Source organism: Talpa europaea, assembly GCF_964194135.1.
Source record: "Talpa europaea genome assembly, chromosome: 6".
Classification (NCBI taxonomy): domain Eukaryota; kingdom Metazoa; phylum Chordata; class Mammalia; order Eulipotyphla; family Talpidae; genus Talpa; species Talpa europaea.
Genome location: NC_140072.1, coordinates 82,278,577 through 82,421,180, shown reverse-complemented (window position 1 = coordinate 82,421,180; position 142,604 = coordinate 82,278,577). Strand labels below are relative to the sequence as shown.

Here is a 142,604-nt window from a genome sequence, read left to right as displayed (position 1 = left end):
CCACAGTCTTATTCTCAAAATGACCCATGATCACTGAAAGAGAACAAATTTGCCACACGAAAAATATTTCTTTTTGGCATAAGAATTACTTTAAGCTGCTTGTTTTTTTAACAACGCACATAGGGAAACCTGAAAATTGAGCAGAAGTTACTCTGACATAATGTAAGACATTTACATGTATAAGGGGAAAATCTCCATTTGTAAGGTGTCTCCCTCCCAGTTCCAGGAAGAGACACATCAGTGGAAGCTACAAAGAATATGAGCTTAACGTGGTAGACTGGGGAGAAGTTAGCAAAGTTGTTAAAATTCCTCTTTGTATCCCATTGTTTCTGCATGGTCCAACAAACATTTCTTTACCGAGTATTTGCATTTCCCATCTTCCTGTGAATTGTCTTCCTTCCCCTTGAAATCCTAGACCCCAACTCCCAACATTCTTCTTTTGTCTTTAACTAAAAACGCTGTTTAAGGGGATCATCTGAGTCATTTCAATGAGCTCCTCAGTTTTTCTGGGTCTCTCCCATGCACATGGGAGTATGCAAGTTATTAAACTCTTGTTTATCACCTACTGTTTGTTATTTTTTAATTGCAGATTGTGTTTCAGTCAAAAACTTAGAAGAGTAAAGGAAAATTATTTTTTCCTACACCATTTAGGAGGCTGATTATTTTATTTTTACCATAAGATGTGCTGCTTGATAAATTAGTATTTCTTTTCAGTCTCTGTTATTAATGTACAAAGCATGAGACATATTTCATTCTTTAAATATGGCTTTAGAGATTTAAAAAAATGTAAGAGAAAGAATTAACTTTTTCCTACCCCTCATGAAATCAATGAAAAGTGTCCTAGTCAAAAGATAAGAGATTCTCAAAAATAGGATGTACCAAGAGAGAAATGCCTGCTAGTATGGCATGGGAACTTAAATCTTAGAATTCAATACTGTCCGGTGAACGTTAACGTCAATGTTTTCCCTACTTCACAAAAGAATTAAGATCATTGATGAATTGTTTTCTGATGCTCAAAATAAATACAACTTAATAGCCCTAATAAAAACTTTGTGACGTGGGGATGCTTTCCTTTGTCTTTTTCAAAATTAATAAACCTGTCAAAAATATTTAGATAATTTAAATACAGAAAAGTGAATGAATTATAAAAATGTTGATGAAAACATGCTTAATGAATACTCAAAGTTAATTTGCTATTGTAAGCCACCATCCACATTAAGACAAGACTGTTACCAGGATGGCATTCTAATAGTTTGCTATCAAGTGGAAAATCCCTCCTTGAGTTTGTAACACTCCATCAAAATCACATTTAATATTTTTTCTTTTTCCAAATTCTTATAACTCCTTCAAATGGCTTTTTTTGGTAAATTGAAACTTCTATCTCAAATTCATAGTTTCTCTGGAGGAAGATCCTGTCCCAATTACCCTGATCCTAGTCAACTCAAAGGCATTACAGACCCTATAAATCACCTCCCTGATGCATTAAGGCAAATAATATGTGTTAAGAGATGAAATTCACCCCTACATCTCTGGGTTCTTCTCAACTTCATCAAAAACTCAAACTACGGCCTCTCCTGGTGGCGCAGCAGTTGAGAGCCGGGCTGCGAAGCTGCCCGCAGCCTCTGCAGCGCTGGCTGGCTCGAGCGACACCTGCCCTATCTTCCTTACACAGTAAAATAAACAAGAACACTCATTCCCCACAACTTTTCCTCCTTTGTTGGATTTGGAATTGCAAACAAAATGGTGGAAGCTGAATCAGCTAGAGTGGTGAAGGATAGGCTTCCCTAGAATGTTCAAATAGACCTCCCCAAGATGTCCAGAGCAGGTCTTCCAAGATGTGTTACCTAGGCATGTGAATTATTTCAAGCTAAGGCTGATGGAGACCCTGCGGGTTTTAAGAGAAACTGCCACATTCCCTTAACTACTTAGAAGAATGAAGACTGCGTGTATGACTCAGATTTAGGATTATCTCCAAAACAACCTTTCTATCAGAGAAACCTATCTATATGACAGGGTAAACATCCAGCTACAGAATATCTGATTTTTGTGACATGAGTCACGCCCTCTCTTCCTGAAATCCCAGGCCCCTATCCCATTTCTTAGCTTAGAATAAAAACCCTTGACCCACTTACTCTAGAATTTATAGTCACATCAATGCTCAATACTTACATAATTAAATTTGTTCTTTTTCTCCTACTAATCTGTCAGATGCTAATTTGATTGCTCAGCCAGCTCAAGGAATCCAGAGGGGTAGGGGGAAATTTCCTCTCTGCCTCACCAGTGGAGAGATGACAGATTGCAGAGAAGAGGATGACAGAGCCACCTACCTGTGCCCTTTACCACCTCCTCCACTGACAAAGAGAAGGAGGGAAAGCCACTTGTCTTGTTTTAAAATATTTTTAGTTTCTTTGTTACAAGTAGCAGAGATAGTCTCTTAATTAAGAGATACCTTCTCTGTCAAAACCGCATTTCATTTTCTAAAGAATAGAAATTATCTGAAATTATCTGATCTATTTGTGTGCTTACATACTTGTCTGTCTTGTCCTGACAAAATGTGTGCTCCAAGAGAGAATGGACTTTCTCTTATCCACTGCTGTAATCTTAGCTCCTACGATTGCATGTAAAAGAGGCGCAAAAGTATTTTATGAAAAAAATCAGGGATTCCCATGTACAAAGGAAGAAATAGGTGCAGAGAGTTAATATCCCCAACTTCATACAGTTAGTAAATGGCAAAACTAGATTCCAAGTCAGGGCCATCTAACTCATATTCTTGTTCATTCTGGAATACCTGAGGGTGTCTGACTTTGGCAACACATTCAAGTCATTTGTGGGGTGCTTGCTAATACACATTAATGAATAACTCAGTAGATCTGAATCTGAGTTTAAAATGCCTCCCCTACCCCACACACACACCCTGTGATTCTCTGACAAAACTTTGAGAAACACTGCGATGGCTCTGTGGTAGTTATTTAACTATTCACTATACTATATACCCCTAGAATACACATGCAAACTTCATATAATTGGTGCAGTTTAAAAATAATAATCTGAGGGCCTCCCTGGTGGTGCAAGGGGTTAAGACACAACCTATGAAGCTATCTGCAGCCACTACGGCATGAGTTCCATCCACTGGCAGGGAGCTACCCACATGGCACAGCAGACCTCTCCTGTTTCACCCGCTACTCCCCTCAGCAGTGTATTTCTATCTATCTGCCTGTTCTATTCCCCTCTCTGTCTCTGATGAATTCTCTCACTGACCCCCCACACCTCTGGCCTGCACCCCAGTTCTTGTATGCATAAATAAATAAATCTTTAAAAATAATAATAATAGGGGCCTCCCCGGTGGTGCAGCAGGTTGAGCGCAGGGCTATGAGGCTGTCTGCAGCCTCGGCAGCACGAGTTCGATTCCCGGCCAGTCAGGGAGATTCCCACATGGCGAGGCAGACTTCTGTCACGCCCGCTGCTGCCCTCAGCAGTGCTTTCTGTCCGTCTGCCTGTTCTGCTCCCTGCTCTGTCTCTGGTGAATCCTCTCACCCTCCCGCGCCTCTGTACTGTACCCCAGCTATTGTACAAATAAAAAAATAAATCTTTTAAAAAAACAATAATAATAATCTGAAATAATAGATTATTATTTTGAGCAAATCTCAAAGTCATTTTGCTAATGAAAAGAACCAGCTCCATCAAAGGGAACACATACTGTATGATCCTACTTACATGACATTGTGAGGAAGACATAACTCTAGGACAGAATGAGATCAGTGGTTACTAGGGAGAGGGGTGGGAAAGAGGTGACTGAGTATGAAGGAGCACAAAGGAAGTTTTTGAGGGGGTTAGACACCATCTATTGCAAATATTTTATATCTGGTGGAGGTTTTGACCTTTCACACTTAACAAAACTCACATAACTGTACACCTGAAAAGTGTGTATTTTATTGGATATATGATATTTCAAAAAACTGACTTTAACAAAAAAATACAGTTGATAAAGTAGTTCTAACTGCCCATAAATGAAACCACAAAAAGAACTTCAAAACAACCTAAAAAAGATAAATCTGGGGCCTTCCTCGTGGTGCAAGGGGCTAAGAGTCAGCACTATGAAGCAATCTGCAGCCATTGCAGCACGAGTTCTCCTCCACCCGGACTCCCACCCCCACTGCCATGCCCCTTCCTTCCAGGGAGGTGACCCACATGGCAGAACAGACCTCTCCTGTCTCGCCCACTGCTCCCCCCAGCAGTGTATTTCTGTCAGTCTGCCTGTTCTGCTCCCCACTCTGTCTGAATCCTCTTACCTACCCCCTGCACCTCTGGCCTATACCCCAGTTCTTGTACGCATAAATAAATAAATCTTTAAAAAAAAAGATAAATCTGACCTCTGACAAACCATAATTTATACAATTTTTGAGAGCTTTCATTTGTGAAAGCAAAAAAAAATGAAACCCAAGAGTAAAAAAATTTTCCCTTTTCTTACTTTCTATTGTGTATTGATTTACCAGTCATTTTCTCCCAGTGCCTCCTTGAAATGCACTTCCTAGAACAGTGTGCCTTTGGCTAGAGGCAGCAAGTCAGCTGATATAGGTCCTGATATACATCAATGACTTTGTCCCAAATGTCTCATGAAATCTTATACTAATTAACTCAACAACTTTCCATGAAAATGAATAAACAAAACCATTCTATATTCCAGTTAACATTTGCTACATAACAGATCACCCCCAAATATAGTGCCTTAAAATAACAATTTATTGGGCCTCCCTAGTTAAGACACAACATATGAAGCTGTCTGCAGCCACTGCAGCACGAGTTCAATGCCCGGTCAGGGAGGTGACCACACGGCGCAGCAGACCTCTCCTGACTCACCGGCTGCTCCCCTCAGCATTGTACTTCGGTCAATCTGCCCATTATTATTTTTTTTTAAAGATTTATTTTTATTTATTTATACAAGCATTGGGTACAGTCAGAAGCGAGGGAGGGTGAGAGAATTCACCAGAGTCAGAGCAGGGAGCAGAGCAGGCAGAAGGACCGAAACACACTGCTGAGGGGAGCAGCCGGTGAGTCAAGAGAGGTCTGCGCGCCATGTGAGACCCTCCTCCGGTGGCCGGGGAGCAGCCGGGGATCGAACCGGTGCTGCAGAGGCTGCGGCAGCCTCGCAACACAACACTCAACCGCTGTGCCACCGGGAGGTCCCAAATCTGCCCGTTCTGTTCCCCACTCTGTCTCTGGTGAATCCTCTCACCCCCAAAACCTCTGGCCTGTACCCCAGCTCTTGTATGCATAAATAAATAAATCTTTTAAAAAATAACAATTTATTATCTCTCCCAGCTCTGTGGTTGACTGGGCTTAGCTGCGTGGCTCCTGCTTAGGTTCTCTCATGAGTGTGCAATCACATAGCAGTTAGTCTGGACTGGGTGTTCAAGACAGTATTTTTATTCATATATCTGATGGCTTAGATGGAATGACTGGACGAAACAGTCAGCAGGCTGGGTCTCTCTTCAGCCACCCCCCAAGGCTCTGAAGGGTAACCGAAATGTTGCCCCCAAACATATGCCTCCTTGGTGTATGGACCATTGTACTCAAATACATTTTGAGAAGAAGCAAATTCAAGAAAAGCTCTTTGACCTCCCACTTTGTGCCTAAGAAGAGGACATAAACAGGTAAGGATCTTACCCTCTTCCTCCCTTCTCTACCAGGAAGCACAAGTGGTTAATCACTGGAGACAACTCTATACTCTTATCACTCCAGAGATAGCAATAAAGGAATCTACATAAATAAATTTACTAACTAGCTTTTATCCCATATATTTCCTTCCCACAATTTTCCCCCTAGAAACTTAGTTTTTTGCCTGTTTTGTCACTTCTCTACAAATGCATTATTTTAAGATGTTAAATAAGTTCACTTTGAGTTACTCATATCCTTGAATGTTCCTGTGTGTGCATATACCCGAGTGAATACTTATTTTTCTCCTATTAATCTGTCTTCTGTCGGTCTAATTTACAGGGTCCTAGTCAATGAACTCCAGATGGGTGGAGAGAAATGGTAACTTTTTCCTCCCCTACACCTCCATACCCGACTAGCTTGGGTCTCCTCACAGCATCATGGCATATTTGGGTATTTGGATTTCTCACAAAGAAGCTAACTTGATTTCTAATGAGCGTTCCACAATGCCCAGGCTAACCCTGCACATCTTAACACAACCTAGCATTGAAAGCCACATAGCATCACGTCTGTGTCATTCTATTGGTGAAAAGTGACTTTCAGAACCAGCTCAGATACTAAGGGAGGGGACAGCTTACTGCAGAAGGAGTGGCATAATGTAAGCATCTTTGGAAATTTCCTCTCCCACCCCAGCAAACTTTTAATTAGTTCACTCAACTTTATCAGTCCATTGGATTATTCCCCCCTCATCCATCCTAATGTTTTCTTAAGATCTTCATATTTTGATTTATACAGTTTTGCAAAGAAGCATCTCATAATTTAATTTGGTCAATATGACAACAAATTAGGCAGGGAGAGCAAGGATTGTTATTCTCAATTCACTAATGGGAAAAATGAGCCTCTGAGAAGTTAGGTGACTTGACCTTGAGCGCCAGCCTGCAGGCCTCGCCCTGGTTCTCACGCCCACTCAATGGCATGTTTGTGTTCTGCTGGCAATTTTCCAGCCTGAGATGACATATTGAAGTTCGACTGGCAACATCCAGGTGCTGATGTTAGTGAAACGATGTTTTTACATTAGTGTGGTAAGATAAATTAATAATGAGCAAAGGAAACTTTAGGAACCTATCAATTATAGAGATTTTAATTAGACTGTATTTCAAACTATGATTGTAGGTGTTGATTTTACTATTTAAAAGGACTTCTATTGTACTTTTGAACACTTCCCTACCACCAACACAAATCCTCAACACTAGTAGGATATAAAGTTGGCAGGCATCGTTTACACACTAAGAAACTTTTTAAGCCAATCATTTCACCTCCCCTCCCATCTATTTATTTTGGAACAATAATTGAATAAAAAGTGGAAAAATGTGGATTTTACTCCCATTATTTCCTGGTTAAAATTAAGGCTTACGAGATGCTGAAATAGCTTAAAGTCAGAGAGGGGGAGCAAAATTTGTCAAGGAGACCATTTAAAGATGGTGACTGATGCTTTGGTAATAGTGTTGTCCATAACGAGAAAGGCTTGTATTGGTAAAATAAACTTATATATCATTGTGTTGTAGCATCGAGCAGGACAGTGGTGATTATTTAGTTTATTTAATGAAATGATGCCATGGGCATGAGGGGAAAAAAAAAGTGTTTCAAAGGTCATTTTGGATCCCTCTAGCTGTCAAACTTGATTTTGATTTGGTGAAATATGAGAAAACCCGTTTGGAAAAAGTAGCAATAAACTTATCCTCACGCTCTAGTGTAAGAGTTGATGTCTAGATCATCTACAAGGATACCTAGACAGGCCCCACAGGCTCAAAGAATCATGAAAAAAATTGTCTACCTTTTCAACCTCAAGAATTTATCAATGAGGGCCTCCCCGGTGGTGCAGCGGTTGAGCGCTGGGTTGCGAAGCTGCCCGCGGCCTCTGCGGCGCCGGTTCGATCCCCGGCTGCTCCCCGGCTGCTCCCCGGCCACCGGCGAGGGTCCCACATGGTGCGCAGACCTCTCCTGCCGCCCGCTGCTCCCCTCAGCAGTGTCCTTCGGTCCTTCAGCCGGCTCTGCTCCCCGCTCTGGCTCTGGTGGATTCTCTCACCCTCCCGCGCTTCTGACTGTACCAAGTGCTTGTATAAATAAATAAATAAACCAAAAAAAAAAAGAAACTTTAAAAAAAAAAAAAAAGAATTTATCAATGACTTTACTTAGTGTTGGTGGTTCACCAGGCCAAACAAACAATTGTTGAGTCAACAAAAAAGGATATTCTGTTATATGTTAGAGAGTTGATTTCATGAGTCCGTATCTCCTTAATGCATCAGGATGGGCTGAGACAGACCCTGGTACCAATAGCAAAGACCTCCCGCTAAATTTCCATAATTAGAAAAAAAAGAAAAAAACTATGACATATGCTTTTAAACTATTTTAAATTTCCATCCAAAAAATAAAAGCAAGAAAATGAAGAATAAAGCAGCCACACTAAAACTCCGTAGCACAGTTGTAATAGCAGAAGCATAACATGGCAATAGCACGATTAGCAGAGCCAGGGATGAGGTTCCATCAATTTCTGTGTCACTTTGGGCGTTTTCTTACCCTCCCTGTGCCTTATCTGTAGAAAAGGGAGTGACAATAGCATTTAACTTGCAGGGTGGATTAAGTGGGTTAAAAATATGTATATGTGCTTATGACAGTGGCTAGCAAGCAGTAAATGCTATGTTAGCGGTTTTGCTACTGTTAGAGTGAAAATTGAAAAATTTTTACCTTTGAGGATTAATTAAAAATCAAAGAAGTCTGGCCCTTTCTGGTGGCACAAGGGGTTAAGTCTCAGCACTATGAAGCTATCTGCAGCCACTGCAGCACGAGTTCCATCACAGCAGCCCTCTCCTGACTCGCCTGCTGCTCCCCTCAGCAGTGTATTTCAGTAGATTTGCTGTTCTGTTCACCACTCTGTATCTGGTGAATCCTCTCACACCCCACATCTCTGACCTGCACCCCAGCTCCTGTATGCACAAATAAATAAATTTTTAAAAAAAGAGAAAAAACTTTGTTGAGGTAATATTGGTTTTCAAGACTGTATGTGATTCAGAGGTATAGAATCACACTTCCTCAAATGTATCTTTCTACCACATCCACCACCAAGACACCTATAGTCCTCCACCATAGTTCATTGGGCACCCTTCACACTTTGCTTTCCACTTTACTCCACCTCCTTTAGGTAGGCTTAATTCTACAGACAGATTTCTAGGGTTTGTTATTGGTTTGGTTTGACTGACCCTTTTGTTTGTTTCTCTATATTCCACATGTAAGTAAAAGGTTGCCTTCTTCTGATTTATTTCACTTAGCACTATCCCCTCCAGTTCTATCCATGTTGTCACAAATGGCAAGAGTTCTTTTTTGTTTTGTTGCTGAGTATTACTCCATTTATATCTATACCACACCTTCTTATAAATCTCACCTGTCTTTGGGTTGTTTCCATAACTTGACTATTGTAAATAGTGATGCCATGAATATAGGAGTGTTTATATCCCTTTGATTTAGAGAGTTTGTATTCTTCAGGTAGATAACCAGGAGTAGAATTGCTAGGTCTTATGATAGATCTATTTTTATGCTTTAAGAACTCCCCATCCTGTTTTCCACAGGCACTGGCCCAGTCTACATTTCCCACCAACAGCATAAGAGGGTTCCTTTCCCCACCACATTCTTGCCAACACTTGTTTTTGGTCTTTTTGATATGGGTCATTTTCACAGGTGTGAGAGGAGATCTCACTGTGGTTTTGATTTGCATTTCCCTGATGATAAGTGATGATGAGCATTTTTTAATATGCCTACTGGCCAGCTGTATATTTTCTTTGGAGAAGTATCTATTCGGCTCTTTTGCCCAATTTTTGATTGGTTTATTTGTTTTCTTTTTATGGAGTTCTGTGAGTTTTTTGTAGATCTTGGATATCAGTCCCTTTTCAGATGTATGGTGTGCAAATATTTTCTCCCCTTCAATAGAGTGCCTTTTTGTTTTAATGATAGTTTCTTTTGTAGCACAGAAACTCTTTAGTTTGATGTAGTCCCATTTGTTTATGTTCTCTTTTATTTCTCTTGCCACTGGAAATGAACCCACAAAGACATCCCTAAAAATCAATGCTGTGGAGTGTATTGCTTGTATTTTCTTCTATGAATTTTATAGTTTCAGGTCTGCATCCAAATCTTTAGTCAATTTTGAGTTATTTTTTGTGTATGGTGTGAGATAGTGGTCTAGCTTTATTCTTCTGCATGTAGTTGTCCAGTCAGAAAACAATTTCTTTTGATAAAACTTTTATTATGAAATAATTTTAAGCATACAGAAAAGTTGCAAAAGTTGTACAAATATTTCCTTTATCTCCTCAATCCAGGCTACACAAATGTTAACTTTTTTTTTTTTTATCAGTCTCTTTCTCCCCCTATTGTTTTTCACACAAAACACCTGCGGGTAAACTGCAACCATTATGCCCTTTACCTCTCAATAATTTTGAGTGCATTTCCAAAAAACAAAGATATTCTCTTACATAAGCATGACACAGTTAAAAAAAATTAGGAAATTAACATTAATACAAAAGTATGATTCAGTCTACAGACCTTATTTCACCAGCTATCACAGTGATGTCCTTTATTCCTATATAGCAAAAAAGAAACGTTTCAGTCCAGGGCCAAATCATGTTGCATTTAATTCAATGCCTCTTTAGCTTACTTTGATTCAGTTCAGTTCTTCAGTTGGTCTCTGTCCTCATCATCTTGACATTTTTGAAGAATTCAGGCCAGTTATCTTGTGGCATACCCTCAATTTTTTTTCGTTTTCTAGTGATTAGATTAAGTTAATTCATTTTTGGTAGGAGAACCACAGAGGTGAAGTAGTGTCCTTCTCTGCTTCATGTCAAGAGGTACAAGTGTTAATTTGTTCCCTTTCTGGTGGTATCAGGCGTGACTAGGTTGATGAGGAGGTACATAGGGTGAGTTCTGGAAGGGTTCTATGCACAAGAGTCTCTGTCCCTATGGAGTTGAGGTATACCACCCCCATGACACATGGGGGTGTTTGAAACTCCTGCAGATAACAATTTTGCTCGAGGATATTAAACCTTCTAGTAGGCTAGTAAACACAGTATATGGGTGTCTTCTGATTTCAAACATAGCACTCCTGGAGACCACTAAAGCTAATTTTTTCAGTAGTTATTATTTCTGTAACTAACTGAACATTCATCAGTCAACCCTTATCAAATAGTCCAGGCAAAATATATATATTTTTAAGAATTTTAATATATTTATATATACAGATGCTGAAGAAAATGGAATGAAAGAATTTTAAGAGATAAGGAGTCTATTCTTTCCTGCCACTTCATAGTGATGCAGATCTCTGGAATCTATGATTAAAGGCAGAAGTCTTAATGAAAACAGTATTGCTATTTCATTCAACTGTATTATAGAGCAACATGTACAATTAACATTATATGTTGGGAAGAGTTTTCCAAGTAAATATGTTGCCGTGTTGCCTGTTATATGCCAGCATTTGTTGATTACAATATATTTTATTTTCAGAGTTGGTAGACTTTTCTTTCCTTTTAATTTTCCTTTATTCTATCTTTGACTATTGGTGTGAATTTTGCAATTGATATGTCAAAAGGAGGTTTTGTGTGTTTATTTTGACAAATTCTAATTTTTTCCCTTTTATAGAAATTGCATTGGTTTACAACACTTCGTATGATTTAAGGAAATAGGTACACACCTCCTCAGATATTATGTTGCTACCCTTCCACCCCCTATAGATGTTTTGAATATCTGGAATATTTTATTTCATAGGACCAGTGTACATTATGTGCAAAATATTCCTTTTGCCTAAAATCAAGTCTGATTTAACTTTCAAATCTTCTATGTTATAGGGTATGTAAAACTTTTTCCAAAATTGGGAGGTACCACCTATAACTGCAACATGGTAATTAATGATAATGTTAATGCAACACTAACTGCCCTCAATGAATACTAAACAATTTACCTCTATTATGTCATTTAATTTTTTGAGCGACATAAGGATTATCCAATGCAGGGTGACAGTGTGACACAGCAGTTGAGTGACATCACATGACGAGTGGTCAGGGAACAGACAATATTTGAAAATCCAAGTAACCAGGTAGTAGTGGCATTGGTACCCTGAAGTTTGTTCTTTTTTCCCAAAGATTCATTTATTTATGTATACAAGAGCTAGATGTAAGCCAGATGTCCCAGAGCTTAGGGTAAATGGTTTTCAGACTTTTCTGCCCTCCTACCATTAGGATTGCCCTGCCTGATAGGGTACCTGCAGTTGTTACATTGTCATAAGCTGTGTTATTTACTTCTGTGGGTCATGGCTCAGTATTAAGATAGTCATGGAGAGAAGCAGAAGCAGAAGAGGTTGGAGAGAGAGAAGGGGGGCGGAGAAAGAAGCTTAGAGTGAAGAGTTGTGTGTGGGGGGGGACTTGGAGGCTTAGCAGCCTCCTGCCCCCCCAACCCTCATTTGCCACACTACATGTAAATGCTCAATAAAAGCCTGAGGAAGCCACCGAGGGCTCCAGGACTCCTTTACCTGTCTAGTCTGCTCAGATCATGGAAAACCTGCTCTATGCCCATTCTGCCAATACAGGGAGGTGAGAGGATTCACCAGAGACAGAGTGGGGAGCAGAACAGACAGATATACTGAAATACACTGCTGAGGAGAACAGCGGGGAACACAGGAGAGGTCTGCTGCGCCATGTGGGTTGCTCCCTGGCTGGCCGGGAATGGAACTAGTGCTGCAGTGGCTGGCAATAGCTTGCTAGTGCTGTCTTTAACCCCTGTGCCACCAGGGAGGCCCCGAAGTTTGTTCTTAGTGAAATAAGCCTGATGAATAAACCCACTTATTTAGCAGTTTTAGCCAGTCACCTCAATTTATTTGTGAACCTGCTAGCAAAATTCTAAATTATTATGAACATCTTTCCAAAGCAATAAACTGGCTGAGATACAGGAAAAAAAAAAAAAAAAAGTAGTGAAGCTAAATGGGCATGAGGCAGAGCTTGCCAGGAACTTTCCTGGTTTGCGTGTGGGTGCTGCTAGGTATATTTCCCTTCTTTTTTTTTACAGGTGGAGTATATAAACCATTTTGTCTCTGCACCTCCCATAATGGGAAATTTGTATCTTTCTCCCAATATATACATATATTTCAGCTATTCTAGTTATAAATCAGGTCAAAGTATAGTGTCAAACACAGCCTATAACAGATGAATGAAGATAGGTGTTTATATAAAAGAGAGATGTGGTGTTAGTAGAACTACAAAACACCTAAATGAAAATAAAATATTAATCCCCTTGGCATACAAAGGTAAGTAAACCTTCATCCCACTGCAAAGTCAGGCAGGGGATAAAAGGAGATGAGCAAAGCAATAGATGTAAAGCGACACATCCAGGCTGCTGTGAGGGCCCAGATGGATCACACATTAGCCTTTCACACAGTCCCTAGTGCCCAAAGCAAAAGAACAGGGAGAGTGGGGAGGGGACATTGAGAGACCTGTAGCAGCAGCACTTTCCAGAGCTGGGAGGAAGAGGAAGTAGTTTGTGCCCTTCAAACTAGACTTTCTGAGGCTTTCCCCCTCTATGTAAAATGACTCATGCTCATTTCACATGCTAATATGTGAAATTGCTTTGGTTCTTAAGTTTATCAAAGACCTGGATCATGTCATTCTAAAAGGTATTGCAAAGCATAAGACACGGTGATGTTGCAATAGTCCTTAGCAAATGATTTCTGGAGATGACAGAGATGTTTCCAGGCAGAAGTGTCCTCAAGTCAAATTCTGAAGTATAGGAAAGTTCCCTGGAGCCCCCACCCCCTCCCCTTGCTTTTTCAGGGCTCATTCCTTTGTCCTGTGACTGTCTCTATTCTGCCTTCCAGCTTCTCAGGGCCTCCAAGCTTTGAGTCTCTCCCAGGCCTGGCCCCCTGGTCAAGACCCCCTCTGCAAAGTAGTCTTCTTTTCCCCCCTCTTGCGGGTCAAACTTCCTCTCTCACCTACCCACCAGGAGAATGCCAATGCAATTTAACTTACACTAATGTACGACAACCCAAATTGCAGGCTTATTATACTAGTTAGTGTAAGAAAATTGAATTTTTTAAAGAGCTTTTAAATTCCAGTAAGCAAAGGCCATAACTTCAGCTGAGATTATTTTCTGTTTGCTTTCCTAACCTTCTCAAATTATGCCCTTGGGAAACTGCTACTGTGCCTGAGCTAACTTGTTCTGACTCTTGAATGCTTTTGTAATGTTCAAGTGCCCCCTGCAGGCAAAAATACTCTCAGGTTACATAAAACTTGTGTATGTGTGTGTGTGTGTGTGTGTGTGTGTGTGTGTTTTCCACATGTGTGCCCCTGCTAGAGACTACAAATGATTGGAACCTGTGCTCCTGGTCCCATTCATTTCTCTTCACCTCATTCCAGAACCGCAGTCCAAGCTGCCATAGTCTTAGGTCTTGATTTCAATAGTTAACTGGTTCCTTCCCCTCATTTTCACCCTCCTACAATTTCTTCTCTGTTCAGTTGAAAAAGTGATGTTTAATAATTTAATACAGATCATCTTTTTCCACCTGTTTAAAATCTGCCTCCTTATTACAGTAGAAGTGTCAGTCTCGCAAAATGCTGAACTGGCTCTGCATTGTGTGTAGAAGAAATGGAAGTCTTGCCTATTTCTCTCACCTCCACCCCTTGTTCACCATGTTCCAGCAACTAGTCTTTCTTTCAGTTCTTTGTACAGTCCTGCTTTTGGTCTTTAAATTCAACAAGGAATAGCCTTTTGCTTTGGATAGTCTTCTCAAAGATCGTTTCATGAATGATTCCTAATCATCTTTCTAATTTAGCAACATCTGGTGAGCCAACCTTCCAACTCTATCCTATTGCTTTGTTTCATTGCCCCACGGGCACTCATCACCATCTGAAATGGCCTCCTTTCTTTCTTTCTTTCTTTTTTTTTAAAGATTTATTTATTTATTTATTTATTTTATTTATACAAGCACTGGGTACAGTCAGAAGTACGGGAGGGTGAGAGAATTCACCAGAGCCAGAGCGGGGAGCAGAGCAGATAGAAGGACCGAGGTACACTGCTGAGGGGAGCAGCGGGTGGCAGGAGAGGTCTGCGTGCCATGCGTGACCCTCCTCTGGTGGCCGGGGAGCAGCCGGGGATCGAACTGGCGCTGCGGAGGCTGTGGGCAGCTTTGCAACCCAGCGCTCAACCGCTGTGCCACCGGGGAGGCCCGACCTCCTTTCTTTCAATCCAAACATTCACTGCATGCCTGCAGTAGGCCTTGTATTGTGTGCTTGGGATATGCCAGGGCACAAACAGACTAGCTCCTGCCTCGTGGAGCTTACACATTTGTCATTCCTGTTTTTACTTATTCATTGTCTGCTTTCCCCATTAGAAAGTAAGCTGGATGAGAGAAGCACTTTGGTCAGCTTTGTTCACCAGTTTAAACCCAGAGCCTAGGACAGTGTGTGGTACATTGTTGAGGACCAATCAATATTTGTTGAATAAATAAATAAGCTTGGGATATGCCATTTTTATTAGGGTATATATATATATATTATATATATATATTATTAGGGTATATATATATATGCTATTTTTATTAGGGTACACAAAATATTTTAGTTTTGTTTTATGTGACAGTTACTCATTCAGTTACTATTTAATGAGAAAAATGAGGCAAATAAGGATGCTATTAATTATTCAAATGATCAATACTAACATTACTTACCTATTCTGACCATTTACTAAAGGTCAGACAATGTAATAAGGACTTTATATGTGTTATCTTCACAAAATTCCCTAAGTCCGTCAATATCGTGCTCCGTGTCTTAAGATGAGGAATTGGAGGCTTGAAAGAAGTTGCCCACCATCACAAAAGCTGAAAAGTGGGAGACCAGGGTTCTGGGATAGGACAGCCTGACTCCGGAGTTCCCGCCTTCAACCACTTCAGTGCTGCTTCTCCAAACGTGCACATGCACATCACAGAGTCTACTTGACTCAGTGGCTCCCTCTATCACCTTCCGAATAAATGAAACACTCTTAGCAGGGCATGTGGAAACCGTGCAGATGAGCCCTGCTCCTTGCCCAGCCTGCTCTCTTATTACCCTCCCCTCCTACCCTGCACTCAGCCACTGCAGCTCCTGTCCTTTGCCCATTTTCTTGCCCCCTGCAGTTGCAGCCTTCTTTTTTCTTCTTTCCTCCCTAGCTCCTATCGTACTTCACAACCCAATCATCACCTCCTCTAGTGTCCTTCCAAGTCCCCTGGGCTGGTGCATGTGCCCTTTTTTCTGTGAAACTCACCTCTATGATTCTCAGTGACCCTTCTTCTCTCACTGCAGTAGAATCTACTTGGGAAATGAGGCTTTGCTTTCCATGTCCAAATTTCCAGCACTTTCCAAAACTTGGAAAGGAGATGTTGATTAAATGCTCTGAAATAGGAAAGAATTGTGATCTAAAAAGAGAGTTAGGGGTGTGGAAGTCTTTTGTGAGATCACATGGGTTATAAAATGGTAGGTGAGGAGCAGAGGCATTGGGGTGGAGATTGGGTGCTACTAAGAGCATCAGATGGTGGAACCATATCTTTCTCCTCATTCTCACCCCAGAGGACTCACGTCATTCATCCAGCTAGAAGGAGAGATCCTGGGATTTCCCGCTCAAGCAGACTGACTCCAGAGCCTGTGCTGATCTCTGGGCTGATCTCTGCGCTGATCTCTGATCTCTAGGCTGTGTCGCCTCAATTTACTGGGTGTTCCAAAGACTGGAGAGGTGATATTGTAACAGGGTGGTCCCCAGGAAAGGGTGAGGTTCAGGTTTCCTGCCCCACCCTAATGGAGGGTAGAGCTGAGCAGGGAGAGAACGAAGCTGGAGAGGAGACTGAGGAAGGAAGAAAGCAGGATGGAGAGCAAGAGGGAGACCTGGAGGAGGCGCATGGAGCCTAGAGACACATGAAGAAACTGCGCTTGCCTTTTGGTAGTGGACTGGGTGACACAGATGTGGGTGAGACCCGGGGGGAGGTGACAATGGCAGCTTTTATCTTGGTTTTGATTTTGCTCTTTTCCTTCCAGGCTTGTCTGGTTGTTTCTGACCCTTTTCTGTGGGTCCCCACTGGAAGATGCTTTAGACTTGTGGCAGGCTTTGGGGCCTTGCTCTGGGCCAATCCCATTTGGATGGAGTTTTACCCACGAGGGGACGGGTAACTTTGGGTGCTTCATTTAGAAACTAGATTCTTTGCCTTTCCTGTCTTGTTTCCTAGCTGTATTAAAGTTCCTTCCCATTTAAGTCTCATATGTTTTGTGTTGATGCGGCGGATGGCAGAACCTATTTAGAATAGGCAGGTTTGCAGGGTTTAGGCTGCCCCTCTCCCTGCCCTGTAACAGTATCTTTCTGTGTTTACTCAGAATGATCATTTTTCTTTTCTTTTAAAAAGATTTATTTATTTATGCATACAAGAACTGGGGTACAGGCCAGAGGTGCAGGGGTTAAAAGGATTCACTAGAGATAGAGCAGGGAACAGAACAGGCAGAGTGACTGAAATACACTGCTGAGGGGAGCAGCGGGTGACACAGGAGAGGTCTGCTGCACCATGTGGGTAGCTCCCTGGCCAGGGCTTGAACTTGTGCTACAGTGGCTGCAATAGCTTCATAGGTTGCGTCTTAACCCCTTGCACCACCAGGGAGGCTCCATTTTTTCTTTTTAAATTTAAAATGGTTAGTTTTGGGCCTCCCAACTGTGCAAGGGGTTAAGCACAGCACTGTGAAGCTATTTGCAGCCTCTGCAGCATGAGTTCAATCCCTGGCTGGCCAGGGAGCTACTCACATGGCGCAGCAGACCTCTCCTGTTTCACCTGCTGCTCCCCTCAGCTGTATATTTCAGTCATTCTGCCTGTTCTGTTCCCCACTCTGTCTCTGGCAAAGCCTCTCCCCTGCCCACCTCTGGCCTGTACCCCGGCTCTTGTATACATAAATCTTTTAAAGATTTATTTATTTATGTATACAAGAGCCAGGGTACAGGCCAGATGTGTGGGAGGGTGAGAGGATTCACCAGAGACAGAGTGGGAAACAAAAGAGGCAGACTGATGCAATACACTGCTGAGGGGAGCAGTGGGCAAGACAGGAGAGGTCTGCTGCACCATGTGGGACCTTCGCCAGCCGGCCAGGATGGAACAGGCACTGTAGAGGCTGCGGATAGTTTCACAGCGCTGCGCTCAACCGCCTGCACCACCAGGGGAGGCCCAATAAATAAATCTTTAGGAAATAAAATAATAAAATGGTTAGTTTTTAAATTTTATGTTTAGTCAAATAACATATATGTTGTAATAGTCATTAGAATCAAAGATTTTATGAGACAAGTTTAAAATATTCAATATTTTGTTGCGACATTGTTATTTCAGAATACTAAGTTTTTGCCTGCTCAAAACATACTTGTGTCAAACTGTTTCACTGTTAGTTGCTTTTAGTAACATACAAAGAAGGTTTCAAATCAGAAAGCTTCATTTATTACCCTACTCTGCTATGATGATTCTAGTATATTAAGAATATAGGGGTTATTAGGCAATATAAGCATGACATTGTATTTCTCTTCTATTAGTATCAAACACCAGCACTACAGAAACCAAGTTTAGAGTTTAGAAATGTTTGGGTGGTCACTATGAGAATTAGGATTCCCAACTTTGCTCATTGAGAACTTCCTGGAACTGATTTTCTCTTTAGGACTTTAATTCTCTACAAGTATTTTTTTAAATGTTCCTAAATGGCTGTATCTAGTGACGGGTACCATACAAATATTTAAATACAAAGTCTTTAGATTCAGTTTTAATTTGTTTCATTTTAACACTTTGGATACATGAACTGTCATATAAGTGCAAATGAAATTAGAATTATTCATATATGTATTTTCTAGATTATACTGAGACCCTGTTGCACAGCCTTTGTCAAATTATTATTGGCGAACATCTCATTTCCCCCACAGTGAAAGTGCACACTGCTTGGAACCGCAGTTTCCACGGCATTGGCATGTATTTGTTGACTCAATGTAGTTCAGATGAACTATGAAGTTTGGAACCATGGAGTTCCAAAACCCAATTAAAATAAAAATAGATTGGATCTATTTTTGTTTTAAATTGATAAGAGCATAAAGAAATGTTGTATTGAAGCAGCATACACATGTAGGAATATATAAACGTCACTTCCAAGCTAACTCTGATATCTAAATTTGTTCCTGGGTCTTCCTTTTATTGAAAACTTTCAACTCAGGAAAACAGGAAATGGTTTCATTTTTCCCCCCCAAACACGGTTTTCAGGCATGTTGTACCTAATCCCTATTTCCCTTAAAATTAGTCAGTATTTTTTTGAAAGATTTATCTATCTATTGATCGATCGATCTATCAATCTATCTATTTATTTATGCATACAAGAACTGGGGTGTAGTACAGAGGTGTGTGTGGGGGGTGAGAGGATTCACCAGAGACAGAGTGGGGAGCAGAACAGGCAGATCCACTGAAATACACTGCCCAGGGGAGCAGCTTCCTGGCTGGGGTGGGGTGGGGAATCTAACTCATGCTGCGGTGGCTGGTGATAGCTTGATAGTGCTGAGACTTTAACCCCTGTGCCACCAGGGAGGCCCAATTCGCCTTTTCTGAAATTCATCTTGTGTCAGGCACGGTCTTATGTTCCCAAATTCAGTCATTTATATATCTTCACAATGATCCCATATATACAGTGCTGTTAGCTTCAAACTATAGACAAAGAAATCAAAATACAGAAAGATTAATATACCCGCATTTGCACAACTACTCATAATAGAATAATTTATCTCCAGACACTATTCTCTTAACCTCCAGACTACCTTGTCTAAAAACAACTCAGTCTATTACTCACTCTATCTAAAAATATTGATCAAGTATCACATGTACCAACTGTTGTTCTAGATCAGAGATGTTCTACAGAACCTGGTCCATATCTATCCTGCCCAATATGGTAGCCACTTGCTGGGATGTAGACCAGAGGTGGAAGGAGTGAGAGGATTCACTAGAGAGAGAGTGGGAAGCAGAAGAGGTGGATTTACTGAAATGTACTGCTGAGGGGAGCATCAGGCGAGACAGAAAAGGTCTGCTATGCCATGTGGGTTAGCTCCCTGGCCAGGGATCGAACTCCTACAGTAGTTGGTGAGAGCTTGATAGCACTGAGACTCAATTCCTAGGACCAGGGAGGCTCTGAAGCAATGAAATTTTTTTTTTTTAAAGATTTATTTATTTATTTATTTATTTGTTTATTTATACAAGCACTGGGTACAGTCAGAAGCGCAGGAGGGTGAGAGGATTCACCAGAGCCAGAGAGGGGAGCAGAGCAGGCAGAAAGACCTAAGTACACTGCTGAGGGGAGCAGCGGGCGGCAGGAGAGGTCTGCGCGCCATGTGGGACCCTCCTCTGGTGGCCGGGGAGCAGCCGGGGATGGAACCGGCGCTGCAGAGGCTGCGGGGCAGCTTCGCAACCCAGCGCTCAAACGCTGCGCCACCGGGGAGGCCCTGAAGCAATGAATTTTTAACTTTACTTCATTTTAATGAAGTGAAAGGCAGGTAACCAGGTGAGGCTAGAGGCTAACAAAATGGACTGTGTAATCTAGATACTAAGTAACACCAGTTATCTCAGGGGATGTCAAACCATTCACACCCTTCTTGCTGCACATCCTCTCTTAATTATATTTATTTGTTTCTTCTCCTTTATCTGGAGTAAGGTTTCATTAGGGCAAACCCTCTCTTTTTTCATTTTTGTATATCTTGCACATAGCTTAGTTCAAACAGAGCCTAGCACATGATCGAAGCTAAATGAAAGCTTATCACTGATAAGTTATGATCCCATTTGTTTCGGAGAAACAGGGATAGAAAGTGGCCATGTCTAATGTAGGATTCGGTGAATGGCAGTGACGTCAATAGGCAGAGTCGGTTGGGATCATGAGTCCACACTGATATGCAATTTGCTTTTTAAAAACTATTTATTATTACAATCCTGAGTATTGCCCCATATCCTAAATGTGTTATAGGGGACATTCTTAACTGCCTAATAGAACCTGGCTTTATTTTTCTTTTCTCAGGTTTGCTGTGATGATGTTTCAGGAAGTTGGGGCTCATCCACAATCCGAAGGGGGCAAGTCATCACGGGGGTTGACAAACCATGATGTTTTAGCTGATCTGGCTTGCCACCTCTTTATGTGTGGCTGAGAACCATACGAAAAAAAAAATAACGCTTTCAACTGGTTGGAAAAAAATCAAAAGAATAATATTTTGTGATAGGTAAAAATCACAGGAAATTCAATTTTTGGTGTTCATACAGTTTTTTTTTTTTAATATTTTTTATTTATTTGTATTTATACAAGCACTGGGTACAGTCAGAAGCGCGGGAGGGTGAGAGAATTCACCAGAGCCAGAGTGGGGAGCAGAGCAGGCAGAAGGACCGAAGTACACTGCTGAGGGGAGCAGCGGGCGGCAGGAGGGGTCTGCGCGCCATGTGGGACCCTCCTCTGGTGGCCGGGGAGCAGCCGGGGATCGAACCAGCGCTGCAGAGGCTGCGGGCAGCTTCGCAACCCAGCGCTCAACCGCTGCGCCACGGGGGAGGCCCCTGTTCATACAGTTTTATTGGACTACAACCGCACTTATTATGCTTACAGTGGCTGTGCTCTTGCTCTGCAATGGCAGAGATGAATAGATGTGACAGAGATTGCAGGCCCCAAAAAGCCTAAAATATTTACTAGCAAGTCCTTTCAGAAGGAGTTTGCTGACCTCTGTCAGTAGTCACCGTAACTCCACTCTCTTTCTAGTGTTTAAATTTAGAGGGCGCAAGAGCTAATGAAATACAGGGGAAGGGGCCTCCCTGGTGGTGCAAGGGGTTAAGCACCGCACTATGAAGCAATCTGAAGCCTCTGCAGCAGGAGTTTGATCCTGGGCTGCCAGGGAGCACCCCACATGGTGCGGCAGATCCCTTCTGTCTTGCCTGCTGCTCCCCTCAGCAGTGTATTCCAGTCAGTCTGCCTGTGCTGTTCCCCACTCTGTCTCTGGTGAATCCTCTCACCCCCTGCATCTCTGGCCTGTGCCCCAGCTCTTGTATGCATAAATAAATAAATCTTAAAAAAAAATACAGGGGAAGGTTTGATAGAGCGTATCTAGAAAATCTCTCTGAAAAAAAGGAGATATGGGAGAATGCTTCTTTTCTGTCTTTGGATGTTGCATGTGAGGAGGTGTTAAGCCAGAGTTGTTGCAGCCATTTTGTGGTCATGAGGGAAAAGCCAAGAGAATCACGGAGAAGTTGAACAGATGCTGTTGGACAGTAAATTAACCAAAACCAGAAAGTCTTCTAGATTTCTTTTTAATATTCCAAATAAATATCCTGATAATTTGGTATTTTGTTACTTGTGTCAAATATATCCCAAAGCATGTGATTTGAGCAAATATTTTTTTAAATTATGTTATAGTATTCTCTTTTATTGATGGTCCATTAAATTTTAACTATTTATTGCTTAAATTTTAATGATTTATTATTTTCTTTAAATTTTATTTCATTTTAAACTTTATTATTTTTTATATACTTTACAAATTCAAGTCAAATGTTCATGAAATGTGCATCTCAGCTGACTTTCTCTTTTTTCTGTCTCGCACTCCCTTGTTTATTTATTGTTGTTTTTTTTTCCCCTTGAACCATTAAACAGCCACCAATGAAAGGATAACTAAAACTGCCCCGTCTTTTAAAACATTGTCTTGTTGGGGTCTCCCTGATGGCGCAAGGGGTTAAGCACTGCACTACGAACCAATCTGCATCTTCCGCAGCACAAGTTTGATCCCCAGCCGGCCAGGGAGCAACCCACATGGTGCAGCAGACCTCTCCTGTCTCTCCCGCTGTTCCCCTCAGCAGTGTGCTTTAGTCAACCTGCCTGTTCTGTTCCCCACTCTGTCTCTGGTAAATCCTCTCACCCCCCTGCATCTCTGGCCTGTACCCCAGCTCTTGTATGCATAAATAATAAAAAAAAATTAAAAAAAACAACATTGTCTTGTCAACTCTTTCATGGGATACAAATTACCCCCTTACTCAACATAGAGAAATTACAAATCCATGCTTATTTGTTTCAGATACAAACTCTAACTGGTTCCAAAAAGTATTTGAGATAGTTTTCAATAAAAATTACATCAGCAGTCAAGAATATTCAATGGTTACTCAAATGACACAGAAACATTAATTCCAAAGGGCACCTGCATCCCTATGTTTATAGCAGCACTATTTACAATAGCTAAGGTATGGAAACAACCCAAATGCCCCAAAATAGATGACTGGATCAAGAAGATGTGGTACATATACACCATGGAATATTACTCAGCAATCAAAAAGGATAAACACATGCAGTTTGCAGCAACATGGATGGAGCTAGAAGGGATCATGCTCAGTGAAATAAGTCAGAAAGAAAAAGAAAATACCGGATGATCTCACTCACAGCAGGAATCTAGAAAACCTAAATAAGGGACCAGGAAAAAGACTAATTATAATAAAGTAAAAATCAAAATCAACAAGCAACTATAAACCAGAGACACACAGGGATGGGAGGGGGGATGGACTAGGGTCAAAATAAGGGGGGGTGCAATTGTATGGGGAATATAACCAAAATGAAAATGCATACATTGTGTAAAAATGAAAAATGTTGTAAGAATTATATAAAATAAAATATTAAAAAATAAATTAAAAAAGAATATTCAATGGGAGTTGAAATTGTATAATCAAACCATTTTTTCCCTTTTTCTCATTAATTAAAAATAAGCTTGAATCAGAGATAATTTATGGTTTTGAATTATTGCAACACCAATTAATACTTTGCTAAAATACATCCACATGGTATCAGGATCAAAATGCTTCAAGTGGTGAAATTATTTATTTTAGTATCATTAACCAATGCATTGTGAAATTTTGTTGAAACAGGGAAGGCTCCCTTTTCCATGTGGCCACTCTGTCCATTACTCACCACTGACCTGCGTCACACCTGCCCCTTCATCACAGAGCCAGCTGCCCTGACGTTCCTTGATTATGCAACCCAAGTGCAACAAACAACTACCTGAGCAAAGGGTTCAGTGCATTGATTTGTCTGCTGTTGTGAACCCAGGGCTGAAATACTATGGGGTTGATTTAACCACATGGAGAACAATGATGAACTATTGTAACATTCTTTCTCAGGATCCCAGAGGAGTCCTGTGCAATTATCACAGGATAAAGTTTGCAAAGATACTTCCATAATTTAGTGCCAACCAGGTGATTTTCCAAACAGTTCTCTGAGCTTCTGGAAGATGCTAAGCTTTTAGACATCTGTATATTTGTTTCTCTATTCCTAAAACAAAGATAGCAGAAAGAGTCAATGCTATGAGGGATTTTTAAGGTGCTAAGGCAATTTTATAAAATATTATGGGGGGAGATCTATCTAGGAGAAACTTCTGGTTCCTGCAACCCTCTTGTTTTTAAGAAGATGGCTTCAGGGACATATTGGTGTATATCTTGTGGCTTAAAACATGAACTTTAGGCTAAGAAAAACTCTCAGCTCTTAGTACCTGGATAACTAATATTGGGCAAGTGACTTGATCTCTCCATTTCTTCACCACTATCATTCATGCCCACCAGGGTGCTAAACACCAGGATACAACAAGTAAGACAGCAAGAGGAAAAACAGATGAGAGCTTGTGGGGGAAAAAAGATAATTTTGTAGATTAGGGGTTAAGATTTTCTGTGGAGATATTCTGATGGCTTCTTAGTCTACAGAATAAATTGAGACTGAGGATTGTTAAGGAGAGGCAAGGAGAGAAGAAATGTAGATGACTTGGGAAGAGAGATGAGAGCTTGGACCAGCCCTTGTGAGGGCAGAAGAGGAAGCAGAGGAAGACTTGAGATGGGGCCAGGAAGGCTGCAACCCTTATATGGAGTAGTAGCTACCCACATGGTGGATTGTTCCAGCAGATTCAGGGAGCAGCGGGTAAAGGAAGCCAAGACGTAGACACCTGATGGGTGGGGTTTAAAAAAGTTGAATGACTCACTAAAAGGACACAAAGATTTTTTTACAAGCATCCTGGCTCCAGTTCCAGTGTTCTTTCTAATCTATAACAGGGGAGGTGGGTCTGACCTTAATCAGGGTTCCTTAGTGCCTCATTTTTCTAGTTTGCAAAAGCCACTAGATCAGGTGATAATGAAAGTCTCCCTGTTCCCGCCTCTAGGATCTTGTAGCTGCAGGTTCTGCAGGATCTGCTTCCACTAGTTCTGATGTGTCACCTTGGGGGAGTCACTCAAACTCCCTGCCTTGTTTCTGTTGTTTGATTATGTTCCAGAAGCTTGAGTGCCAAAGTGATGATTCTGAGAAAAGATAGTCTTGTTCTGTTGTGACGTGTGCCCCTTGTATCAGGAGCTCCGAGACCTTCAGAGCACCTGCTATAGCATGAAGGTCTATTCGTGTGCATTCATGTTCTACTCCAACAGGAGTGACGTGAAGTAGTTAAATCAATTGTCCCGTGGCAAAAATCACTTATATTTCCAAACTGAATAGACAGCTGTGAGAGAAAATGACCCCCTGCTTTAAGGAAGAAACCTACTGTTGATAATGAAAATAAGGGGCCTCCCTGGTGGCGCAAGGGGTTAAGTCTCAGCACTATAATGCCATTGGCCACTGCAGCACAATTTCCATGCCAGGCCAGGGAGGTGACCCACATGGCCAGCAGACCTCTCCGGTCTTGCCCGCTGCTCCCCTCAGCAGTGTAGTTCAGTCACTCTGCCTGTTCTGTTCCCTGCTCTGTCTCTGGTGAATCTTCTCATGCTCCCGCACCTCTGGCCTACATCCCAGTTCTTATATGCATAAATAAACAAATCTTTAAAAAAAGAAAATGAAAATAACTAACGCAAAGATTGAACCAAAACAATCCAAAGGCTGTTGACTGGGTATCCCACTGAGTAGCTGTCAGTAGTACATGGAGACCCTTTTAATTGAGTAGATGTCAGCGGTTGTCCTTGGGGCACTAAAGAAAATAACTTTACTCTGGCTCTTTAAGGGATTCCTTGAATAGGCTTTTAAATAAAATACCAGAGTGCCACAAAAATAGCCTATAACTCATTAGGAACTAACGGATTAGAGTAGTCTAAGTATCACAGTTTTCAGGGCCTCCTTGGTGGCGCAGGCAGTTGAGCGCCGCACTGTGAGGCTGTCTGCAGCCTCTGCAGCCCGCCAGCCTTGGAGCAACCCACACGGCGCAGCAGACCTCGCCTGTCTTGCCCGCTGCTCCCCTCAGCAGTGAGTTTCGTCAGTCTGCCTGTTCTATTCCCCGCTCACTCTCTCTGGTGAATCATCTCACCCTCTGTCGTATCTGGCCTGTACCCCAGTTCTTGTATAAATAAATAAATCTTAAAAAAAAAATCACAGCTTTCATTGGTGGCTGAATGTTCCCCAGAGACAGTGGGGATAGATTTCCTTGGAGGAGGCGAATTGGGAAATTTTTTTTTTCTGTTTTGCTTTCGTCGGAGTTAAGCGCTTTAATTTTTCCTTGCAGTCCGCCAGTACTTTCATCCTCAATTATAATTTCAAACGAAGGCCTGAGCCCCAAGTCCAACAAGGGGAACCCTCCTGCAGACTTCACAGAGTCCCCTAACTCCTGACATCTCTAGCTCCAGCCCCCACGCGGAGGATAATCACGCAGGCCTCGGGGAGCCCAAGAGCAGGACAGCCACTCGGAGGCCTGGGCCCGTGCGCCCCCGGCGCCCCCGGCTCTCCCCGCGCCCCCGGCTTCCCCCGCGCCCGGCGTCCCGCGGCCCCGCCGGCCCCGCGCGCCGCCGCCCCGCGCCGACTTCCGCTTCCCCGGCGCCCGCCGCGCGGAGCCAGCCCCGGCCGCAGGGGCGCTCACGAGCCCGCCGGCCGCCCGCGAGGGCACTCCCGCGCGGGAGGCGGGGCGGAGGGCGGCCCGAGCCCGCCGCGGGTGTTAAGCGGCCTGCCCCACCGCGCCGAGAGCCTGGAGCTGGCGGGCGGCGGAGCCGGAGCAGGACGCGGCCGCGCGCGTGGCGGTGAGCGCAGCCGCGGCCCGGCGATCGCGGGCTGCCGGGGCGCGCGGGGAGGGCAGAGCGGGCAGCGGCCTCGGCGCCCGGGCGGCGTGACCTTCCAGGACGGCCCGGCCGGGGCGGGGGGCCGCGCGGTCCCGCGCACGTGCGGAGGCGTCACGGGCGCTCCTCTCCCGGGCGCTGCCCCGGCGCGCGCAGGACGCTCGGCCTCCGCGGCCTCCCTCCCGCAGCGGTCACCTGCTGGAAGGTGTTCCCTTCCTGTGCCCCTGCGTAGTGGCCGCTGGCCTGCGGGCGCCGCCGGTGCCCGTGCGCCAGGGAGGGCGAGGCGCTTCTGAATGGAGACTCCTGCAGGTTGCTGGGGCACGCTCGGCCGGCGTTGCCAGCCGGGAGGAGAAAGTTGGAGACGGTCGCCGTGAGCTGTGTCTGGTGCGCACCAGCATCCCGAGGCCCCGGAGGCGGAGCGCTCAGCCAGCTGCTCAGCGGCAGGAGGGGCTGGTTTGCATCCAGTGTCCTTACGTCCCGGCTCTGGTAACTTCTGCACCGCCAGCCTTAGCCTGAAGCTGAAATCTTCCGGTTGCTTCGTCTGTGTTATCTTGGTGGAGAGAGCGACTCACAGGAGTCTCCCTTACGAGAAAGATGTATAGTTGGCGCTGCTTCTCCCATGTCAGTTTTAACTCCTGCTGATGAGTCTCACCTCCCGCAAGCCCTACGTCCTCTTCAAGCCAACGCTTCGTATAGTTTGAATTAGTTGCCCACACCGGATTTCATCTTAATGATGCAGAAGTAGTTTTTTGTAGGATATGATGTGTTTAAGCTGGGCTTACCTAAAGGGGTTAAATTCACATGGATGACACGATACTATCTGCCCTACTTTTTTTTTCTTCTAAGGCGATGTCCACACCAGGAGAAACCAGAGCACAGAAAGGTCACATTGGAAAGTGCCCTGTGTGACTCCTGTCCTTGTGTGTGTGTCAACGTTTCCCCTCTAAAATGCAAGGCTGGGTGTTTTTTCTTTCCCATCATGTTGGATGGAATACTCTGGAGTTATTGGTGGGAGGCACAGAACCCAAGACAAGGCTTGAATTGAATCCTTTCTTTGCTACTGACTAGCTCTCTGACCTTCTTTCCATCAGGAGAAGGAGATTGAATTATGACCCCAATGTCTTTCTCTCTGATACTGGGTGGCCACCACCTTATCAACTTTAATAACCAATGTACCTCTCCAGTCCTATCAGTAACCTAAAATCAGGGCCTAAGTTAGTTGTTTTATTAAGCATTATGCTTCTGTTATCGCTGGTCTTAAAAAGATTTTAAATCTTTTTGTAAACAGAGGAAGATTCTTGGTGTCTGATCATTGACAGAAGGCTTGCAGTGGTTAAAAAACTTCCTGGAGGCGAAAATCATTTTCTACTGATCTGTAGGGTGACATTAGCTTTCATCTGTGATCCTGGGGGCCAGCCCCTCCTCTGAGAGGTGATATGACTGGGATCACACAGATCTTCAGCGTGATGAGGGATAAAAATTGTTCCTTGTTACAGCCAAGTCATGCAGTTTGAAAACCATAAAGAATTGATTGCTGAGTTGGTTATTTTAGTCTTCTCTGTTAACAAGTCACTTTTTCTTTCTCTTGTCAGTATTTATTATTGCCTCAGCAATAGTTAATTTTTGTCTAAACACTGAAGAGTAGACACTAGTTTTCCCAAACTTATTAGGCCCCAGCCTAAACAGATTGAGTCAAGATTTCAAAGCAAGAGACAGACACCTGGTTGTTTGAATATTGAAGAAGTGCCCCATGTGATTCTCAGGAGGCAGATTTGGGACGCAGTGCACCAGGTGTTACTTCTCAGCGCGTGCTTGGTGATCTAGTTGGAGGCCTTATCTGGGAGCAGGTCCAGAAAAGCAGTATCTTTAATCCCACCTGAACCCTTTCTATCAGAACCTGCATTTTAACAAGGTTCTCAGGTGATGCGTGTGCACATTTATGACTGAGAAGCCGTGGCGGGGACCGCGGAGACAGCAATGTTTGGAGCTGTGCTGTGTAGTTATTCTGAGACCATGTTTCCTAGTTCATCATCACATCAGTTCTATCAGGCCATCTGTAATTGCCTTTGTATTATAATACTCTTAGGATTCACCTTGTACACCTTGTTCAGTGACCCCCCACCTTAGGGGCCCCAGGAGCCGCCTTGGCAGCAGAGTAGCATTCAGTTGCAGGCCTGGGTCACCGCCAGAGTGCCTCATCTGCGTGTTCCTTTCTGGGCCTATTGTTTTGTGACCTCCTTTTAGGAACTCAGCAAAGGCTGCTCTCTGAATTTAGAACTGAACTTAATGGACTGATAGTGCAGTGTAGACTTCCGAAAAACTAGTTGGAAGTGGCTAGGGATGTTTGCAGTTGCCTCACTTATTTGTCAGTCTTTCCTAAGGTTTTCAAAAAGGTCGCCTGAAATGCCTCCTCCCACTCCCTCCACCAATGGCTGTAACATTAATGTTGAAGGAAGGTTTTTGTTCTGCAAGCTCTTTATGGGGGAGGAGGTGGGCAGGGAGGAGAGGCGTATTGCTCACTAAGCTGCGTGGACACTGGGCCCTTCCTCTGGAGCAACACAGAGCCAATTTCTCACTTCCAGAAGTGTAGGTACAGTAACTAGGCTGCAGCCTACAGAAAGGGAGGCTGCAAGGGTCCGGCTGATGGTCAATTCTTGCCTCCTTCCGCCCAGGGATATGAGGTGCCCATCATAAGCTCCAGAGAGTCGCCTTCCCCGGAGCCCAGCAGAGAAGTGGGGGAAACATGAAGTCCAACCCTGCCATCCAAGCTGCCATCGACCTCACTGCAGGGGCCGCAGGTAATCCCCAAGAAAACCCCGTCCTCTCCTCCTCAGCTGCCTTCTACAAGGAAGGTTAAGTGAAAGAGGGTGAAAATATTACCTTTGACATCCCACATATGCTTTAACCTTGGAACACATTTCATCAAAGTGTAATGAGTTCCAAGCATGGCAGAGTAGTCCCCATTTTTTAAAGACATAATGAGTCAGTGCACAAGGTGGCAATGTCCCCTGTCTATAGCTGGAAATCTCAGCTTGAGCTGCAGTCACTTGTCACATGGCTGAGATGTGCAGGTGATGTGGGTGCCATTCCAAGCCTGGCAGGCTTCAGACCCCTTAGAGTGCAGAAATACAACACTCTCTCTGCAGGGAGATCTTAGTTACTGCCTGGGAAAGGAAAAAAAAGACATTCCTTGGAAATGCCTTTAGTCATGTGACACACATTGGACTGTCTTCAAGCCCTGCAAGGAAAGGCGAGCTCTTAGGACTTGCCAGGATGTGCAGGCTCACCTGAGTCGAGGGGGTCAATTCCAGGGAAGACTGAGGCCCCACTCAGCACAAGTAGGTGCTCCCGGCAGTGCTTATAACATGCAGACTGCTTTTAAGACAGATCTCCTGTCCGTGGTCTGAATGAGAAGTGCATGGTGGAAGTGTCTAGATACCTGTATTTAAGGGCTTGCGGAGTGCTGGAATGCTCATTTTTTCCAGAAGAAAACCCTCTTCTACTTTCCTGCATGGACTTTTAAATCACTGCAGCTCCCTGGAGGGGAGAGGCCAAAGGGTGGGCCACCCACTGTCCTGTTATCCACTGGAATCTCCTGGTCAACGCATTAAATACAGTCAGAGGGCCACCTCCTGTCATCCTGCCCTTCTCTTAATTGTGAAAAAGAAGTCATAGATAGAGAACAAAGTATTTTTCCTTGAGCCAAAGGTCAGCCACAGTCAGCTAATGAGGGCTCCTAGCTGCTGTACTTTACAGCCCCGCCTGATAAGCCCTGAGGAGGCGGGCCCTGGCTCCTGGATTAGAGACCACAGGAGTGTCCTGCCCAGGAGTCAGGGAAACCAAGGGCCCCCTGGCTTCCTCCCTGGTGCCTCTTGCCGGCTGGGTGCCTTTGGGTCAGCCCCTTGCCCTGCTGTGGACTCGTGCTGTACCCCCAGGCCTACTGCACTGTCGCCTGCCTTCCCACCCTCATGCACTCTGGAGACACTGACACAGCTCCAGCAGAGCCATTTGTGGGCTCTGGCATCCTCTTGCTGCCTGTGAACATTCTGGGCTCAGTTTTTGTGCCTGCAGTGGGAGAACATTGAACCACATGAGGGCCCCTCGGCCTTCGGAATTGTATATCCTTCAGCCAGTCTATGGAAGATGTAGGATCTATTGTGATAGAATTAGAATCATTCCCTTTCCCTAAAAAGGCCCTTATGTGTGGGCGGGTATTTGGGCACTACATATATAATGTACAGTGAATTTTAAAGCTACAAATTGCAATAGTCTTGCGGGAAATCTGGTGTGTGAGGCATTTGCTGGTGCTGTCTTGCCACATTAACATGTGCTGGGCCCTTGTCATTTCCCTGGTAACCCTCTGGGAAACAGCTGGCAGGTGTTTTGTTCCTATGGGGATAACAAGGGGTCACCTTCCACTGATGTAGCACTGCTGTGGGCCATCTCTCTCTGAAGACCACGGACTCCTTTGCAGGAGTGGCCTGAGCCTGGTGAAGGGCTCCTTGGGGACTGGACAGAGGAGGTTCCTGTTAGTAACCCAAGAACTCCCTCTGTTGGGAGGCACATGGAACACAAGCCAAGCTTTGGAGGGGTCTCAGTCTTCAAATGATGGTACTAGTAGGGCCTTAGAGAGCGCTGGTCTGATGCTCATTGTATACACAGAAAAGAGACTGGAGAGAGACAGTGGACTTTCAAGTTGCACAGCGAGTTGGTGTAAAGACAGGGCTGGGTTGCTTGGCTCCTGTCTAGTTCTGTGGTTGTCTTGTTTTATTACTACAAAATCCCTAGAGGTGAGGCTGGGTTTGGAGCCCTCACCACCTAGCTCTCTGCAAAGGGAAATGGTTACAGTAGAGGATTTTTCACTAGGAGCAGAGGACCCCTACCCTGAGTGTGATTAGTGTGTACTGGAGCGAGCCATGGTCAGAGGAGCATGGATGGAGCACATGTGTGTTCTTCTGTCCCCCCTTTCTTTTGAAGTAGCTCCTCTAGCAAACAGGCTTCAGAAGGCTCCTCTGCAATCAGTGCTGCGGAGTGGTCACTGTCTCTCAGCACTGATGTAGGGGAGATTCCAGGAAGGGAGGGAACACCCCAGGCTGCAGGGTTGAAGGTGGACTATGAAGCCACATGATTCTCTTGATTCTCAAACATTCTCAAAAGTTCAACTGGGGCCTCCCCGGTGACGCAGCAGCTGAGCGCTGGGTTGCGAAGCTGCCCACAACTCTGCAGCACCGGTTCGATCCCCAGCCGCGGGGTGAGGGTCCCACATGGCGCAGACCTCTCCTGCTGCCCGCTGCTCCCCTCAGCAGTGTACCTCGGTCCTTCTGCCTGCTCTGCTCCCCGCTCTGGCTCTGGTGAATTCTCTCACCCTCCCGCGCTTCTGACTATACCCAGTGCTTGTATAAATAAATAAATAAATCTTTAAAAAAAAAAAAGTTCAACTGTACTTTAAGATGTAGTAACTCAGGGGGCCTCCCTCGTGGGGCAGGGGTTAAAGTCTCAGTGCTATCAAGCTATCGCCAGCTATCGCCAGCTACTGCGGCATGAGTTCGATCCCCAGCCAGGGAGCTGCTCCCCTCAGCAGTGTATTCCGGTAGAGCTGCCTGTTCTGCTCCTCACTCTGTCTCTGGTGAATCCTCTCACCCCCCACACCTATGGCCTACACCCTAGTTCTATGCATAAATAAAAATAAATCTTAAAAAAAAGAAATGTAGTAACTCAACTATGAAAGGAAGTACTCCTTAGTTTTATTGCTCCGTTGCAGTATACTTAGCTTAACTAGTGTGGGAGTTTAGATCATTGAAATTTATTCTCTCACACGCCAGGATCAAAAATGAACAGAAAGCATTTTTTAGTTGGAATACTTGAAAATTGATGTGCCTCTCCCAGCTGTTAAGTGAACAGTGACCACCTCCATAGGGCTTGGAGAGTCTTACCTCTGTGGGTGGGCCAGGGTGGACCCCAGCCTACTGGGTAAACGGCTGCTTCTCACCCCACCCCTCCTTGTGAGTTCTGCCTTTCCAGCCTACACCATCCCTGCCCCACAGGCTTCCTCCATTCCTTGTCATTGGCTTGGTTAAGCACTGAAAATCCACAGCACACTTGGTCAAGTGCAGGTTGCAACATGGTCTGAATGTTCTTGTGCTGAATAACACACAGCCAAGGGAGCACCCCCGGGAGGGATGTGGAGGAGGCTTCATTTGTCTCTTCCAGAGACCTCAGACCAGAGACCTGAGATTGAAGTGAGCAGAGTATTTAATCCACAGTTTCCTGGCTTTGATGGGGCCTGAGGACCTGCTGGCTGAGCCCCACAGTCAGCGCCACGGGAAGGCCACAGAGAGAATGTGGTAAATTACATGGGAAATTAGTTCCCCTCCATGGACTAAAGGGGAATAGTAGCTAGCACTTGAAAATTAGTTTCCTATCTTCTCGCTATTGGACATGTAACTGTTACAAATATGTTTATTATAACCTATGAAGCCTGAACTGCTCAGGGTGAGTGATTTGGTTAAACTTTGGAAACAGTTGAAATAACAATGCTCTGAATTAAATGCTTTATTGGGTCCATCTGTATCTAGGTTAACTAAATTATGTACCACCTATAAAAATTCTACCATCACCTGTTTTGGAATAATCAATTTTTTAATAACTAGGATATTACTTTATTCTAGTCCATCAGTACCAGGGAGAGTGAGTGTAACTCTTAATTATAGAAACATCTTATTAAATGATATCCCAATCATTCAGAATCAGGTCTCATTTGGCCAGCAAAGCAGAGATGAGTCATGACTCTTCAGGAAAAATGGACAGTAGTGATAGGATCCCAGAGATTGTACCTGTGGTTGCTTAAAAGAAGACACCAAACAGTTTTTGGTAATGTCTCTTTTATGCATGAAAGAGCTGGGGTACAGGCCAGAGATGTGGGGGTGTGTGAGAGGATCCACCAGAGACAGAGTGGGGAACAGAACAGGCAGACTGACTGAAATACACTGCTAAGGGGAGCAGCGGGCAAGACAGGAGAGGTCTGCCTTGCCATGTGGGTTTCTCCCTGGCCAGCCGGGGATCAAACTTGTGCTGCAGAGGCTGCAAATTGCTTCATAGTGTGGTGCTTAGCCCCTTGCACCACCAGGGAGGCCCTATGTGCCCATAATTAAATGAGAATTTTTTTTTTAAAGATTTATTTATTTATTCATACAAACACTGGGTACAGTCAGAAGCGCGGGAGGGTGAGAGAATTCACCAGAGCCAGAGCGGGGAGCAGAGCAGGCAGAAGGACTGAAGTACACTGCTGAGGGGAGCAGCGGGCGGCAGGAGAGGTCTGCGCGCCATGTGGGACCCTCCTCTGGTGGCCGGGGAGCAGCCGGGGATCGAACCGGCGCCGCAGAGGCCGCGGGCAGCTTTGCAACCCAGAGCTCAACCGCTGTGCCACCGGGGAGGCCCTAAATGAGAATTTTTATCAGCCCTTCTCTACTTTCTACAACTTAGTTGGAGTAACTATGTATATTAGGGTCTAATGTCAGCTTTGGAATTGCATTTCTTAAGTGTTTTTTTTTTTAAAGATTATTTATTTATACAAGAGCTGGGGTACAGGTCAGAAGTGCAGGAGGGTGAGAGAATTCACCAGAGCCAGAGCAGGGAGCAGAACAGGCAGACGGACCGAAGACACTGCTGAGGGGAGTAGCGGGTGAGGCAGGAGAGGTCTGTGCACCATGTGGGGTTCTCCCTGGCCCGTGGGGAATCCAACTGGCGCTGCAGAGGCTGCGGACAGCTTCGCAGCGCGGCACTCAACCGCTGCGCCACCGGGGAGGCCCTTAAGTATTGTTTTGATGAGGCTTTAATAACTTCATTCAATGTGTGTTTCCTGAACAGGCAGGAGACAGTCGTCTCAGGCCTATGGGAAGCATTAACTAGGGGCAGTTTCAGCCCAGGGCTTGGGATGGTACAGGGTGGTTCTAGCTCAGCCTTTTCTCTGGATCTGGAAATGTTTATTGAAGTATTCTCATGTAATTTAAATTTTGCTGTATTGAATACTCACTCCTACTACAGTATAATAGCATATAAATACAGGGTTTATGCTAAGCAAAGGTAAGTTTCAGTCTGTTCCCTACTTGAATGCAACTCATTAATCGATAGGGTCCAGATGAGAGGTTTTTCCATAGGGTCAGATATTAACTCTTCAGGGACTAATTAGCCTGGCTCTGTTTTCTCTTTCTGTTGCCTGTTCCTGTGTTAGTTCTCTGACTGTCACCAGCACCACTGGGCATCAGGCAGGGAGGGCTGAAGCACTCTTCTAGAACCCTCTCCTCACTTTTGTGTGGCTTCTAACATGTACAATCACTGCTGTTACTGACCACTTATGCAGCAGGCACTATGTTAAACCTTCTTATCCATTTTTGCTTAGTCCTCATGCTAACCCGCTGAGCTGGGCATGGAAGAGGAACTGAGGTTTAGAAGTTGCATCACTTCTCCACAGTGTCACAGAAGCGCCAGGCTCCACGCCTGGGTCCCTTGGGCTCCATTGCTAATCCTCCACACACGTTTGCATCCTGTGGCTCTGATTGTTGAACACAGATCTGTCTCCCTAAAACATCTTCAGGAAGGACTGGGTGCTGGGCACATTTGGGGGACCCTACAAGTTGTTCAGACTTGGCTGGAAGACTTGGGGGGATACAGTCAAAATGAACTGCTGCAGAGGGAGGCTTGGGTGAGTGGCCCCTTCCTCATGTTCATGGCTGACCACAGCTGCACTCAGACACAGCTGCAGGCTGAGCTGGACCACACTCCTTCCTGCTTTCAGGGGGCACAGCATGCGTGCTGACCGGGCAGCCCTTCGACACGATGAAAGTGAAGATGCAGACATTCCCCAATCTGTACCGTGGGCTCACTCACTGCTGCCTGAAGACCTACTCCCAGGTGGGCTTCCGAGGCTTCTACAAGGGTACCAGCCCGGCGCTGATCGCCAATATTGCCGAGAACTCTGTCCTCTTCATGTGCTACGGCTTCTGCCAGCAGGTGGTGCGGAAAGTGGTTGGATTGGACAAGCAGGCCAAACTGAGGTGAGGCGAGGACACCACACTTCCGGTTTGTTCAAAAACCTGTGGTATAGACAAGATTCTCACAGTGCTTTATGACACTTTATCCAGGGTTTTCATAATAGTTTATGCTACTTTTAAAAATAACTTTCTAATTATGAAATCATATCTTGTCATCATATAAAACATGGAAGATACACTATTGCACCAAAGAACTGCCTGTGGTCCATTGTGGACAGCAGATCTGAGGCATTGGTATTCTTTTTTTTTTTTTTTTTTCCATTTTCAGTATGTATACTCTAATTTTAAAATTTATTTTTAAATTTTCTTACATTGTTGTTCATTTTCGTACAATATTTGATTTCTCCTCTTGGGTATAGTCCCCATAATTCTCCCACCACTGTGGCACCTGTGACCATCACCATAGTCCCTTGTATTCTTCTCTGCCCTGTTTTGACCCCTCTCTCTTCCCTTCCCCTGCTGTATCCCTCAGATCTGTGGTTTGATCTTTTGCTCAGTTTCCTTATATTCCACCTATAAGTGAGACCGTCCAATATTTTTCTTTTTCTTCTGACATATTTCAGTGAGCATAATCCCTTCCAGCTCCATCCGTGTTGCTGCAAAGGCATGAGTTTATCTTTTTTGATTGCTGAGTAGTATTCCACTGTGTGTATCTACCACATCCTCTTGATCCTCTCCTGTTTGGGGGCATTTAGGTTCTTTCCATATCTTAGTTATTATAAGTAGTGCTGCAGTGGGTATTAGTATTCTTCAGATGATGCTTTTCAAAAGCTAGAGGTGGTGCTCCTTCCCTTGCAGGCGGAATTGCGGGACTAGACCACACTTGGAGTTTGTGACCTCGGCTTTGGGGTCTCTTTATCAGCAAAATGCAGAGTATTGAAAGAGGTTGCATGAACCACATAGGTTTAAGGAGAAACGAGATTTGGGGAAGGATTAGAAGCTCTGAGAAGATGCAAGTAATTAAATCTACTATTTCTTTGGCCAAGTGTGCCCCAACCATTAGACTCTGATGTGCTCAGTATTCTTGGGTGTTTATTATACAGAGGCTAGAAAGAATTTGGAAACTTTTGGCATGTTTAGCCATCTGTCCTTTTTACATTGAGTTTTTTGTTTTTTTTTTGTTTTGTTTTGATTTTTTTCCTATTGTATTTATGAAGATAGTTTATATCATTGTATCTGCCTTAGGGGTTATAGGTTCAAACCTCTACAAATGTATGTTTTCACACCATGCCCACCACCAAGGTTGATTTATTTATTTATTTATTAGAGATTTATTTATTTTTTAAGATTATTTATTTATACAAGAACCGGGGTACAGGCCAGATGCGTGGGAGGGTGAAAGGATTCACCAGAAACAGCGGGGAACAGAACAGGCAGACTGACGAAATATACTGCTGAGGGGAGCAGCGGGCATGACAGGAGAGGTCTGCTGCACCATGTGGGACCCTTGCTGGCCGGCCGGGATCTGCAGAGGCTGCAGACAGCTTCACAGTGCTGCGCTCAAATGCCTGCGCCACCGGGGGGGCCCAAAGATTTATTTATTTATGCATACAAGAACTGGGGTACAGGCCAGAGTTGTGGGAGTGGTGGTGAGAGGTTACACCAGAGATAGGGTGGGGAACAGAACAAGCAGACTGACTGAAATACACTGCTGAGGGGAGCAGCGGGCAAGACAGGAGAGGTCAGCTGTGCCATGTGGGTAGTCCCTGGCAGGTGGGGGATTGAACTCGAGCTGCAGAGGCTGCTTGCTCCACCAGGGAGGCCCCCAAGGTTGATTTATTTTAAATCATTTAAAATTTGTATGTCACCTTCATGGTAGCAAAAGGCAGCCTTATTGGTTGTTTTGGTAAAAATCCAAAAGCCTGTTGCAACTACTGGTCCTTGAGCTTGGTGAGGAGCTTCTGGGGGGCTGTGCAGGGTGGGAGGTTCCTGTTAGTGAGCTTGCTGTTAGGTTTCTTTTGTGCATAAGTGTTCTCTAGAGGAGCCTAGAGTTCTAATGATATGGCTTTTTATAGGAAGAAAATCTGTCTCAATGGATAGAACTTCTTTTTTTATAGACTTCGGACTGGATGAGATCACCCAGGAAACAGCATGAAGGGGTGGGATGGAGAGAGGAATAAAGAAATAAGGGGGGACAACCCAGGAGAATGCGGAATCCCATGATAGAGGTGATAGAAGGAACACTTGGTGATTGTCCTCTCCCCACTCCAGGGAGACATTTTCTACTTGAAACCTGGAGTTGAGGTCTCCTTCAGCACCCTCAGAGAAGACAAAAGGTGGGCGGGGGCGGGGGCGGGTTGGGGTGGAGACAGAAAACAGTGAGCAGCCATGTGAGATTCTGGGAAATGCCTATAGAAAAGAAATCACCCTCTTCTGCTTGGCCTAATGCCAAATTCTCATCTTCCTTGAAGTGGAGGGCTGCTTTTTCATCCTGTGCAACAGTGTTGCTTGTCACCTGTTGCTGCCCTAGACTTAGAAAGTTGTGGCATGTATGCTGTGATTTTTAGCCCTCCCCTGGTCCCATGAGAGGTAAAGAAGCTGCTATTAGCTGTTTTTTATAGATGGGATGCTGGGGTGCAGATACTGACCACTGAGGGGTCACCAGGTTGATAACCCAGAGAGCTGGCACTCAAACCAGGGACTCAGCCCCACCCAGTAGTCTTTCCACAAGATCAGGCACGGCTCTGGAGTATTCTGTACAGGTCCTCTCTAGAGAAAAGAATAATAAACTGAAACAGTGAAAGCAAGAAACGCCAGTGAGGACCTGTTGTGAATTTCTGCAATAATACGGTAAATATTTGTCTGTCCTGATTTTGAACGCTCCCCTGAGTAGTGTTCTCCTTTGACCTTTAGGTGGATAGTGTCTTACACAGCAGGCGTGTTCAGTACATTTGTTGAAATGGTGACAGTTGGCCTTACGGACCCCCATCCTCCACCTATTGCTGTTTCAGTTCCAGCTCCAAACATTTGTTACAGGCACAAGCTGGAGCCTGTGTACCTCGTCTAATGCATTGGTAGATGAAAGGATTTATTAGAAAGCCAAAGTCCACTGCAGATCTGATTTGGCCTTGCTGTAGTGTACGAGGCTTGGTGCGCTGTCAGGTGTCCGAACCATTTTACTGCACCTCAGATCGGATCGACGTCTGCATTTATTGATGCCACCTTTGTTCCAGCAAAGTTGGCATATTCTGGTTATTGACCCCAACTGACTTGCCTGTCAGCAGATGGACAGAAAGTCCCTGAGGGAGGCCAAGTATAGATCTGCAAGCTGGCTGAGAGATGGCAGAGGCCATTTTAGGCTTTGGTTTTGACAAATGAGCTAAGTAGGAATGGAGTGGGAAGAAATGGAGTGAGCAGTGGGGGGCAGTTTCCACACTGGAAAGTTTGTTGCAAGTACAGTTGTGTATCTGGATGTCCTCTGATAATGAGTTGGTGTTTGAGTCTCTAAGATCAAAAGCATCTTCCTCCTGCTGGTAAACCTCACTCCAAGTCTACATTCCGTGAGACCTGCATGTGAAAGCGGCTGCTTGGCTCTGAGCACCTGCCTCCAATTCGCCTCAGCCTAGAGGCCAGGCCACCAGAATGGGAAATCAGCCATGATGGAAGTGTCCTTGATTTTGTAACTGGTGTTTGACATTTGTTTGTGTAACTATTAGTTTATTGTAACTTTAGTCCTACTGTCACATTGAATATGGTAGATGTATTAGGCTTTTCCTTACAATTTGGAGGAAACTACTGGGGCTCTCCCTACTCAGGGCACTGTGCAGAGGGGCTCACCATCCAGGGACTTTGGGACCTTTGAATTGTCCTGGTCATGCAGTGACAGCAAGATGCTGGTATTTAATGGTGTCATGGAGACAGTTGTACTACCGTGAGGTGTCCACAGCCAGTGGAGTTCCTGTGATAATACACTCACACTTTAGAAAGAATCTTTTTTTAACCCCCATGAACTCCAAGAAGTCTCCTGGCTTTGTTTCTCTGACTTTCCCCCACTTCTTGAACTCTTACTGGCTTCCAGGTGTATTTGCTGGAGACCGTGGTGCCTGTTGTTATGCCCATGTGAGATGAGCTACTGCTTCTGTTTGTGTGTCTCTGTGCATCCATTGCTCTGTTCAGATTTAGATTATCTTACTAAGCCATTTAACATAAAACCATTGTGCTTACTGATACACACCAGTTTCACCCCGTCCTGTGGCACTGCCACAACCTCCTTGCACCCACAGGGTAACTGAGGTCCAGGAGTCATCGGTTGAACTGAACTTGGAAGTCTTTTTGGTTAAAAATTTGTGCTGGGTTTCCTCTGTGGCCGTTATTTTCCATGTCTTGTTGGTCCAGGTTGGATTTAGAACATACAGAGATAGCCTCAGAAGGTAGTTTTATTTAAAGCTTAGTTGGACATACTTGAAAATATTAATAGTGTGTGCCTGCGGGGGGAGTTATGGGTAATTTCCTTCCTCCATGTCTTTCTGGATTGGTGTGGCTTTGTATGTCACTCTGAGTCTTAGTTCAGGCTGTTATAGCAATAGATCACTGACTGGGTGACATAAGCAAAGACATTTGTTTTTCACAGTCATAGAGGCTGGAAGTCCAAAATCAAAGGTGCCAGTCAATTTGTTGTCTCCTGAGGACCCTCTTCCTGGTTTGCAGAGGGGTGCCCTGCCTGTTCTCTCCCAGTGGAGAGAGAAGGCTACCTCTCTAGTTTCTTTTTTTTTTTTTTTTTTTTAATTTTTGTGTAGAAGAACTGCAGTATAGGCCAGAGACAGAGTGGGAATTAGAACTGGTGGATCTACTGAAACACACTGCTAAGGGGAGCAGTGGGTGAGACAGGAGAGGTCTGCAGCACTGTATGTGGGTTAGCTCCCTAGCCAGGGGTCCAACTCAGGCCTTAGCAGTGATAGCACTGAGACTTAACCCCTAGGCCACCAGGGAGGCCCTCTATCCCATCAAGGGGACGCTACCTTCCTGACCTCAGCTGAATCTAATTACCTCCCAACACCACTCTCCCTCCAAATACCATTACATTAGGGGTTAAGCCTTCAGCCCAGGAATTTGGAGGTGGAGATACATTCATTCAGCCTAAAGCTCCGTGACTAATAAAAAGAACATGAATGTGATACAGGCAGACCTAGCATTGCCCGGCATTAAATCCCAGTATTGCCACTTGGTATCTAAGTGACTTTGGGCACATTACACATCATCTCTAAGTGTCATATCCCCCAGACGGATATTGGGTATTACTGTCAGGCTCACAAGGCGATGGTCTCCTTAGTTGAAGTGGCACACATAAGCTCCTGGTGAGAAGTCAGAAGTACTCCTCTCCTTTCCTCCTCACTCTCTTTACCACCTGAGTGTTCTGGCCTGGTTGGTGCTGAATGAGTAACTGGTGGGTCATTGTCTCCTATGCTTGTCCTTCCAGTGATCTGCAGAATGCTGCTGCTGGGTCCTTTGCCTCTGCGTTCGCTGCGCTGGTGCTCTGCCCCACCGAGCTGGTCAAGTGCCGGCTGCAGACCATGTATGAGATGGAAGCCTCAGGAAAGATAGCCAAAAGCCACAAGTAAGCATCTCTCAGGCACAGACTTTAGGTCTCTGTTGCCTTGAGATAGTATTTTTTAAATTCTGTGTTATACTAAAATTAAGTTACAGATAGATTTATATACTCTGAAATATTGTGTTTCTAGAGTATTTTCCCCTCCCAGACAGAGAATAACTTTTTGAATGGACTGTGATAGTCTGACTTGCCACCCTACCTCAAAGGACACTGTAGGCAGATAGCTAACCCCAGAAGTGGGGAAGCCAGGAGCTTATACCCCTTCTGACTTGAATGTATAAGGCATAATCCGCACTGTATTTGAAGGCACATAGCAGAGAACTTTGGAGCTGTGAGAGATGAGCCTTCACAAGTATCTATTTGGATTCTGAGATGAATGCTTGATGTGCGCACCCAGGTTTCACATGGGTATGCAGGATGATCACCCCAGATCCTGGTGAGAACTTCCTTTACCTGCATTTCTAATCCTTCAAGTGTACTTACAAAGGGCTCAACTTCTGAAAACAATTATCAAAACCCTCGTAAATATACCTAGTCTTTGGTGATCCACTCACTTTTCAAAGAAGTCTTAAATAGGTTGAGCTACCCTGTGAGGTATATGTGTATAAATCATATATGACTCATTTGAATTGAAAAGCAATTTATTATTAACCTCAAAACTTGCTTATTTTAATATCTGCCTACCTGACATTCTCATGGTAGATATTGCTGTGTATAAATCTGCTGGGAAAATCTACGCTATAAACTGACCATTTTCAGAGTTACCAGTGTCCTCCAAGTGAGGATGGGATTTGTAATACAGCTCTATTTCCTGCACCCTTGAGATATATTGCAATCAATTTAAATCTACTAAATATAACTGAGAGGACCAGAAGTTTAAGTCTTAAAGACTTTTTATTGAAATGTAAACGCAGAAATTGTTAAGTGTTCAATTCTATAAATAGTCAAAAAATGAGCATCCCTTTGTAACCAGTACCTAGATTAAGAAATAGAACAATAGAAAATTAATAGAAAATTGCCCTCATGTCCCTTGGAAGAAATTTGAGATTTTTAAAGTAAGTGTTTGTTAAGATCCAAAGGACTTAGACACATGGACACCTTGCACAAAAGTAAATATTGGTTGACTATTTTGGGCATAGCAGTGCCCACACAGGTCACTTAGGGTTAGAACTTGGAGTTGCAGGTGGCTAATTTGCTGGGCTGAATCATGTTATTTTGTTACATTCACATTACCAGTGAGAACATGTAGCCAGGAGGAGCTGGCCAGTGAGTAATGCCTGAGGGAGCCTTCTGAAGTCCTCAGAAGAACGAGCATCATTAGGAGCAGACGACTGTTTTACCTTGGGTCTTGTTCCTTCATTGATCCAAGCCAGATCACCTGCACTCTGAGAATTGAGTGAGGCAAAAGGGCTGGTAGCAAGTCTGGTGTCTGGCACTGTTCTTCTGACAGATAAAGTCTGTCCCATCAGAGCTCACACCATCAGGTAGAGGAATTGTTTTGTATTCAGGCTATTGCAGGGTTCTCATCTGCTAAAGTAGGAATTCTTATGTAACTGTTACTCCTGGAGAACTAAATTCTTGGTACTTCCTGCTGCACAGGAGCTATAGCTCATTTTTAGAACTTCTTTTGTCTTGTCTTCAAGTAACAGGTATTCCCTGATTCATTTCCTTCCACTAACACAAAGCAAAATAAACCCAAAACACAGGAACAAATTCCCTTAAAACACATCACAAAAAAGGCTGATGAGATAGGAATTGGGAGGTAAGGGACTGGGCAAGTGTGATACCATTTTATTCTTGCTGAGTTTGGACAGCTCCTTATTGTAATTGTAATTTCCCTTACTATGAAAAAAATGAGTATTAGCTTTCTGAAAAAAGTATCTTAGATAATATGACTTTTATGCTTGTTATGAAATAATTGTACTTAGGTTTTTAAAGATATTTTCTTCCCACATGAGCCTTTTATTAGAATCCTGTTCTTTTGTTTGTAGAATCAGCTGTTTCCTTGCTAGAGCATAATCAGGTCTGTTAATTGGGTTATAAATATCGTTGTCTCCTTCCTTCCCTGCTTGCTTTATGCAGTAACTGTCTCTCTTACTGTCTCCACCCAGTACAGTTTGGTCTGTCGTGAGGAGTATCCTTAGCAAAGATGGCCCCTTGGGCTTCTACCATGGACTGTCAAGCACTTTACTTCGAGAAGTTCCAGGCTATTTCTTCTTCTTCGGTGGATATGAACTGAGCCGATCATTTTTTGCATCAGGCAGACCAAAAGATGAACTAGGTAAACGTGTCTCCATTGACAGACATTGAGTTTGGTGCAGTCCCTGCCCACTGATGTGGTTGCATAGAACTCTGTGCGCCCCCTTGTGGGGGGGTCCTCCTGGGGAGTCTCTGCTAAGTTGAATTTCCTCATGACGGGGGCTGAAGCAGAGTGTCTTGGACTTCTTCCCCGAAATAACATTTGTTAATTAGCCTTGGATCCATTTTAGGGGAGAAGAAATCTAGAAATTTCTTTCCCTGTGGGAAATAATCTATAAATCATTTTTGTTATAAGCTTAAAATTTGGTAATAAATCTTGATGGTGTTTTGGGAGAAGTGAAGTTTAGTTCTTTCTGGCTTATCCTGTACAGCTGCTTGACACAACCATTATCAATGGCTCACATGAGTGATTACTTAAAGAAAATCTCCTTCAGTGTATTGGGCCTATTTGGGTTAGTCAGGATTCCTGGCTTACCTGTTGTGTTTAATAAAACAACGTTGGTTTTTCATGGCAAAGGAAGAATCAGGGCTGTGGGGCATTAGAATATTAAAATACTTCCAAATGAGAAAGTAGGGGAAAAAATGAAGCCTGTGTTTCAAGGCTTCTTTTTATTTTTTTTAAAGATTTATTTTATTTATGCGTACAAGAACTGGGGTACAGGCCAGCGGTATGGGGGGGTGGGTGAGAGGATTCACCAGAGAGAATAGAGAGCAGAACAGGCAGATTGACTGAAATACACTGCTGAGGGAAGCAGCAGGCAAGGCAAGGAAGGTGGGCTGCTCCCTGGCCAGCCGGGGATCAAACTCGTGCTGCAATGGCTGCCAATTGCTTGATAGCGCTGTCTTGAACCACTGCGCCACTAGGGAGGCCCCAGTGGCTTCTATCTCTAAGGGCACTGACATGCTGCTGGGGGCCTGTGGTTCTGTGCCAGCCAGTCCTCTGTGGGATAAGGCAGGAAGGCCACGCATGGTGCCATGGTGACCAGCCTAATACAGCCCTGGTTTGACCCAGACTCTTAAATGGAAGCTTGTGCCCTTAGAGCTTTGATGGTTTCAGAGAACTGTGCTCTGCAGCATTAGCATTTTTATTTGCACCTACCTGCAGCCACTGCTATACTGGCCTCTGGAAATCTCACATCAACCATTTTGAAATACAATACTGTTTGCCACGTTTCTTCTCTAGGTCCTGTCCCTTTGATGTTAAGTGGTGGAGTTGGTGGAATCTGCCTCTGGCTTGCTGTGTACCCAGTGGATTGTATCAAATCCAGAATTCAAGTTCTTTCCATGTCTGGAAAACAGGCAGGATTTGTTGGAACCTTTATAAATGTTCTGAGAAGTGAAGGTAAGTTGCAGAAGCAGTAGGTATATGTAGAGAATGATCATTTCATGGCTGGCCTGTCAAGCTTGATCAGATGCCCTCCTCCTGGCCTCATATCCTTTTTCTGGCACCTTATATTAGTTCACATTGGTAGATTTCTGTTTCCAAACCCCTTGGTTTACTTTTATTCTCAAAAATGTTTAAAGTTCTTACCCTAACACTTGGTCTAGGATTTGTTATTCTAAATGGAGGGAACGTGTAAAATATGGACTTTGTCTAAGGGGACATATGTTTTACAGTTGCAAAACTTGCTTTATGTGTTAGAAAATAATCTCTAACAGATTTAAAGGAGAGTTAAAAGAATGTACAACACCCTAAATGTAATCCTTCTGCAGTTAGAAGTGCCCTAAGCAGTCTCTGAAGATGATCTGCTATCAACTTTCAGAGTCATGCAAGAGGATAAAGATTTATGTAGTGTTTATATAAAGCCAGTGGTATGCTACTAGTAAATAAAGACCTGACATAACACTTATTACACATTCTAAAACCAGATGTGAATTTCTCTGCCTTGATTTTAAAAGAAAGAGCATGCAGCAACAGTTTACAAAAACTGTATCTCAAATAGAACACACACATCTATATGTTACTAATAGTAATGCCCCTTTGAATTCAGTTAGCTCTTAATGGTTTTGCAAATTACTTACACCTCCCTTATCTAATTTGATGATCATAACTATCCTGAGCATTGTTTATATAGTAGGTCTTCTTAATGTCACTGATAGGTTTTGGAAACCATTTAAACCTTCAACTTTAAATGAAATGACTTAACAAAAACAATTTTACCATAGGCTAATTGATATAAATAAGAGTTAAGCTCCTGTGCCATATTTTGGGTTCCAAAAATATCATTAAACTTCTGAATAAAGACCCCAAACAGGGCCTCCCTGGTGATGCAGTGGTTAAGTGTCAGTGCTATCAAGCTATCACCAGCCACTGTGGCCTGAGTTTGATCCCTGGGCCAGGAAGCTAATCCACATGGTACAGCCAACCACTCCTGTGTCACCCGCTGCTCCCTTCAGCAGTGTATTTCAGTAGATTTGCATATTCTGCTCCCCACTCTATCTCTGGTGAATCCTCTCACACACACACCCCCACTCCTTCTACCCTCCCCCACCTATGGCTGACACCCCCAACTCTTGCATGCATAAATAAATAAAGTAAATCTTAAAAAAAAAACAAAAACCCCAACCATTTCTAGTATTAAACAGTATTTTGTATTTATTCATCCATTACTCAAATTACTTATTCCAGTTAAGGCTTGTGAGTGGTTGAATCCCTAGCTTAGGACACAAGGCAGGAACCTGTCCTACACAGGACATCCTTCCATCGCAGTGCACATCACACACACCCACTGTCACTCAGCCTGGGGCAGTAGGGACTTGCCAGTGACCCTAACGTGCACACTGTTGTGTGGGGGATGAACTGAAGTAGCCAGAGAACACATGCCAAATGGAACCACACACAGACTCCATACGGACAGTGGCCAAAACTAGGAATCAATGTTTTTCTTGTCAATATTACAATGAAATGACATTATTCCAGGCCCTGTATACTAGAAATAGGCCTCTGACTTCCATGCCTGCACTCCTTCAACTGACCTGATGCCCTGTGGTCCTGGCTGCTCTCTCTCTCCTCTGTGAGGTCTGCGCTGTGCCCCAGTCATTTACCACAGTTGACCAAACCTGGAATTGGTGTTTGTTACCTCTATGTCAACCAGCTTTGCTGGGAGAGTTGGCGCTTTCCTGGTTTCCATTGATCTTTTTTAGATTCATTAGTTCAGGGAAACCTAGAAATAAGTCTTCCATGCCTTGTTGGTTTTCAGTATATTGTCTGGATTTGTAAGTATAAACATACCTGTTATGCGGTTTTGGGATTATCTCCAAGCAAGGAGTAGCTGTAACCACCTTTTTGTCTTTCAGGAATAACGGCCTTATATTCTGGACTGAAACCTACTATGATTCGAGCATTCCCTGCCAATGGGGCGCTGTTTTTGGCCTATGAATACAGCAGAAAGTTGATGATGAACCAGTTCGAAGCATATTGAAGTGTTCTGGAGAACCTGGATCCAAACAGGCATCTGAGGACTATAGTTCATCTCAGGGTCTCACGGAGTAGAAGACCAATGTGGAATTATTTTGATTTCATGGGAATTTTTGTTTTCCTTTCTTCTATCCTAAATCTTAAACTTTATGGAAGGACCTCTATTTTACCTACATAATTTGTGCCCATAATTGTACTGAAATAGAAAAGTTACTGCTCTTGTCCCTGGTGGATGTACAGGCAGAGCCACTGGCCCTTTGTTACCTAATCTGAAAGGCTAATTATAGTTCTGTCAGGGTTTTTGCATAAACCTGGATGTGTGGTTATGTTTGATTGTGTGTGTGTTTGGAGTAAATCACAATTTGGTTCTATATTTAACCTCACATCTCACCAGAAGAACCCCAAGATTACCATGTTTATGGTTTTAAATGATTGCTTAACCTGTTCTAGTTGTGGGTGTCTCTTAAAATCTACTTAGTGTGTGCACTATACTAAGTGGTTATATTTTTTAAAGGTTTTCTTGTGGTGCTTGAAAACTAAAATATCCATCTAGATTTTAAAGACGCAAATATACCTGTATACTGATATGGCTTCCACTTTCTTATATTTTAGAGCAGTCATACTGGATTTCCCAGGATGTTCTACTATTAAAATAGTGCCATTTGTTCTATAGTGGATCATATTCCCCCTCTTGAAATACAGGTGAGTGGCCTTGAGCACCAGGCCTTTGGAAGTAGCACAGCTTTCACCTGTGCCTTTTTCCTTCCAAGAGCTTCCCTTCTTCTGGGCTTTAGGTTGAGGGGAGGGGCTCTGCTGTTTTGCTTTGTGAAGACCCTTGTGGCAGACAATAGCCCTTAGCTTCTGGCCTCGGTAGGAATCCAGAGTATCCTATTGGACTGTGTATGGGCTGTTGTCCCCTTTGGACCATTCACTCATCACCTCCACCAGTGAGAAACCCTCTTAGGGAGCAGAGTGCCAAAGCCAGGAGAAATCCCCGTCTGGGTGGTGTGACAGAGCACTTGGGCAAAGGGCTGTCCTCTCAGAGCTAGGCAGGAATTGGTGCTTGTGCCCCACAGAGAATGTTATCAGGACTGACTTCTGAAGTTTATCTCGGGACCCATAACTCCTAGCCACGCTCTTAACAATGTAGGAGATTTTACATTTGATATTGGCAGACAATGAATTTTAGTGATGATTGTTATATGGGCTGTGACTTTATAAAGCCATGAAACCAAGAAAGCTAATTTTACTAAACTGTGCCTAACAACAACCCCAGTTCATCTGCTCACAGACTTGGAGATGTGCAGCTGTCCTTTGGCCATCTGGTGTGAGAGGGTCCTTCTTGTCACCACGAAAGCCAGCCTCATTTTTCTGTGCTGCTCCAAAACCAGCAAGGATACTCTCAATAAAAAGTGTTCTTAAGCAGCCTGTAAGGTTGACAGCAAGCAGGTTAACAATATTTAACAATAGTCTGGGCGATGCGTTTCTGTATATTCCTGTTGGCGGGATGTAAACCTTGCATGAAACCCACAGTTCCCTTAGGCTTCTTGTTCTCTGTGAAGACTCGATGGTAACTGGTGTCATATGAAGAAGTAGGAGATTCAGGAGGATGGAATGCTGATGACTGGAGGCTGCTGCAGACATTTCGGGAGAGTTGTTGCTGTCATGCGGAGGGTTGTTGCCATAGCTGGCCTTCCACTTGTTTTTTTCTTAAAGGAAAACCATTTCATTACCTTACATTTCTCTCCATATTTAAATGGCCAGTTGCTACTGAGTGGTGCTTCATCTGAACAGGCCTGGAATGAAGCCACATAGGCAGTAGAACCGGCTTCTAGCAAGAAGTGAACTGCTTCAGAGCCCATGGTCCCCCTGCTGTGCGCCAGTGAGCTTGTCTAAGTTAGAGCTGCTGGCAGTAAACCTTCTCACATGTTGTCCTTTAGAGACTGAAATATCTTCAATAGAAACTGTCAGGCAAGTTGTGAGTGGGTGGGAGTCAGGGATGGAAACCTAAGTCAGGAGACTTTCATTCTATTTGCTTAATTCATGGTGCAGTATTTCTCCCACTTTGTACAATTTGTACACTTTGTACAAAGTGGTACAACTTGAACCACTTCAGATATGTACTCTAGACAAAAATATAGTAACTTGAAATATTGCTTAAAGAAATTCTAGAGCTCTATCACCATTAAATTATTTACGTAATATTTGAGTACATGAGTTGTTTTACATACTTACATGCATGCTAAGAATGTTTTGAGTTGTGGTTCTGTTGCAAAGGGCATTGTTTTTTGTTAGCAAGATTCCTGATACAAAACAATTTCACTCTAGGTAAACTGCCTAAAACACACATTCGTTATATAAACTACTGTTAATGAAACTTGACCGCCTAGGATTACTCTCTCCCTCCACCAGGCTGTGGATATGATGTGACTGATTTGGCAAGATGCCATTCTGTTTTTTTAAATAGTTAATAGCAAGAAGTTTAAGTCTTAGATAATTCATTCTAGTTTAGTAATTTAAGAAAACCAGTGTCATCCTATAGAAGTTTCTTGAGTTCAAAGACTTACTCACATTGTGTTAGAAAAAAGCAACAACCCAGGAAACCTAAAAAGTTCTCTTAAATGAGCAAAACAACAGTGTGTCCACTCAAAATGCCAGAAATTTTGATGCATTTTTGAAACTGCAACTGACATCTTATTTCGAAAAGCAAGATTCTTAAAAGTCGGGAATTTCCTTCCATTCTTCTTGGGAGTACTGAAAATTATCTTACTCTTTACTGAGCCAACTGTTTTTCCCCCATTCACTCAAACCTGCCTCCTGAATTACCTACTGTGGGTTATCGCTGCATGAATTTTAAAGGAAACATTACAACCTGTTTTGCCACCATACATGACCTGTGAGCAATAGAAAGTACAGGGAATAGTAGTCACAACATGGAAGTTGAAAAGCTTTAAAACTTAAACTTGAAAGCTTTTTCCTCTAAGAGAAGTGAAATTAGGGGGAGCAGAATAACTTGTCAGAAAAGCAGAAAGTTTAGCCAGCCTACTGCACTTGTGGCTGGGACAGTTTGTGGGCTCACAAGGTTATGCCTCCCTGACAGTGGCCCTGGTAGCTCAGAACTGTGCCCAACTGTTCCACTTTGGTACCTACAACCCTTTTCTAATTAAAATTTTGCTCTAGTTCCCCTTTAAAAATACTATGGCAACCTCCAGAGCAGCCAAACTGGGCAGTTCTGGGTAAGTGTGTTCATTACAAAGTTGCTTTGTTTGAGTGGTTTAGCCCCAAGCCCTATTTTTCCCCCACAGGTTTTTTTAGTGTGTGCATTTTGCAGAGTGCATGGCTTCTCAGGAAGGAGTATACTGTGTTTTAGCAGAGGCACCATTTTTTATATTTGCTGTCTTTTCCTGAAGCATTCAACTTGGTCTAGATTGTTGAATCTTGCCAATGAAAGAAAAATCACTCAAATAAGGATAATTTCGATAAAGCTAAAATAGAACTGCTTTCAGTTAAGATACAGTGACAATTAAGTTACTTAGAATAAACTTGTACCTAGTACTAGAGAAACTCCTGATTCCCCTGTGGCCACAGGACTGATCAGTGTTCATTGTGAAAAGGTGACCTTCCTTCTCAGCTTAAGTGAAACTGGTATGGTGGCTTTTAAAATAATAAATCTAGATTTCTCTAGGCAAGTATTTCCTTTGACTTCACTTGTCATGTCACATAAAAGAAATCACTGAAAATTCTTTGTTACGTTTATAAAATGGCTCTTCCCTCCCTGATGTTTGTGTGCTCAACATGCTTTGTGGTGGGAACACAAGATAAAGCATGTGTAGAGTTGGGGGGTTGCTTTGTAAACATTTTTCTACACTGGCTTTAAAACTTAAATCTTTGCATCCAATCTGATATTTAACAGTTTGTAAATCAAATGGAGAGGAAAATAAAAATAGCCTTTCTAATAAATCTGAAACTACAAATGTGAAAGTAGGGAATATATACTTTCTAAAAAAGGTGTAAGTAAATAAATTCACAGTATTGGGGGGAATCATAGTTTTTAAAATCTCAATTTTGATATAAAAGTTTTCTTTTAGAATTTTAAGAATGATAAGTAGTGTTCCTATATACTGTGTTCCAAATTAATCTCAGCACAGATGAAAACTCTGAAGGATATTCCTTGAAAGAAAATTCCTAGGACATTTTACCTTGTATGTATTTAACAGATTTCTCAAGAATTTTATGTACACATATAAACATAAGTCTATCAGTAAGGAAATAGGTTTAGAAGAATATAAATAGGTCACAGGGGTTGGGAAGAACATGATTCTACCTAAAAGGGGAACTACACTAAATCAGATACCAGCTATCACTGAACGTCATCAAAGTATATCTCAATTGCAAATTTTGGAGGGTAAATTTTCCATGCTTTTGGTTTATGGAGATTATCCACTTCATTTCTTGAAAGATAAAGCCTAGAACAGAAAAAAATAATTACATTTTATTTTAGGACTAACAGAAAAGCTACATAGTGGGGCACCTTTGTTAAGAGTTTAAAAAAGATTTGCTGGGGCTTCCCCTGGTGGCATAGTGGTTGAGCACTGGGCTGCGAAGCTGCCCACAGCCTCTGCAGCGCCAGTTTGATTCCCAGCCACCGGCAAGGGTCCCACATGGTGCACAGACCTTTCCTGCTGCGCCCCTTCCTCACCTGAGCAGTGTATTTCGTCAGTCTACCTGTTCTGTTCCCTACTCTGGCTCTGATGAATTCTCTCACCCTCCCGTGCTTCTGACTGTACCCAGTGCTTGTATAAATAAATAAATAAATCTTAAAAAAAAAAAATTTGCTGGCCACAGTAGTGCCAGCCCTTTACTGAGTATTAGCTTTCCAAGCTCTTTCCCACCACATCTCATGGATCACAAAGTACCGTGAGCTTCAGTAACAAACACAGCAGTAACAGCACGTCATTGATTCTTTTAACATTTCCTTTTAGGGAATTAATGATATGTGGGTTTAATAAAATACATTTCTATATATGACAGAAATCAGTGACTAGATGTATATTAAAATTAATAAAATAGTTTTTAAAATGATGTTTATCATTTACAGTTAATTAACATCTCATGACTAATAAAAAGGTTTTACCAAGTAGTATAGAAATTTAAATGTTAAATCTCTAGAAATGAAAAAGTGAGAAAAAGGATCTAACTTGTTGCCTCTCCAATATGAACATGGTGTTTAAAAGAAAAAGACTGTCCTTCAGCAAAACTACGTTTGAGAAAAAGCACCAAACAAAGCTATACCCAGATGTCTATTTCAGGAATTTGTGTTCAGAGCAAACAAAATTGGTAGAAATTTTCCATAAAATCCAAAGTTCATTCTATCAAAATCCACTAAATGTGTATGCATGGTAACTGTGTAGGTCAGATGTTCAATTTACTGTTGCCTTGCTGAACTTAAGATGTGATTAGATGAAGTTCAGATTTAAAGAAAAGAGTAAGACGTAAATAAGAACCATCACTTCATGCCACATACAATTACATCCACTTCTTCAAACTTCACATGAGTTTTAGAATATTTTCCTTTTGTATTGGGTAGTATGGTGATACCAACACGTTCATGTTTTCAGTGCTGCAGAACAAACAGTCCTAAAAGTGGAGTTTTCAGATGTGGTAGAAGGAACTTGGGAATAATCATCTTCAAATGAATACTTAAAAAAAAGTTTCCCAATTTGGTTATTAAAAATCACATTAATGTGAGACTATCAAATTAATGCTTTTTAGCTGTCTTCATTGATACTTAATGTGTCATAATTTCTGCCCTAGATATAAATATGTCAGTTTTTAAAGTAGTTCAGCCTCCCTAGATGATGCCTTACCTTGGCATTGAATTTGGTGCTGGTTGTTCATCAGTAAATCAATACAGATACTAAGTAGATTCATATCAAATGCCTATGAAAGGACTTGCTACACACAATATCTGATTAAATACATTTTGACTTATAATGCAATACTGTGGCATGGATGTTGAAGATGATGTAACAGTGGGTCTCAAGAATAGCCATATGAGTGGTGACTCAAGAATTTTTTAGTTTCCATAAATTGAGTTTATATAATCAGCAAAAGACTTGGTATCATGTGTTATACAAACAATGAAGATTAAGTTGTTTCTACTAGATTACATGATAGCCATACCTGTTATCTTCTATAAAAGATGTATGGAACCAGAAGAAAAATGGGCAGTTGTCATAGTATTTAGGAAGATTCTAAAATGACATGTTTAAGAAATGATTATTATTCTAGTAAAACTGACACCAAGAACTCATCATTACAAAGAGATTAAAATTCCTTTATTCAAACAATTATAGATATTAAATATGTATTGAGTCTATACTATTACTCAAGACACAAAGGAGGAAGCCTTAAAAGATTGCTGTGCCTTTCTCTTGCTGTTTCTACGAAAAAATTTTCAAGGAAATGTTTTCCTATGATAAATATTTATAATTTTAGACACTGATCCTTTAATGTGGCTTAGATAGTGCTGAACAGAATCTGCCAAGGACTTTTGCCTATTTAGGTAAAAATGTATCCCATTTCTAAAAGGAGCAACTACATTGGATAACTAACAATCTACTGATGATAGAAATACCTAAAAATTTTCAAAATGCTTTCATCCCATGGCCCTTGAAAGTCCATAGACCAGATATTATCCATATTTCCTGGGCCAGTACCCCTTACACCAGTGCCTCTGCTTGGAGATCACTGATTGAGAATTCAGACTAGTTCCATTATTTAAGGGGCAACCATCCAATAAGGGTACTATGCAGCCACTTCAACACATTTACCATTTTAATACTTAATAGATTTTCCCCCAAGAGGAAGCAAGCAGGGGATGAAGGAGGATATAAATTTTAATTTGGTGCTATATGATCAAGCAATCCCACTCCTTGGTATCTATAATATAAAGTAATACAAAGGGAGATGTGTACTCCTATGATAATTGCCACACTATTTACAATAGCCAAGCTAGGGAAACAACCTAAGTAACCAGTGAAAAATAAGTGAATTAAGGAGATTTGCTGTATATGTATATAAAATGGAATAAACTATAAAAAAATTTAAGGGCCTCCCTTAAATTTAAGGGGTAAAGGGCGCAAGGGGTAAAGATGCAACCTATGAAGAAATCCGCAGTCACTGCAGCATGAGTTTGATCCCCAGCTAGGGAGCTACCCACATGGCACAGCAGACCTCTCCTAACTCACCAGCCGCTCCCCTCAGCAGTGTGTTTCAGTCAATCTGCCTGTTCTTCTCCCCACTCTGCCTCTGGTGAATCCTCTCACTGCTCCCCCAGAACTCTGGCCTGTACCCCAGTTCTTATATGCATAAATAAATAAATCTTTAAAAAAATTTGAAAAGATGAATTCTTGTTATTTGTGACAACATGGATAGAACTGGGTTGGGGGGGGATCATGCTCAGTAAAATAAGTCAGAAGGAGGACAAATACTGGATGATTTGGACCAGACAAAACTAAACCAAAACAAACCCTAGAAATCTGACTATAGAGTTGCGGCTACCAGATGAGGAGGGTAAGGTGTGGAGAAAAGGGGAGAAAGACCCAATCAACTATAGTAGAAGACTATGGGTGACTTGGTGGTGGAAGCTGTGTGGTAACATACATCTGAGGAGATGTGCACCTATATCTCGGAATGATGCAGTGTTAGAAACCAATGTTACCTCAAAGAAACAAACAAAAAATTCTGAAGAAAATTTACATTTGGTCAACAAAGGTGTTGGCACTTCTGGCTGATGATTAAGAGGAAAATTGAAAGTATTGATAGTGAAAAATTTGTTGTACGTAGAATAATGTTCAGTCATACATTTCTTGACTGGTCAATATAGATTATATACTCATTGTATTCAGAGTAAAGACAAAGACAGACATTCTAATTTTTCATAAAGTAATACTGACTAAAGTACTATTTTAATGCATTACATATCAGTTCAGAGGAAAGTGAAATCTCCTTCACTATAAAATCTTTTGTAAATTATGGGAAACAATGTGTTTAGAGATATAAAACAAAAATGTGATCACTGCTATGTAGCAAAGCATACCTTTGTTTTTTAGCGTCTTGGCATTCATGTGTTTTATTTGAATATACATGCAGATTATAGAGAATATAGAAAAAATAAATGAGCAAAAAAAACTTAATCACATGTTCTTTTAAAAAATTTGTTATATATACATGACTTGTTTTTCTCCCCCTCGTTGGTTAAGGGTTGATATCTGCTATCATTTTTCTTGTTGAGAACTGTAGCAAAGAAAATTCCAAACCAGAATCGCTCAAAAGACCAGATAAGAATAGGTTGTTTCTTGATTACTCACAGAACAGAGAAACTGCACCTTCACATCATCATACAGAGGTGGACAGCTGAGTAGTTTAATGATTACTCTGTCTTTTTTAATGTCATGAAATATCTGTGAATGAACAAATGTAATTCAACACTATAAATCTAGTTAATAATGAAATAAGTATAATAATGAAATTCATTTTTACTTAGTGAGGCTTCCTATATTTTTCAATGACTCTTACTGTGATAGCTCAATCATTGCATGTATATATTAATGTTAATCATTATTTTCATAAAGTTGCAATACTGTTTTTTTTTTAATTTTTAAAAGGCCAACATGTTTAAGGATGAGGCAGTGTTAAAAAAACAGTACTCATTTTTCTTTTAGAATTTAAGTAACCATTACTGTTGACTCTGTCACCTGATTTCCTGTTGAATAGGTTAAGAAGTTCAATTTTAAAGCTAGAATTCACATTCAAAAGGTAATGCAAGGTAATGCAAAGCTGATCATGTGTTATCAAATATGTGTGTTTGCTGATGAGATCATAGGCCTTGTTCAAAGCAGACTGTTGAATGGAGTGACCAAAGAGAGACTGAGTTTCTAGAATAAATGACTTTGAAGCTCTACTATTTCTTTGTTTCTTTGTGATTGACACCCACTATGAGAAAAGTCTATGGTAGGCTCTGTGAAAAATATGAAAGAAGGCCAAGACTCAGTTGATGCTACAGGGAGCTATACACATAAGGAACAACAGCAGAATGACATATAATTATGTGTCAAGCTGTACGATGAAGACTCAGTTTTGGTCACTTAGAGGAAGTTGCAAAATGAGAGTGCTTCATGGAGTAGAAAGAAGTTGAGTTGGGCAAGAAAGGATTTGTATAAATGAGAAGGAACATTGAAAAATGAATCTAGTTGAGACAAAGGGCCAGTGATGAGGGTGAGGGAGGAAAAACTAGCAAAAACAAGCCGAAATCAGAGTGTTGTATTCCAAGAGTCAGGGTAACCTGACTACTGGAATGGTGTCACAGGTCTAGTGACTGATGGAAATAAGTTGAGGTATGATAGTGCTAGATCTTGAGAGCTCAAAGCCAGGGAAATAAGAATGAAGTTGTTGAAGAATAAGGTGAGGCATTGCCTATGTGACAAAGTAGCCTGATAATTATCACATATCACATTTGTTTAAGATTTATAGCTCACAAAGCAACTTCATATATTCATCAAATTTAATCCTTACAATACTTGAAGATGCAATCTTTATTTTATAAATAGGAATATTGAGCCAAAGACATGACAGGTTTTGACCATGAGCACATAGTGTTTCTTCTCCTCTACATTCAGCTTTTCACAATGAAAGTAGTATTTGAGGATACATATTATAGGACTCTATGTACTACATTGTATAAGGAGGAAAAAAGGAAGGAAACTATTGTAGAAATATCAGTATGAGTAAATGAAGTCCTGGACCATGGCAATAGGAACAGAACAGAAGATAGAAAGAGAAAGAGTGAAAAGAGATTTCAAATATATAATCAATAAGAATTGGTATCTAACTGTATTTAGAGGCCCAAAGCAGAGAGAATCAAAGGTAACACCAAATTTAAAACCTGGCCCATACAAAAAAAGATCAGAAACAATGAGGATTGATGAGGGTGTGGAGAAAAGGGAATACTCATATACTGTTGGGGGGAATGTAGACTAGTCCAGCTATTCTGGAAAACAGTATGGCGGTTTCTCAAAATATTAAAAGTAGATCTCCATACAATCCAATAATTCCACTCCTAGGTACCTACCCAAGAATATAAAAACACTAACTCAAAGAGCAGATGGCACACTTATGTTCATTGCAGCACTACTTACAATAGCCAAGCTATGGAAACCATCTAAGTGGTTTAAATGAGTGGATTAAGATGTGATCTATACACCTAATGGAATAGTACTCAGGTATCAAAAAGGATGAACTCAGATAGAACTAAGGGGGTTGTGCTAAGTGGAATAAATCAGAAGGAAAAATACAAATATTGGATGATTTTGCTCATATATGGATATAAAGAAAACAAAGGAACAGGCAAAACTAAACCCAAGCAACCTAGCAATCTGACTGTTACCAAATGAGGTGTGAGGAATAAAGGGAAGAGGGACAATGGACTATGGTGGAGGACTATAAGTGCTTTGGTGGTGAGTGCAGTGTGGTAACATATATCTGAAAAGATGTGAAAAGGTCTGAATTATATACAGTATTGTAAGCCAATGTTATTGCAATAAAAAATAATATGATTAAAAAAAATGTTAAAGCCTGATGGAAGGAGGCTGGTGCCATTTGTAGAAACAGAAAGAAACTCGTGATAAATTTGAATAGGCAAATGTATTTTTGTGTTGTGTGAAAGAAGGTTAGCACTGTCCTTGACAAAAGTATTTGAATTGTTGGGGCAGAGACGATATTGCAGCTCCTGCACGTACCATACAGTGGGTGCTAATAAATATGTGCAAAGTGAATGGAAGTTTAAAGCAGGGGGATGAATGAATGCAACCAAGAATAGAGTTGTGTGGAGATAAGAACAGAAAACCAAGTATCAGGCCTGAGTGAGTGCCCTCATTTGGGACTGGTGGAGGGAAAAGGAGGGGGAAAAAAAAAGAAGGGAAAGAAATAGGTTTGGAGAGGTAATAGGGGAACTAGAGACAAAAGCCTGACAGATAATTTCAAAAGTTACATTACTTCGACCCATGAAGGAAGCATTCGTATTATTTCAGAAAAAGGTCTATGGTCTTAGGGATTTCTTCAACTTTTAAGAAAACATTGTTCAACTCAATGAAACAAAGAAACAAATAAATCCAAATTTAAAAAGGACAGAAGAACTGAAAAGACATGTTCCAAAGAAGACACACAGATGGCGGATACCCTGGTGGCGTGGGGGGTTGAGACACAGTGTATAGGGCTGTTCACAGCCTCTTCAGCATGAGTTTGATCCTCCAGCTGGCCAGGGAGCTACCCACATGGTGCAGCAGACCTCTCCTAGCTTGCCTGCTGCTCCCCTCAGCAGTGTTCTTAGGTTGATCTGCCTGTTCTGTTCCCCACTCTGTCTCTGGTGAGTCCTCTCATCCCCCACACCTCTGGCCTGTGCCCCAGCTCTTGCATGCATAAATAAATTTTAAAAATCTTTGGGGAAAAAAAAGAAGACATACAGATGGTCAACAATTGTATGAAAAAAAACTCAACATCACTAATCATTTGGAAGTTAAAACCAAACCACAATGAAATATCACCTCACACCTGTTAGAATGGCTGTTATCAAAAAGACCAGAAACAACATCTGTATTGAGAAGGGAATTCTTGCATTCTGATGGTGGGAATTTAAGTTGGTGTAGCCACTATGAAAAATAGTTGTGAAGCTTCCTCAAAAAAAAAATTTAAAAATTGAACAACTATTTCTGAGTAGATATCCAAAGAAAACAAAACACCTTGAAAAAATATATGTACCCCATGTTCACAGTGCAGGCCCACAGAACATCTGAGTTAAAATCACTTAGATCATTGCTAAATCTAGAGACTTCTGGGCCCCATTCTAGACTTCCTAAATCATTCTTGTGAAGTACAACCTAGAAATCTGCAGCATTGCAAGTTGCTAGGTCATTTTCATACACACTAAAATTTCAGAATCAGTACCATGTAATAAAATGACCAAAAAACTATGGCTAAAAGTGACCAGTTACATGAATTTAAAACTCCAACAGATTCCTGGGAAGATGCTCGGCATTTCTGGAAAAGTGAAAGTCAAAGCAACACTCTGAACTGAAAATATATTCTGGAAAACTCTCTGAAGAAACTGTTCTGAACAATGAGTTTAACTCAGCTCTAACTTGCCGCCGAACCCAAGGACAACATATTGGATGATGACTGGAAAGCAACACAGCCTCTCATTGTGGTCAGTGATGGTTTAGGGAGGTCAAAAACCAGAAAACAAACAGCAGAAATTCCAGTTCACAAGCTTTCTCTTACCCTACAGTTTTTGAAAGCAGAACAGTGAAAGACAATCTTTTGCTGCATTATCACTTGTACTTTTAGATCACTTCCATTGCCTTTTCCAATACCTGAATGAAATGAAAGAGGCTGGTTAGCACAAATATCAAAATATCTCACCAATTAACATTATGGAATAAAAAGAGAAAAAAGCCCAGCTACCAATGTATCAATATGGAATCAATGGGCTTTGCATTGGTTTTGTCTTTGAAAGACAAGGCTTCAAGCCCAATTCTGTCTCCAAAACAGAATTTACAAGGCTGAAGAAAAAAGACAAAGTTCAGTTTCTAAGACTTAGAATCTCACTTCGCCTTTACAGAGGAAGGTGACTTGCAACCTTTCTTACTAATGTGTTACTTTCTTTAGACTTTTAAAGGAATGTCTAAATCCCTCTTGCCCTAGTTTAAGTCCAATTCCTAGGAAATTATTGGATAGGGTTATATCCAAATGTTCCTATGGTGTTCAATGTATATTTACAGACAAATGATTCCATGCTCCTTTTTCAGAGTAAAATGACCCACTTACTTTAGTGTTTCCTCCAAGGGCTGATTTCTCAAGCTTCCAGTTGATTTTTATTGCTTTCCTTTCAGCCTTGCACATTTCACTTAAGTATGCATAGAATTCAAAGTATAGAACTAAAGCAAATATGCTTTTAAAAATGTCCTATATTAATCATTCTTGATTTTTCAGCTTATATAATTTCGCTTTGTTTTCACTGACACCATGTTACTGATCAGGAATCATTATTTCTTTGTCTTAGTTGCCTCTGTTTCATTCCAGTTGTAGAACTTTCTACTGATGCCTACCAGTAATGAGTGAAATGTAGAACTAAACTAAGTCAAATACTTATCATGACAAACTTAATCTGTACACATTTACATATACATAAACATTCTTTTACTGTTGAGTCACTGGATAAAATGTTAAAAAAATATTCCAGATCTTATTTTATTTTATTTTTTTTAATAGAGGTATGTTTTATTTATTTATTTGTTTGTTTGTTTGTTTGTTTGTTTTGTTTATACATGCACTGGGTACAGTCAGAAGCATGGGAGGGTGAGAGAATTCACCAGAGCCAGAGCGGGGAGCAGAGCAGGCAGAAGGACCTAAGTTCACTGCTGAGGGGAGCAGCGGGCGGCAGGAGAGGTCTGGCGCCATGTGGGACCCTCCTCCGGTGGCCGGGGAGCAGCCGGGGATCGAACCGGCGCTGCAGAGGCCGCGGGCAGCTTCGCAACCCAGCGCTCAACCGCTGCGCCACCGGGGAGGCCCGCCAGATCTTATTTTAACACTAGGCTGACTGGGGTCCCATATTCAGCACACCTTGTGGTCTACAATCTGGCTCTTGTTTTAGGGACTCAGGAGCATTGCTCCCCTGCTGTACTGGGAGTGAGACCCCCACCCCTCCAAGCTGAGATGTCCCTTGTTTCACACCTGCTCTGAGGGTGAGCTATACAGGGAATTAAGTGGTAGAGAGAAATAGACACATGGGACTTGAAGCCAGTTCAACCCCTCAGAGGCTTTCTTTTCTTTAATTCCCAGAGATAATCTGACCAATTTCCCTGTCTCCCTGGGCAGTGTTGAGGAACCCAGTCTCTCTCGTTACATTCTTGAAGGACAGCCAGCTCTTTTGATGTTTATAAGGATTTTTGCTCCTGGTAATAATTGGTAGCAGCAGTCTTTTTTCTGTATCCTTACATGGGGGGACTGACAGACACCCCCACAGATTCCAGCTTTCTTCCATGTTATCAATTTAGGTAGAAAAAGCCTCAGTGTCATCCTCTGGGAGACTTGCTTTGACCCCCAGGGAAGTTAGATGGAGTCCGGCCTCTCTGTGTCCCAATACTGTGATCAGCTCTTTACCTATACTCTCTTCTCTGCTTGCCACCCAAGGACTCTGTAAAGGTGGGCAAGGCCCAAAGCAGGTCTTTGGTCGTTCTTTGTTAAAAAAAAAAAATTGAGACAACAAAATTCATTTGCAGTTTTGGAGTGAACACATCTTAATGGAATTCCTGGGCTGAGCAGACTATAGGTGGAGGGTGAAAAGGGAGAGAATAAGGAAGATGAGGGAAAAAGAATCTCTAAAAGGAGGTGAGAAAATGATGTAGAGATGCTTCTGCTAAGATGAACCCTGAACAAGAGAAAGAAACAGTGTGAGAAAGAAAGTCTCTATCAGAAGTTTTACTTTGAAAAGTCCACCTTGGGGGTAGACCAGAGCAGTAATAAGGATAGGAGAAAAAGGGAGGGGATGGAACCCCCAAATTAGTGTGGGAAAGGAAAGAGGACATTTAGGAATTAAGGAATTAGTAATATGGCCACAGCACTGCTGGACTAATGGGCAACTCAGGGGGGTAGGGGCTTGTCTGTGAGGATACACAAAAGGGCAGCTATCTTCTGGGATTGTCTCTCTATATAGATATGAGCAAAACCCCCTAAACAAACAGTAAGGACATTGGTCCTTCTGCCCAATTTTCCAATTACATAGAGCACTTACCACGCATTGCATAAAGACAGAATTTTTTTATCTTGAGTATTTTTCTCGGAGGGAGTGTCATCTTATAGATATTTTTCACATCTGCAAAATATCCAACATATCTATTCTGCAAAACAACAGAAGCCTCAATTGAAATGGAAATGAAAAGTCTATTGTCAGCATTCCTTATTTTTTTTCTTTTTTTTTTTTTTATAAGAACCGGGGTACAGGCCAGATGTGCGGGAGGGTGAGAGGATTCACCAGAGACAGAACGGGGAACAGAACAGGCAGACTGACGAAATACACTGCTGAGGGGAGCAGCGGGCGAGACAGGAGAGGTCTGCTTCACCATGTGGGATTCTCACCAGCCAGCCAGAATCAAAACTGCACTGCAGAGGCTGCGAACAAAATCACAGTGCGGCACTCAACCGCCTGCACCACCAGGGAGGCCCTCCTAATTTTTTTTTTTAAACACAGAACTTGTTGAGGAAAGTAACTGATTAAGGAAACACTGGGTGCCATGATGTAGCTGGGCATGTTTATGTGTATTGCCTCAGGACTGAACATCTACCTTACAAAATGTCTACTGAACTGAAAGGGGTGAGGAAGTACCAAAGGAGCTGGGTGTTGCCGAGAAACTGCAGTGTGTGAAAGGGCAACTGGCCAGAAGGAACGAAACCACTAGGACATTACAGCAAGATGCAACTAACTGCAACTCTGAGAAAGGTGGATCTGAGAGGAGAAACTTAGCTGGGACTGAGTAAAAGGGAGGTTTGTGGTTTGGTGGACAGCAGCCACCTAGACCCGAGAAAACAGTACAGGTGAAAACTCAAAAGGAAGACCTCATAGACCAGTAGTAGGTGGCATGTTCTCTTGTTCACACCAATTAGAACGTTTTCGTTTTGTTTTTGCAAGGAAGCCCTGGAATTCTCTTAACCTATTGCTTCTCTTATAGCGAGCTATTCACAAGGGCTCTCCTTGACTCTTTCTCTAAGAAGTGGAAGGGAAAATTCTGATAATGAGTCCACCAGATTTAAAGTTCTCAGACTTTTCCCCACTCAATGGGAAAGGTTAATAAAATTAACTGCCAGGGCCTCCTTGGTGATGCAGGGGTTAAAGTCAGCACTATCAAGATATCGCCAGCCACTGCACATGAGTTTGATGCCCAGCCAGGGAGCTGACCTACATGGTAGACCTCTCCTGTCTGTCTGCTGCTCCCCTCAGCAGTGTATTTCAGTAGATCTGCCTGTTCTGCTCCCTGCTCTGTCTCTGGTGAGTCTTCTCATCCCCCACACCTCTAGCCTATACCCCAGTTCTTATATGTATAAATAAATAAATCTTTAAAAAAATGAAATTATAATTAGTTTTTTTCCTGGTCCCTTATTTAGGTTTTCTGAATTCCTGCTATGAATGAGACCATCCGGTATTTTTCTTTTTCTTTCTGTTTTATTTTGCTGAGCATGATCCCTTCTAGCTCCATTCATGTTAAAGTAAAAATCAAAATCAACAAGCAACTATAAAACAGAGACACACTACAGGGGGGGAGGAGGGAGTAGGATCAAAATAAGGGGGTGGAAATTGTATAGGGACTATAATCAAGATGAAAATGCATACAATGTGCAAAAATGAAAAATGTTGTAAAAATGTATAAAAAAAAATTAAATTAACTGTTATGCTTTCCATTGGAAAGGGCCTGTCAAGAGAAAGATTTATATAATTTCTAAACCCAGGGGTGGATGAAATGTCTGTAGAATAGCCCACATGCAGGGTCAAATGTGTTATATTAGAATTACTACCACACACAGAGAGAACTGCCCTGGGGGTTTGCCAACATAGCTTTCAAACCTGTGACTGAGTCCCTATTTGCCATCCTAGAGACCCTGAGGACATTCAATTGTAGCCCTTGGTGCTCAGGTTCTGGACTAAAGTTAGAAAAAACTACAAAGCTGCAGAAGAAATGGGAAAGAGAAGGAGTTAAGTACAACATCCTCTTGGCTGCTGCCATCAGATTCTCTACCTTCCAGTAAGGACTGTAATCCACCATGGCCTACAAGCCTAGCGTCCATTCTTCCTTCTCTAAAACAATGGGGCTTGAGCTAATATAACTAAGGACTCACTGCAATCTAAGGAGATGCTCATGTGAAGAACTTTGGGATGCAAAGGGTGGTGGGATGCGAAAGGGGTAGAGAAGTTACCACTTCAAAGAGCTAGAGAATAATGTAGTTACTTAGTCCCTAAAAGAAATACAAAGGATTACAAGAACTGAAAACCCAAGAGATTATATCAGGGTAGGAAGGCAAAGGGATTCCAGGAAAAAGGGTTCAACTTGAGCAATGGCATGTGGGTATAAAGTGTTGACAGGCTAGGAAGTAGCATACAGTACAAATGTGTGAGAGGGTAAGCCATCTAAATGCACATAATGGCAGAAATCAAAGAAAACAATCAAATCATAGAAGATACCAAGTGGCAAGTTAATATATTTATATTTGTTGTCATTGAAGTGGGGAGCTATTAAATATTTTGAGCATGGAAATGGCATGACTAGAGTGAGGCCTCAGTAAATTCTAATTCATGTATTACTTTTAGCCTATGGCCCGTAGCTCATTTCAGTTCATAATAGGAGTGGTAGAAAAATATTGGTGGATAAGGCTGATTCCTTTAGCCCCAAACTAAATATCTAGAGTCAGCTGTTATAGTGTTCTGCTAACAAAGTCAAGGATATCTATTATGCACCTATTACTTACTCAAAGAAAACTTTCATTCATTGTCAACGCACATCTACTTAAGAATTCTCAACCAGTTCTCACTTCAATTTTACGGGAAATATAGAAAGGAAGACATGCATAGGAGGGGAAATAATGGGCCTCAGAGTATGGGAGAGCTGGATTTGAGTTCTTGGTTCAAAAACTTAACCATTTCCCAATCAATAAGTGGGAAGCATAATGGTGCCAATTTTCAGGTTCTTGAGAACATTAAATGAGATAATGTTGAATCTTAACAAGGTTCAACAAAGTCTAGAATGCTGTAAACACTATAAATGCCTGACTTTTGTAATTAACAAATTACAAGGAATAAAAAAGAGAGGTAGGAAACTTATAAACTAAAAGAGCCTTAATGAAATATGTGACCCTTGTTCAGATCCTTGCTTGCATTGAAACTAAATTTTAAAAAGATTTTCAGATACTAATGGAAATTAATTTATTTATTTTTATTGATTGATTAATTTCTCCCCTCAGGTGTAGTCCCTGTAGTTCTCCTACTACCATATGACCCGTGATCCTTCACCACATTCCTTGTGCTCTTCTCTCCCCTGCTGGATGCCTCAGATCTATGGTCAGTTGGCAAGTTTTGTCTTTTCCTGACCCTTTGTTTGGTTTCTCTATTTTCTACCTATAAGTGAAACCATATGATATTTCTCTTTTTCCTTCTGACTTATTTCATTGAGCACAATCCCTTCCAGCTCAGATAATTATGGAAATCCCTTCCAGCTCAGGAACTAGACATTTTATATTAAGATGTAGGGTAAAGGGGTTTTCAGGCTTTTCTGCCCTCCTGCCATTGAGAGTGCCCTGCCTGATGGGGCATCTGCTTTTTGTTACATTGCTGTAAGTTATGTTGTTTACTTCTGTGGGCCATTATAAGCAGTACTGAGATATTGGCCAAGAGAAGCAGCAGCAGGAGAGAGGCAGGAGAGAGAGAAGGGAGAAAGAAGCCCAGAGTGAAGACTTGCAGGGGGGCTTGGAGGCCTTCTGGCCTCCTGGCCCCCCAGGACTCAGGACCCCTGCCTGCCATATACCTGGTTGCTGCACCACTTGTAAAAGCTCAATAATAGCCTGAGAAAGCCACCGAGGGCTCCAGGACTCTCCTTTACTCTCCAGTCTGCTTGGATCATAGAAAACCTGCTCTGTGGCCATCCTGCCACTACATAAGGTATTATGAAAATATAATATTTTTATATGATAAATTGTTTTAAAAGAGTCTTTATGTTAGGTGTCATACTAAAATCCTTGTAGGAAAAAGGATTTATGTCTGGAGTTTTCATCAAAATAATCCAGGTGTAGGGAAGGGGGGGGGGACAGATGAAATGTAGTCAGGTACATGATGAAATTCAGTGTGATGATGACTAGAAGAGAATTTATTGTGTAATTATCTTGACTTTTCAAGTTTGAAATTTACCATACTAAAAGGAAAAAAATTTTAAAGGAAAAAATTAAGGTAATGGCATAAATCTCACACAGGTCATATGAATATTAAATGAGATAATAAATGTAAAAGTACAAAAGAGTTTTCAAAATACAGCTTCTCGTCCCTGACCCCCTATATCCCCCTGCCTCTTCCACGCCATCTTTGATGTTCTGCAAGGGTTGAATTGCCCTAGTAGAGGTTTGTGAAAGACTCCATCCTCTTTGCAGGGAAATAAAAATAAAACATTGGTGACTTTAGCTAATCTTCATAGGGTTAGAACCTTAGGAAATGGATGTTCCTACTTTCAGAAGGGACCAACTCCTACACTGTATAGCCATAACTTATCTAAAATGGAAGCCAGGATGGGGAGGACTCAGGTTGCCTGGGGTGTGCTCACAGCTCTGGGAGGGACCAGTGCTTGTCACAGGGTACCCCAGTGCTGCTGCCTGATCACCAAAGGACAAGAGTCTAAAATGCACACAAATGACAAGCACCAATCTTAACCCAATTCCCCACAGAATCCCCCTTCTTAAAAGAAAATTTACCTGAGAAGGAGTTTCTACTCCCTGAAATTTAGCGCTGCTGGATTTATCTGTTCGTCGTTCTCCAAAATAAAAAAGGCTGTCCTACAGAAAAGGGGACAATCCAGTGATGTTTCACCTGCACCTTATAGTTCCTAAGAGAACATTATTTCTTAAGTCAGTGGTCTCTGTCAGAGGCTACTCAAAACAAAATTAACAAAGCCACATCATAGATTGATAAAGACATGGAATTTTAGTGTTGGAAAGACCTTAAATATCATCTGGTCCTTCTTACTATCTTTCCATTTGACAATGAAGAAGATCGAGACCAAAAGAAAATGAAATGACCTGTCAGGGACATATATGTAGCAAGTTAAAGATAGCACCTGCCTGGAGGACAGGTCTCTGGCTCAGTCTTGGGCTCTGGATCAGTCTTTTTCAGACCTTTCATTTTTAAAGCTGAAATCCACATTAATAACACTCATACTCTCACTAAACTGAAACAAAAGTTTCACAAAACAATACTTAACTTTTGACATTTTCTAATCTATTTTATTTTAAAAGATACATAATACAGCCCAAGCTTTTATTTATTTTAAAAGATAGTCATAATCAGTTGATTTTACATCTAACTGATAGATTATGATGTATACTTTGAAAAAGTACTGTCTTAGAACATGCATGTTTATATCTGTGTATCTCATGTTGGGGAAATAAAAGATGGTGGAATCAGAGTGCTGGCTTGGGCACAGGCCTCAGCTTCTGATCTGGGCTGCAGGTCCAGGGAGCACAGAGCTGCTGGGAGTGTGTCCTTCAGTGGCAACTTCTTAGTGCTATCAGGATAGAAAAAGATTGAGAACCCTGCTTTAAGAAATAGAAACAGTCTACTCTGTCTTCTCAGAAGTTTCCAGAGGGCACAGGCCCCACATCTATTGACTATGCAAAGACAATAACCTTCAGGAGAGACTTTGTTCTGAGTTAGAAAATTGTGCCTTTTATCTATCTAGCACTTCTAAGGATGTCCCACGGTCCTTTGGAGAACTTACTTCATTAATCTTGATAATATTCTTGTGAGGAAGGTGGGAGCTCCAGAATTGGTGGGAGGAAGAGCAGGGCAGGGATTAGTCAGGTCAGTGACACACGCTGATGGCTGAGATTTTTTGTATTTGCATCACTTAACCTTACTCACCTCACTTTAATCCTGCCCCTGTGAGGTCTTTATCTAAAGTATTGATATTGTATATAAATTGTGGATTTTTCTTCATTAATTTAGATTTTAAAATATTGTATTAGAATAGTATTTCTCTTTGTTATTCAGGTTTTTGGCATTTCCTGCCATAGTGAGTGACTCACTAACCTCACCTCTATCCTGGACAAGAGTAAGAAGTACCTAAGTCACTTGCTAACTAGTGTGCATGTTAAACAAGGCTTACTAATAACCACCTCTTTAATTTTATTAAGTACTGTGACACAAAGAATTATTTCAGTCTACAGCCATACTACCACAGACAGCCTGACAGCTGATGAAGTTTCAGCTATTAAAGAAGACTCAGAGTCTCAATGAACTTGCAGCAGGAGGCTGCTGGGGAGAGAGCCATCAAGAGCATCTCTGCCTTTCACTTTCCCAGCCCAAGCTTTTATTAAAGATAAGAACAAAGGAACAAGAAAATAGCATGCAATTGTGCTTATGCTTATACAAATGAGTAAGTTACTGCTGGAACAAGTTTTTTTAATTAGTAGGGAACATGCACACAAGCCAGTATGTCCTCAGAGAACAGGAGTCAATTTTGGGAAGAAGTTCTGTTTGCAGAACTCATATGAAGAGTAAACAGGTACTCTCAGAAAACTCCCGCTCCCTTTAGGGTAGCAGGCTTCCAACACCATACCACCCTGAACATGTCCAATTTCACCAAAGAATCATTTTAATATCTTATCAATGAGACTTCAGAACTTGCAAATGAACGTAAGACTGAGTTTACAATAAAATTTCATACCTGTGCAGTGACAAATATTCCACTAGTAATAAGGCAGACACAAACCATGGTTCCAGTCCTTCCTAGGAAAGAAAAGAAGTTAGTTCATGAACCCTTGTCTACGGTAGTACTTGGTATAACAATAATCTCAGAAATATTCAGAGTTCATTTTGGATTGAATTTCTATCACTCTGAGAGTGCTTGTTCAAAATGTCTCAATTCACAAATAGCCGAAATTATTTCACAGCTCTGAGGTTCTACCTGGAATTCTGTGTACTAACTGTGTGCACATATACTTACATGCATGTATACAGTTCTTGAATCAATGATGCTGCAGATTGCAGTACCAGGCAGAGGCATCAGCTCTGCTCTAGGACTCGAAAGCTGAAGAACTACTTACCAATTAAGAACTAATCACATATCCTGTTTTTCTAAGTAACATTAAAAATGCCAATAAAAGACAACACAACCCCAAATACCATCTAGCATTTGCAATACCCATTATTTCTTCCATTTTAGGTAAAGTTTTTCCATGTGTTAGAAAACACACATGGAAGTAAAGAGAGTAGTATAATGACGCCCACATACCTGTTGCCCAGATTCTATTATTATCAGTATTTTGCTGATATTTGTTTGTATTTATTTGTGTGATATTTATCTGTTTCTCCCTTTTTCTTCCCTCTTTCTCCTTCCATTCTTTTCTCTGTTTCTTTTGTAATGTTTTAAAGCAAATCCTTGAGCTCATGTCATTTTATTCTTTTTTTTTTTTTGAAAGATTTACTTATTTATGCATACAAGAACTGGGGTACAGGCCAGTGGTATGGGGGGGTGGGTGAGAGGATTCACCAGAGAGAGTAGAGAGCAGAACAGGCAGATCAACTGAAGTACACTGCTGAGGGGAGCAGAGGGCGAGGCAGGAGAGGTCTACTGTGCCATGTGGGTAGCTCTCTGGCTGGCCGGGATCGAACTTCATGCTGCAAGGCTGAGGATAGCTTCACAGTGCTGTGCTTCACCCCTTGAACCACCGGGGAGGCCCCTCATTTTATTCTTAAAATCTCTCTTATGGGGTCTCCCCGGTGGCGCAGCAGTTGAGCGCTGGGTTGCAAAGCTACCAGCAGCCTCTGCAGCACCAGTTCAATACCCGGCTGCTGGGCAAGGGTCCCACAAGGCGCGCAGACCTCTCCTGCCGCCCGCTGCTCCCCTCAGCAGTGTACTTCGGTCCTTCTGCCTGCTCTGCTCCCCGCTCTGGCTCTAGTGAATTCTCTCACTTTCCTGTGGTTCTGACTGTACCCAGTGCTTGTATAAATAAATAAATAGATTTAAAAAAAAAACTCTCTTACGTTTTATTCAATTTATATTTTTGTCCTACAAAGTGATGTTTGAGTTTAAAAAATGTTCTATTTCTACAATGGCCTTTGTCTTAGCCAGTACATGTTGAATTTATTTTATGTAATTCCAAACCTACCCATTTTGACTTGTGATGCACTCTATTTTGTAGTCTATCCTTTTTTTAAAATGAATTATTAAACTTATTTTATAACCTACAGTTTGAAAAGCACTATTAGAAATCAAGTACTACCAAAGGGGACTTTGTACAACCTGTGCTTTGATAACTATAAGCTTCTTGTTAAAAGAGACTACCAACCATTAACCTAGCTCTTGGCTATATAGACTGTTAACATTTCAATTCTGGAGGACTTCTCAATAATTGATAATTTTCCCATTTGGAAGAAACTTTTGCAGATTCATGTTGTTATGGCTGTAGATAAAAGTACAACCAAAGACTAAGCAGATGCCTTCTCAACTGATCAAGTCAGATATAATCATTAAAAAGACAAAAGCTTGCCTTTCAGTATTTTATTTTAACATTAAACATAAATGTACATCCATTCACTAAATTTCTGGTATTGGACAAGGGGATCACCTGATTTTTAATATATATTTTTTTTAACTGAGGTACCATTGTTTTACACCATTGTTAGTATTTTGGAAGTATGGGATCTCCCCTTCAAGCGTGGTCACCATAGCGCACCCACCACCAAAGCACTCAAGTCCTCCACGGTACTCCATTATGCTCTCCTCCCAACCTGTTCTTGCTTCTCTCCTTCCTTCTCCTCCGCTTCTCACCCACCTCTGGGTGCCTCAGTTTTATAGTCAGCTTTTAAGGGTTGATTTTTAAAGACTGTCTTTGACCCATTGTGTCTCTGTATTCCACATATAATCGACACCATCAGGTATTTATCTTTGTCCTTCTGGTTTATTTTGCTTTGCATAATCCTCCCCCTCCCATCCATGTTTCCATATAAATGACATGAGTTTATCTCTTTTGATTGTTGACTAGTATTTCTGTTGTGTCTGTACACCACATCTTGATCCACTCATCTGTTCTTGGCTATTATAATTAGGGCTTTAGAATTATTGTTTAGAATTGCTGTTTTTGTATTATTGGGTAGATATCTAGGAGTAGAATTGTTGAGTCCTTTTTTTTTTAACATTTTATTTTATTATTTTTTTACATTTTAGATTTATTTATTTATTTATACAAGCACTGGGTACAGTCAGAAGCACGGGAGGGTGAGAGAATTCACCAGAGCCAGAACGGGGAGCAGAGCAGGCAGAAGGACCGAAGCACACTGCTGAGGGGAGCAGCGGGCGGCAGGAGAGGTCTGCGCGCCATGTGGGACCCTCCTCTGGTGGCCGGGGAGCAGCCAGGGATCGAACCGACACTGCAGAGGGTGCGGGCAGCTTCGCAACCCAGCGCTTAACCACTGCGCCACCGGGGAGGCCCCAGATCCACTTTTAATCTTTTGAGAAACCTCCATCTTGCTTTCTATAAACCTTGCTTTTGAAACCTTGCTTTCTATATAGGCTGGACCAGTTAACATTCCCATCAACGGATTATGAGGGTTATTTTTTCTCCACAGCCTCACCAGCGCTTGTTCTTTCTGGTCTTACTGATATGGACCTCCCTGATAATCTCATCATGGTCTTGACTTCCATATCCCTGATGATAAGTGATAATGATCACTTTCCCATGTGCCCTTTGGCCATCTGTATGTTTTCTTTAGAGAGATTTTGTAGTTCTTCTATCCATTTTTTGATTGGGTTGTTTTCTTTTTGTTGAGTTGTGTGAGTTCTTTGTAGATCTTTGATGTCATTCCCTTTTATATGGTGTGCAAATATTTTCTCTCATTCAGTATGTTGTTTGTTCATTTTGGTTACAGTTTCTTTTTTTGTGCAGAAGCTTTTTACCTTGATGTAGTCTCAATTGTTTATATTCTCTTTTGTTTTCCTTTTTGTTGGGGCAAATCCACAAAGGCATCACTGAAGCTTATATTGTGAAGTATTTTGCTTATGTTTTCTTCTATGTATTTTATGGTTTCACAGCATACATCCAAATCTTTTATCCATTTTGAATTGATTTTTGTGTATGATGTGAGATGGTTTTAACTCTTTAAATCCCCCTAATTGGGCTTCTTTCTGGGAAAGGCCACATCCATGGCACAAATCATTGCATCATATATAACTCTAGTCTCAGATTCCTTAGAGCACTTTAGGTGTACAATCCTTCCAGGTGTTATTATTGGAATTTTTCTCCCAATCTTTTACATTAGTCTTACTTGCATTTAATTCAGCTTACTTGCATTTAATTGTAGTCATTCAGTTTCACTGAATCTTCTTGAAACATTCAACTCAGGTTTCATAAAATTTTAACATTTCTTGTTCATTCTGACATTTCACAGTCATATATTATTTGGTTATTTAGCACCATATAACAAGTAGAAAGAAAAACAATAGTTGAAGTAAAACACATAGTCATACTCAGCTTATTAGTCAGTTTCCAACATGCAAATGGACACCAGTGTGTTTATAGAGGAAATGGAGACTATCACATAACCCTTGAAGTTGGTTAGAAGGGAGAAGAGCATTTGTTATCCTGAAGTTAACAGAAATATTGTATACCTCTAAATTTAATACGATTCTTGGTTTTCAAAATGATAACAACCATTTAGTTATTGCTTTACCGATATCACATACAGATCAGCATAAGGAAACAAGAGGTGAGTTTCTCAAATACAAGAGATTTTCACACAGTCAAATAGCAAGATCTTAATGCCAGGGTATGTAAATTTTAACAACAGTCCTTAAAAATTGTACTCTTTTTCAAGCGGAACCCATTATTCCTCCCCCAAATGCAGAACTTACACTCCAAATTTCTGAATTTGGTGCACTGAGGTGATTTCCCAGACACCAAAAGTGATAGCTCTGTGTAAAAAAAGTACAAAAGGAAAATGAACTTGGAGCCCTGATTCTGGGTATCAATGAAACACAGCTGGGGGGCTGTTGAGGGTCAAGTCCCAGGCATGTCCATGCACCCAGGCATGTTGGACATGCACAGAAGTGTTCACAGTGAAGAACTGAGAGCATATCAGCAAACTATGCCCAAGATGGAAATTCAACCAATCACTGCTTAACAAACTTTTCACCAACCAGAACCTCACTGACTGAAAACCTTATTTGCATAGCTGCTGGGGCCTTCAACTCAGAAGCTCCTTGAGTCTGTTACTCCCTGGACTACAGTCCTGAAACCTTAAATAAACATAATACTTGAGCTGTAAAGAAAGAGCTGTAACATTACTGCTAACACACAAGGCTTAACACTTGAGCTGTAACTCAGTTGGCATAACTTGAGCAGACTTAAGTATCACAGAGGTTAGTTCTTGGTACAGCCTCCAGGATTCAGAGCGACTTACTACTGCACTCTAGCACTGCTAAGGATTCAATGGAATCTACTTTCACAGAGCTCATTAGGCTCAGTCCTCTTCAGAGCAGGACTGGATTTAGGTGAGTACTGTTGGATCCCAACCTCCTGCTCTGGGATTGAGGTTCCTACCTTTTATTGTGACCATCTTTTTCTTTCTCCCTCTTCTGGTTTTTTGTTTTTGTTTTTTTTTTTTTTTTTTGTCTCTGACAAGAGTTTTGCTCTTTTTTTCTGTTGAGAAAAGGGTTTCTGCTTCCATTCTCTTTGTGAGAGATTTGGGTTCCAGGTTTTCCATCAACTACTACAGCAATAAGAGGTTTGGGTTAAAGATTGTGGTATCAAGATTTGGATTTAAGGTTTCTTTCCCATCTCTAACTAACAGTGTAAGATTTGGGTACAAGGATTTTTGCTGAGTTTTCTGAAATTCTATATCCATCAATGGGAGATACAAGTAAAGAAAATGGGTGAATCATGTTCAAGGAAGGTTGGAAATGATACCCAGTGCCCCCCCCATCTGTCATGCCTGTATATTTTATGTTTAATATTAATGGATTCTCTTTTTTGCAAACTCCTTTCCCAAATTAATCTAAGGTGATTAATTTAGCCAAAAAGGGGAACTTTTGAAATTCCCAAGTTAGTTTACTTGGAAAGCAAACGAATGGAACTATTTTAGAAATTGTCTAAAGCCACCCTGGATGACTTAGTCATGTTGGATCGCTCCCATGTATACAGGAGGTATACATGTAATTATTAAACTTCTTTTTGGCCCTTTTTGGTCTCTTACCAATCTGTCTGATGCTTGTTTATTTGCCAGCCTAGAAGAACCCAGAGAGGTATGGAATGATTTCCTTTGTGCCCTGATAATTGGGCAAGCCATTCTGGAGGAACTTTATAGACTGGATACTCTTTGCTTCTGAAAGCTGCCATGGAAAGATAATTCTGGTTGTCTGACAAAAGCCAGATAAAGGGCCTCCCCTGGTGGCACAGCGGTTGAGTGCTGGGCTGCGAGGCTGCCCGCAGCCTCTACAGCACCGGTTCGTTCCCCGGCCGCTGGCGAGGATCCCACAAAAAAAAAAAAAAGCCAGATAAAAAGTAAAGATTGTTATCAAGTTGGACCCCCAAATCTCTCTCCACAAGGCAAAAGTCAAGAAGTGATAATATTTTTTTCAATTATGTTTATTGAGGTAAAGTTTGTTTACATTGTTTAGTATCTGCTTTGCGGGTTATAACTTAAAATCTCTACAAATGTATGTTTCCACACCATGCGAACCACCAATGCCCCAACAATCTTCCACATGTTCCTTTGGAACCCTCCCCTCCCCTCATGGATGCCTCAGTTTTGCAGTCAGATGTCAAGGATTTATTGTTGGTTTGGTTTGTCTGACCCTTTGTTTCATTTCCCTATGTTCCAATTACAAGTGAGACAATCTGGTATTTGTCTTACTCTTTCTGGTTTATTTTGCTTAGTCTTATCCTCTTCAGGACCATCCATGTTGTCACAAATGTCAGTTTTATCTGCTTTTATAGATGAGTTGTATTCCATTGTGTGTGTGTGTGCCACATTTTTCTCAGCCACTTTTCTGTCCTTGAGCACTTAGGCTGTTTCCACAACTTGGCTACTTATAGGGCTTCAGGGAACATAGGAGTACATCTATAACTTCAAATTAGTGTTTTGTAATTTTTTTTAAGATTTATTTATTTATTTATGTATACAAGAACCAGGGTGCAGGCCAGAGGTGTAGGGGGTGAGAGGAGTCACTCGAGACAGAGTGGGGAACAGAACAGGCAGATTGACTGAAATACACTGCTGAGGGGAGCAGTGGGCGAGTCAGGAGAGGTCTGCTGTGCCATGTGGCTATCTCCCTGGCCGGGGATTGAACTTGTGCTGCAATGAGTGCAGATACCTTCATAGGTTGCATCTTAACCCCTTGCGCCACTAGGCAGGCCCCTGTTTTGTATTTTTCAAGTAGATACCTAGGAGGATACCTGGGTATACCTAGGAGGATACTTGTATTTTTCAAGTAGATAGCTGGGTCATATGGTAGGTCTATTTTTAATATTTTGAGACACCTCCATACTGTTTTCTACAGAGTCTAGAACAGTCTACATTCCCACTAACTGTACAACAGTTCCTTTCCTCCTGTATCCTCAACAACACTTATTGTTTCTGATCGTTTTTATGCTGGTCATTCTCACAGGTGTGAGATAGTATCTCATTGTGGTTTTAATTTGCATTTCCCTGATGATAAGTGATGACGAACATTTTTTCATGTGCCTGTTGGCCATCTGTATGTCTTTTTTGGAGAAGAATCTATTTAGCTCTTCTACCAATTTTTTGATTTTTTTTTTCATGTGTCTTATGTATACTTTATTATTCTTTTCTGAAAAGTCTGTCTTTACAATATATTAAAAGAGGAAAACAACAAAAGTATTCAAAACAAATTATTGAAAACAATTTTAATAAGTAGTGACTTTGAAGCAAATTTGACCTATTTCATAATAAGCTAATGAAAGTTTCATTGTAATCTTTACCTTTGATTCTTCATAGAAAAATGAAATATTCTATGTGAATTTCATAATAGTAATTGAGTAAAAACAATTACTCTAACTTTTCAGGGAGAGGTCAAACATAAGGAGGTCAAACATAAGAAGGAAGATGAAAGAGTAATTTATATTCAAATCAGATAAACAGATTAAATTAAAAAGGGGCCTGATTTCCAACTAGTTTTAGGATTTTTATAAAATGATCTTCTCTTCTATTTTTCTTTCTTCTCTCTCTCTCTCCCTCCCCCTTCCACTTTTGTTGAGCTGTATGAGTTCTTTATATATATTGGATATCAAACATACGATGTGCAAATATTTCTCCCCATTCAGTAGGGTAGCTTCTTGTTCTACTATTAGTTTCTTTCATTGTGCAGCTGTTTAGTTAGATGTAATCTATTTGTTTCATTTGCTTCTCTTGCCATTGGAGATGAATCCCCAAAGATATCCTTGAAGCCAATGTCATGGAGTATTTTGCCAATTTTTCTCCAATCTATTTTATAGTCCCAGATTTATATCCATGTCTTTTTTTTAAATTAATTTATTTATACAAGCACTGGGTACAGTCAGAAGTGCGGGAGGGTGAGAGAATTCACCAGAGCCAGAGCGGGGAGCAGAGCAGGCAGAAGGACCGAAGTACACAGCTGAGGGGAGCAGCGGGCGGCAGGAGAGGTCTGCGCGCCATGTGGGACCCTCCTCTGGTGGCCGGGGAGCAGCCGGGGATCGAACCGGTGCTGCAGAGGCTGCGGGCAGCTTCGCAACCCAGCGCTCAACTGCTGCGACACCCGGGAGGCCCAAATTAAGTTCTAATTTCAATGAAACCAAGCTTTAATTTTCTTTGATCTGCTAAAAGGGCAGAAAAATTCTTAAACTATGGTCAGATTTATAATAGATTATAAAATGTTGAAATAACCCAAGGATTTTTTTTTTTTTTTTTTTGCATGGCCTGTGGTTAGCTAGAGGAAATCTAGTGCTGTCAGCATTATGTTGAGCTGCAATTAAAATCTTTGTATTGTATTGTATTACAATTAAAATCCAAGTATTGTTTCATAGTAATTTGTGTGTTTTAAACCATTTAATTCCTATGAAAACTTCTCTGAAAATAAAAATTCTAAGTCTTTAATTGATTTAGGGGGAAAAAAAGGGACATCTTGGAAGTACAGTTAAGGCATGCCATAAGAATTGTTCTTTCCCCTGTGGCCAGAGAAGAATTAAACCAATTAGTCCCAATTTGGAATTTTGAAACTTCATGGGAAGCATTGCCATAAGAAGAAATATTAAATATTAGCAGCATGCTGTGGATATTAATATGAATTCTAAAATTATACAAAACTTCTTAAAAGCCTGATATGTTCTTGTGTAATATTACTAGTCAATTCTGGTTATTTTAAAATGTTATATGTCACAAAACTGAGTAAACTTCCTTGTAATTGTGTTATAATCAGTTCTTAATTATGTTCATTTTAAAGTCTATTGCCATTTACAGAACCTACTTTTCCTCGCATTCAGAGAAATTCACAGCAAAAGGATATTCTAGAATACAGATTTATCATGGAACTGAGGATAAGGAATTGTAGAGTTTATAGAAAATATTTGACACATAGTAAATGTTACTTTTTTATGTTTTCCTTTTTCCCAATTAAAAAAAACTTTTCCTTTTTTTTGAGCTGACACCTGTAGCAATGGTAAATTATATCTTTTTGTGAGCAAAACTGAAATGTGCTTTTTCTTTCTCTCTGATACCCCCAAAATATGAAATTTTTTTTAAAGATTTACTTATGCACACAAGAGTTGGGGTACAGGCTAGAGGTCCGGGAGGTGAGAGGATTCACCAGAGACAGAGTGGGGAACAGAACAGGAAGATTGACTGAAGTACACTGCTGAGGGGAGCAGCGGGCGAGACAGGAGAGGTCTGCTGTATCATGTGGGTTGCTCCCTGGCGGGCTGGGGACCAAACTCGTGCTGCAGAGGCTTTAGATTCCTTCACAGTGTGGTGCTTAACCCTTTGCACCACCAGGGAGGCCCAAAATGTGAAAATTTTTAGTAACTGTTCTTTTTTTTTTTTTCATGAAAATGTGCTTGTTTGCATAAATCCAATTAAGACTCTCTATAACCAAAATGAAAATGCAAACATTGTGCAAAAATGAAAAATGATGTAAGAATTATATAAAATAAAATATTTTAAAAAAGACTCTTATCTCTAGAGCAGGTTATTGGAAACATGTTTGTAAAGCCATATTTGACTCAGATGTTGTATCTGAACCTGATTGCTTTCAGGAATTCAGAATGATCCAAGAACTGTTATAGATAGACCTCCATGAAGTGAAGTATGTTGTGGCAGATACACCTCCATGAAGGGGAGGTTCCATTTTCCCCATACCCATTTACATGCAACTGCCTTGGGCCACAAGACCCAGTATATCATGAACTGGACTTCTGATTGGGGATTACTTGGAACTAAGAATGGAGTTAAGTAGCTATACTCAGTTATATATAGGTATATATATAACTGAAAACATGAAAGCTCATGATCTTGCTTCTGCAGCCCCGACTCACACCCTGGTGCTGTTGGAAGAATACTTGGAGAAGACACCTGAAAGAAAGGCATGTAAGCACACTTGGAAGAGACAAGTGGGTGACACGCAGTGGGGAGACTGACAATGGCAGCCATTATTTTGATGTGGTATTTCCTTTTGTGCAAGCTCTCTAAGATCTGCCTAACCCTTTTTTAATGTTCCCTGCCAGAGGGTGCCTTAGACTTGTGACAAGATTTTGAACCTCACTGGTCCCTTTGCAGTCCAAACCTATGTGGCTAGGCATCTGCCCATGAGGGGTAATTTTCCGAGTTTTATTAGGAGTATCCTTTCTTGGATAGTCTCTTCAATAAATGGTGATGGGAAAGCTGCATTGCTACATGCAAAAGAATGGAACTAGACTACTATCGCACACCATACACAAAAACCAGCTCAAAATGGATAAAAGACTTGAATGTAAAACCTGAAACTGTAAAATATATAGAAGAAAACAAAAGCAAAACACTCTATATTATCTTTGAGGACTCATCCCTAGAAGCAAAGAAAATGAAGGAAATGATAAACAGCTGGGGTTACATGAAACTAAAAAGCTCTGTACAGCAAGAGAGACAATAACCAAAACAAAGATACTCTGCAGTTTAGGAGAAAATATTTGCACTCTAAAACCAATAAGGAACTGATATGAAAGATATACAGAGCTTATACAATGCTACTCAGACAAAGTAAACGACCTTGTGAAAATGGGAGAAGAGCTAAAAAGATACTTCTCCAAAGTGGAAATGAAAATGGCTAACAGGAACATGAAAAAATGCTCAGCATCACTTATAGTCAGGAAATGAAAATCAAGACCACAATGAGATACCACCTTACACCAGTGAGAATGGCACATATTTAAAAAAAAACTGGCAACAACACATGCTGGTGAGGTTGTGGGAAAAAAAGGAACCCTCTTATACTGCTGGTGGGAATGCAAACTGGTCCAACCACTATGGAAAGCTGTGTGGAGGACCCTCAAGTGACTAAAAAATGGACCTACCATGTGACTCAGCAATTCTACTCCTAAGAATCTACACGAATGACATAAAAAGATTAATTAGAAAGGAAACCTGCAGTCCTACGTTTATTTCAGGACTATTTACAATAGCTAAGATATGAAAACAACCTAAATGCCCCAAACAGATGACTGGATCAAGTAGATGTGGTGTATATATATATATATACATATATATATATATATACACAGTGGAATACTATTCAGCAATTTAAAAAGATAAACTCATGCCATTTGCAGCAACATGAATGGAGCTGGAAAGGGATTCTATTCAGTGATCTAAGTCAGAAGGAAAAAGAAAAATATTGGATGGTATCACTTGTAGGAGGAATATAGGGAAACTGAACAAAGTGTCAAAAAACAGACAAAACTTGCAGGCTGACCACAGATCTGAAGCATACAGCAGGGAAGAGAAGTAAGACAGGTCAAAACAGGGGAGGGAAGAGCACAAGGGATTACGGTGATGGTTCTTGAGTAATGTGGTTGTGGGAGATTTACAGGGGCTACACTTGAAGGGAGAAATCAAATACTGTACAAAAATGAACAATGATGTAAGAAAATAAAAAAATTAATAATAAAAAGAAATATCCTTTATCTTTGCTTTCTGCATTCACTAATTCTGTCAAAGAACTTTCAAACTAAGAGTCTGCTTCCTTTTCCTTTGTGGACATGGATAGTGGAATCCCCCTCAGAGCATGCACCCCTTAACAATTTGGGGTCCCAGAGTGTCCCATAGTCACATGCTGAGAACCAACAAAGAGGAGGAAGCTTTGTAACTTGCTCACATGTTCCTAGGTCTGTCGGAGAAAGGGTAAGGAAGTGGCAGACCCAGAGACCCTGGGGCATTTGGGGGATCTTGAGAAGACAGGTATTTACCAAAAGATCCAAGTGTTATGGGCAAGTCTGATGAGACCTTGGCATGACCCTGAGCCCTAAGAGGCCATTGGGAGCAAAATCTGAGATTCCTTAAGAAAAGGTTATATTCTGTTCTTACTATATTTTTGAGGAAAAAACTGGCCAAATTTATTAGAATTAGACTTAATTTGCAAATGAATTGATATTACTGTGATTATTTGGTAAATTGGAGAGAAGGTTGAGAGAAAAATACATTTCAGCAACAATTTTTTTTTACATTAGATTTTTGTGCTCATAATCACTTTTGAGGTTTTTACTTTTTACCTGTGAACTGTACTACATTCCAAATATTTTTAGTATGTGGCTGTGAGTTTCCAAACTGATATTTACAGCTTTTCTCCCAGTCTTTTTGGCTTGGCTTGATTTAAAATTAAAACTGTCTTTTTCTAAAAGATAAACACATGCAATTTGCAGCAACATGGATGGCGCTGGAAGGGATCATGCTCAGCGAAATAAGCCAAAAAGAAAAAGAAAAATACCGGATGGTCTCACTCATAGCAGGAATCTAGAAAACTTAAATAAGGGACCAGGAAAATGAATATAAGAAAGTGAAAATCAAAATCAACAAAAAACTATGAACCAGAGACACTTTTTGGGGGGTGGGGGGCGGGAGGGGAAGGATTGGGGTCAGAATGGGGTGTTTGCAATTGTATGGGGGAATATAAAAATAAAATTTAATATTAAAAAAAAACAAAAAAACAAAAAAAAACAAAAAAAAACTGTCTTTTTCTAAAACCATGTAAATTGAAAATGTCTTGAACTTGATTTCTTATTTTAAATAGTTTTTTATTTTTTTAAGATTTATTTATTTATTTATACAAGCACTGGGTACAATTAGAAGCGCGGGAAGGTGAGAGAATTCACCAGAGCCAGAGCGGGGAGCAGAACAGGCAGACTGATGAAATACACTGCTGAGGGGAGCAGCGGGCATGGCAGGAGAGGTCTACGTGCCATGTGGGACCCTCGCCAGTGGCAGGGAATCGAACCGGCGCTGCAGAGGCTGCAGGCAGCTTCACAGCCCAGAGCTCAACCACTGCGCCACCGGGGAGGCCTGAGAACTTGATTTCTTAAAACCTTAAGACTCCTTTCTTCTGCACCAGATTAATTAGACTGTTTATCCTATGAAGGACAGGACTTCCTCAGCCAGAGCCACCCCAGTGACGTGGGACTTCTCCAGTTGATAATCAATAGTTTTCAAAGGAAAGATTTTGATCAAGAGGGGGAAATAACAAGTTAAAAAAAAAAAAAGAAAAATGAGCATTCAGCCATCTCAAATCTAGGTAATAACCAAACACAGCCGGAAGGTTGTTGAGGGTAAGGTTCCAATAGGTCTATGTCCAGGTGCCCAGGCATGTTGGGGCATGCACAAAAGCATCCATAGCCCAGAAGAAATGAAAACACACTGGCAAGCCATACTCAGGATTGAAATTCAACTAATCCCTGCTTCATAAACTTTCCATAAACTTTCAAAGAATTGCTTTGACTGAAAACCTCATTTGCATGATACAGACCTAGTCACACCCTTTTGGTCTATACAAGTGCATTATCCAAAAGGCTCCTGTAGCATTCTGCTCAAGTGTTTTTTGAGTGTGCATCTCCTGGACTGCAGTCCTGAAGCTCTGAATAAACATAATACTCAGCTAAAACACTTGATTTATGACAATTCTGCTGTAATACCCATGACAATCCTGCTGTAATACTAAGCTACAACATTACTGCTAAGAGAGGAGAGCTTTAATACTCAAAGCTAGGGCCTCCCCTGGTGGCGCAGGGGGTTGAGCGCAGTGCTGTGAAGCTGTCCACAGCCTCTGCAGCGCTGGTTTGATCCCGGCCCGCGGGCAAGGGTCCCACATGGCACAGCAGACCTCTCCTGTCTCGCCAGCTGCTCCCCTCAGCAGTGAATTCCGTCAGTCTGTTCTGTTCTGTTCTCCACTCTGTCTCTGGTGAATCCTCTCACCCTCCCGCACATCTGGCTTGTACCCCCATTCTTGTATAAATGAATAAATAAATCTTTAAAAAAAATACTCAAGCTATACCAGGGTTGCTGTAACTTGACCAGACTTTGGTATCCTGGATGATAGTGTGTTTGTCCCTTAGAGTTATTTAAAGCACTTGAAATAAAACTGAAATAATTTCTTATTCAAGATATTCAGACCAAGATAGCCTTTTCTCAGCTTGCCTGCAGCATTTGATACAATGAGCATCTCAAGTGAAGATGAACTTTGTAGCATCCATTAAAAGATTTTTTTTTAATGGTGAAAAAATGTATATTTAGATTAGCCAGCTGGACTTGATTCAGATGATCCTAATTTTGTTGGCAACATCCAGAGCATCATAGTCAGGAGCTAATGGAACATATGCTTTCTTCTCTCCATCAGGTCTGATAAGGGCTTTCACCCTGACCATATCAATACCAATCTCATATAGCTTCTTCACAGGCTGTTTCATCTGGTGCTGTGGTCTTGCCATCCACAACGAATACAGGTGTGTTGCAAACTCGCTGGTCTTCTCCAAGGCAAACTCGCTGGTCAGGGGGATCTTGATGATGACATAGTGGTCAAGCTTGTTTCTCTGGGGTGCACTTTTGAGGATATTGGTTGCCTTTGGAGCCACAGTGTCTTGGGTCCCTAGAAGATAGGTTTCATGCAGATCTTTTGTGCGTATGTGTGTGTGACTGTGTACACCTTCTTGTACTGCTTTCTTGATCTTCTAAACTTTTGCTTTGACTTTGGCTTTGGAGGGACAGGGGACTTTTAAAGGACTCTTTTAAAGGACTTTAAAGGAGCTAGAGAAACAAATATTCACCCATATTATTTAAATAACAATATACTCATTGAAATCTACTAGAAAAAGACTAAGATAAGCCTGCTGTTAAAAACCGATGTAAGGGCCTCCCCGGTGGCGCAGCAGTTGAGTGCTGGGTTGCGAAGCTGCCCGCAGCCTCTACAGCACTGGTTCCATCCCCGGCTGCTCCCCGGCCACCAGAGGAGGGTCCCACATGGCACGCAGACCTCTCCTGCCGCCCACTGCTCCCCTCAGCAGTGTGCTTTTGTCCTTCTGCCTGCTCTGCTCCCCGCTCTGGCTCTGGTGAATTCTCTCACCCTCCCGCGCTTCTGACTGTACCCAGTGCTTGTATAAATAAATAACTCTTTAAAAAAAAAAAACTGATGTAAATCTTGAGGGATAATATTAATGACCAATATAACTGAGCATTGCCATTCCTTGCCAAGTACTGCTCACATTTCATTTAATTCCCACAAAATCATTATGAGGTTGGTACTGTTATCATCTGCATTTTACACATTAGAAAGCTAAGGCATGGAGACTTTAAGTAATATGTTCAATGCCATGCAATTATTTTATGACATAGTTGGATTTGAACCCAGATATTTTCTTTCAAAGCTTATGATTTTAATCATTGTAGTCTAATAATTGGAACTTTTTCGATTCCCCCCCCCCCTTTCAAACAGGAAAAAAAAAATCCAATTGAAAAGGATAAACTAGACATCATTTTTAAAAAAGAGCCAAAGAATCTGTGTGTGACAGAATTCTCAGTTAATTCTAGTCTTTGGACCTAGTGGACATTATTTCCCAGAAAACTTAGGAGTCCTGATTGGACAAAATTGTAGGAGAGATTACTCATATCTCTGAATATTCCTCATAGAGATTATGAGAGGTGCTAAGAGCCTAATGCTGATTTCATTTTTTATCTTGAAAATTAGAAAGTGGTAGTGTAACTATCAAAGGTGAGGTTACTGAGTTCCCCGTCCCTCCAACATACACATAGACCTGCCAAGCACTGTGGTTTTGAGTGTCCAATTTTCAAAGGTAGTATGTGTGTGTGCAATACCTGTGCCTTATAGAAAGCACCTGGGGCAGTTATGATGGAAACATTAACAGCTGTCAGTTGACTAGCCAGCTGGTGCCTCCCCAAGGCTGTGGAAGACACCTCTTACACCTTTCCCTTTATATACTCTCTCAAATGGTGGCTCAGAGAGAGAGCAAGCCATCTGGAATGTCAACTCCACTGTGCTCCCTGTGGTACTTTTTCTTTTTCTTTCTTTCTTTTTTTTTTTAAGATTTATTTATTTATTTATACAAGCACTGGGTACAGTCAGAAGCGCAGGAGGGTGAGAGAATTCACCAGAGCCAGAGCGGGGAGCAGAGCAGGCAGAAGGACAAAAGCACACTGCTGAGGGGAGCAGCGGGCGGCAGGAGAGGTCTGCGTGCCATGTGGGACCCTCCTCTGGTGGCTGGGGAGCAGCTGGGGATTGAACCAGTGCTGCAGAGGCCGCGGGCAGCTTCGCAACCCAGCACTCAACCGCTGCACCACCGGGGAGGCCCTTTTTCTTTCTTTCTTTCTTTCTTTCTTTTGCTCAAGTATTCAAATTTTTTTATTTTTTAATCATTTATTTTTTATCTTGTTATTCATTTTTGTGCAATAAATGAATAAATCCCCATAAATGTCCCACCACCTCATCACCCATGACCATCACCATAGTCCCTTGTGCTCTTCCCTCCCCTGTTTTGACCCCACTCTCTCCCCGTCCCCTGTTGTATCTCTTAGATGTATAGTTTGCTTGCAAGTTTTGCCTTTTTCTGTTTCCCTAGATTCCTCCTAGGAGTGAAACCATCTGATATTTTTCTTTTTCCTTCAGACTTATTTCACTGAGCATAATCTCTTCTAGCTCCATCCCTGTTGCTGTGAATGGCATGAATTTATCTTTTTATGATTGCTGAATAGATCCCTGTGGTGGTTTTCCTGGAATAAAGCTTCCTTTGTGGAAATTCCTTCTGGTTCGGTCTTTGCTTTCTGAGCATTGAGCAAAACCACCCACTTCAGGTTGATAACAGTGGATCTCCAAACTGTAAGCCAACAACTAGAACATTAATTCAGGGAGAAATTTTAATATACATATACTTTAATGGATTGGTCATGCCCACATACACAAAGAAAAGCCATTATTCATGCACAACATGAATTTTTTAAGCAACGGTAGACCTGTTTCACTTATTTCTTTGAGAGTGTCACAACATACTTTATACTGTCAGTTCTCCTTGTATAACACCTCTGTTTAAATATCATTTATAGGGGCCTCCCTGGTGGCCTAGGGGTTAAGTGTCAGTGCTACAACCTACAAGGCCCACTGTAATGGCCCACCGAAGGTAGCCTGAGTTTGATCCTTGTGTCCTGCAAACTTCTTGTGACTACATCTGTGCTTGTCTTCTTCTTTGAATTTCACTTATGAGGTGTATTTCCTCTTAATTCAACCAAATCCTCCACTTGGACTTTAGACCCCAGCCTTTTCTTTCAACTCAGTCTTTTGAATTTATCAGTCCCCTCTCTGATTCATTATTTTCCTTAGCAAATAAACATTCCCTATCTTATAAAATAACTTTCTCTATCAACCCCCAATGTCCAAGCAATTAACTTCTCTCTGTCCTTTCACAGTTAAGGACAGAGAATCCTTCTTGAATCCTTAGTCTATTTGCTATCACTACTTCATCAATGACTCTGGTGCTGTCTTTAGTTCCACTTTAATAATTACAGTAGTTAGCATTTATTCACTACTTACTAGGGCTCAGGTGCTCTGCTACACATTTTAATAAGTATTATATCATTTTAATTTCAAAACAATTCCCTGAGGTATCTATTACATCACTATTTTACAGGTGGGGGAACTAAAGCTTAGAGTGGTTATGTAACTCACCCAAGTGGGCTAGCAATGACCCTAGGATTTAAATCCAGACAATTTAATGTGCATTATCCCACCAGTACCCATTGTATAATAACATATACACTTTGAGAAAACTGTTCTATAGCGTTTACACGTTTAATTGTTGTTTTCCAATTTTATTTCAAGATACTTTCTTATATAGTAATTATTCCTTTTAGTAGATTTCACAATGGATATGTATAAATTTATGAAATCAATTTATCTATCTTAGTCTAGAGCTCCTTTATATCCCAATGATATAACGGACTTTCTAATAATTGCAGGATTGCTTAACTTCTTTCGTTTCTTCAATCTTTCTTCACTATATCTGGGTTTACTATTTTTGAAATCTCCTATGCTAGACTTCTTTTTCTTTGGCATTGTCTTATTTATCTGGTAAATCTGGCAAGGAAGTTACTCTTCTATAATTTCCCCATAAATGAAGAATGTTTAAGAATCGGAAGTTATAAAAGACATTTCTTTACTTTTGTAAGCATACTGAGAATACCAAAGCTGAGTATTATCTGCATGAAAGTTCAATAAATCTAGTAAGATGACTCAAAGTTAAAGACTATTTCTAGCTCAAGACAGTGGTTTAAGAACCAATGGTGGGGCCTCCCCTTGTGGTGCAGCGGTTGAGTGCTGGGCTGCGAGGCCGGTTCGTTCCCCAGCCACCAGCAAGGGTCCCACCAAAAAAAAAAAAAAACCAATGGTGGAGTGAAAAACCTCCACCTCTCGATCAAACACATGGAAATGACAGAGAGAAATAAAAAACTAATAAAAGGGCAAGGAAACGCAGAGGATCAGGGCCTCCTCTGGTGGCTCAGCGATTGAGCACTGGGCTGCAAGGCTGCCCGCAGCTTCTGCAGTGCCGGTTCAATCCCCGGCCGCCAGCGAGGGTCCACATGGCACGAGAGACCTCTCCTGCCATGCCTGCTGCTCCCCTCAGCAGTGTACTTCAGTCCTTCTGCCTGTTCTGTTCCCCGCTCTGGCTCTGGTGAATTCTCTCACCCTCCCGCGCTTCTGACTGTACCCAGTGCTTGAATAAATAAATAAATAAATAAATAAATAAATAAATAAATAAATAAATAAGAAACTCAGAGGATCAGAAATAGAGGATTCAAACTGGTAAGTTGTAGTTAAAGTCAAGAAACCTTGAACTATTATAGGAAAAAAGAGTGAGAGAACCCACATGCTACATAAAATGAAATAAAAATGGACACTAAAATAATGTGGTTAATATAGAACACACAACAATTTCAGAATAAGTCCAAATCAAATGTCAGTATTCACAATAAATACACTAAAAATGGGGATACAGAGATTGTATTTTAATGATGCAGCTATCTGATCTTTCAAGAACACCTAAACTAAAGAATGAAACCAATATATTCACAATCATGGTGGAAGATTTTAACACATTTCTCTCAGATTCTGAAAGACCAAAAAAATAATAATTATAAAGATTTGTGTAATATGATCAACAAGGTGGATTTAATGGATACTTTGCTCAGCTCCCATGTACCTAAAATGACAGAACATATATTTTTTTCTAGAGATGCAATTACTAGTTACAGTTCCTGCCGAATCACATATTATATTGCAAAGAAAGTCTCAACAAATTCCAAAGACCTAATACCTCTGTGTAAAAAAGAGTTAACATAGTAGGCTTTAGGCTGCTATCCATACGTCTGCTTCCAAGTTTGGCCCTTGGTTAGGAAACTGGATATCAGGAGGGTTCCCCCCATTCCCTAATAATATTGGCTCAATGTGCCTTAATGGTTTATGCAAACAACATGGCTTATTTTGAACACTTGCTTTCTTTCTGGGAGATGGAAATTTTAGTGCACGTTAGGCAGAAGGTATCTGTATAACCATTGCCCAATAAAAACCTTGAACACTGGATCTCTAATGAGTTTCCCTGGTAGAAAATATTCCACATGTGGGGCCTCCCCGGTGGCGCAGCAGTTGAGTGCTGGGTTGCAAAGCTGCCCTCAGCCTCTGCAGCGCTGGTTCGATTCCTGGCTGCTCCCGGGCCACCGGAAGAGGGTCCCATATGGCGCACAGACCTCCCCTGCCGCCCGCTGCTCCCCTCAGCAGTGCACTTTGGTCCGTCTGCCGGCTCTGCTCCCCGCTCTGGCTCTGGTGAATTCTCTCACCCTCCCGCGCTTCTGACTGTACCCAGTGCTTGTATAAATAAATAAATAAATCTAAAAACAAACAAACAAACAAACAACAACATTGCTATCCATTTAAAAAAAAAGATTTAAAAAAATATTCAACAAGTGTTCTCATAAAACACTTTGAAAGGAATTTATGACATCCTGCTTATAGATTATTCACATGAGAGTGAAGTATGGATTCTCTTCTGATGTCGCCTTCCTCACTTCTCAAATTGGTAGGCTTTACAAATGACTTTGTTTTTCATTTTACCTCTACCAAAATCAACTTCCTTCTAACATTGCACTATAAAAATTCCAATAATTTTTGATTTTTGAAATAGCATTGTTGTTGGTTCCCTTACCCTTAAAAGAGTCTCAAAAAGTTTAAGAACAATCAAAATAAAACTGTTCTCATAGTTTCTAAAGTTAAACACTGCTTGCATTTTGACAGATATTTTTGCTAATCAATAATGAAGAAATCCAAATAGTCAAGAAATGGGAAAATACCCACTACCTTCTTTAGTCCTTTTATTTGTATTTTCATCCCTTTCTCTTTCCTCTTTCTTTCTCTTCTTTTACCTTAAAGCTAATAAATTACAATACTAACAACTACTAATACTGATTAAAAGCAGTACATATCTTGTTATTATATGTCAATATACTTTTCTAATTTCTTTAGAAAACAGAGAGAAAAAGAAAAATGTTTTTACCTTTGCCTCCTTTGCAGTGAATTGCTACGATGTTTTCCTTATCTTCAGTCAGCCACTCTTCTACTTCCATGGAGAATGCCATCATCTCACTAGTATTAAATGTAAGATATTTAAGTAAATTTTAAAACTTCCAAAAAATCAACCCCAATATTTAGATCTTTTCTGACAGCCCACTTTGTATAAAACTTACCTCAGAGTGGGAACATTATGATCATCAATCAAGATTCGATGAACATTATAATGGAAGAACTTAGGATCATATGCTCTTTCACCTAAAATAAATGATATGTAGAGCATATCTCTATGTCTAGTATAGTAAGTGAACAAGTTATTAATAAGTTACAGTTTTTATTAGAATTTCCTTATTCAACTTTTTTTTAATAAAAGGAGATTTCTGACTGGTTCCTGTTACTCTAAAAGGAACTCAAGGGCTTCAAAAACATAAGAATAGTAGTGATTTGTTCATCTTGAGTAACTTAAGCCCAACTTATTTTGGTTTAATAGGATTTACTTTTAATTTTCTAGAAGATTACTTACTATATTATAATAGGGTCGTTAGAATCCATAGAACAGAAGCAAATATGGGCAACCAAAATGCTTACCTCCTAAAAATGTCTACTTAACATATTGGAAGAGGGAAAATCAAGAGAGACAGAGCAGTGAGCTGTTCACAGGGATTTTTCTCCCCATCTTTTAGAGTCTTACTCTGTTCATGAGATATAACTCCTTGTGGGTTAAAGAATGCATTTGTTCAATTTTCAGAGCACAAGCTGGGAGAAAAAAAATGGAACTATTTTCTTAAACCAAATACCATTACAGCAGGCTCTTCTGAAAATGGTTCTAACTCCACTCCAGCCTTCCTCACAAGATACTGTTGTTGAGCTATCTTTTCCTACCAACAGAGCCAGTGCAAAATGGAGATTTTTTAAATTCCCTTCCCACTACTGTCAAATACATATGATTAAATGAAACCTAAAAACTGAATCACCTTCTTAAATGCAGTGATCTGTTTTCTATGTATAGTAACATAATATCTACTTATATACTTACTGCATAGATTGTAGACTCGATAGTGGTTTTGATGCTTGGTATCCAAGAACCGTGCAACTTCCTAAAAAAGATGGACACAAAACATGCATTCATATGACAACAACATAAGCCATTTCCTGGGTGTAACTGAAAATTATTATCACTTTTTATCTATTTCTTATTTAGCACCTTATGGGGTGGGATAAGAGAGTATGAACATTTTGAGTCATTGATGGCCCACTGATCATTTTCGTACTTTAAAATTTAAAAAACAGTGGGTATTATTTAAAATGCAGTTAATATCACTATACTAATATGACAATATTTCCAGCACACTTACCCATCTGAAATACATACACAGGTGCATGTATTTCTGTGCAAACAAAATGAAAATAAAGTTCAGAAAATTATTAGCATAGTACCCTCAGAACAATGTTTACTTTTAATATTGAGAAAAAGAAAATGGGTGAAAAGTAATCAATATATTAAATTGGTTACAACTGTCAGGAGGAAATAGTAAGTCAAAAATACACTCTAAGTCTGGATAGTACTAGGGTAGGAGTAATAAAAAGCTCTATACATATAAAAAGTTCCTGGCCGGCGAGAATCCCACATGGCATGGCAGACCTCTCCTGTCTTGCCTGCCGCTCTCCTCAGCAGTGTATTTCACTCAGACTGCCAGTTGTGTTCCCCGCTCTGTCTCTGGTGAATTCTCTCACCCTCCTGTACCTGTGACCTGTATTCTTGTGTATATGAATAAATAAACCTTTAAAAAAAAAAAAGCCATGCAAGCTGTATAGTTTTTCTGTCAAAATTACTGGCCTCCAAATTTATACCTGCTTAATTATCTGTACCTTCTGCTGTTTGGACTTTTAAAATTTCTGTAAAGTAGATTTCAGAGAATGTAATGTATTTTCTGCCTTTCTGAAAGGTGTATAGTTATGTAATTTCTGTATGTAAATTAAATACTTGGGCTTTCAAGAGTCTAGAAAGCAGTAAATATTAATGCTATGCCATCTAGGTATGTGTAACTAGTCTATGACATTCTCCTGACAAAACTGCCTGACAATGCATTTCTCAGAATGTATTCCCATTGTTAAGCAATACATGACTATACACACACACACACACACAGTCCTGTAGTTATATATATTATTACTGGTACATACAACAATATTGAATGAATCTTTTAGAATTTATGTTATGCATATGCCAGTTCCCAAAAAGATGTATATAATTCCACTTACGTGAAATTCAAGACAAAGTAACATAAGTTAGAATAGTAATTACATTTGGTGTGTTTGGATAGTGACTAAAAAAAGAGCAAGAACTGGGCCTCCCTGGTGGCGCAGGCGGTTGAACACCGCACTGTGAAGCTGTCGGTAGCCTCTGCAGCACGGATTCGATCCCGGCTGGCCGGCGAGAAGCCCACATGGTGCGGCAGACCTCTCCTGTCTCGCCTGCTGCTCTCCTCAGCACTGTATTTCATCAGTTTGCCTATTCTATTCCCTGCTCTGTCTATGGTGAATCCTCTCACCCTCCCGTGCATCTGGCTTATACCCCAGTTCTTGTATAAATAAATAAATCTTAAAAAAAAATAGGCTCTAATTACTTTTAAAAAAAAAGAGCAAGAACTATTCTATATTTTGATAGGGTTGTTGGCTGCATGTATGTATACCTATATATAATTTCATCAAGCTAATACTTAATATTAGTGCATCGTGCACTTGGCAGTATTTGTTTTGCCTCAATAAAAGAATTCTATATAATTATATATGCATTTAGTTAATGCATATATAACTTATATTCAGACATATACACATAATTACATATTTCTATTTTATTGACATAACAAATACTATAAATTGCACTAATGTAGACATACACATGTATGTTAACTTCTTAAAACCCCTTTTAGCTTGAATTTTATAGTAAACAGCATTTTACATTTGAGTTCATTTAAATCATAGAACCTCCATTATAATTTAGAATCTTAAGCTAACATACATTTAGCTAAAGAACGTACATTTTAGCTAAAAAATCCCAAAATGGCCACAACTCATTGCAATTCCTGCTACCAAAAGATAAAGTCTATTTTCTACTTCATAGGCCAGAGTTTGTAATGTGCTTTTCCAATAGAATGAGGATACTCACACACATATTCATACACACCAGTTTTAAGCCTGGGCTTTTAAGGACTCTGTATTCTTCTGCTTGCAGCAAACCTGAACTAGCTTGCTACTGAATGAGACAGCACATGGAGCCATCCAATCAGATCACTTGTTAGATTAGCCAATCCTCAGATTCCCAGTAGCTATCTACAGAGGCTTGAGTTAGTCCAGCTGAGATTAGTTAAACCTCTCCCAAATCAGCAGAACCCAGGTAAGACCAATCCAAAATCACAAAACATATTATCATGAATTAAGTTAATAGTATTATAAGTTACTGTGTTTGGGTGATTCATAACACAGTAAAACCTAATTTATATCAATCCATTATAATTTTTTACCTGAAACTGAATTTTTGCCATCTCAGGACCAATATTAAACTTACGACACAGTCTATGCTAACTGAAAAATATAAACATTTGTTAGATAAACACCCTTACCTTTATGGGATTCCTATAGAAAGACTGCCTTCCAGAAGATGGGAATGACATGGCAATAATACGCTCTAGAAGCCAAAATAGTCACTGTTATCTACGTCATTATAGAATGAAACAATCTGAGAACTTAATTTAAACACAATTAGCCTTTTTTTTCATAGAAAAGAACTTTTAAGGATTGAGAATGACAAAAATAAAAAGCTAGTTAATCCTCAGGATAATCAAGATAACATTAAATTATCTAATGTAATGTCCATTAAACTTGCATATGTGCTCAAGACTCAATTGTTTCCAGCCATAGTGGGTAAACTCCAGTTGACCTCAATCCAGAACTCCCTGTGGTAGCAATTTACTTCTTAAACCCCAAAGACAAAATGAGAGATCTGGGCTCCACATATCGTGGGAACTGATAGGGTGCTTTCCAATGCTCCTGATTCAGAAATTTGAAACTTACAAAACAAATACCTTATTCATTGGGGTTCTAGGAAGAAAATAAGTCTCTATGGGATCCTTGGGACCTCAGATTACTGGTAGAACTCAATAAATGCTAACAAAAAAATATGGAGTCAGGTAAAAATCCATTCAACTTCTATACTCTAACCAAGTAGCGCTGATTTGAGATGACAATACAGCTATTCTATTTTCAGGTTAAAACTATAAATATGGCAGCATGGCGGCAAGGAGACGCTGCAAGTAAGATCTCCCATTAAAAAAAGTTAATAGGGAGGAAAAGCGGCAGGTCCCAGTGAGAACTGGGACACGGAAGATAAACGGACGACTCCAGCAAACTGCCCAAAGAAGAAAGTTGCCATAAAAGAGGACCAGAAGGGAGGGAAGCGCAGAACCCTGCTCCCCTCCCCCGCCCACAAAGTCGGCACTCTCCGACCGGCAGAGAGGAGGGAAACAACAAACCAAAACGGCCAACAAGAAAAACGGACGCAGCAAGTGGGACTGTGAGTGGAAAGGAACTATTTCAGCCACCACACCCCGTGAACGGGAGCTGTGGAGCCCCTGCAGGATCCGCCGCGGAGGTGAGCTCCAGGCGCCATTAAAGAGAGCCCCGCCCCCAGGAGGAGACCAGCACCAGCACACAGCCCCGGCTGCCCGGTAAGCTTGCGCGGAAAGCGGCGCGCTGAAAAAGCAGGCGCGGATCCAGATCGGATCGCAGCTGCCCAGGTCCCCGCACCTGCGACCTAGGCTTGCGGGGAGACGCGCGGAGGCCCTCCCTGAGTGAGCAGGAACAAGGCGCCCAGGCAGGGGAGCGGGATTCAAAAGGCGCCATTCCCGCGCCACTGATCTGGGCTACAGCCCGCGTCCTGGAACTGAGGGCTTTGGAACTGAGACCCGGGGCACGAAATTAGGGGCGTGGGTTCCCCACGACGGTGGGGCACAAGGCAGACACAGCACCCCAAAGCCGTTGAGGTGTACCCTACCATCTCCGCTCTGCTCCCTGTCCCACGGGGTGGAAAATCAGCTCCCCAAGGGCTCTAGGAGAGATCTCTGGCGCCACCTAGCGACTTGAAGCCAGCACAGGCTCCTGAAGGAGCTAGTGGCCAGCTGGGGAGTTAGCCCACACCGGGCCCCTTCCGAACAAGTAGTCTGAGCCCACAGGGAGAGCGAGCACCCACAGCCAGGGCAGACCAGGCACGCAGAAGAGTGTGCCTGAGACCAGACACGCAGGGAGTGTGTCCCACATCACCATTTTAGAACAGGGACATTTCTTCAGTAAAGACTACCTGCAGAAGGCTTCCTCAGGAGCCAGAGGTGAGCGGGGGAAGTTCGCCCACGCCAGACCCCCTCTGGCCTGCAGTCCAAGCCCAGAGGGGGAGCAGGAACCCACCGCCGGGGCAGACCAGGCGCACAGGGGAGTGTGTCCCCACATCGGCATTTTAGAACAGGGACCTTTCTCCAGTAAAGACTGCTTGAAACTGACAGATGACTCCTGGAGGAACCAGAGGGGAGCAGAGAAGCCCACCCAAGATGCCGGCCAGTCCCAACAACACAGTGTCCCAACGCATACGGCAAATTAGAAAACAGACAGTAGGGAGGAGAAGAACCACACGCAACCTAGCAACTCTCCAGAGAAAAAGCACACCACAAAAAGAAAACCAGCCCCCAGATTGCAACGACAATAACTTGGAAGAATTTCTGAGCCTTCCAGAAAGAGAATTTAAAATTGCCGTGATTAAAAAACTGACAGAAGTCATAAAGGAAAACAATGATAAGGGAAAAATAATCAACGATCAGAAGAATGCAATTGAGTCCCTAGAGAGGGAAAACAATGGTCAGAAGAAAGAAATTGAGTCCCTAAAGAGGGAAGTAAAAGAAATGCAGGAGATCAAAGAATTAATGGAAGAACTAAAGAATTCTGGGAAAAGCAATGAAAGCAGAATAGATGAAATGGAAGAACGAATAAGTAATCTTGAAGACACAGAAATAAAAAGAACCAAAACAGAAAAGGAAAGAGAAGTACGAAGGAAAAAGAACGAAGAAAGACTTCGGGAACTATCTGACTCCATGAGGAAAGGAAATATAAGAGTTATAGGAATACCAGAAGGAGAGGAGAGAGATGTAGGAACAGAGAAAATATTCAAAGAGATAATTGAAGAGAACTTCCCAAATGTGAAGAAGGAGCTGAAAATTGATATACAAGAAGCAAGAAGAACACCAAACTTCCACGACGAAAGGAAAAATACAGCAAGACACATAATAGTAAAGCTCCCAAGAATCCAGGACAAGGAAAAAATAATGAAGCTGGCAAGAGGGAAGAAACAGATAACATTCAAAGGAAAACCAATCAGGCTGACATCAGACTTCTCCGAAGAAACACTACGGGCAAGGAGAGAGTGGAGGGACATAGTCAACAGACTCCAAGAAAACAGATGCCAACCAAGAATACTCTATCCCGCAAAGCTCTCCTTCCTCTTTGAAGAAAGAATATGGACCTTCCCAGACAAACAGAAACTCCGGAATTTCATTGCAACTAAACCCCCACTCCAAAAAATACTACAAGGAGTCCTAAAGCCAGAACCTCAGAGGGACGAATAACAATGAAAGAAGGCCAAAAAAAAAAAAGTTATTAAAAGAATAAATAAATAAAATCAAAGGAAAGACAAACACAATGGCAAATACAGATGTTAACATATCAATATTAACTCTAAATGTAAATGGACTAAACTCTTCAATAAAAAGACACAGAGTTGCAGCCTGGATTAAGAAACAAAACCCAACCTTTTGCTGTCTCCAGGAAACACATTTAGCTACAAAAGATAAAAATAGGCTCAAAGTTAAAGGATGGAAAACAATCCTACAAGCAAATGGACCAAAAAAGAAAGCAGGAACAGCTATACTTATATCAGATAAAACAGATTTCAAACTCAAAAAGATAAAAAGAGACCCCAATGGTCACTACATTATGATCAAGGGGACAATACTTCAAGAAGAAATAACACTCATTAACATATACTCACCAAACGAAGGAGCACCAAAATATATCAGACAACTGTTGTCCTCTCTGAAAACAGACATCAAAGAAAACACATACGTAGTGGGAGACTTCAACACACCACTATCAACAATGGATAGATCAACAAGACAAAAAATAAGTAAAGAAACCAAAGCTCTAAATAAGGACCTAGAGCAATTGGGCTTAACAGACATCTATAGAACACTAAACCCCCAAAAAACGGAGTACACATTTTTCTCAAGCGCACACGGATCATTCTCCAGGATTGATCACATACTGGGGCACAAGACAAACATCAACAGATACACCAAGATTGAAATCATATCAACCATCTTTTCTGACCATGAAGGCATCAAACTAGAAATAAACCATAAAAAGAAGGCAAGGAACTTTCCTACCTCATGGAGATTAAAAACCACACTACTGGAAGACCATTGGACTAATGAGGAGATCAAAGAAGAAATTAAAAAATTTTTTGAATTGAACGACAAGGAGGACACCAATATCCTAAATGTATGGGATGCAGCAAAAGCAGTAATAAGAGGAAAATATATAGCAATAGAAGCTCACATCAAGAAACAAGAAAGAACGCAAAGAAACATCCTATTCTCGAAGCTCAAAGATCTAGAAAAAGAACAACAAAAAAAACCCAAAACCAGTAGAAGAAAAGAAATAATAAAAACCAAAGCAGAAATAAATGAAATTGAAACTAAAAAAATAATCCAAAAGATCAATGAAACCAAGAGCTGGTTCTTTGAAAAAATCAATAAAATAGACAAACCCCTAGCCAGGCTCACAAAGGAAAAAAAAGGGAGAAAGCACAAATAAACAGGATCATCAATGAAAGAGGAGAAATCACAACGGACACAGCAGAAATCAAAAGAATAATCAGTAACTACTATGAACAGTTATATGGAAACAAGTTTAACAATCTAGAGGAGATGGACAAATTCCTACAACTCTACAATCACCCAAAGCTAGATAAAGAAGAAATAGAACACCTAAACAGACCAATTACAATTAGCGAAATTGAAATGGTAATCAAAAACCACCCCAAAAACAAAAGCCCAGGACCTGATGGATTTACAAATGAATTCTACCAAACATTCAGAGACGAATTAGTGCCTATCCTTCACAAACTCTTCCAAAAAATTGAGAAGGAAGGGAAAATACCAAACATGTTTTATGAAGCCAACATTACACTAATACCAAAACCGAACAAGGACAACACAAAAAAGGAAAACTACAGGCCAATCTCCCTAATGAACACTGATGCAAAAATCCTCAATAAAATTTTAGCTATCAGAATCCAACAATGTATCCATAAGATAATTCACCACGACCAAGTAGGATTCATTCCAGGGACACAAGGATGGTTTAACATCCGAAAATCAATCAACGTTATCCAACACATCAACAAAAAGAAATATAAAAACCATATGATAATATCAATAGATGCCGAGAAAGCTTTCGACAAAGTGCAACACCCATTCATGATAAAAGCCCTTGAAATTCTTGGGATACAAGGAACATACCTCAACATCATAAAGGCCATCTATGACAAGCCAACAGCCAGTATCATTCTCTATGGTGAAAAGCTGAAAGCAATTCCATTAAGATCTGGAACAAGACAAGGATGTCACTCTCACCACTGCTTTTCAATATAATACTGGAAGTCCTAGCCAGAGCAATAAGACAAGAGAAAGACATCCAAGGAATCCAAATAGGAAAAGAAGAAGTCAAACTATCACTATTTGCAGACGATATGATATTATACATAGAGAACCCCAAAAACTCCACAGAAAAGCTAATTCAACTCATCAATCAGTTCAGTAAAGTGGCAGGATACAAAATCAACATGCAAAAGTCAGTAGCCTTCCTATACACAAACAATAAATCTGAAGAAGAAGAAATCAAAAAGACCATCCCTTTTGTTATTGAAACAAAAAAAATCAAATATTTGGGAATAAATCTAACAAAAGAGGTAAAGGACCTATACATACAAAGTAAACTATAAAACACTATTAAAAGAAATAGAAGAAGACACAAAGAAATGGAGAGACATCCCCTGCTCATGGATTGGAAGAATAAACATTATTAAAATGGCCATCCTTCCAAAAGCAATATACAGATTCAATGCTATTCCAATCAAAATTTCAATGTCATTCTTCAAAGAAATAGAACAATTATTGATGAAATTCATATGGAATCACAAAAAACCCTGAATAGCCAAAGCTCTCCTGAAAAAAAAAGAAGGGAATGGAGGCATCACACTCCCAGACTTCAAACTATACTACAAAGCCATAATCATCAAAACTGCATGGTATTGGAACAAGAACAGACATACAGACCAATGGAATCGAATAGAAAATCCAGAAATAAACCCACAGATTTATGGTCAACTAATCTTTGACAAAGGAGCAAAGAATATGCATTGGAGCAAAGAAAGTTTGTTCAATAAATGGTGCTGGAAAACTGGGTCGCTACATGCAAAAGAATGAAGCTTGACCACTACCTCACACCATACACAAAAATCAACTCAAAATGGATTAAAGAACTAGCCATAAGACCTGAAACCATAAAATATATAGAAGGAAATATAGGCAAAACACTACGTGATTTGCACATCAAAGACATCTTTACAGACACATCACCCAAAGCAGTGATAGTGAAGGCAAAGATAAACAGCTGGGACTACATCAAATTAAAGAGCTTTTGCACAGCAAAAGAGACAATAACAAAAACAAAGAGAAACCCCACCGACTGGGAGAACATTTTTGCACCCAACACTAATGATAAAGGACTGATCACAAAAATCTGCAAAGAGCTGATGAGACTCAACAACAACAAAGAAAATAATCCAGTCAAAAAATGGGCAGAAGAGCTAAAAAGAAACTTCTCTGAAGAGGAAATGCAAATGGCCAACAGGCATATGAAAAAATGTTCAACATCACTTGTCATCAGGGAAATGCAAATCAAAACTACCATGAGATACCATCTTACACCAGTGAGAATGGCACATATTAAAAAAACTAGCAACAACAAATGTTGGTGAGGGTGTGGAGAAAAAGGAACTCTTCTGCACTGTTGGTGGGAGTGCAAACTGGTCCAACCATTGTGGAAAGCTGTGTGGAGATTTCTGGACCTACTAAACATAGAGCTTCCATATGATCCAGCAATTCCACTCCTACGTATTTACCCAAAGGACACAGAAACATCAATTCCAAAGAACACCTGCACCCCTATGTTTATAGCAGCACTGTTTACAATAGCTAAGCTTTGGAAACAACCCAAATGCCCAAAAATAGATGACTGGATCAAGAAGATGTGGTACATATATACCATGGAATATTACTCAGCATTCAAAAAAGATAAACACATGCAATTTGCAGCAACATGGATGGCGCTGGAAGGGATCATGCTCAGCGAAATAAGCCAGAAAGAAAAAGAAAAATACCGGATGGTCTCACTCATAGCAGGAATCTAGAAAACTTAAATAAGGGACCAGGAAAATGAATATAAGAAAGTGAAAATCAAAATCAACAAAAAACTATGAACCAGAGACACTTTTAGGGGGGCGGGGGCGGGAGGGGAGGGATTGGGGTCAGAATGGGGGGGCTGCAATTGTATGGGGAATATAACAATAAAATTTATAAAAAAAAAACTATAAATATGTCTCACCATAAAAGCATATGTCTTCATGGACAAAGAATGCTTTGAAAGAGCATGGCTTAGACAAGGCAAGAACAAAATAAACATAACTACTCACACATAAGAAAAATGTGAAGTTATATAAGTAAATCAACAAACTTCACAAACCAGTAACATAAGTGAGGTCTAGGTCAAATCCATCCTTTTTGTATCGTCGTTTGTTTTCTGAAACCTGAAATATTAAAACAGTAAGAATTTGTAAAACATAAACCAACATAAAATAAAGAACATTATATAGATAACTACAACCCTTGCCAATATTTCTGAAACACATTTTTTCTGAGTAATAATTATGTTTTGCCTCACTTACCATCCTTCTGGTCACCTTTTCAAGTTGTCTTTTTTGATTAGCCAGGTGAAGAATTCTTATCAGAATAATAAACCGTAGAGGCCGAAATAAAATTGTGATTCTTCTAACAATAAATTAAAAAGATCAATATTTTATTAGGAAACAGATGATAAAAAAAACTAACAGGATTCTGCCAATATGGGCTAAGTCTAGAACAATGATTCTTAATCAGTGGCAACTTTGCACCCCCACCCATGTGCTTCCCACCCACTTACCTGGGAAAAATTTGTCAATATCTAGAAACAATTTTGTGATCACAACTGTGAATATATCACACTACTTGCATCTAGTGAGTTGCCACCAGGAATATTGCTAATCATCATCGAAAAAGACAGCCCTATAGCAAAGAACTATCTGATCCAAAATATCAATAGTGCTGAGGTTGAGAAGCTCTGGTCTAGACAAATAGTTATGTGATAAAATCTTAGAATCTATAGATTAACTTTAATGGTTTCAGATGAGCATTTTCAGTCTTATTCCCATCAAAACAAACTGATGTTCTTGTTCACTTTTGCATTCCATGCGTAACAGAGGTTGAATAGAGCTAACACACTTCAGGCAGGCAGCAGAGTGAGACATTTCCCCAGGGTGTTCATTGCTTTCTCTCCTACCATCAGAAACAGCAAGGCAGAAAACTGATGGGTTAACTAGTGCTTCTCTAACTTGAAAGTGCATACTGATTTAGTGGGTCCAGAGTGGGACCTGAAATGTTTTTCTTTCTTCATCTAGCAAGCTTCTAGGTGATGAAGAGGTTGCTGGTTGAAGGACCACACAGGTTCTGATTATTTTCAAATTCCAAAAGTTTCATTGGGACCTGAGCTGAAGTCCTGAGGAGCTGGGGTGCAAAAAGAAGCAAGCTATTTGATTAATGAATAAGCCTAGTGAGTCACTCAATATCTACATCCTAATATCTGCTCTTCTTTTCCTCATTGCCACAATGGGAAAAAGCCCATCAGTCTCACAGTTTCCTGGTCCCCAACAGTTCCAAGTTTGCTTCAGCCTTATTCATTTCAACTATACAACAAAACCCTGCTTCTATTCATGTCACCCAAATTTCTGTTCCATTTCCTTTTTTGAAGGTCATTATCTGTAGTCACTGAAATTTTGCTTATGCTCAAACCAAGGCACTTTTGGTTATAGGAGAAAACCAGGAATTTCATCTGTAAGGAATTTGTGGTTGAAGCTCAAGTGGGGATTTTGTGGGAGTTTCAAAATGTAATAAAGTTAAAGTTAGTACAAAAGGCAAAATCCTCAGTTCCTTTTTCAAGTGTTCCATCTTCATTGAATTAAAGGTTCTTAGTGTATATTCCTTTCATTAGTCCCAATATCACCATCCTTTAGTTTCTAAGTATGTAGAAATTTATTTAGAACATTTCATTTTCAAGCAATTTATCTGGCACAGAATCAGCACATTCAGAGTTAAAAATATTAAACAAAATGAAAGCCACAAAATAGGCACACACAAAAAAGGACAAACTTTAGGAGAGGTGATTCACGTGATTCATTCTTACCTGGGGAGATCATTAAGAAACCTATAATCATAGAACATATAAACAATATTAACTAGTAGAGTCACCACAATAATGCCAGCATCCAAGGAGTTAAGTACATCAGAAAAATAAGGTTTCATCCTGTAATATAAAACAAACAAACAAACAAAAAGCTTATGTCCTCTTAAAGAAGAGAAAAGAATATTTTAAGAGCATAAATCATTCTACTCATTCCCATTAAGAATTGTACTTAAATTGTTTAAAATACATTTACTAGACTAGACTAAGGGGGCAATATTCATATTCACTATTTTAACAAAACACGACAAAAGCATCAATGTGGCAATGTAGGGATAGTAATAACTATAGCCAAATCATTGAATAAGCAGCAAGCACTGCCTCCATGCAAGTGGGAGAGAAGTGTGGAAAGCTGGGCAGTATGCCTGGACAATGGAGAGTATCATAGCCGGAGAGCTTACAAGGAGAGCCTGTAAGAGGGAGGGGGTCCACTATCTTGGTTTGCAAACTCCTTCTCTGGTTTTGCACCCACACTGGAATAATCCCCATGGGCTGGTGTGGCCATCCCTGGGCTGCATTTCCATCCACTGCACCACCTTCCTCCATAACACTGGCTCCTTCAATCATAGGCACTGATGCTCCAGGAAGTTTCCTCCCATTCCAGGATAGTCACTTTCAGGCTCTTAATAACTTAGAAGGGGGCAACTGCCCTTAGTTCAAAGGCATAAGGATATCAGTTCAGCAGGAGAGGATACAAGTTGCCTTTTGAAATGCTCTGGATAAAGTGAAGCTGGGGAATTTAATCCCTGAGCAGTTCAGCTCCAAGGCTTGGCCCATTCCATTTATCTTCCTGGAAAGCCAACAAGCCGAGAAATTCAGTTGCTGCCTCACTACCAAGCCTCCCTGGCAGAATGAACATGCCTTATCTCTTCTGTACCTTATTTTATTTTTATATTAACTGAGGTAGAAAGCTGTTCAGATTTAACATCTTTTCTATAGTGTACTGTCAGCTTTTATTTGGATTCAACTCTTAAATGAAAGTATTAATATTTTACATAAATGCTCCCCCCCCTTTTTTTTTAAATTTATACAAGCACTGGGTACAGTCAGAAGTGCGGGAGGGTGAGAGAATTTACCAGAGCCAGAGTGGGGAACAGAACAGGCAGACTGACAAAGTACACTGTTGAGGGGAGCAGCAGGCGGCAGGAGAGGTCTGCGTGCCATGTGGGAGCCTCGCTGGAGGCTGGGGATCAAACCGGTGCTGCAGAGGCTGCGGGCAGCTTCGCAGCCCAGCGCCCAACCACTGCGCCACCAGGGGAGACCCATAAATGTTCCTCTTAATGTGCATGTAGACACATAAGCTGCCTGGCCACATTTTGCAAACCCTTTAAGCTTTACCTTGAAAGAACCATCTAGAATACATTTATGGAGACTACAGTGCCAGTTGCAACAGTAATATTAAAAGCCCAATCTAGTAGAAATTGGGATTTTGACTACTATTTCTCTTGTAGACCAGGCCTTCAAGGAGAGTTATTTTGAAAAAGTGGGAAACATTTGTTCGGAGTGACTTGGTAATTATTTAGAGATACTTCTCATAGCAGTACATAATAGCTTTATGTGTTTTTAAAAAAATTAGTCAAACTTACCCATCTACATATACTCGAAGAAGAACATCGATGAGGAAAAATAAAGCAATAGCTAAAGAAATTAAACGATATTCCAAATGACTGAACATTGCATTATCAGTGACAAGGTCTGTAATGACGAGGGACACATCCAAAAAGATCAGCAAAATTCCAAATATTCTACAATAAATAAAATAAACTGGTTTTCAACCCTATGGTTAGACTACAATGATCTGATACCAAAATGTCATTATTTAGGATTAAGTTGTCCAGTAGTAGGGAGAACTGCATTGCCTTAAAATCTCAAAAAAATTATTCAGTCTTGACTCAGTAGAAGCAGTTGTTAAGGAAATAAAATTCCTTACATAGGTGGAACTGGAGGGAATATGTCAAGTGAAATAAGCCAGAAGGAGAAAGACAAATACTGGATGGTTTCACTCATAATGCAGGATATAGAAAACAAACAAACAAAAGGAAACAGACAAAACTAAACCAAACCCACCCTAGAAATCTGACTATAGAATTGAGACTACCACAGGGGGTGGGAAGCCGAGGGGAGAGGAAACCAGTGGACTATTGTGGAAGACTATGGATGCCTTGGTGGTAGGCATGGTATGGTAACTTACATCTGAAGAGGTGTGAACTGTATCTTTGAGTCATATACAGTATTGTAAATCAATGTGACCTTAACAAAAAAATAATTTAAAAAAGGAAATAAAATTTCCACCAAATGACATCATGTCATCATACCCTTTTACAGTGGGTATATCAGACTAATATGCCAAATAGAAAAGCTAAACTGAGTTAAAATTACATGCCTCTCCTTGTAAACTGTTGTTAAAATTTGCAAAATTTATAAGGATTCCCACCAATTTCTTATAATAAATAAGACCTAATCAATCTTAATAATTTTTAAGAATTTAGTAAAAAAAAAAGTGAAAGACTAATAAAATCCCCTAAAAGACCACTTTGACCAATAAGATTTTTTATCAATGAGATTCTTCAACAAGCATAAGATTACATATTAATGGGTACTTTTAACACAGTGCTGGGCACATGATAAAGCATTAAATTTCATAATTATCTACATGTTGAACTCTAAAGTAACTTTCTCAGTCTTTCTCTTGTATATTAAACATATTCTCCAGAAGTTATACTATTTGTATAATCTGAAAATGAGTAAATTCATCTACAGAATATATTTTTAAAATTGCAATGAAAATGAAAATATTTCAAATTTAAGAGGAAATACATTTTGTGAATCTGTATCATAGTATGAAATCTTACTCTGATATGGAGAAAAAGCCAAAGCAGAATGGTTCAGGATAAAGGAGAAACTTTATATGAATAAGGGATTTAATACAACACCATGCTTTTAGAATTTTAAGATGTATGCTCATTATTTTTATTTTTACAGGTACAAAAATATATTAATATGCTACTATTAGACTTAGGAAAATACCTTTTTTTTTAAGTCTTACTGTTATGCTTAAATTAAAATTCTAAGACACAGTGAAGGGTGAATGAAGCATGTGTGCCAAAATATAGTTATGTAAATGAATGACAAAAAATCCAAGATAAATTAGTTTACATCATATGGGGGCCCAGGGGTTACTGCAACATATTGACAATGAAAATGTCTTCTTTTTCCTTCCAAATATTTTATAATTAAAACAATTGATATTAAATATTATACATATTTAATAAGCTCTCTTTCTAAGGTGTCACTTACCTGAATGTGAAGGATGCTACAATTAAGTGAATAATTTTTTTCATTATGTTGCCCCTGCAAAAAAGTAAATACAAAATTTCAGAGTCTAAGAGCTTATCACGGATTTCTTCTAATATGTAATATTAATTAACCAATAAACAAAGGCCTTTATAAATAGAATTTTAACAGAAAATTCTTCACAAGTTGCATAAAAAGTTCTTTTCATTAATCATTGTAAATGTTTTACCTTTCTGCTTCATGACATTTTTCACTTTCATATGTAAAATATATACAAGTAAAACACTAAACTTTGAAGGTTTAATAACATTGCCCTTGCCTACAAAGCCCCAATGCCAACTTTATGGTAATATTAAACTTGAGATCATCAAGTAAAGCAACACAGCATGGAAACAGAAGGGAGTGGCAAAAGAGCTCTGTGTTCCTGCTCTCATTAATGAACTGTGGGATCCTGGACAAGTCAGTGAAACTTGCTATATCTGTTTTCACATCAGTAAAATAATGAACTTCATGGATAGGTGGAAAGTAAAGGACACATTTGCCCTGTAATATATATTTCTTGAAACAAGACATCTTCTGAATAAGACAGCTAAAACATTAAAGAGTCACATATACGGTTGCAAGTGCACTTTGGAGATGAGGATTTTAGTAAGAAGCATCTCAAAGGAGAAACACCGGAGAGACTGGGTTCTTTTCCTTAAATAGGAGGAGAAAGATTGTTGGACTCTATAGATTGAAACAGGGTAGCTGTTGGGGAGCAATTTCTTGCCATGTTGAAGCTTCCAACAAGAACTCAAATTTCACAACTTGTGGGACTGATCCCAAGGTAGTGCTCTTAGTCTGTGCCCAAAACTGGGGAATGGAAAAGACATGCGCTAAACAGAGGTGGGGCACTGCCCATATATGATGATGGATGAACACTGGTAAGCTAACCTGAGGTGAGCACCTCACTCCCTCTAGCCTCCTCCTTTCTTCACTTGTGCCCATCACCTCTACACAGGCTGAGGACGATGTGGCTGAAGAACTGATTGACTAAAAGAGGTGAATTCTCCCGTGAGGTTGTCATTCTCTTAATAAAAGCCTCTTCTGACACCACACAGACTAATGTGTCTCTGGGTAACAAAGAAATGCAATAATAAATCTGAACTTGTCTAACAAAGTCAACATACAGAATTATACCTGTAAGAATTATGGGGCTCAAAAGCATGGCTTGAAGAAAATTTTGCCCTTACTATCTCTTTTGGTGCTGACCAAAACTACTCCAAGTAAATATATAATTCAGTTTTTTTGTTTGTTTTGTTTTTAAAGAGTGTGCTGTACAAATGCAGCTTCAAACATTGTGTGCAAAAGTTTGCAGGGAAAGGACTTTGTCTTGATAACTTTACATCCAAAATAGTATGGTTCAAATTTGGAAGAGACAGACAGGCACTCTCTAACATACAGAAACTCAAAGCATAACAGTCATGTAACTTTCTGAAAAATAATTTATACAATGAAGTGCTCAAGTCAACTGAGCAGTGAATCAAAATGAAGATGGTAGGAATAAGGATATACCTTTCAGAGAAAGGGTGTTAAGAAATGAAATCAAAATTCAGGAATTTAAATATTGTTGTAATGTGGCAAGTGGAAATGTAAAATATCATTCTATAAACAAATAAATAACAAAATTCTCGATAATAGTATGGATTTAAATTTGTAGGTTTTCTCACACAGTTTAAGATGTAATGTTTTTAAGTACAAATAAAAACGTTTCATTTCTTATCTTCTGGTCTAAGTTCAGTTTAATGTGGATATTGAGAAATAAAGGCATAATTGTGTTTTCTAAAAACAGGTTTGTAAATTTCATATTAGTAAAAAATGAAATGGATAAAATATCAATTTATAGCAAATTAGACAAAAAAATGTTTTTGGCCACTTCAAAGGGAGTTTACCCTTGGTGCTCTCTCTACAAGCCCATGGTATTTTTGAAGTTCAAAAATTCTTTTTATATTTTGGATATACAAATCCAAAACAACCCTATTTGCAAAATACAGAAAAAATTTTAAAAGAAAATATCAAGGAAGTGTTTAATACATAAAGCAAAGTAAGGTGGTAGAAAATAAAGCATAACGTATCAGAAATGACAACATATAAATGAAACTTGAGTGTAAAAGTTCATAGCCACATTATTCACAATAGGTCAAAATTGGAAATAATAATATCAATCAATGGTTGAATGGATAAGAAAATACAGTATATTCATGTAATGGAATGCAACTCAGCAATAAAAAGAAACAGACTACTGATACATTTTAATATGGAAGACTCTGGCCCTTCCTGGTGGCACAAGCAGCACTATGACACTATCCTGAGCCAGGCAGGTGATTTACATGGTGCAGCAACCCTCTCCTGACTTGTCTGCTGCTCCCCTCAGCAGTGTATTTCAGTCAATCTGCCGGTTCTGTTCCCCACTCTGTCTCTGGTGAATCCTCTCACCCCCTCATACCTCTGACCTGTACCCCAATTCTTATATGCATAAACAAATAAATATTTAAAAAAATATGGACTGTATTGTGCAAAGTGCAGTGTATTGTGCTAAGTAAAAGGAACTAATTTAAGTTGATTATATTCTGTTCAATTCCATTAAATGACATTCTAGAAAAAGTAAAACTATGGGGAGAGAAAATAGATCAGTAATTACCAAGGGCTGGGCTTGAGGAAGGTGCTGAACACAAAGGAATCTGAAAAATTTTGAGGGGATTTTAGACTTTGCTCTGTGTGATGATTCTAAGGGTGGTGACAAAGGTGTTAGTCACAAGTCACAGAATGGCTACAAAATGATACAACTCATTACATATAAGTTGTACCTAAAGTAAAAAAAAAAAACTTCTAGTATGCTGCAAATTATACCTTCATGTGTGAAAAATGTGTTGTAATCCAAAGATTAGTAAAAAACATGGAATAGAGTCTGGAAACAGACTATGTTAGGTTGCATAATAATCATTGAAAAATCATTGAAGAAGATAAACTTTTTCAATAACTGATTCACTCAACTCGTGAGTGCCTACTACATGCCACTGAAGATACAGCAGTCAACAAAATGGGCAAAATTTTTTTCATGATGTTTGTATTTTTGTAAAGACCATAAATAAAATAGTTAAATATAACATAGTAAGTTATAAGGTGGTAACTACAATAGAGATTATTGAAACAGGGCAAGAACAATGGAGGGGATGCAATTTTGATTTGGGAAAAAACTAGGAGTCACTTAGGAAAAAAGTAGAATCCTACATTTTATACCTTAACATAAAATATGTACTAGGAAAAAATTTTATTTAATGTGGAGGATAAATTTTAAAAATACAATATATATTGGTGAATACATTAAAATATTGAGTAGAAAATGACTTTCTAAGAAACTAAAGATAAAAATCATAAAAGTACAGATATACTCAATTATACAAAAATTATAAACTATAACATAAAGAAAAGCTAAACACCTAGAGGAAGGTGCTAGCCCTTTGCATAATATTAAAAGGGTGGATATAGGGAAGGCGGATCAACATGGCGGTGAGGAAACGCTGCGAGTAAGATCTCCCATTAAAAAAAGTTAATAGGGAGGAAAAGCAGCAGGTCCCAGTGAGAACTGGGACACGGAAGATAAATGGACGACTCCAGAAAACTACCAGAAGAAGGAAGTTGCCATAAAAGAGGACTAGAAGGGATGAAAGCTCAGAACCCTGCTACCCTCCCCCATCCACAAAGCTGGCACTCTCCGACCAACAGGAAGGAGGAAAAAACAAAAAAACTAAAACAACCAACAAGAACAAACTACGCATCAAGCAGGACTGTGAGTGGCAAGGAACTATTTCAGCCACCACACCCCGTGAACTGGAGCTGTGGAAAACCCTGCAGGATTCGCTGCGGAGGTGAGTGAACGGCTCCAGGCGCCATTAGAGAAAAACAAAGACTCCCGGAGACCTACACACAGCCCCAGGACAGCTGGTAAGCTTGTGCGGAAAAGCAGCATGCTTGAAAAGCAAACACGGATCGCAGCTGCCCAGGTCCCTGCGCCTGCGACCTAGGCTTGCAGGGAGATGCGCGGGGGCCCTCACTGAGGTGAATGTCCCTCACTAACCAAGCGCCTGGGGAACGGGAGCAGGGTGCAAAAGGTGCCATTTCTGCGGACACTGAACTGGGCTACAGCCTTCGTTGTGGACCTGAGGGCTTTGGAACTGAGACCCGGGGCACGAAAATCGGGGTGTGGGTTCCCCACGATGGTGGGGCACAATGCAGACACAGCACCCCAAAGCCGTTGAGGACTTTCCCACCACTCCCACTCTGTTCCCTGTCCCACGGGGTGAAAAAACAGCTCCCCAAGGACGCTAGGAGAGATCTCTGGCGCCACCTAGCGACCAGAAAAAAAAATCACCAACACCCCATAGAACAGGGACCTTTCTTCAGAAAAGACTGCTTGAAACTGGCAGAAGGCTCCCGGAGGAGCCAGTGGTGAGCTGGAAAGTTCGCCCATGCCAGGCCCCTTCTGACCAGCAATCCAAGCCCAGAGGGGGGGCGGGCACCCATGGCCAGGGCAGACGGGGCGCGAGGAGAGTGTGCCTGAGACTGGGCACGCAGGGAGTGCCCCGCATCGCCATTTTAGATCAGGGACATTTCTCCAATAAAGAATGCCTGAAACCAGCAGAAGGCTCCTGGAGGAGCCAGAGGTGAGCTGGGAAGTTCGCCCACGCCAGGCCCCTTCTGGCCTGCAGTCCGAGCCCAGGGGGGAGCGGGAACCCACCGCCGGGGCAGACCAGGCACGCAGGGAGTTCGTCCCGCATCGCCATTTTAGAACAGGGACATTTCTTCATAAAGATTGCCTGAAATCAGCAGAAGGCTCCTGGAGGAGCCAGAGGTGAGCTGGAAGTTTGCCCACACCAGGCACCTTCTGGCCTGCAGTCCAAGCCCAGATGGGGAGCGGGAACCCACCGCCGGGGCAGACCAGGCACGCAGGGAGATCGTCCCGCATCGCCATTTTAGAACAGGGACATTTCTTCAGTAAAGACTGCTTGAAACCGACAGATGGCTCTTGGAGGAGCCAGAGGGGAGCGGAGAAGTTCACCCAAGATGCTGGCCAGTCCCAGCAACACAGTGTCCCAATGCATACGACAAATTAGAAAACAGACAGTAGGGAGTAGAAGAACGACAAGCAACCTAGCAACTACTCAGGAAAAAAGCACACCACAAAAAGAAAACCACCCCCCAGATTGCAACAACAGTAACTTGGAAGAACTTCGGAACCTTCCAGAAAGAGAATTTAAAATTGCCATGATTAAAAAAATGACAGAACTCATAAAGGAAAACAATGATAAGGGAAAAATAATCAATGATCAGAAGAATGAAACTGAGTCCCTAAAGAGGGAAATGTAGGAGATCAAAAAATGCAGGAGATGTAAAAGAAATTCAGGAGATCAAGAGGTAAAAGAAATGCAGGAGATCAAAGAATTAATGGAGGCAATAAAAAACTCTGGGAAAAGCAAAGAAAGCAGAATAGATGAAATGGAAGAACAAATAAGCACTCTTGAAGACACAGAAATAAAAAGAACTAAAACAGAAAAGGAAAGAGAAGTAAGAAGGAAAAAGACCGAAGAAAGACTTCGGGAACTATCTGACTCCATGAGGAAAGGAAATATAAGAGTTATAGGAATACCAGAAGGAGAGGAGAGAGATGTAGGAACAGAGAAAATATTCAAAGAGATAATTGAAGAGAACTTCCCAAATGTGAAGAAGGAGCTGAAAATTGATATACAAGAAGCAAGAAGAACACCAAACTTCTACGACAAAAGGAAAAATACAGCAAGACACATAATAGTAAAGCTCCCAAGAATACAGGACAAGGAAAAAATAATGAAGCTGACAAGAGGGAAGAAACAGATAACATTCAAAGGAAAACCAATCAGGCTGACATCAGACTTCTCCGAAGAAACACTACGGGCAAGGAGAGAGTGGAGGGACATAGTCAACAGACTCCAAGAAAAACAGATGCCAACCAAGAATACTCTATCCCACAAAGCTCTCCTTCCTCTATGAAGAAAGAATAAGGACCTTCCCAGTCAAACAGAAACTCTGGAATTTCATTACGACTAAACCCCACTCCAAAAAATACTACAAGGAGTCCTAAAGCCAGAACCTCAGAGGGACGAATAACAATGAAAGAAGGCCAAAAAAAAGTTATTAAAAGAATAAATAAATAAAATCAAAGGAAAGACAAACACAATGGCAAATACAGATGCTAACATATCAATATTAACTCTAAATGTAAATGGACTAAACTCTTCAATAAAAAGACAGAGTCGCAGGCTGGATTAAGAAACAAAACCCAACCTTTTGCTGTCTCCAGGAAACACATTTAGCTGCAAAAGATAAAAATAGGCTCAAAGTTAAAGGATGGAAAACAATCCTACAAGCAAATGGACCAAAAAAGAAAGCAGGAACAGCTATACTTATATCAGATAAAACAGATTTCAAACTCAAAAAGGTAAAAAGAGACCCCAATGGTCACTACATTATGATCAAGGGGACAATACTTCAAGAAGAAATAACACTCATTAACATATATTCACCAAACGAAGGAGCACCAATATATATCAGACAACTATTGTCATCTCTGAAAACAGACATCGGAGAAAACACATATGTAGTGGGAGACTTCAACACACCACTAACAACAATGGATAGATCAACGAGACAAAAAATAAGTAAAGACACTAAAGCTCTAAATAAGGACCTAGAGCGCTTGGGCTTAACAGACATCTATAGAACACTAAACCCAAAAAAAACCGGAGTACACATTTTTCTCAAGTACACAAGGATCATTCTCCAGGATCGATCACATACTGGGGCACAAGACAAACATCAACAGATACACCAAGATTGAAATCATACCAACCATCTTTTCTGACCATGAAGGCATCAAACTAGAAATAAACCATAAAAAGAAGGCAAGGAACTCTCCTACCTCCTGGAGATTGAAAACCACACTACTGGAAGACCACTGGACTAATGAGGAGATGAAAGAAGGAATTAAAAAATTCTTTGAATTGAATGACAAGGAGGACACCAATTTCCTAAATGTATGGGATGCAGCAAAAGCAGTAATAAGAGGAAAATATATAGCAATAGAGGCTCACATCAAGAAACAAGAAAGAACTCAAAGAAACAACCTAATCTCGAAGCTCAAAGATCTAGAAAAAGAACAAAAAAACCCCAAAACCAGTAGAAGAAAAGAAATAATAAAAACCAAAGCAGAAATAAATGAAATCGAAACTAAAAAAACAATCCAAAAGATCAATGAAACCAAGAGCTGGTTCTTTGAAAAAATCAATAAAATAGACAAACCCCTAGCCAGGCTCACAAAGGAAAAAAAAGGGAGAAAGCACAAATAAACAGGATCATCAATGAAAGAGGAGAAATCACAACGGACACTGCAGAAATCAAAAGAATAATCAGTAACTACTATGAACAGTTATATGGAAACAAGTTCAACAATCTAGAGGAGATGGACAAATTCCTACAACTCTACAATCACCCAAGCTAGATGAAGAAGAAATAGAACACCTAAACAGACCAATTACAAGCAGCGAAATTGAAATGGTAATCAAAAACCTCTACAAAAACAAAAGCCCAGGACCTGATGGATTTACAAATGAATTCTACCAAACATTCAGAGACGAATTAGTGCCTATCCTTCACAAACTCTTCCAAAAAATTGAGAAGGAAGGGAGAATACCAAACACGTTCTATGAAGCCAACATTACACTATTACCAAAACAGAACAAGGACAAAACAAAAAAGGAAAACTACAGGTCAATCTCCCTAATGAACACTGATGCAAAAATCCTCAATAAAATTTTAGCTATCAGAATCCAACCATGTATCCATAAGATAATTCATCACGACCAAGTAGGATTCATGCCAGGGACACAAGGATGGTTCAACATCTGAAAACCAATCAACGTTATCCAACACATCAACAAAAAGAAATATAAAAAACACATGATAATATCAATAGATGCTGAGAAAGCTTTCGACAAAGTGCAACACACATTCATGATAAAAGCCCTTAAAATTCTTGGGATATAAGGAACATACCTCAATATCATCATAAAGGCCATATATGACAAGCCAACAGCCAGTATCATTCTCAATGGTGAAAAGTTGAAAGCATTTCCATTAAGATCTGGAACAAGACAAGGATGTCCACTCTCACCACTGCTTTTCAATATAATACTGGAAGTCCTAGCCAGAGCAATAAGATAAGAGAAAGACATAGAAGGAATCCAAATAGGAAAAGAAGAAGTCAAACTATTACTATTTGCAGATGATAATATACATAGAGAACTCCAAAAACTCCACAGAAAAACTAATTCAACTCATCAATCAGTTCAGTAAAGTGGCAGGATACAAAATCAACACGCAAAAGTCAGTAGCCTTCCTATACACAAACAATAAATCTGAAGAAGAAGAAATAAAAAAAACCATCCCTTTTATTATCAAAACAAAAAAAAAATCAAATACTTGGGAATAAATCTAACAAAAGAGGTAAAGGACCTATACAAAGAAAACTATAAAACACTGTTAAAAGAAATAGAAGAAGACACAAAGAAATGTAAAGACATCCCCTGCTCATGGATTGGAAGAATAAACATTATTAAAATGGCCATCCTACCAAAAGCATTATACAGATTCAATGCTATTCCAATAAAAATTTCAATGTCATTCTTCAAAGAAATAGAACAATTATTGATGAAATTCATATGGAATCACCAAAAACCCCAAATAGCCAAAGCTCTCCTGAAAAAAAAAAGAAGGGAATGGAGACATCACACTCCCAGACTTCAAACTATACTACAAAGCCATAATCATCAAAACTGCATGGTATTGGAACAAGAACAGACACACAGACCAATGGAATTGAATAGAAAATCCAGAAATAAACCCACAGATTTATGGTCAACTAATCTTTGACAAAGGAGCAAAGACTATGCATTGGAGCAAAGAAAGTTTGTTCAATAAATGGTGCTGGGAAAACTGGGTCGCTACATGCAAAAGAATGAAGCTTGACCACTACCTCACACCTTACACAAAAATCAACTCAAAATGGACTAAAGAACTAGACATAAGACCTGAAACCATAAAATACATAGAAGGAAATATAGGCGAAACACTACGTGATATGTACATCAAAGACATCTTTACAGACACATCACCCAAAGCAGTGATAGTGAAGGCAAAGATCAACAGATGGGACTACATCAAATTAAAGAGCTTCTGCACAGCAAAAGAGACAATAACAAAAACAAAGAGAAACCCCACCGACTGGGAGAACATTTTTGCACACAACACTAATGATAAAGGACTGATCACAAAAATCTGCAAAGAGCTGATGAGACTCAGCACAAACAGAAAATAATCCTGTCAAGAAATGGGCAGAAGAGCTAAAAAGAAACTTCTCTGAAGAGGAAATGCAAATGGCCAACAGGCATATGAAAAAATGTTCAACATCACTTGTCATCAGGGAAATGCAAATCAAAACTACCATGAGAAACCATCTCACACCAGTGAGAATGGTGCATATTAAAAAAACTGGGAACAACAAATGTTGGCGAGGATGAGGAAAAAAAGGAACTCTCCTGCACTGTTGATGGGAGTGCAAACTGGTCCAACCACTATGGAGAGCTGTGTGGAGATTTCTGGACCTACTAAACATACAGCTTCCATATGATCCAGCAATTCCACTCCTAGGTATTTACCCAAAGGACACAGAAACATCAATTCCAAAGAGCACCCCTATGTTTATAGTAGCACTGTTTACAATAGTTAAGCTTTGGAAACAACCCAAATGCCCAAAAATAGATGACTGGATCAAGAAGATGTGGTACATATATACCATGGAATATTACTCAGCATTCAAAAAAGATAAACTCATGCAATTTGCAGCAACATGGATGGCGCTGGAAGGGATCATGCTCAGCGAAATAAGCCAGAAAGAAAAAGAAAAATACCGGATGGTCTCACTCATAGCAGGAATCTAGAAAACTTAAATAAGGGACCAGGAAAATGAATAACTATAAGAAAGTGAAAATCAAAATCAACAAACAACTATGAACCAGAGACATTTTATGGGGGGTGGGGAGCAGGGCGGGGAGGGATTGGGGTCAAAATAAGGGGATTGCAATTGTATGGGGAATATAAAAATAAAATTTATTTAAAAAATACATAAAGTCAGCTATTGGTAGACTTAAGGAAACAAAAAATCTGAAATAAAAGACATTTGTAAATTCATTTGTATATTTATGAACATGAAAATATATTAATGTCATTAAGTTGTAAGCTTATTTTAGAAGTTAGCTAAATGTGATACCATATATATAAAGAAAAAATATTTGCCTCAAGAATCTAGAAGGGCATGTAAAGTATAATTATGGGTGAATTTATTGCTTGTCTCTATTTTCTGGTTTTCCTTATAATGAACTTCTGTTATTTTTTGTTTTTAACATAAAACTTATTTATGGTGTTACAATTTTAAAAATACTTTCTCACACTATCAACATTTTTCTTTTTTTACAACATCCAGCAGATTATTGTAGATAGCATTTACAGATGAATGATCTAAGTTTAACTTTAGACTGACTGGATGTAAGATGCACCTGTAAGAATGGCCCACATCAAAAAGACCAGAAATAAATGCTAGTGCAGGCGTGAAGAAAAATGAACCTTTGTATGTTGCTGGTGTGACTGTAGACTGGTCCAGCCTTATGGAAAACAGTAGGGAAGTTATTCATAATATTTAAATAGATTTTCCATACATTCCAGCAATTCCACTTTTAGGTATCTACCTGAAGAATGCAAAAACACTAATTAGAAGGGATAGATGCACTCCTATGTTCATTGCATCTCTATTTGCAAGAGCCAAGCTATGGAAACAACCAAAGTGCCCAATGACAGATGAGTGGATAAAGAAGATGTGATAAATATACTCAATGCAGTACTACTCAGCTATGACAACATAGATGGAACTGGGTGGGGGCATTATGCTAAGTGAAGTAAGTCAGAAGGAGAAGGAGAAAAACAAATATTGGAATGTTGCACTTTAGAAAAATGGGGGTGGGAGAAGTCAGTCAAAACCAAACCAGTAACTGTCTTTAGAATTAAGTTACCATCAAAATCAACAAAAAACTATGAACCAGAGACAGTTTTTGGGGAGTGGGGGGCGGGAGGGGAGGGATTGGGGTCAGAATGGGGGGGTTGCAAATGTATGGGGAATATAAAAATAAAATTTATTATTAAAAAAAAAAGTATTAAGTTACCAGGGGCCTCCCTGGTGGCGCAGGTGGTTGAGTGCTGCGCTGTGAAGCTGTCCACAGCCTTTGCAGTGCCGGTTCGATCCCCGCTGACCTTGGAGCAACCCCCACGGTGAGCAGACCTTTCCTGTCTCGCCCGCTGCTCCCCTCAGCAGTGTATTTCATCAGTCTGCCTGTTCTGTTTCCTGCTCTGTCTCTGGTGAATCCTCTCACCCTCCTGCGCATCTGGCCTGTACCCCGGTTCTTGTACTAAAAAAAAAAAACTTCTAAGGTGACATTTAAAAAAAAAAAATTAAGTTACCAAAGGAGGGGAGGGTGGAAAGCAAAGTGTAGAGGGATCCAATGAGCTGTGGTGGAGGATTATGGATGCTGTGGTGGTGAACATGAATGGTAACATACATCTGAAGAGGTGTGAACCTGCACCCTGGGTCACATGAAGTGTTGTAAACCAATGTTACCTCAATGAAAAGCTTATGAAATTTTAAAAAAATAGAAAAGAAAAAAAATATTAAATTTTAAAAAATCTGTTAAAGTCAGGTCTTACTCCAAATCTAATATCATCATCCCCTTGGTCAGTGTTTCTCATAGGGGCTACTACAAATACCATCCATATCTATACAATAAGCATTTGTAATTAAAAACAATGAAAAAATCACTATCTTGTTTGGAGGTGGTTAAAAAGATGGAAATGCTTGCCTTGCTCAATGTATTCAAATTTTGTCCCAATCCTGGACAACCTCATTGCAGAAAATGTGTAGTTATTATGCAAAATATAGAATAATTGGCAGCATGAATTCTTTATTGATGACTCATGATAAAAAGAGAAAATGAACATTCATGGGTAATTTGAAGAATTATTTGTACGCATTACTTGCCCCTTTATTTTCCAAGTAGCCTTTGCTAGACAGCAAAAAAAAAAAAAAAATGTAATTGATCAGTTAATTTCCTCTTCTGCACAATTGACTTCTCTAGCATTAATGAAAACTGGTATATGGTTATCCTTTTTTTTTTTTTTTTGCATAGATGAACCGGGTTGTAGGCCAGAGATGAGGGGGGGTGAGAGGAATTCTCTAGAGACAATGGGGAGCAGCACAGGCGGATTTACTGAACTACACTGCTAAGGGGAGCAGTGGGCAAGACAGGAGAGGTCTGCTCCACCATAAGTGGTTTAGCTCCTTGGCCGGGGACTGAACTCAGGCCATACCAGTGATAGTGCTGAGACTTAAACCCTAGGCCAACAGGGAGGCCCATGGTTACATTTTAAACTGATAGAAAGGCATAAGAAAAATCTCACCAATATTCCTGCAGTTCAGATAGGTGATTTTAACAACATATGGTTCCCTTGCCATAAGCACATGGTAAAAATACCTTCAGTTCAGTGCAAAGGGAAGTAATCTCAGTGAGATTATAGAGAAACAAGTCAAAATTAATAAATTCTACTGAGCATGTTTGGTTTTGCTATCTGTCCCATTCTCTCATAGACAAAAAATACAAAACTAGAAATTAAAAAATATCCAGAAAATGAGAAAAGAACATAATTAAAGAGTAAGTAGCATTCTGCATTTCTCTATTAAGAAAGAGACTGTGATAAAATTACTTTCTACTACAGAAATTTTCAAATGAGAAGAATATTTCTGAATGTGCTGAAATATTTTCTATGAGCATAGAATTATCTGCAAATTCAGTCAGAGTCCCACCCAAACTTTTAATAACTTTCCACAGTTTTCCTTTTCTTACTTGCCTCAGCACAAACCCTATCTTCTTAAAGATGAAGGATCTACCAACAGCTTCCTCCCTCCAAACTTAAAACTGACTTACTCGTGTAAACTGTGAATGTAAACATCTTCATCACCATCATCAAGCCTGGACAGTTGATCCATTATACTTTCAACACCAACAAACACAAAGATTTATTATTAGGGATTTGCTGCATGGAATGGAGCTATGAAAAATTCATTTGAACAAAAAGAACTTGACTTAAAGTCTTATGACTTAGTTCACTGGAAGATTTAGAAAGAATTTTAGAATATTGTCTAGAAAACTATTCCCATGCATAGCTCCAAGACTGAATTTTGCATATTCCCCCACCCATTTCTTCCACTTCCTCTGTCATTCTTGCTAATACAAGAACTCCATGACTAATTGGATTTCACAAATTTCAATATACCCTCTTCCTCTCTATATATATTTATATCTCACATTTTACTGGTGTCTTCAACACAGGTTATGTTTTCCGACTCATGTGGATCACATCTAAAGGATTAAAAATGCTCATAGTAAAACTCCATATATTTTTCTAGACTTATTTTTCAATGCAAATTAGTTACCATTACTCTATAATTCATAATCTAGTTGACCTTTAAAAATAGTATCTTAATCAGTTATTTGAATCCTGTTATTTATTTTTCCCTAGAAATGAGGCTTTATACATTTGTAAAGAAAATCTGAGCCCTGTGGACAAAAAAATTTTAATGACTCATGTTCATGTACATTTTTTTTTTTATTCCTGAACCCCTTCCGGAGGTCAACACCCTACTTTCTACAATAGGTTTCTCTCCTCTTTTGATCCACTTTGGTAGTCTTATAGATAGGCTTTATAATATCCTCCTAAGGGTTTGACTGCCACTAAGAGTAACAAACAGATGAGCAATAAGAAACATTCGTCGCATGACCTGTTTCTCTTTTATCTAACTAGATCCCCAAAAAAGAGTTATTTATAAATACTACAATGAAAAGTTTAGAAAGTGGCAAAGACATTGTAATATCTGGATGTTCCTGAAACTGAACCTCCCAAATTTCAATCTCTTCTGCTCTTCCTCCTCCTTTCCCTCTTCCCCATTCCTCTCCTCCCCCTCCTCTCATCCATAATTATATATGTACACACACACACATATATATATATTTGGATCTATCCATCTATATTTAGATCTCACATTTTATTGGTGCCACCACCAAGAATTCCTGTTGTTGATTCGGAAAATTCAGTGCTGAAGGAATAAAAAGGTACACAAATATCACATGAATTTCTAGATTAAATCCTTCAAATTAGCTAAAAATACTCTAACTTATAAATTAATTTAGCCTCTAAAAATTCCCATGTGAATCAGTTATTTGAAAGTTGATGTCATTTTCTCTGAAATGAGGCTTTTTTATGTTTGTGATGAATATATATGAATACTATATATTTCTTTTATCACTTTTCATTTTTGCACATATATGCATTTTCATCTGGGTGATAGTCCTCATACAGTTCCCACCATGCTTGTTTTGGTCCTACTGCTTTTTCTCCCCGCTGTAGTGTGTTCCTGGTTTATAGTTGCTTGTTAATTTTGACTTTTACTTTATTATAATTAGTCTTTTTCCTGGTCCCTTATTTAGGTTTTTTAAAATCCTGCTATGAATGAGACCATCAGGTAGTTTTATTTTTCTTTCTGGCTTCACTGAGCATGATCCCTTCCAGCTCCATCCATGTTGCTGCAAATTCCATGAGTTTATCTTTTTTGATTGCTGAGTAATATTCCATTGTGTATATGTACCACATCTTCTTGATCCAGTCATCTAATTTTGGGCATTTGGGTTGTTTCCATAGCTTAGCTACTGTTAATAGTGCTGCAATAAACAGAGGGCTGCAGGTACCCTTTTTGAATTAAGGTTTCTGTGTCCTTTGGGTAAATACCTAGGAGTAGAATTGCTGGATCTTTAGCAGATTGAGGAACCTCCACACAGCTCTCCATAGTGGCTGGACCAGTTTGCACTCCCACCAGCAGTTCAGTAGAGTTCCTTTTAATCCACATCCTGGCCAACATTTGCTGTTTTTTTTAAATATGTGCCATTCTCACTGGTGTAAGATGGTATCTCATTGTAGTTTTGATTTGCATTTCCCTGATTACAAGTGATGTTGAACATTTTTTCATATGCCTGTTGGCCATCTGCATTTCCTCTTTGGAGAAGTTTCTTTTTAGCTCTTCTGCCCATTTTTTGACTGGGTTATTTACTTTTTGTTGAGTCTCGCTAGCTCTTTATAGATTTTTGTGATCAGTCCTTTATCATTAGTGTTGTGTGCAAAAATTTTCTCCCAATCAGTGGGGTGTCTCTTAGTTTTGATTATTATCTCTTTTGCTGTACAGAAGCTCTTTAATTTGATGTAGTCCCATCTGTTTATCTTTGCCTTCACTATCACTACTTTGGGTGATGTGTCTTTAAGATGTTACTGAGGTGTATTTCATGTAGTGTTTCACCTGTATTTCCTTCTATATCGTTTATGGTTTCAGGACTTATGTCTAGTTCTTTAATCCATTTTGAGCTGGCTTTTGTGCATGGTGTGAGGTAGTAGTCAAGCTTCATTCTTTTCCATGTAGCAACCCAGTTTTCCCAGCACCATTTATTGAACAAACTTTATTTGTTCCAGCGCATATTCTTTGCTCCTTTGGTCAAGATTAGTTGACCATAAATCTGTGGGTTTATTTCTGGATTTTCTATTTGGTTCCATTGGTCCATGCTGTCTATTCTTGTTCCAATACCATGCAGTTTCGATTAGTATGGCTTTGAAGTATAATTTGAAGTCTGGAAGTGTGATACCTTCATTTTCTTCTTTTTTTCAGGAGAGCTCTGGCTATTCGGGGTTTTTGGTGGCTCCATATGAATTTCATGTGATGAATATTTTATATCTGTCAAAAAGTTAATGACTCAAGATTTAACTATGATTCTTTACTACTATTCCTGACTCAGTATCTAACATCATTTCTAGTGGAATTTATTAAAATTAATTTCAATATGTAGGAACCCATTGCTCTTGAGCAATCTAATCTCTAGATTCTTTAGTCCCTCTACCACATCTGTACTCTTTAAGAATCATGGATGCCTTTCCTGCGCTGCAAATCTGAGTCAGTGGCTCCATCCATATTGATGAGTTTGGGTTTGGGGCATCAGTCTCACACAGAGATAGAACTCTGGAAGATTATGATAGATCTAGGCTTACTAGTGCCACTGTTTTCTGCTGAGGCCTGTTCTGCTCTCTGTCCACCATGATTATTATGTATATTTTATAAATTTCTTTTACACTCTTTCCTCCAAATAGGTTTTACTCCTCCCTTAACCTACTCTAGTATAGTCTTATATAAGGCAATCTGACCATTTCTAAGAGTTTAGCTGCTAGTAACTAAGGGTTAACTAAGAAGACCCTTTCTATATAGTGTGTCTTTTTCAAAGGACAAGGAATATTACATAGAAAAAGAAGTTTTGAGAGGATTTGCACCCCTAAGTGAACACCCCAAATTTCAAATCTTTGCATGTATATTTATGTATTTGCATGGATGTGTGTGTTTACATGTGTATCTATTCATCATATCTCACTTTGCAGAAGAGTATCCTTCGGAGGCTGAGGGTGTGAAATCACTCCAGGCAGTGCTAAAGGATTACAAACAAAAATAGTTAGCCATCATGTGACCTCTAGACTCACTTTTTAAGTTCAAATTAGCTAAAATTTCTCCTTATCTTATAAGCTGATTCTAAGAAAATTCACATGGAAATCACTTACCTAGAATCTAGTAACTCATTTTCCCCAAAACAATGCTCTATGTGTTTATAGTAAGTGTTTTAGACTATCAAAAAAGTTACCAACTCAAGAGTTTAGTATAGTTCTTTACTGCTAAACCTCACCCAATGGATAAAAACTTTTGTGATAGAATTGGTACTTCAAATTCAACTTGAATTAGCAGGCACATGTTCTTCTTCTTCTATCTAATGAACTTCCTCTCAAGTTCCTCCCTCATTCCCTTGCTTGCACTTATCATGATACTTCATGTCCCTCCACATGATCATGGGTTTGTGTTTCGGTTATCAGTCTCACTTGGTGACAGAACTCTGGAAGGTAATGGATAGATCTAGACTCATTTGCTCAATACTTTCCTGATGTATTTTCTGCTCTGATCCTTTTCCACCACTCTTATTAGCTATATTTTATGACTTTCTATTATATGTTTTGCTCTAAATAGGTTATTCTCCTCCCTTGACCTTGCAATCTGATCATTTCCTAAGAGTTTAGCTGCCATAATTAATGGTAAAGACTGAGAGTAAAAAGACCCAATCTAAATTGTGTGCCCCTTTGTCAACCTCAAATTCAAAAGACAAAGAATATTAAATAAAAACAAAGTTATGGGAGGATTTGCTCCCAAAGCAAGCATCCCAAATCTCAAATCTTTGCATATGTATGTGAGTCTGCATGAATGTGTGTGTACATACATATATATATTCTTATTATACATATATAGTATATATATTCTTCATATATCACTTTGCATTATTGTGTCCTTCAGAGGTTGATGGTGTGAAATCGCTCCAGGCAGTGCTAAAGAATAAAAAAACAGACATAGTTAGATATCACATGACCTTTATCATCACTTTTTAATTCAAATTAGCTAAAATTTCTCTTGATCTTATAAACTGACTCTAAGAAAATCATATACAGGCAATCTGATCATTTTCTAAAAGTTTAACTGCAAATCACTTACTTGAAATCTATTATCTCTTTTCTCTGTAGAAATAATGCTCTATAGTTTGTAATAAATACTCTAGACTATCAAAAAGTTAATGACTCAAGAATTAAGTATAATTCTTTTTTTTAAAAAAGATTTATTTATACAAGCACTGGGTACAGTCAGAAGCGTGGGAGGGTGAGAGAATTCATCAGAGTCAGAGAGGAGAGCAGAGCAGGCAAGGAGCAGCGGGCAGCAGGAGAGGTCTGTGCGCCATGTGGGACCCTCACCTGGCAGGTGGGGATAGAACCGGCTCTGCAGAGGCTCAAACACTGTGCCACCGGGGAGACCCTAAGTATAATTCTTTACTGCTAAACCTCACCCAATGGTTAAAGCCTTTTGTGATAGAATTTACTTTTCAAATTCAACTTGAATAGCAGGTGCACATTCCTATTCTACCTATTTCCCTGCCTATAAAGTTCCACCCTCACTCCCTTGCTTGTACTTATAACTGTCTTTCCAGGTCCTTACACAGTGTCAAGTAACTATGGGCCTGAGTTAGGACCCCCTCCACATGATCATGTGTTTGGGCATCAGTCTCACAGAACTCTGGAAGTTAATGAATAGATCTAGGCTTACTAGCTCCATACTTTCCTGATGAGACCTGCTCTGTCCCTGTCTACCATTCTTATCATTTATATTTTATAACTTTCTATTTTATTCCTTGCTCTAAACAGCGATTTCTCCTCCCTATACCTACTTTATTATAGTCTCATATACAAGCAATCTGATCATTTCCTAAGAGTTTAGCTGCAGTAACTAATGGTAAAGACTAAGAGTAAGACACTATCTAAATTGTGTGCCTCTTTGTCAAACTCAATTCAAAAGACAAAGAATGATACCAAGAAAAAGAAGGTTTGAGAGGACTTATTGCCCAAAGCAAACATTCCAAATTCCAATCTTTGTATATATATGTTAGTTTATATATTTGTGTGTCTACACATGCATTTATTCATCATATCTCACTTTGGAATAGAGTGTCCTTCAGAGGATTCTGCTGTTACTTCACTCCAGGTAGTGCTAAAGGATTAAGAACAGACATAGCTAGACATCACATGACTCTAGATTCAACTTTTAAGTTCAAATTAGCTATAATTTATCTTGATTTATAAACTGACTTCTAGAAAATCCACATGCAAATCACTTACTTGGAATCTAGTATCTCATTTTCCTAGAAATAATGCCCTATATTTTGTAATAAATACTCCAGATTATCAAAAAAGTTAATGAGTCAAGAATTAATTAATTGTAGTTCTTTACTTCTAAACCTCACCCAATGGATAAAGTCTTTTGTGGTAGAATTTACTTCAAATTCAACTTGAATTAACAGGTACATGTTCTTTTTCTACCTAACTCTCTGCCTCTCAGGTTCCTCCCTCACCCACTTGCTTGCACTTATGACTAGCTTTCAAGGTCCTTACACAGTGTCAAGTAACTTTGGGCCTGACTCAGGGACTTGCTGCACATGATCATGGGTTTGGGCTTGGGGCATCAGTCTCACTCAGTGACAGAACTCTGGAAGGTAATGGATAGATGTGGACTTATTAGCCCCATATTTTTCTGATGGGGCCTGCTCTGTCCCCTTGTCCACCACTATTATTAGCTACACTTTACTTACTATAAGTAGCTCTATCTCCTTCCTTGACCTACACTAGTATAGTCTCATATACAGGCAATCTGATCATTTCCCAAAAGTTTAACTGTTAGACCAAAAGTGAAGGTTCTCTTTATATTGTGTGCCTCTTTGTCAACTTCAGTTCAAAAGACAAATAATAAAGCTGAGAAAAAGAAGTTTTGAGAGGACTTGTTCCCCAAAGCAAACATTCCAAATTTCAATCTTTGTATATGTGTGTGGGGGTCTGCATGGATGTGTGTCTGCACACATATTTATTCATCATATCTCACTTTGCATTAGAGTGTCCTTCAGTAGTTGATGGTGTGAATTCACTCCAGGCAGTGCTAAAGGATTAATAAGACATTATTAGACATCACATTACTCTAAATTCACTTTTTAACTTCAAATTAGTTAAAATTTCTTTCTGACTCCTAGAAAATCCACATGCAAATCACTTAGTTTGACTCTTGTATCTCATTTCCCACAGAAATAATGCTCTATGTGTTTATAATAAGTATTTTAGACTATCAGAAAGGTTAATGACTCAAAAATTTAGTATTGTTCTTTACTGCTAATCCTCACCCAATGGATAAAAACTTTTGTGATAGAATTTACTTCGAATTCAACTTGAATTAGCAGGTACATGTTCCTATTCTTCTACCTAATTCCCTGCCTCTCAAGTTCCTCCTTCACTCCTTTGCTTGCACTTATCATGACTGTCTTTCCAGGTCTTTACACAGTGTCAAATAACTATGGGCAGGGACTTACTCCACATGATTAAGGGTTTGGGTTTGGAGCATCAGTCTCACTCGGTGACAGAACTCTGGAAGGTAATGGATAGATCAGGACTAATTAGCCCCATAGTTTCCTGATGAGGCCTGCTCTATCCCTGCCCATCACTCTTATTAACTTTACAAACTTTCTGTTACATTCCTTACTCTAGGTAGGTCTATCTCCTCCCTTGACCTACTCTAGTATAGTCTCATATACAGGCAATCTGATCATTTTCCAAAAGTTTAATTGTTAGACTAAGAGTTAAGACACTTTTCATAATGTGTGCCTCTTTGTCAACCTCAATTCAAAAGACAAAAAATAATACTGAGAAAAAGAAGGTTTGAGAGGACTTGTTCCCCAAAGCAAACAACCCAAATTTCAATCTTTGTATATGTGTGTGTGGGTCTGCATGGATGTGTTTCTACACACACATTTACTCATCATATCTCACTTTGCATTAGCATGTTCTCCAGAGGCTGATGGTGTCATTTCATACAAGGCAGTGCTACAGGATTAAGAACAGACATAGTCAGACATCACATGACTCTAGATTCACTTACGTTCAAATGAATTATAATTTCTCTTGAACTTATAAACTGACTTAGAAAATCTACATGTAAATTATTTACCTAGTGTTTCATTTTCCCCAGAAATAATGCTTTATATGTTTGTAATAAGTATTTTAGACTATCAAAGACATAAATGAGACAAAAATTTAGTTCTTTACTGCTAAATGTCACCCAATGGGTAATAGCCATTTATGGTAGAATTAGTTTCTAATTCAACTTGAATTTGCTGGTATACATCCTACTTCTTCTCATTTCCTGTTTCTTGCATTCCTTCCTAACTCCTTTGCTTTCATTTATCATGGTGGTTTTTCAAGGTCCTTATGCAGTGTCAAGTAACTATGGACCTGAGTTAGGGACTAACTCCACGTGCTGATAGGTTTGGGTTTGGGGCACCAGCCTCACATGGTGTTTGAACTTGGAATAGCAAGTGACAGGTATTTTATGTCACATTTCATTGGTGGGGCCCTCATCGATTTCTGATTTCCATTCATTCAGGGCTTTGCTAAAGATTTAAAAAGTACATCTTTAGAAATCACATGTAATTCTAGACTTACTTTTTTTTCATTCAAGTAGTTACAATTACTCTGCAACTTATTAACTGGTTGATCTTTCAAAATTCATGTATACATCACTAAGCTGAATATGGTACATTTTTTTTTACTAGAAATGAAGCTTTATATGGTCATAATTAATATCTTAGACCTGTGAAAATAATGATGCATCAAGATTTAAGTAAAGTGCTTTACTATCCCTCTAATTCCAGTGTGTAACGGCTTCTTGTAATGGAATTTATTCCAAATAAATCGAATTATTTCAATTTAACACCAGTTTGTAGTGTACATGCCTCTCACTCCATCTAAATTCCTGTTTCTCAAGCCACCATCACCTCCTTACTTTCACTTACCATGGTCATCCTTCCTCCCCCTCAGACAGGGTTGAGAACTACAGGACTAAGTCAATGGCTTCATCCAAAATGAAGGTGGATTTTCATTTAAGGACCACCTTATATGGTGACAAAGCTCAGAGGGTATGGGAGAGATAAAGAGACTCCTCGTTTTCTGCTGAGGTGTCTTCTCTTCCCAGTTCACTGCTATCATTCTCCTTGTTTCCATATAGGACTCTCTCTTCACTAGTTTTATCTTATACATTGAACATTATTTCACCAACATGTATATGTTGAAGTCTTCTCTCCTTTATCTCAGAAAATCACCTTATTGAAATTAAGGCTGCCACAGAGATAATAAGTTAAGATATAGTCACACTAGAATTTAGGGTAGGCTCCTAATCTAATCTGTTTTCCTTATACAAAGGGAAATCATGGACACAGACACATTTACAGGAAGAGTACCATGTGAAGGGTAAGGCTGAGATTAGAGTGATGAGTCTAGATACCAAGGAATAACAAAGACTGACAGCAACCATCAGAAGCCAGAAGAAAGGCACAGGATTGTTTCTCCCCCACAGTCCTCAGAAGGAACCAACTCTGCCAACACCTTCATGTAATCTTCTAGCCTCTAGTACTGAGTCAGTAAATACCTGTTGTTTAAACCACTCAGTTAGTGCTCTGTCACTACAGCAAATGAAGACAGGCCATTCTGGTAGATTCTCAGGCAATCTGACACTTTTCTAAGACTTCTGGCTGTTAGTCATTCAGCTAGAAAGAAGATGACTTTGTCTTCTGACCTATTCCTCTTTTATACAACTAGATTAAAAAAAGAAAGACTATTACATAGAGAGGTTGATACTGCAAATGCTTAAGAAACAGCATCCAAGGAACTCTGTATTGAATATTCTCTCTGTGTGTGTGTGTATGTGCGTGTGTATCTTTAGCTATACATTTTACCTTTCACTGACGACTTCCTTATTGTTTACTGATGTCAATTCTCTTGGATCAGCACTAAAGGAAGAAAATGTAGAAGATCAAATACCATGTGACCTCATAGGCTTACTTTCTTCATTCAAATTAGCTACAATTTCTCTATAACTTATAAATTGACTGAATCCTAAAATATTCATGTGTGATTTGGTTATTTGGAAATAAGTATTTAATTTTTCCCTAAAAAAATTTTTATGTGATGGTAATGAAATTCTAAGGCCTGTGAAAGATTCCATAATGGATCAAGATGCTAAAAAATTTCTTTACTACTCTAACCCCAATTGCCTTTTGTGTTTGGATTTATTTCAAACTCAAGTGCAGTTTGTGGCACTTAACCACTTACCCTATCTAATTTTTTGATTACAGGTCTCCCCATCACTTCCTTACTCTTTATGCTTCATGGATACCTTTCCTGCTCCTAAGATAGTGTCAACTAACTGTAGGCCTGAGTCAGAGGATCCCTCCAATGCGATGGTAGATTTGGGTTTGGACACCAGTTTTACATAATGGCAGAACTCTGAAGAGTGAGGGATACATACTGGTCTATTAGCTCCTTTATTTTCTGCAGAGGGCTACGCTGCTCCCTGTCCACTGTTACCACCTCTTTAATTCCAGTAGTATCCTCTCCTCCCTTGGCCCATTCTAACAGACTGCCACACAGAGATATTCTGATAGTTTACTAAGGGCTTTGACTAGCTGTCCTTGACGTTCATAGACAGACCATAGACCTCCCATAGACCATGGTTCTCCCACCTTTGACCTAATACTTCTTTTTCCATCTAGATCTAAAAATAGAAAAATTTACATGCAGAAGCTGACAGGCTATCATGGAAATTCTATATAGTCACCAATGCTCCAAAGAGAAGTTTTCCCACTAACATGATAGAAAATAAACTGACCCATTATTGACATTCTGGCTCAAGGACACTGAGGAGTCTACTAAAGCATTCTTACTTCTCCCAAAGAACAACACTATTTTATATGTGTGTGTGCGTGCATACATATATCTATGCATACATATTTCCTGATAGAAATTTCAGCCAAGATAAGTAAAGTAAGTCATACATGAAAAATCCTGAGGAACATATGTCAGGAACTGAAGGAACAGTGTTGGGTTACTCTGGGGACCTGCAAGTCAGCCCTGGGGTATGGGTTTTATACATGTACTGAAAACAGAATGAAGTAAGCAAGGAAGAGGCAGCAATGATGATTTAATGTCCTTCCTTTCTTCCCATTTTCTCTACCATTTTGGTCATCGCTGACTAAATTTGGAAAGTTAGCAAGCAAGAAAGAGACACACAGTCACAAGAGTGTAAAGATGGGATGGATAGGGGATCCAGGTGACAGTTGGTGAAATGATACAGAAAGAATGGAAAGAAAATGCCAGAACAATAAGAGTTTTAGTGGTAAGGGCTAGTTCCAGATCACTATTTGGTAGGACAGAAACAAGTAGTTAAATGAGGATCTGCCTAAATTATGGTTACAAGATTCTATGAATTGGAAGTATAGCATATGATTAGAATTATTCTTCCCTATAAATCTTTTTTTTAAAATAGACTTTACCTTCTAGAACAAGTTTTAATTTATAGAAAAAATTAAGTGGAAGGTACAGAAAAGTCCCCTATCATTGCTTTCCCCACCCCATTTCTCCTTTTATTATCGTGTATACTTCTGATAGATATTACTACCAATGAACCTATATTGATGCATTATGGTTAACTAATATCCATAGTTGACATTGTTGTTCACTCTAAGGGTCTATTGGTTTTACCGAATGTATAATGAATGTTATGTATCCACCATTAAGCATTATACTGATTTCACTAAAAATCCCCTGTGCTCTACCTATTTCTTCCCCTACCACCATCCTAACTTCTGGAATCGTTGATGTTTTTTTTACTGTCTCTACAGTTTTACGTTTTCCACAGAAACAGATCATTGAAATCTTACAATATTTATCTTTTTCAGGCAGCTTTCACCTAGCATTTAGGCATTTAAGACCCCTCTATTTCTTTTTTGTGGCTTGATAGTTCATTTAATTTTTAAATTGCAAATAAGATTTCATTATATATATATATATATATATATAGGTATCATTGTTTACCTATATACCTATGATATTTTGGTTGCTTTAATTTTGAGAAATTATCATAAAGATGCTATAAAAATTTGTGTGTGAATTTTTTATATAGTTTTTACATCCTTCTTCATTTTTGTACAATGTATGCTTTTTCATCTTGGTTATAGTCCCTGTGAAATTCCCACCACCCATTCACCCATGCACCACCACCATAGTCCCTTGTGCTCTTCCCACCCCTTTTTGATCCTAATCCCTCCTGTAGAATGTCTCTGGTTTATAGTTGCCTGTTGATTTTGATTTTTACTTTATTATAATTACTTTTTTTTTCCTGATCCCTTATTTGGCTCATCTACATTCCTCCTAAAAGTGAAACCACCTGGTATTTTTCTTTTTCTTTCTGGCTTATTTCACTGAGCATGATCCCTTCCAGCTCCATTCATCTTGCTGCGAATGGCATGAGTTTACCTTTTTTGATTGCTGAGTAATATTCCATTGTGTATATGTACCACATCTTCTTGATCCAGTCATCTATTTTTGAGCATTTGGATTGTTTCCATAGCTTACCTATTGTAAATAGTGCTGCAATAAACGTAAGGGTGCAGGTGTTCTTTTGAATTAATGTTTTTGTGTCCTTTGAGTAGATACCTAGGAATGGAATTGCTGGATCATATGGAAGCTCCATTTTTAGCAGTTTGAGGAACCTCCATATAGCTTTCAAAAGTTGTTGGACCAGTTTGCACTCCCACCAGCAGTGCAGGAGAATTTCTTTTTCTCCACATACTGGCCAACAATTGTTGTTGCTACTTTTTTTTTTTTTTAATATGTTCCATTCTCACTAGTGTGAGATGATATCTCATTGCGGTTTTGATTTGCATTTCCTTGATTACAGTGATGTTGAACATTTTTTCATTTGCCTGTTGACCAATTGCATTTCCTCTTTGGAGAAGTGTCTTTTTAGCTCCTCTGCCCATTTTTTTGACTGGGTTGTTTACTTTGTTTTTGTTGAGTTGTGTAAGCTCTTTGTAGACCTTTTACATCAGTCCTTTATCAATTGTATGGAGTGCAAATATTTTCTCCCCATCTGTGGGGTGTCTCTCTTGCTGTACAGAAGCTTTTTAGGTTGATGTAGTCCCAGCTGTTTATCATTTCCTTCATTGTCTTTGCTTCTGGGTATGAGTTCTCAGATGTGTTTCTGAGATGTATGTAATGGATTGCTGTCCCTGCTTTCCCTCAGGTCTATTTTATGGTCTCAGGTCTTTTTTTTATCAATTTTGAATTGGTGTTTGTGTGTGGTGTGAGGTAGTAGTCTAGTTTCATTCTTTTGCATGTAGCAGTCTGGTTTTCCCAGCACCATTTATTAAATAGACTACTGTTGTTCCAGGGCATAATCTTTGCTCCTCTCATAAATTAGTTGACCATAGATGTGTGACTTTATTTTTGGGTTTTCAATTCAATTCCATTGGTCTGTGTGTCTGTTTTTGTTCCATATACTCTGTTCTTTTGATCTGTTTTTTCTTTTACCAATACCACACTGCCCTGATTACTGTATTTTTATATTAAAACTTTAGCTGAACTATTTACAATAAGTACAACCTGGAAACAACCCAAATGCCCCAAAATAGATGACTGGATCAAGAAGATGTGGTATATATACACAATGGAATATTACTCAGCAATCAAAAAAGATAAACTCATGCCATTCGCAGCAATGTGGATGGAGCTAGAAGGAATTATGCTCAGTGAAATAAGCCAGAAGGAAAAAGAAAAATATTGGATGGTTTCACTTATAGCAGGAATATAGAGGAACCAAATAAGACATCAGTGTAAAAAATTAATAACAGTACAAAACACAACAAAGCAAAAACAGACAATTATAAATCAGAGACATACTGCAGGGGAGGAGGCGGGAGAGGGATCAAAGGGAGGGAGGGAGGAGCACGGGGACTGAGGTGATGGTGCACGGGTGCACTGGGGAAGGAAACTCTATGGGGACTACACCTGAGGGGGTGGGAGGAAGCAAATATTGTTTAAAAATGAACAATGATGTAAAATACTAAATTAATAATAGAAAATAAAATAAAAAAAAAGACTTTAGCTGAGTAATTTGCAGCAACATGCATGGAGCTGGAAGGGATCATGCTCAATGAAATAAGCCAGAAAGAAAAAGAAAAATACCAGATGGTCTCACTCATAGCAGGAATTTAGAAAACCTAAATAAGGGACCAGGAAAAAGACTAATAAAGTAAAAATCAAAATCAACAAGTAACTATAAACCAGAGACACACTACATGGGATGGAAGGTGGTGGGGAGAAGGGAGTAGGATCAAAACAAGGGGCGGTGAGAATTGTTTCTTTTGTTTTTGTTTTTTAATTTTTTTTTTTACAATTTATTTATTTATTTATACAAGAACCAGGGTACAGGCCAGATACGCAGGAGGGTGAGAGAATTCACCAGAGACAGAGCAGGGAACAGAAGAGGTAGATGGACGAAATACACTGCTGAGAGGAGCAGCGGGCGGGACAGGAGAGGTCTGCAGCGACATGTGGGACCCTCCCTGGCCAGCCAGGATCAAACCAGCACTACAGAGACTGCCGACAGCCTCACAGTGTGGCGTTCAACCACCTGTGCCATCAGGCGAGGCCCAAGGCGGGTGGGAATTGTAAGGGGGCGATAACCAAGATGAAAATGCATACATTGTGCAAAAATGAAAAATGATGTAAAAATATATATAAAAAAAGACTTTAAATGTGTATTAACAGTCCTTTGATCTTTCTTCTTTAATATTGTGTTGGCTATTCTGCATCTTTTGCATGTCCATCTTTAGAGTCAATTTAATGATATCCAAAAAATAACTTGTCAAGCTTTCGGGCTTGATTGCATTGAATTTACAAGTTGAAAGAAATGACATCTTGGCAATACTAAGTGTCCCTATCTATTAACATAGATAATCTCTCCATTTATTTATTTTATTTCATGAGAAATCTGTGGTTTTATAGATCCTATTCATATATTGTTAGAGTTATACTATTTCATTTTTGTTTTATAAAATTAAACTAATACAAATGCTATTGTACTTTTCATTTCAATTTCCACTTGTTCATTACTGATGTACAATGATTAACCTTGTGTCCTGCAACCTTGCAATAATGCTTATTCATTCCAGAAGTTTATTTGTTAATTTTTGGGGGTTTTCTACACAGATAATATATGTCATCTGTGAAAAAAAAGTCATTTCTTCCATTTCAATCTTCATAATTCTAATTCCTTTTTATTGCATTATTTATGATTTACAGTATGATCCTTAAAAGGAACAGCTTGGGGGGCATTCTTGCAATGCACAACTATCAAGTATAATTATACTACAAGTATAATGATAGCTGTGTAGATGTTCTTTATCAAGTTGAGGAACTTCCCCTCTATTCCTGGTTTTCTGGGCATTTTTATTATGAAGAAGTGTTTGATTCTGTCAAATTTTTTTTTCACCTATCGATATATAATTTTTCTTCTTTATCCTGCTGATGGAAAGAATAACATTAATTTACTTTCAAGTACTGAGGCAGCTTTGCCTACTTGGGGTGATTCCAAATTTGTCTTGCTGTATAAACTGTATACTTATACAGCATAAATACAGTATATAAACTTTATATAAATTATAGGATTAAAGTTGTTAATATATTCCTTAGAATTTTTGTCTATATGCATAAGAAATATTGGTCTGTGGTTTTCTTTTCTTGTAATGTCTTTCTATTCTCTGGAACAGGATTTAGAGAATTTATATCATTTGTTCCTTAAATGTTTGGGAGAATTGACCAATGAAAACATCTAGTTCTAGTTTATGTTTTAAAAGATTAGTAACTATTAATTCAATGTCTTTAACAAATAAAAGTCTGTTCAGATTATCTATACCTCTTTTATGAGTTTTGGTAGTGTCTTTAAAGAATTACTGTTTCCCATAAGTTATCAAGTGGGCACTTGTTCAGAATATCCCATTGTAATGCAACCTTAGATCTGTCAAAAAAGCATGACCTACTATCCTACAGCCATCAAAATATGGACTAATAGGCCCTCCCCTGGTGGTGCAGGCGGCTGAGCGCAGCACTGTGAAGCTGTCCATAGCCTCTGCAGTGCTGGTTCGATCCCCACCTGGCAGGCAAGGGTCCCACATGGCGCAGCAGACCTCTCCTGTCGTGCTCACTGCTCCCCTCACCAGTGTATTTCGTCAGTCTGCCTGTTCTTTTCCCCTCTCTGTCTCTGGTGAATCCTTTCACCTCCCATGAATCTGGCCTGTTTCCTGGTTCTTGTATAAATAAATAAATAAATCTTTTAAAAAAAAAAAAAGCATGACAAGACAAATTCAAGTCTTTACTACTAAACTTAACTCCTATATGTAATTGCACTGAAATGGAACTTTCTTTTTTTTCCTTCTCTACTTATTATTTTTATTGACATAAGCTTTAAAGTTAAATTTTCCCCAAAATTTCCTCAAACCTCAAAATGCAACTTGAGTTTGTAGGTACACATTATTCCAGCTCTTCTAATTTCCTGATTATCAAGTTCCTCTATCACATCCTTAATCTCTATGTATTATATGTCTTTCCTGGTGCTCACTTGGGTTCAAATAACTGCAAATTTGAGGCAAGACTTTCCTAGAATATGGTGATTTAAGTTTGGAACACAAGCTTTAGATAGCAACAGAACACTGGAGGGTGATGGACAGAGTGGAAGTCTACTACCTCCATTCATTTCTGTTGAGGGTGCCTTTGCTTCCTGCCCACTGCTGCCTCCTCCTTGCTCCAAGTAGAATTCTCTCTTCAGTTGGCTCACTTTAGTCAAGTCTCACACATGCATTCTGATACGTTCCTAAGAGTTTTGGCTATCAGTTACTAAGGATTAACAAACAGACTATGAATAAAGAGTCTCCCTCAATAACCTGTGTTTCTTTCCACCTAGACCCCAAAAAGAAAGTAATTTAACTATAGAAACTATTATTGTCATTGATTCTCATACTATCTTTCACCACTCAGATCAGTCAAATCAACTTACCCCTTTCTGTCACTGAAGTCAGAGCCTGGTGGAGAGACATCCATAACTCTGCCAAAGAGTAAAAATAAATCAGACATTTGAGAAGTTAATTGGCTTCTTTTTCTTGACAGCATTTAAGGATATAAAAAAGGAAAATTATGAGGAAACATGACAGAACCTAAAAACAGTTTCAGTATATAGGGGTGTGTGTGTGTGTGTGTGTATGTGTGTGTGTATGTGTTGTGTGTGTCTCTCATGGAAAGGGGAAGGAATGAAGGGAAGCCAGAAATAAGGGAGGAAAGGAAAATGGAGGGAAGGAGGAAGGAAGGAAGATAAAGATGATGGAAGAACATTCATGATTAAATCTTGCTTCTTTCCCATTTTGTCAACCATTTGTAAACTCTGAAATCAACTTGGGGTACATGAAAGAGACCTGAAAGCATAGGGATGGGGGAGGTGAATCCAAGGGACAAGCAAAGAAGGGATACAGAAAAAGAAGAAAATAATGCCAGAACAATGAAAATTCCAACAACAAGGGCTAGCCCTTGGTTACCATTTTGTAGAGAAGAAATAACAAGGTAGTCAAGGATGACCTAAATGACCTAGGACATTTTTCTGAATTGAATGCAGAGCATGTATTCAAAATGGTGGTTTTTTCCTTTTATCTGAAAACATTTTAAAAGGATACATGGTTATGTTATCTAAAATCAAGACTTTTTATCACCAAACCACTAACTTTGGTAATGTAATCTCTTTACAACTTCATTTCCTTATCTATAAGACACAGAAAATTCACTTTGTACCTGTCAACTTTATAAAATCACATTGAATATCCACCATTTCACAAATATTACTGGTTTTTACATAACCTATTCTGTTCACCAAATACTGAGAATAATCAGTATGTGAAACAATATAAAGTAAAACATATTTTAAATTTCAAAGATACTTTAAAATCCTCATTAAAGTAATAGTCTCAATAACTTCCTAGAAAATCTTGGGTTCCTATCCAGAGGATAGACTTCCTCCCCAAACTACATAAGTCAAATTGAAGTATAGATCCCAAAAAAGTAATAACACACCCTGCAAGACTCCAGAGGAGTGATAGCCATCCCTTAAGTGGTAGACAGACTGAGGAGAAGGGCTGCCAGGCATAGTCTTGAGAGGCTCAGAGGGAAGGCAAATTATAAGTTCAGTATTTACCTTTCCCCTGAGTTGCTTGGAAACAATCACTGCCTTTCTCAGTAGAAACCAGGAGCACCTACCCAGATGTACCATAATTAGGATAAAATTAGGGTAGCATTAGGTTAGCTAATGAAAACAGGGAAGGGTGGAAAGACAATCCTAGACCTTCACATACACAGAGACACACACACTCACATACACACACACACGCACACACACTTCAAAGCCTCAGGTGACAATGTAGGGCAGCTATCTCCTCCAGTGCTTTTTTTATCCAGGACAAACCCTGAATAGAGGCCATGCCTGGTCATAGTATTTCATGACTCCTGAGATTCTCTGTCCCTGCCTCATCACCTCCCACCCTGTTAAACTTACTGAGAAAATACACATTAGCTTTCAATGGGTACTAGCTTCCAAAGAAGGTAATTTTATGATGCCTTAGGCAAGCAGGTGACTTTTGCTGAGATAACAGCCTCAGACTGAGAGAGTACTGAGCAAATCTTTAGTTCTTTCCTAATACCAGTTCCAGACAGGGGCACCAAGAGCTACAAGGAATGTGAGCTCACGAGTCAAAATAACTAGGTACCTGAGGAGTATGTGACTGAAAAAGAAGTACAATGAATTGAACAACATATGCCATCTGAAGCAGAACTATATGAAGAGCATACTGACCAATATTTTGAAATAAGCAGGAGAAATACAATTAAAGCTAGAAGATGTTAGTAACATGAAATGAAAATAGAAATCATCAGGAAAAAATGAAGGCAATCTTATTTGTAAAAGTATAATTATTGAAATAAAGAATCAATTCATAGGATAAACAGTATTTTAGATGCATGTGAAAGGCAAATTATTATAGTTTGGCACTGAGAGATGAAATTTAAAAACTCTCCCAGAAGCTAGTAGAAAAAAGTCAAGAAGATATACAAAAAAAAAATTGTCAATCAACAAGGAGGAAAAACAGGTATCTGTATCTGGATTATAAACATCTACAGATAAATGTAAAAAGAAATAAATAAGAGGAGAAAAATAATAAGGATAAATTTCCAAGGATGAAGGGAAGAATATCATAGAAATGATATTGTATCTAACACACATTTAAATGGCATTTAATAAGTGCCAGATATCATTCTGATTTATCACAAAATATTACTTCAAATGACCTCATTACAACCTTTGAGTTAGTCATTGTTATTAGTTTTATCCAATACATAGATCCTGAATATTCATATATTTCTCACATCCATGATGCTGATTTGTAAGCTATGAATTTCACTAATAAAAATCCACTTGTGACCTGTACTGTGGTAGCTAAGAATGCTCTAGGCATTGGTTGAGATGAGACAAGAAGCCCTTGTTGTGGCCATCCCCTAGACAGGGCATCTTCCACTAGGAGATCTGTCATTCTTAGAAGAGAAGCTTAATGTGTGCGTGACTGGTACCTGCTTGTTATTACTTGCATACTGCCTAACCTGTGGTATTGTTAAGGAAATTACAGGCATCAATTAAGTCTTTAAATTGTGAGTATAATTTACATTTACTATGAAAGAGGTACTCATGTATTCCCTATTCTATTAACCAAGACGGAGAATTATTTTTAAAATTAGTAAATTTGAGTCTTCTCACTTACTTATTCGCTTTTAGACGCAAAAACGAGGGAGACATTTTCCTTAATTTCTTCATGATATTGTCTTGTAGTTGAATTAGATCTACAATTAATCTAAGAAAAGAAAAAACACATGTGAACTTTATACATAATGTGTTCAAAACACATATGATATTCCCCTAATTAGAAAGTCACACACAGAGCTTACTAGGTATAATTAACATTTCTAAAGTCTTGAGTCCACAAACTTATGAAATCTATAACTCTGTGCAATTTTATCAATCCTGAGAAACAATCTGAATTTGCCCCTAGGAGTTTAGTCTAAGAAATAAAGAAAAATGTTTTTTGAATGGTTAATAAAATTTTGAATGGTTAATAAAATTAAATAAAATTTATTTAATTATTTAATTAATTACATTAAATTAAACTTACAAAGTACTGGACACTTCAAAGATTTCCTAAATGGGATCCAGAGAGTGGAACAGAACCCACTTCAAACCAATTTTACATCATCATGGTGATTTATGACATTTCCATCCTGAAATATTCTATAGAGAAAATCAAAGGCACAGGAAAGCAGAGGTGTACCCCTCAACATTTCAGAGCAGATTGATGTCATGCAAGGAAACTGAAAGTCACTGAAGAAGGAAAAGACATTGCCAAGTTAGCAAGTAACTTTATTTCTACACTGAAGCAGCCAGAAATGTGCCACAAGCACCAAATTCTGAGCAAGGGGAAAAAATGAAAAACATGTTTTTTTCCAAAACAGTGTAATTTGAGCATAAATGTTGATTATGAGTTTGGGGCTTGGGGGTCAGACACCCATCTTTAAGGAATACCAGCTCATGAGCAGTGGGGGTGTTACAGGGCAGCCCTGATACAAAACGGGTTGCCTGACTGTGGGTCCTCACCCGCGCTTAAAAGGACTTATCAATACTCTACTGCAGGCACACACAAAAGGTTAATAAAAGGTTTATTTACAAGGGAAGGGCAAATGAGGAAATATACAACTCAGGGAGAAAAGTGGGAGACAAAGTTTTAAATGCGTCCTACCCGATCCGCTGATTTGGAATCCCAAATGGCTCTCTGAGAGTTGGCTGCAAGCCAGGAGCCGTGAAGCCAGGAGGCGAGCGAGAGAGCGAGAGCAACCCCTAGGCCCATGTGTTTGGTTTTTATACCAAACCTGGCTGCTTAACTCCACCCTCATGTTCTAGCAACCTTCCCTTTAGTGGTGATGGGATTTGTCTTTCCCAATGTCCTGATGGCTTTGGTCTGGAGTGGGGATGGAGTCCACAAAGCCTGTATGGAATTAGCTGAGGACATCCTTTCCCTCTAACAGGGGTAGGAACCCTAAAACTCCAAGGCTATGCCCTTCTGTTCCAGAGATGACTCAGAGAACAAGGGCAGGCTAAGGGAGAGGAGAATTTCTGGTCATTACCTCCTCCTTGCAAGCCTGATCCACTTGCAGATAAGGTTGCTTTATCCTAGGTGCTGCTGCTGGGAAGGGGTGGGGCACAATGGCGGCAAGGCACAGGATTTTGTGACTTGGGTTCAACTTTTCCTAAGTGAGAGAGAAGTTTACTCAAGATCCTGGTAGCAGCTTTCTTTCCCATTGCCTTTCAGAATATTGCTTTTTCCTTTTCAATTGTCCCAGACAAAATCCCTTATTAGACCACCTACAAGGTTATTACTGTATGGTCAAACATTGGCCAATGCCAATTCTCCTTCCCCCTCCCACCTCCCTGAGGAGAAGGGGGCTCTAGGAGGTTCCTGGGAGGGGAAAGGAACATTAATTGGTGCTCCTCAGAGTTGAGCACAGAACAAACCTTTCTCTTTCTGAGGCCCAAAGTCTCCCATCCTGCCAGGTTTCTCTACCCTTCCTCCTTCACTCCACCTGCCAGCTCTCACTCTAAAATGTTAAATTCTTCAAATTCACTGTGGGGATAAGAGGGCAACATTAGCTGACATTGAATGCAGAGGACGAGATGTGTTGCCCTTGTCTAGAGACTCCCCATGCCTACATCTTTACCTGGTGCTGGGAACAAGCCAGTACAGGACTAAGAACTCTGTATCCATGGCAACTCCAAACAAGAGATTCCAAGTGGTCATGAGATGGGGAATACAATGATCTCGGTTTCAGAGTGCCAGGTTTTAAAAACAGATGCTGTTCTCTTTAAATATGGGTGCTGAGGGGGAAGGGATTCCAAGATCAAAAGATCCCAGGATAATAATTTCTTGCCTGTTACTTTTTCTTGTTACTTTTTCCTGTTCTTTTTCCTGTTACTTTTTCTAAATGATGGAGATAATTCTTATATATTCTTATTCTGACTGTTACATTGAACTTTCGGCTTCCTCTGTAGGCTGGAGAGAATGGCAAGAGAAGGCTGAACCTTTTCTGGCTAATATTGAATTTTACTAAAATAACAAGATCAATGCAGGACTCAGTTTCAGTTATTGAAGCTATCATTTCATAGGACTGAGAGGAAGCAACCAAGTGTTACCTGTAAATTAAAAAAGATATCCATGCTCCTGGTAAAATAAATCTGAAAAGTGGAAACAAATGAAGATGTAAAGTTGTTAAAATGCAGGTGAAGGATTAGAAATTTCTATATAGAAATTACAATGTAAATTTTACCACAGAAAGAGGAATAAAGAAATATCAATTTGACTGTGTTGTTGGTACATGTTCTGATGCTGAGTAAATGGTACAGTTGAAGATATGGGGAAAAAAAAGATTAGTCATATTGATTTTTTCTGTAAAACATTTTGCAAGACACAAAAATTTATAAAACACTGTTAGTGGCTTAAGGGTCAGGTTGATGAACTCAAGGTCAAACCACTTTGAAATAGCTTACCACATTCTATTTGTGAGATAGACCTGCCCTAAAGAAAAACGTTATCAGAGCCTTATCTGACCAAGGGGAAGGACAATAAGACAAATCCTAGCCTAAGTTCCCAGACTTTGATTTTTTATGTATCCTCAATTTTTGTGTGTGAAAAACTGGGTTTCTAAAATAATATAGCAAGTGGAAATCTGCTTTTTCCTTTCCCAGCATTTACTGCTGATTTTTTCTTTTTTTTAGTGACTTCCTTGAACTAATTCTATAAACTTGATTTGTTCAATGTGACCCCTGAAATCAATTAGTTAGCATAACGCTCAGCTAATAATTGGACAGAGATTTCCTCCCATGCCTAGAACCATTAAGTCTCACGACTGTGAAAACGGCCCATAACAAAATGTCCAGAAACAAAAGTATTTTCAAGGATGTGGAGAAAAAAGAACCCTGTATACTGTTGGTCAGAATGTAGACTGGTCCAGCCTCTATGGGAAACAGGAGGGCAGTTTCTCATAATATTTAAAATAGATTTTCCATATGATACAGCCATTCCACTCTCAGGTTTGTATCTACCTGAAGACTGAAAATACACCAATTCAAAGTGGTATATGCATCCTATGTTCATTGCAGCACTATTTCCCATAGCCAAGTTATAGAAACAACCTAATTGCCCAAGGACATAGTGGTAGATTAAGAAAATTTGGTATATGTATACAATAGAATATACTTAGCAATAAAAAAAAAGCTGAACTCTTGCCATTTGGGACAATATGGAATTGAACTCGAGGGGATAATGCTAAGCAAAATAAGTCAGAAGGAAAAAGACAAATACTAGATGGTTTTGCTTACATATGGAATGTAGAGAAACAAAAGATCAGACAAAACCAACCAACCTAACAAACAAGCAAAAAAAAAAAAAAAAACCATCTAGAAATCTGACTGTAGATTTGAGGCTACCAGAAAGGGAGAGCAAAGTGGAGAAGGGACACAATGGACTATGGTGGAGGACTGAGTGCCTTGGCGGTGGGCTGGTGTGGTGATATGCATTTGAAGAGTGTGATGCTATGCCTCTGAATCATACACAGTGTTGTAAACAAATGTTACTTCAGTAAAACATAAAATATAAAAATAAAGATAAACGAAAAGATAAACTTTGAAAAAAACTATATGTTGACAAAGTGAACCAAGAAGTCTAATTTGGGTTACTTGTGGGAAATCAAGGTTGGGAATGCTTCACAAGCAATTGAATTTGAGTTTGAAGCTCAGAGGATAAGTAATAAGCACTGATAACTAAATCCTTGAGTGGACAACTCACACAAGGAGATTGTTGAAAGAGAAGAGCAGCTGCCCGTAAGTAGATCCTTAGGGGAGGCTAGAACCTGAAATTCAGGAAAAGCCTGGTGTGTTTTGGAATAAGATAGTTTATAAGCAAAAGCAATTCAGCAGAAAATGTAAAGCAAATCTCATGATATCAAGATATTGAAAACCACCTAAAAGTCAAAGAAAACTGATATGTTAATAACCAGAGACTATCACAGTTATATAAAATGATGTACAGGAAGAGTTTACAGAAACATAGCATATTTATGATGAAATGTTAAGGTTTTTTTCACCTTTATTTTTAAACCTATATATTAGACAATAATCTAAAAAAAAACACAACACCTAGAAAGAAATTCACATATTAAGAGCAATTTTTTCAAATTACTAAATTCTCTATAGTATGTTTATGCTTGGGGAAACAACTGTTAAAAATGCATTTCCCGGAAGGGGCGGAGCAACATGGCGGCGAGGAGACGCTGCGAGTAAGATCTCCCATTAAAAAAAGTTAATAGGGAGGAAAAGCGGCAGGTCCCAGTGAGAACTGGGACACGGAAGATAAACGGACGACTCCAGCAAACTGCCCGAAGAAGAAAGTTGCCATAAAAGAGGACGAGAAGGGAGGGAAGCGCAGAACCCTGCTCCCCTCCCCCGCCCACAGAGGCGGCACTCTCCGACCAGCAGAGACGAGGGAAACAACAAACCAAAACTCCCAACAAGAAAAACGGATGCAGCAAGCGGGACTGTGAGTGGAAAGGAACTATTTCAGCCACCACACCCCGTGAACGGGAGCTGAGGCGAACCCTGCAGGATCCGCCGCGGAGGTGAGCTCCAGGCGCCATTAAAGAGAGCCCCGCCCACCAGGAGGAGACCAGCACCAGCACA

The 142,604-nt window shown here is 40.0% G+C and overlaps 2 protein-coding genes across 2 annotated transcripts; one reads left to right on the top strand and one right to left on the bottom strand.

The window, feature by feature from the left end:
- Positions 1 to 29,510: 29,510 nt before the first annotated feature.
- SLC25A15 (solute carrier family 25 member 15) lies at positions 29,511 to 47,046 on the top strand (the record flags this gene model as incomplete). The annotated part of the gene is made up of 6 exons (XM_084235955.1): positions 29,511 to 29,565; positions 35,562 to 35,820; positions 41,234 to 41,371; positions 43,477 to 43,646; positions 44,808 to 44,966; positions 46,922 to 47,046. 6 exons carry the CDS (start codon positions 29,511 to 29,513, stop codon positions 47,044 to 47,046), a joined length of 906 nt encoding a protein of 301 aa, XP_084092081.1.
- Positions 47,047 to 51,402: 4,356 nt separating this feature from the next.
- Positions 51,403 to 139,638, bottom strand: LOC311171827 (phosphatidylinositol 3,4,5-trisphosphate 3-phosphatase TPTE2-like; the record flags this gene model as incomplete). The annotated part of the gene is made up of 17 exons (XM_084234874.1): positions 51,403 to 51,508; positions 53,226 to 53,296; positions 55,415 to 55,507; positions 59,379 to 59,470; positions 61,891 to 61,996; positions 66,600 to 66,680; positions 68,570 to 68,631; positions 88,941 to 89,029; positions 89,131 to 89,212; positions 89,991 to 90,051; positions 92,578 to 92,642; positions 99,860 to 99,923; positions 100,062 to 100,161; positions 103,255 to 103,413; positions 104,966 to 105,019; positions 137,587 to 137,676; positions 139,592 to 139,638. 17 exons carry the CDS (start codon positions 139,636 to 139,638, stop codon positions 51,403 to 51,405), a joined length of 1,422 nt encoding a protein of 473 aa, XP_084091000.1.
- Positions 139,639 to 142,604: the final 2,966 nt, after the last annotated feature.